The following is a 121,896-nucleotide window of genomic DNA, read 5'->3' on the forward strand; positions in this document are numbered from 1 at the left end:
CACCTATGGAACCGCAGGGGTGTCGTCAGGTCAGACAAGGGAGGGCAGGGCTGGGAGAGTAGGGGCTGGTGGGAGATGGGGGCTAGGTGGATGAGAGCCAGCGGGCCATGAGACTTGGAGAGTTAGGGGCTGGGGCAGGAGAGGTGGAGATGGAGAGCCTGGGAGATGGGGCTGGGGTGAGGAATTAGGGGACAGGGAATTGAGGGCTAAAGGATTTGGGTCTGGGATACTGAGAAATGGGATACTGGGGGACTTGGAGGCTGATGGCAAAGAACAAGGTGTTGAGGGACTAGGGTACCAGGGCCTGAAAAGAGGTTAAGTTGTTTGAGGCTGAGGAACTAGGGGCCAGCACAGCTGGGCTGGGAGGGAGAGGAAGTAGAAGAACGCGACCCCACGGACAGGGAGAGGAGTGGACAGAATGGGGTGCGGAAGGTCTCAGACCAGGCCTCCCTCATCCCCCATGGCCAAGCTGGGGCCACTGGAGCGGTGACGGGCCTCTCCTTTTTGGGCTGTCAGAGCGGGTTAGGCTCCAGGAATTGGTTCCCTGGATCATCTCCTGGGAGCCAGCCCCTCCTGGCAGCTTTGTTTGGCGAAAGCCTGGGGATTAGTGGGGCTGCCCCCGCACCACCTCCCGGCCGCCAGCTCCTGGCGCTTTCATCCCTGAAGGTCGCTAAAGCCGCCGTGCTTTGAGATTAGGCCCCACAAAGGGGCCCCTTGTGCTCCAGCCAAGCCTTGGGGGCAGGGAGGGGAGGGGGTCCCAAGAACTCAGCCTCCACCCAGCCCGAGACAAATCCTTCTCTCCCTCCCTGGCGCATCACGGAGGGTCCCCGTAGCCAAAGGTTGAAGACTCCCCTCCCATCTCTGCCCCCAGCTCAGAGACATCTCTCATGGAGTCTGGCAATAGGGCATTCAGGCCAGTTAGAGCTGACCCCCCAGGGCTGGCCTGCTATACCGGCAGGTCAGCATCCACCTGTGGTCCTCTCAGCTTGGGGGTGAAGTGTGCAGGAGGGGTGGGGGTACCCAGGTGAAAGGTCAGAGCGAGTCTAGAATCATAGGCTAAGAACCTTTGTCCAACTGCCCACATAGCAGACAGGGCTGGGGAGAGGAAGGAGCTCATCCTGGGTCGTTCCAGGTTGCTGGCAGAGCTGAGGCAGAAATGAGGGGAGTGCCCCCTTTCATCCAGTGTCTGAGTCCAGCCTAGGGGTCCACAGGTGTTGTTAAGGAGGGGTGGGGACAGTTTTGTGCCTCTTATGTGGGGTCCTGCATAAAGTTGTCAGCTATTAATTTTGCCACAGAAGCGTGCTGAAGAAAAGCCACCCCTGGCTCTCAGCTTCACTTCATAAAAGAAAGGATATTTGAAAGTCAAAAAAGTTGAAAAAACATCATCTCAGAATAGAGAGGATAGAGTTTCCTAATGGATAGGTGTTGCTTCAGGCGCAGACGCCTCCTAAAACTTTACTTTTCTCTTTTCTTGTTTGGGTGAAGCAGGTGAGCTTGGAGAGGATGCCCGCCCCCAGAGGCTGAGGCAGCTCTGGGATCCGGGTCTGCCTGCCCCTCTGTGCTAGGGGCCGGTAGGGGTGCTAGTTGTTTTAGCTCTTGCCTTGGGGAGGTTGAGGGAAGAGGCACTGGGACTCAGCCGGGCTCTGCTGTGAAGGCAGCCTTCACCTTGTCCCCCTCATCACCGAGGAGACCTAGGAAGAGGAGGGGGAGGGAGCAGGCCTGACTGCAGTCGGTCGATAGAGGAAAATTTCTTCCTGTCTTCTTGCTCATAAAATGTTTGTGGTCGACATATTGCCCAACATTCCCAGAGAGGCCACAAAAGGCAGTGCTGGGTTGGCAGGGTCATATGGAGCTCATGGAGCCCAGCCTGTCTGCTTAGCCCTCCATCGGGCTGGCCTGAGGGGGTGGGGACAGGGAGGCACCCAGGGTCACTGGGGTGGTGGTGGTGGCTAGATGGGCTTCGCCTGAGGAACATCAAAGGTGCTCAATAAATTCCTTGTGAGGAACTGTCCACAGGGAGGGATCTGCCAAAGAGCGGTAGGAACTGATTGTATTTGCGGAAACCCATGTGGCATTTATTTTTTTCTGAAGATTTTGTTTATTTATTTGGCACAGAGAGAAGAGAGAGAGCACAGAAGCAGGGAGAAGGGGAGAGGGAGAAGCAAGCTCCCTCAGCTGGGAGCCTGATGCGGGACTCCATCCCAGGACTCTGGGATCATGACCTGAGCCAAAGTCAGACGCTTAACTGACTGAGCCACCCAGGCACCGCTCACGTGGCATTTATAACAGACCAGGTACCATGCTAAATAATTGTAACCCTTATAATGACCCTAGGAGATAAGTACTATTATTCCCACGCATTCTACAAATAAGAAAACTAAGGCACAGAGGTTGAGTGACTTGCCTAAGGTCACACAGGTAATCGGTACGGCAGGGCCTGGATCTGAGCCCAGACAGGCTGGCTCCATCCATGATCCATGCCTGGAGTTACTGTGCAATTATACTGTTACTCTGTGGTCCTGAGCAAGGGTTAGCTCTGTGTCTCCACCATCACCCCCCGCCCTGCCTTCACCATGTCAGGATGCTACATGGCTTTCCTGGGGTTTGGAGCCATCAAGAGACACTTGCCATTTTGCAGACACTGGGGTAGACTGGAAGTGTCCTCTTGCTTAGTTGTGGTAGTTTAGAAACTATGTCCGCAAATTCTTTGATACTTCTTCCTTTGAGTGGTGGAGTTTAATTGTCCTCTCCTTGAGTGTGAGTTAGACTTAGTGACTTGCTTACCAAGACCAGAACATAGCAGAAGCAATGGGACGTCACTTTTGAGATCAAGTTTAAAAGATGACAGTCTGTATTTTTTACTTTCCCCCCTCTTTCTCCTCCCCCACCCCATCCCATCCCAGCCACCATAAAAAGAAGTCTAAGCTACTGTGCAGAGGAGGATCTATGGAGGAGAACTGAGGACCCCCAGCTGCCAGCCAGCACTGGCTGCCAGCCATGTGAATAAGCCCTCTTGGAAGAGGACCCCCCGCGCCCCGCCCCAGTCAAGACTTCAGAGGACATAGCCCTAACCAATACACCTGCAATCCCTACGAGACCCCTGGCCAGAACCACCCAGCTAAGCTGCTCCTGGATTCCTGCCCCTCTGAAACCATGATATAATGCAGGCATGTCTCATTTTATTGAGTTTTGCTTTATCGCACCTCGCAGATTCTGTGTTCTTTTACAAATTGAAGGTTTATGGCAACCCTGCTTCGAGCAAGTCTACCGATGCCTTTTTTTCCCAACACTATTTGCTCACTTCATGTCTGTGGCACGTTTTGGTAATTCTTGCAAGATTCCAGATCTTTTTGTTATTATTATCTTGGTTAGGGTGATCCATGATCAGTGAGTATGACCTGCTGAAAGCTCAGATGATGATTAGCATTTTTTAGCAATAAAGTATTTATAACCGGGATATGTCCATTGTTTTTTATTTTTTAATTTTTATTTTATTTATTTATTTTTAAAGATTTTTATTTATTTACTTGACAGAGATCACAAGTAGGCAGAAAGGCAGGCAGAAGGTGGCGGGGGGAAGCAGACTCCCCGCTGAGCAGAGAGCCCAGGACCCTGGGACCATGACCTGAGCCAAAGGCAGAGGCTTTAACTGACTGAGCCACCCAGGCACCCCGTACGTTGTTTTTAAGATATAATGCTATCGCTCACTTAATAGACTACAGCGCAGTATAAACATAACTTTCATATGCACCAGGAAGCCAGCAAATTCATTTGATTTGCTTTACTGAGATACTCATTTGGCAGGAACGGAACCCCCACACCCCCATTAGAGCTTCCTCTGTGGATGGGTTAAGTCACTGTCTCCTCTATGTCTCTCCCCAACCCTGAGATACACAACAACTGGCTAATGCCGATTTGCTGAACAAGATCATGGCCACATGATGGTTAGGTGATGCCATTCTGGAACTAGCATGTGGCCACTTAATCATTCTGAATCCACCCAGGCCAGGAATGATCGCAAATGAGCAGTTTTGACAGAAGTATGTGACTCACAACTCTCCTATACAGTGGCTTCCAGAAAAGCCACCCCCTGCTTTTGTTGCCACCAAAGGTGCAGGGCAGTCTCAGGGATGAGGGCCTGAGGAGAGCTGGGCTGACTGGAGCAGGGTCCAGATCCAGATTCCCATCTTTGGGCTCTGACATTCCTGGCCTCTCTCCATTCTTTGCCCAATAGTGGCCATAGCTGCCTTTATGGGACCACACTCCCTGCCTTCAGCATCTTCGGACCCCCTTTCAGAGTCCCTGTTTTTGGCTGGCCACTGAGCCAGAGTCACAGGTTAGCACGACGTGATTGTGTACATCTCAGAGTCAGGGCGCATGTGTGTGCGTGGAGGAAGGAAGATGGGAGAGTCCTCCCATCTCCACATATGTAGACATGCGCTGGGGGCTTCTATGTAGCATGCATTTGTGCACATGTGCATTTCATTTGTGGGTTTCTGGGCGGGGAGGAATATATATGCTGCTATATTTCTGGGTGTACCTGGGAGAGTGTGTGGGTACATATATGAGAATCCAAGTATCTGCACAATGCCTTTATGGGACCCTGTGCACTCAGTCAGTGTGTCTGTGTCTGCTGCAATTGGGTTGTGTGTCCGTATGTCCGTGTGTCTGGCTTTCCACGGCCAGGTACCAGCCCTAGAAGCGCCTGGACTACGGTCCTTAAAGGGTTAAGGGAAACAGGAGCCGCCATAACTCTTAATCATAGCTTTGCGAGCTTAGCCAGTGCCCCTGTTGAAAAATGTTTCAAAAAGCAAAATAAATGATCTTTTAGTTACAGAAGTATTGATTTTGCCCACATCTAGTAATAAAGAGCAAGTCACCTGTAGCTAAAACTCTTGTAAAATATATTTTATACTCTAATAGTCTGCAGATAGAGTCACCCGCTGAGCACAGATGACAAATCTCCCCAGCGCGGCCCGCGCCCCCCATATTTCACGTCAGGGACGCAGTGGTGGTGCAGGCAGCGACAGAGCTGGGTCTCCCTGCGGGTGAAGACATGGCCTGCTTGGCTACAGAAAAAGAAAAAAGTCAGGTTCCTGGCACAGGGTCCATTCTCCTGCCCCCACCTGGGGACTCAGCACCAACCTGTGTCAAGGTAGAGGTTGGAGGCCTGGTGTCCTTCAGACAGAGGGCCCCCTCCTATATGCAAATCCCTCAGACGGAGCTCCCCCCACCCAGGCTCGCAGAGTCAGGCTGAGTCTCTCTGTCTCTCCTTATCACAGCTACAGAGACTGACAGTTTGGGAATGTTGCCAACCTGGGAGCAGAGTGAACAATGGGGTGGGGGCTCCTTCCTGGTTTGAAGCCAGTTACCCTCGGTATGCACAGACATGTTCACACCTAGGCCCCATGTTGGCCCCTCCCAGGCCACTGTGTACACTGAAAAAGACACACTTAGCCCCCAGGGCGTACATATATCCAGAGGGACACCCTTGACCGCCCTCACCTGTGCATGTACACGCCCCTTGGCTTTATCTGGGCATCCAGACCCGCACACCCCAGGAGCTTACCTAGTACACACCCAGTCCCTGCACTCTGACCTGGCATACATCTAAAGGACCACGTCTCCCCTACCCAGAGAATTTTTTTAAGGGAGACTTCTGTCGGAAATGACCAAATAGTCACTTTGCTTTGGGGAAATGCCTTTCTCTCTCATTATCTATCATATAAAGGTAGTTCTGGCCAAGCACACTGACTTTCCTTTCTCTCTCTCCACCTCTCACTGCAGATGGAGAGGAGTTGCTTTGGGAGAGCGCCCTGATCTCTTGGCCTCCTTTCCTTCCAGAGGGGGTACAGCCAGGGAAGAAGCTGAGGCCTGGGAGGCCACACACCTGGTTGCAGTCCCTTTTCTGCACTGATCTGCTGTGTGGCCCTGAATTTCTCTGAGCCTCTGTTTGGATAGGGACCAACATCTCCCCCTGGCATTCATGGCCTCCCCTCAGAGAAAGTCCACAGAACTCACCACCAAGCTCCCCCATCAAGGTACCCTTTGGGGTAGGCAGTGTCCTCCCATCTCCACAGCTAACCAGCTGCCGGGGGCCACCCCAACCCCCACAGTAAGGTTACCTGGGGGCAAAAGTGGTGGGGAAGAAATTCAAAAGCCCAGCAGGAGATCCCCCCCAAGCAGGAAATTAATAGGGGTTTCCAATCCCTAATGGCAAGGGGGTAGGTAGAGGAGGTGAGGAGGCTGAAGAGAAGTGGGTGGACCCTCTGGGAGTAAGAAAGTGAGGGTTAATTCAGGTAGTATTGGGAATAAGGCTAAGATATGGTGAGAAGGGGCCAGGAGCGCGTGGGGGATTGGAGGAGTGGCTGGGGACCGGAGCCGGTTGTAGGAAGGCAGCAGAACAGGTATGGGACCCAGATAGGGGAGGCAGAAACGCAGAGCAACTAGCAGGGTGAGTGTGTGTGTGTTGGGGGGTGGTGTTACTTTGGGGTGGCTGAAGAAGGCCAGGAATATGCTGGGGTCTCTTTGAGCGGCGAGGGGCAGTAAGCCATCGGAGGGAGGGGACGGAGCAGGTAGCTGCCCCGCGCAGGGGTTGGAGCTGGGGGGGAGGGCTCTTTAAGCGGCGGCCGCGCTAATAACCTGTCCAGGAGATGGCTCGTGGCAAATTGCTTTGTTAGTCTTGTCAGCGCGGCCGGGGCCGCCGTCAGCGCGCGCCATGGATCAAGATGATGAATCGCCGCGGACCGCGCAGATGCGGGCGGCCCGCGGCCCTGCCCGGGGGTGGGGGTGGGGGCGGGGGCGTGGGGTTTGGAGGGGGCCGCGGGGGGCCGGGCTGCCGCCATTAACTCTCGAATTAGCTCTAAGCCGCCCACCACCTAGCCACTGCCCAGGGGAGCGCCAGCCGTGGGGGCGGGCTGGGGAGTGGGCCCAGCGCCCCCCACGTGGAGCTAGGGCTCAGACCCCCGACTCCCGTCTCATCCGGACGCAGGGGAGAGTGGGGTTCCTGGAAGGACCGTGGAAGGGCACTGTCACAAGTCTGCCCCGCGAGCCTCTTCCATCGCAGGGGGGTTCGGGCGATTCGAGGGTCTGGGGGCGCCTACCGACTGGCCTCATCCGGGCGTCTGCCCCCTTCCCTCTCGCTCCGAGAGTGGCCAAGGAGACTACGAGTTCTCTTTCAGAAAGTATGTATGTGTGTGTGGCGGGGAAGTAGGAGCTTGGTTTGTCATTGCTGCTCTAAACTGAGCCCAGAGATGGGACTTTAGGGAATCTCGGACCTCGCTTCCCAGATCTTTCTGCACAGATGGCTGGGACCCGGCGGTCTCAGTTTCCAAGCCTGTGAACACTCGCGATTTTCCCAAGTTCGCAAGTTAACCCATCCCTCACCTACCCACTACTTTGGTCCAATTTAAAAACATCTCCCCAACACGCCCCCACATAATCCACATAGGCTCAGTCTACACTCACACATTATGTATTTAAATGTGTACACACATCTGTTGGACACAAATATGGGAGTATACACACGTAAGTAACTACTCATATGCACATAACTTACAGGATAATGAATGCACACAAACATACAACCATATCCCGAAATGCACTGCTTCCTGCGCTCTCAGCCCCAGCAGCCCAGGAAAGTCTATTGGGGGCGGGTCCGCAGCCAGGCAGGGGACGCCTTCCTTTTAAGCCCTTTGAAGGTGTCAGCCACAGCCCCGGGGTGGGGTGGGTGGGAGGTTCCGGGAGCAGGCCAGGGAGGGAGGCCCTGAATCATTTCTACTTCTTAGCCCCTGTCTAGACGGTGCACCTTTGAAATCATTTTGTTAAATCAGTAAAACCCACTCACCTTGCGGCTTGCCAAGCTCCTCATCATCCCAGGCCTCCCTAAAGGACACCTTCCCTCTGCCCCTCCTCCCCTATTTTCCTCTCTGACTTTCCCTCCCAGCTAGGTGCCAGGGATTTTGCTCACCACCTCCCCCTTCTCCTTAGTCCTGTAAGAATCCACAATCAACCCGGAGTCCAACACTGGGCGACAATATCTCTGGAAGTGCACCGGGGTAGGACTATGACAGTGATGGTCCCCACAGCCTACCTTTCTGGGGAGGCCTGCCTGTCCCTGCAAGGTAGTGTGGGGTTCCCCAGATGCCTGGAATTCCAGTCTGTGGAGGCCCAGTGTGTACCATGAGGCTTGAGGCATACTGGCCACCCAGCCACCACCTCCAGACCTCTTCGAGTGGGACAGCTGGCCCTGGCAGGGGCCTGGGTTAAGAGGTATTTCCCCAGCTGGACTCAAAGACTGTGTGCTGGACAAGTTCCCTCCAAGAGCAGGTGACTGGTTGGGCCCTATCGCCCATCCTCTGGAACCCTCCGTAGCCCTCAGCTCACCAACAGAACCTACATTATCCTCAGCAGCACTGCTCTGCAAATCTGGGCCTAGCAAACCTGGTTCCTGACTGGGTTAGGGGGTCCCCCCCCCTCCAGCCTGCTTGGCAGCCCCCTGTCCTGTCTGAGGCAGGAACCCAGGAGAGATGGGTTAGAGTTGGGTCTCTGGGCAAAGATGAAGCCGCTTCCTGCCAGGAAGGGAGTCCCAGTTGAAGCCAGGATTCCTCTTGGGGGGAGTGCCCTCAGGAAACCCTTCCGATACTACCAGATACTACCAAGTATCGAGGCTTGAGGCAGGGAGGGATGGCATGTCGGTGCTACTATATAAGGGACTTCAGTGACCCTTCCTTCATTTGTGCATCTCTAAATGGGAAGCTCCACGCGTGCACCTGTATCTAGGTTTCTGGGAACTGAGTGACTGAGTGACTGTACATGTGTGAAGGGGGTTAGTTTCCTCCTGGATGAGCTGTGAGCATGTGTTTGTGCGCAGAGGGCAGTGGGGTGGGGGCGCAGTGCCCTTCCACCATCTCTCTAGCTTGTGAAATGTTTGGCCCAAGTCTGGATAATTTAAGCCAAAGAGACAGGCTTCGTTCCCCTTTCCTCCCTTTCCTCCTTCCCTCTCCCCTCCCTCACAAGGCTGGATCCCTGAAGGGAAATTAAAAGGTTATTTAAAGCCCCCGCCTCCACCTTTCTTGTCCCTTTAAATGGAGCCTAAACGGTTTTGCTTTGGCAGAAGAAATCTTTTCTGGAGCTTTGGGGTGGGGGTGGGGGATCCTGGTGGGAGAGAAGGGTCTAAGCGGCCTAATCCTCTTACCGCCCCCTCCTCTCCCCTCCCTTCAGAGGCCCTCCACTCCCTGCCCCCCCCCCTACTGAGGCGCTCAGCCTCTAACTCTGCCTGGGGATCAATCCTCAAATCTGTCCATAGCCCCTTCTGCCCTGCCCAGGCCAAAATTCCTGACCTCCTTGACCCAGGCGAGGGCTCTAAAATCTACTGGCAGCATCAGCCAGCCAACATCTTCTACCTCTTTGTGCCTTTGCCCCTAAGTAAACAGCCCAGCTCTCAGGAGCTCCACTTAGCAGAGGGAATGGCCAAAACCAGGGTCCAGCTGCTCCGGTGCCAAGTTTAAGACCATGTGCTCACCCTGTGTGTCTGTCTTACAAGCAGTCACCTGGATTCACAATCATGCTTGGACTCACAATTGCACAAAGACTGGTTATGCATACAAAAGGGACTTAGGGCCATAGTAACACATGGACTTGTAGTCCTGAGAGCACTTGTCACAAGGACACACTACACATTCGACTCACTTGCTGCTACCGTGGTGGCCAAAGGCAGACTGCACGGAATCAAAAGCAGACTGCACGGAATCCCAGCCACACAGGGACACACACTGTATGCACCCCACACAGCCTACACACTCTTGGCCAAGTGCCTCTCAGGTCACCATACAGCCACACACACCCAGAGCCTCAACACAATGGCTCATCCCTCCGGCACCAGCAGCAGTGTGGGTGTTAACCTGCCCCTCTGGGACAGACTTCAGACACACCTCTCAGGAGGCGGGACTCCCTCACCACTTGGCCAGCTGCAGAACTTCGTCTTCCTGTGAACTGAGAGGGAGCAGGGCAGGACACTGGCAGGAATGTGAGGGCAAGGGTCCCAGGCCCAGGATTTTCCCCTTGTGGCCCCGGAACCACGTGTCTGTCCCCCTTGAGACAGGTGCATGAGCTGCGTGTGAGGCTGAGTCCCGCAGGCGCGGCCTCTCCAAGGGGCCTACAGCCGCCAGACTGGAGGCGGGCGGTTAGGAGCGTCATTCTGCGTATGGCTGTGTTCACGGTGAGTTCTGATCTCAGGTTGTGGGGTGCTGTGGTGGCGTGGCGGTGGCAGGGCTGTCATTGATGTGGGACCCTAGGGAGAGAGAGCGTGCGTGTGTGTGTGTGTGCGCGCGCGCGCGCGTTCACTGCTCAAGACCAATCTTGGAGGGACGTTGGAGGCGGGGGTCAGCCAGAGCGCCCCACGCCATAGCTGCTGAGCCTAGTGCTAACCCCAGTCGCGGGTGAGGCCTTGGGAGGAAAAGGTTTCTCAAGACCCCTCCTCGTCCCAGGAGCTGGCCTGCGACCTTTGCAGAACCGAGAGAGGCAGAGGTCTCGGGACTGGGAGAGCAAAAGATGAAGATTCCGAGGAGGTGACGGATGCTGGCGGGGCCCACAGACCCACCGACGGTCCGACCCTGGCCGCCCAGGCCAAGAGTGGCTCCGCAGCACAGGCAAGGCGGGGCGGGGCGGGGGCGGGAGCGACGCGTGATTGGCAGTCACTGGGACCATTAGGGAGCGCGTGGGCCCGCGCCCGCACTGGGGAAATGCCGTTTAAAACTCCAGCTCCCGCCGCGGTGCGCTTAGATGGCAGCGGCGGCGGCGGCGCGGCCGGGGAGACCAGGTGCGAGCGGGCGGGGCCGACGGGGCCGAGCCGGGAGGGGCGCCGGGGCGGGGAGGACATGGCCCGAGAACTCTGGGGACCGCCTCCCCTCTTGCGGTCCTGCAGTCCCATACCGGCTGGGAGGATTGGAAAGTTTGCTTGCGGTCAGGGACTTGGAGGCGAGACAGACTGCGCAGGGACAGAGGAAGCCGAGGGGAAGGCCAGAGGGACAGATTCAGGGAGAGACAGAGAGGGAGACACACAAGGTGAGACAGAGGGAACGTTACTCAGGGCTGAAAACGGAGTCAGAGGCAGCGAGCAACCCAAGGAGTCAGAAAGCGCGCAGAACTCGGAATTCCGAGGCGGAAAGAGAGGAGAGAGCCGTGGGCAGAAACGCGCGGCGGCAGAGACGGAAGCCTTGGCCCGCGGAGACGCAGGCACCCGCAGAGAACGCTTCGGATCCGTCACGGTTTTGCCTCATTTGGAAGATATTACTTCGCCCCTGAAAAAAAAATAAATACAAAAAAGGTTTGGATATTAAGCGGAGACAAATCCTCAGTTTGGAGGGGGTGGGGAGGAGGTGCCCAGGGTAATGCGGAGCAGATGCGCCCCAGGCTTTGCAAAGCCCGGGGCCCAGGCTGGGGAGGGGGGCGCGGCCCGAAGCCCAGGTCCCCACCCGGGGAACGCAGGGGCCGCCCACGCTTCCCTCCGCTTCGGCGTCCAGGCCGCCTGCGAACCCCTCGGTACTCGGGACGTTACCCGGGATCTGGCTCAGGTCGCGCCCGCGCGGATCCGGCTCAAACTCCGCAGCCGACGAGTGCGCCTTTTCTCTCGGGATTGCGACACGAATTCTCATTTGGGGGTAGTTCGGCGCTCAGCCTGCCTCTGCCCGCGTAAACGCGGCCTCTGGCTAGGGTACTCCCGGTGGATGTTCGGGGCTCTGCGGGCCCAGTCTCCTGGAATTCGTTTTGCCTTCTATGGCCTCGTCCGGCGTGGGTCGGGGGAGCTCCGGCTAGGAATCGCAGGCTGGGGCCAGTCCCTGGGGCGGCTCTCGCGGTGCATCCGGAGGAGCGATCAAAGGGCTGGGGAAATTGTCCTGGTCTTCTTGTCTTCGGGCTTCCCACCCCGGTGGCTTTGACCGGGTTCTGGTGGGGAACAGGCGGTGGCCTGGACGCCGCTGGCTGAACTTTCTCCCCCGTCCCAAGTTCCCAGGCTCTGCGCTGGGGCCGCGGCGGCCCTGGTGGGGCGCATGGGGGTGCCTAGGCGCAACCTCTCCTCCAAATTCGCCCCGAAACTGGGGCTCGAACTTTTCTGAATTCCGGCGGCGGCGGCGGGAGGGGGGCTTTTTAGGCTGGTGATTTGTTCGATGTGAGGGTTTCGATTGGGAACTGGGATCGCGGCCTTTTCGCTTTCTTTGGGTATTTGGATTCCTCCCAAGCAGGGAACCCGCGGAGTCTCCAGCGCAGGCTCAGTGCCGGTTCTACCCGGGTACGGGGCCACCGTTTTCGTTTTAGGGAAGTCTGCAGAGGCCCTGGATCGGCCGGGCTGATGCTGGTGTTCTGAGGTTTCCCCGGTTTAAGGACGTCGGGAAGAGGGAAAGGCTTTACAGACTCGATAGGCCCTCCAAGCGGGTGAAGGCAAGGTAGTTCGCACCCCGTAGGTGGTTCGCGCTGCGCGGTGGAAATTGTGCAAGTTCCCAGTTTGCCGCCACGACGGAATGGTAGCCGCTGTCTCTTCCACTCACACGAGCTCGGGATCCTGTGCGCTGCAGGCGGGTTGGCCGGGCCCAGTGTCTTCCTGGGAGGTCTTGTCTATTAGCTTTTGGGGGGTGTGTGTGAAGTGAATTGTTTTCAATTTTGCTGGGATTCGGGTTCCACTTCCTCCCATCCTCAGTCTTCCCCCAAAGGGAAAGCAGTCTGACCTAAGGATCAGTGAATTTAGTCAGTACCTTCCCTCTCTGCGAGCCAGCTGTGCTAATGTGTGTGTAGGCGGTCAGAAAAAAATCGAATTTGCTACCTAGTGAGAGCAAATTATCCGGATAATTGGTTCAAATTTCTCTCCTCTGTGGCTGGGGTATACACAGTCCTTGGACCAGAAGCAGGGAATCCTTACTCAGAATGGGGGTAAAACCCCCCCAGCCCTCGGAGAGCTTTCCGGCTCCGGCTCCTGCTAGATCCGTGGAACCTGGCTGCAGCGGAACAAACCCCTGGTGGGAATCCGAATGGAAGGGCAAAGGTGCAGAGGAGTGGAAACCCGCCCCGGGCGAAGGCAACCGCCAAGGCGAGCACCCTGGGCCTCTGGATGGGTTCTGTCTGTTGGCAGGCTTGCCGGTCAGCTTCAAGGGCGTGGGGTGAGTGTCTGGGGGAAGGAGGGGGAGCCCTGCACACGGTCACTGCCGCTTTCACACGTGGCATCATCCAAGTGGTCACGCAAGTGGAGCCATTTCTCTGCTCAGATACAAACCACTTCTTCTGGAGACCTGGCCCCTTGCACACCCACTCACACTTCCCATGCTAGATCTTGAGCAGGAAGCAGTTTACTGAGGAGCCCCCCAGCTGACCGTATTCTAACCCAGTGGGCCTGGAATGAGGGATCAGTTAGTGCCTTCTATGCCAGCTTCCCTGAAACCTGGGTTCTGGGGGACTGGAGCACCCTGACCCCGCCTGTAGGTTGTGGGGGCAAAGGAGGGAACCTAACCAAGGGGCACAGCCTCCCAGCCCCATCTCTGAGCTAATCCTGCACACATGCATGTGCGTGGACACATACACACACATACACATTTGGGGGCCATTCTGATTGACAAACACAGAGGGCCACACATGCGCTGCCCGCCACACAGAGTCAGAGGCGTAGGCTCACCTGGACTTGGGGTAGCTCACTAAGACCTACCCAGGTGAGACCTTATGCAGGTAGAGGAACACACACACACGTAGGGGCGCACAGGCAGGTCTGCAGGCCACATAGCCACAAAACCCCTCTGAGAGACAGTTATGTACACAGGTTAAACTCACAGGGACTCTCACTGCTCACCACACGCAGATACCCCCCCACCCTGAGGACCACGCTAGGAGGTACAACAAACCACCTCTCCCTCTTGCCGGCCCACCTGAAGGGTCAGCGTGTCTACAGCTGGCACCCGGCCTCTGCACTCCCAATGCCCGCGGCTCTCTCTGGGTCTCTGGTCCGTGTGGAGCCGCCCCCCCTCCCCCATGTTCCCATTCCTTTCCTCCTCCCCCGCCCCTTCCTCGCAGTCCCGCTCGGCCGCCCTGCGGTGCCCATGTAAATGACAGCAATAAATATCTAATCAAGGCCCCGGGCGACGCCGCCGCCGCCCGCCAAAGCCCATTACCAAGCGGGCGGGCGGAGTAGGGAGGGGTGCTGGGGTGTTGGGGGGAGGTGGCGAGTGAGCTTCTAGCGGAGCGTGTGGTCCGGTCTGGACAGTCCTCCCGCTCAGAGCACCCCTCATCTCAGACCTTGGGCGAGTCACTGCCCTTCCTTGGCCTCAGTTTCCCCTTCGGTAAGAAGGGCACTGAGCTAGCTGGGTCCTCCGTCACCGGGTCCGGCCGTCCACCGGTTCTCCGTCACCCGGTCCGCCACCCAGCGATCTCTCTTTCTGTTTAAATCACACGTCCGTTCTTCGGACGACTTATTTGATACAGCCCCACTGCTGCCGGATGGGTGACGTCCCAGCTCGCACAGACCGGGAATCACAGCTCTGGCTCCGACTGTTCTTCGAACTTGAGCCGGGTTTCCGGCAGCGTCAAAGCGGAGACTTGTATGGACCCGAGGCCACCAGGCAGGAGTGCCTTTCCCAGATGGGGTCACTCCTCGCGGCCAGTCCACCGCCACTGCGGGCGCCGCTTCAGTGCGCCCGGGTCACTGGAGCCCACCGGGTCTGGCGACCCCTTCCAGCCTACACAGCTCTATTCGCCAGGTTTGTCTGAATTCCCCGTCCGCGCGTCTCTCTACCAGGACGTGTGTCCGCGCGCAGGGCGGGAACCAAATTCTCTGAGCCGGCAGCACGCACTCCTCCCCGACTACCTCCCGCACTCCGAGGCCCATACCTGGGCCTAGAGCGGCGGCTCCGCGGGGAGTGTGCCGTAGGTCTCTCCGCGCTGGCACGGGTCTGGGTCTGGACGAGTCCGGGGAGGCCCACTGGTCCCCGCGGAACCCTAAGCGGGGGCGTCCCAGACGCGAACCCGCCTCCTCTGCGCGGATGGGAGGCGGGAACGTGCTGGAGGCCGACCTCCGCGCGACTCTGGCTCCGACCAAGACGTCTCCCTTTTCTCTGTTGTTCTGCTGCATCGATGCTGGAAAGGAAGTGGAGAACCGAGCAATCATTTGGAGTTCTACTCCCAGGACCCGTGGTCAGGCCTCCCCCGCATCAGACCCTCTGCAAGAGCATAGTGCTCGAGGGAATTCGGGTTTGAGAAAAAAGAACAAAAATTGGCCTTTCTCATCTTTTCTCCCTCCCTCTGCCGCATTTCACTGCCTTAAAAAAATTAACTCCAGCCGCCTGATTTCTTTGCACCCCACAACATTAAGCACCTCAGAAAACCAGAGGAGGGTAGGCAGAGTGGCCTCCCTTAGTCTCGGCCCATTAGCCTGCGGGGGGCTAATTACCCCAATTAGCTTCTGATTTATAATTAATGGCTCGGACCAAGGGATAATTGGATGTTAATGGATAACAGTTTGTGTAGGGAACTAAGCTCCTGGGCTCCTCAAGAGGGCCATGGGGGTGGGGCCCGTCCTGAGACCCACCTCTGACCCTGGAGCTCTCCCCACTGGGGTGGGGGGGCATCCCTGAACCCAGAGGGAAGGTAAGAATCTCCTTTGAGGAATTGATGAGCTCTAGGCACCAGACCACTGCCCCATCTGAGCTGACCCTTGCAAAACTACACACCCTGAGGCCCATCTGTCTTTGGCTCCAAATCCAGAATCACTTTGGGGGCCCTCAGCTGAAGGGGGCCACTGGAGTTTCTGGACCTCAACAAAAGCCCATTCTCTCCCTACATGGATCAAGCAGTGTGAGGTTAATGGTACCAATGTGGGGGGATCATGGTACCTTTATCAAATGACACTGGGGGATGGGGCATGGACAAAGTGAAAGCGCTGGCCCGGGCTTCATGTGGGACACGGTCAGGGCTCAGTCCGTGGCCAGGTCAGGGTCACAGTTATGGCCAGGAGGTGGCGTGGCTTCTGCTGGGGACAGGAGATCTTTCCTGCTAGGGTAGGGCAGGTTGAGCAGGTGAGGGGGAGACTCTGGGCTTTGGCTCACTCAGTTCTGGGCTCTGCTGCTTCTATTACTTCTGCAAATGCTGGGCTCTTCTCATCCAAGACCTCTGACCATTCTCTTAGAATCTGAGCCCATGGGCGTTATATTACCCCAGAGTCCACGGCCTGACAAAGAGGGGCTCTCTTTACATGAAGAATCAGTGTCTAATGGCCCCTGTGCTGGGTACTGAGAACTGGCTCTGGAGTCAGATCCTGCCCTACAGGAGCCCCATAGCTGGTGAGCCCTTCTTGAGCACCGAGCTCTCACTGTGGAGCTGGACTCCGGCTTTCATCCTGGCTAAACTGCTTAGCTGTGTGGCTCTGGGCAAATGACTTTACCTCTGTGAGTCTCTGTGAATGTTAAATGGGAATTACGAGATTGTTATAAGGTTAAATGAGATGCCGCCTGTCAGGTCTCTATCAGGATGGCTAGTAAAAAGAGTTATTGTTATGTCTTCGGTGAAGGGCAGGCAGATGGGCAGCTAACTATAATCTGGTGAAGTAAAGCTATGATAGGAGTTCGAAGAAGTCACTTGACCCAGCCTGGAGTATCGAGGAAGGCTTCCTGGAAAAGGGGATACCTAAGCCTGGTGTGAGGGATCAGGAGTTCTTCAGCTGGAGGAAGAGTGTGTCCAGAGGAGAAGGAGCAACACAGTGACTTTGGAGAGCTGCACCTTGATGGTGGGTGGGAGGGTGGTGGTGCAGGAGGCTGGGGGCGAGCAAAAGAAGTAGAAATGATGAATTTGGAAATGGCTTTCAGGAAATTTGTCTTCAGAGATAACTGGTCTGAGAGGTGAGCCTATTTGTTTTAAAAGGGGGAAATGGAAACAGGTCTGAATGTGTACTGATAGGAGCAGCAGGATGGGGATTGGTCATCTGGGGGGATAATCTGAGGGAGGGGGATGTGCCCCTCATTCTCCAGTTCTTACACACCTAGAAGCAAATGATGCCACGTTTCCAGCCATCAGCCCTTAAGTGTGTCTCTAGAATGAGTCCTTGGCCATTTCCTGTGGCCTTGCTGGCCACGTCGAATCACTGAGTTGTTGGCACTGCGGCCCCCTTGGGAGGGCAGCCTTCGGTGGGGGAATCTGGCCCCTGGGAAGGGGAGGAAGTGGCTGGTTCCTGGGCTTTCGGTACCTTTGAGTGCCTGACACTGACAGCGGAGATTTTCGGAGTTGGAGGATTCAGAGAGAATAGTACCTGAGAGGGAGCTGCTGGGGATGCATTCATCTCAAGTCTGCCCTCTGATCTGGTGCCCACAGGACCCTTGCTCAGAGAAGGGCAGGGCTGTTGATACCCCCTTACTTCACATGTCCCCACCTCTCTTTCTTGGCAACTCAGGACTAAGGACCCGTGTGGGAATAGGGGTACTTACTGAGAGGGGGCTCAACTTTTCCAGTTCCCAAACAGGCCAGCCAAGGGTAACTTACCTCCCTTGAGCCTCAGTTTTTCCTCTGTAAAGCCGAGGTGACAACGGTGTGCCTCCCTCACAGAGCTGAGGGAAGAGATTAGTGAGGTGACCACTGCTGGATATCTGGCATGTGCTTCTCTTAAAATTTTGGGCCCACTGCTTAAAGCTCTTAAGTCTTCGGGGTCCTCTTGGTCAGTGCCTTGCTTCCCGCACCCACACGTACCCCCATGAAGGAATCTCTCCTCCTCAGCCTCCTTCAAGGGGCTGGCCAGCTCTGGGTTACTGTGGGAACTTGAGCAGGTGGTTTTACCTCCCTGAGCCTCAGTTTTCTTGTTCATATAATGGGGATAATAATTCCTACCTAGCAGTGTTGTGCGGAAGCTCGAGAGCGAGAAGAGGGCCTGCCTCCTGGTTGGTGCGTGTTGTGAGGTGGTTGGCATCATTAATGAGATAATGTGTCTGGCGGGGGTTGGAACAGAGGAGGCAAAGTCCTCAGAGAACACTGGTTCCTCCCCTCCTGCTTTGGTTCCTTCCCTTTAAACTAAGTTGTTCCACCTTGCTCCCCACCATGTGTGGGACAGAGAGAAAACCAAGGGGGAAGTAAAAGTTGGGAACAGGAGAGGAGGAGGGGAAGCGAGAGGGCGTGGACCTGCAGGGCGCTAAGCCCAGTGTGATCAAAAGAAGGGTCCACTTTCCTGGTAATCAAAGACGCCTTGTGCGCGGTTTCCTAGCAGTCTTGCTGTTAATTTATAAAAAATGCCCCCTAATAAAATTCTGCTTGATTCTTCGATTGGCTGGGCATTAGGCCGCAGCCAGCAGCGACGCGGGGACATAACGGATGCATTTGCAGATTTGGAAAATTAAAGCCATCTATATGGTGCCTGTGGCGGGAGATCCGCCGATCTGCTTGCTTAATGAAATATAAAGATTCTTTTAACCAATGTAAGCACAATTCGACAGCTTGTGAAACGCGGCCGCGCCGTGATGGATGGCTCTCCTGGCTCGCCAGGAATTGCGGGGCGGCACCTTTTAAATATATAATTGATTCTGTTTGGAGTGTGCAGTGGGCTGAGCCCGTGCGGGGCCCAGCCTGGGGCCAGGAGTGCAGGGCCCTGTTTAGAGGCTCCCGCAGGCCCTGCGGGACACCAGCCTAGGTGGCTCTTGGCCTGGCTAGGGGAACCCATGCCCTCAAAGTGGCTGTGCATGGGGTTCCGGCTGCTGAGCCCTGGCTGAGGACCCCAGGGGCGGGTCTGGGAGGCCCTGATTGCTGGGACAGGGCCCAATGATCAGCTTTCTCCCCAAACTCTGGCTTCTAATCCTGAGGACAGAGGAGGTGGTGGAACTGGGGCTCTGAGTGTCTGTTCTGCCCTGAGGACCATCCTGGGCCATTCCCTCAACCATTCCCTCAGCTCTCTTAGCCTGTGGTTCTTTCTCATCCATTCAGCATTTATGATTTACTAAACACTGGCTGTGTACCAGGTTCTGTGCTGGCTGTTGCGGAAACAAACAAACAAAAAAGGATAAGACAAATCTGTTCATTTTCTCTATGTTGATCTATCTTTGCATCAACTCTATCTCCTTGGTCTTTCTCCGTTGTTCTCCTTGCATTTCTCTCTGTCTCTCCCTCAGACCTTGTTCTGAGGGTACTGTTTAGTGTGTGTTCCTCTGGTCACACGCACACACACACCCCCTTTCATGCATGCACACGGGCTCACAGTCACACATACACACACACACACAGACATGAATAGCTACAGATGCGCACAAACACACACCCACATGCTGTGAGGTGGCCGGTCGTGGTCAGGCTGCGCACACACATGGGCACACATGAGCACTGAGAAGAGCCGCAGACTTGGGACTGTGTGCTGCCACATGTGTGCACTCCGGTGGCGAGTGGCATCCACAGATGAGGGCCCCTCTGTGGGCTCAGAGGACATCCACCTGGAGTGAGGAAGAGGAGTGTGAAGCTGGGGAGAGGGAAGCTCAGCTGGGAAGATTTGGGCTCACACGTAGCCTCATCTCGTGACATGCACGTACATGCATGCACACACACACATACACTCACACGCATGCACAAGCGTGCACACCGGGGAAATGTGCTTTTTCTCTGCTGCCGTCCTGTTGCCTTGGATGAAATCAGAGATGCGGGAAGTCAGGGAATGGAACATGCTGGAATAAGAGCCTGCGTGACCAGAGTTAGGAAACACGAGTTCCTGGTGATGAACCTCACCGTGGAAACCTGTTCCACCACTTCCTAGCTGCTTGCCCTTGAACAAATTAATCGGTCTTTCTCACCTTCTACTTCCGCATCTGATAAACACAGTCCCCACCTCCTATGGTGTTGGGAGGACCGATGGAGATGGCTGATGTATCCGAGACGCTTCATACACAGTAGTTTGTATTAATCTATCCTCACCTCCTGAGTCCTGCCTCTGTGCCTGACCTTGAGGGGAGGGCTGTGGTAGAGAGTCCAGAAATGTTTGGGATACCCCATTTACCCTCAAGGAGCTCAGTCGGGGCGGTGGGGGGAGCGGGTGGTAGAAGAGTCATCACATGACTCCGATTCAGGGGCTGGAGTTAAGAAATTCCATGGAAGGTGCTTTTTGGGGTGAGCAGGGCTCCCAGTGTGTTCAGGAATCTGATGTGGTTGCTATTGTTTTCTTACTGTGGACATCATCATTTCTATGACCTCAGCTTAGCGATCTGGAGCCTGGAGATGTGAGAGACACCTTCTTAGGGACTAGTTGGGAAAGGCTCTCTTTCCGAGGAGGTGTTAGTTGAACTAGGCCTTGATGGAGAAGGAGGCATTTGGCAGGTGGAAGGTAATGGTTTTTCAGGTGGAGGGGCCAGCAGCAGCAAAGGCTGGAGGTGACAAGAGGGAGTGGCGGGTAATCTGAGATTGCTGGGTGCTGGGGAGAGGGAGGCCGGAGGGGTGGGCAGAGGCCAGACTGGGAACCTCTTGGAGACCTTCACGGGACCAGTGAGCTGGGAAAGTCATGGTGCCGAGAGAGGTACCTCTTTGGCTTTAGTTAATAAAGACTTGTCGTGCATCAAAAACTGTGAGATCAGCAATAATTAAGTCAATTAAAATGTCACCACATCAACAGCAGTGAGTCTTAAAGCAACAAAACCCTGCAGGGGTGGGGGAAGGGGATGGATAAAATTACCTCTAAACTCTGTTCCCTCTTCCCCACCTGGAGCTTGTGATGCCTTTTGGGGCCTGGCTTCAATCCCACGTCCACTGGAACACATGGATAACCCTCCCCATCCCCACCCTCAAAAAAGGAAAGAAAGAAAAGATATAAATGTGAAAATCACCAGTAATCCCATCTGCTATCTCCCAGAGATAACCTCCGTTAACATCTCAGGGTCTCACCTTCCCATCTTCTTTTCTATGCATATTTATGCATACATTACAAAGATGGGATCATATCATGCATACTGTTACCTATTTCTTCCACCCAGCAATATATTGTGAGCATTAGCACGTACAGATAGATACACATCATTGTCTCAGACTGTGGCACGGTATTCCAGCGCGGGCATGACTGTCCCCTCATTTACTGAACTAACCTCTCTCGATGGACAGTGAGGTTTCCAATTGTTCGCCCCCATAAGCGGAGCTGTGATAAACATTCCTGTACACACATCTCTGCATATTTGAAGGATATGTTTCTGGAAATGGAATTGTTGACTCAAATGAGGCTCTTTCTAAAGGCTTCTGATGCAGGAAGGAAAGCTCTTTTGTCAGCGAAGTAGAAGGACCATTTGCCTCTCCTCTAGATAACCCTGGGTAATCATTTTTTTTTCATATTTGCTAATCTGATTGGTGAAAAAAATTGTATCTCATTGTTTCTACTTTTATTTCTTTGGTTACAAGGAAAGGTGAGCTTCTTGTCCTAGGTCAAATGGCTATTCGTGTTTTTCCTAATAAGTTGTCTCTTCAGTTACTTTGCTGTCTTTTATTAAGGGGATCATCTTTCTTTTCTTTTCTTTTTTTAAAGATTTTATTTATTCATTTGATAGAGATCACAAGCAGGCAGAGAGGCGGGCAGAGAGAAGCCCAACTCGGGGCTCAATCCTAGGACCCTGAGACCATGACCTGAGCCAAAGGCAGAGGCTTTAACCCACTGAGCCACCCAGGTGCCCCCATCTTTTTGTTTTGAGAGAAGAGCTCTTTATGTATTACAAACATTCTCTTATTTTTATTTGTGCTTTTTAAAAAAATCGATTTTGCTCTGTCATATATATGGCAAAGCTTTTTCTAGGTTTGTTGTTTGCCTTTTAGCTTTGTTTATGTTATATTCTATTCTACAGTGTTTAAACCCTATGTCATCGTGTCTATCCTTTTCTCTTAGATGTCTGCCCTTGACGTCATGTTTACAGGCGCAGAATGGACCTCTCTAAGAAAATGTTGTTGTTAGGTGTTACGTGTGAGTGTTAACTCAGAAATCTATAAAGCCAGCCCTCGGGTGCCTGGGTGGCTCAGTGGGTTAAAGCTTCTGCCTTCAGCTCGGGTCATGATCCCAGGGTCCTGGGATCGAGCCCCACATTGGGCTCTCTGCTCAGCACACCCAGGTGTACCCCCTTTTTTCTCACATAGGCTCTACACCCAATGTGGGGCTTGAACTTACAACCCTGAGATGAACAGTTACATGCTGTGCCAATTGAGCCCGCCAGGCACCCCGAGTCATCCCTTTTTTTAACCTCTTTTCCTCACATCTTGCAGCTAACTTCTCAGTAGTCATGTTGATTCTTCAAAATATGTCGTGAATCTGACTGCATCTCACAGCCTCCACTCCTGCTGCCTAGCGGAAGGCACCTGGGTTGCTGGCTTGGCTTTCTGCGGTGAACCGGGCTCTCTACTTGTCTTCTTGAACCTCTGCAGTCTGCTCTCTGCAGCCAAAGTTGAGCTTTTCATGACAAATTATATCATGTTCCTCTTTATTCAACACCCTGGCATTTTTGGAACCCCTTCCAAAAATGCTAGGAGTCTCCCATCACTGAGAGGATAAAATTCAAAGTCCTTACCATGGGCCCATGAAGCTCTGTGGGGTCTGGCCTCTCCTCTCCCTCCAGCCCCATCGCCTTCACTTGCTCCCTCCCACTCTGGGCTCCAGCTGTCCTGGCTTTCTTGCTGTTCCACACACACTCCAAGCTTCTTCATGCCTCAGGGCCTTTGTCCTTGCTGTCCCTTCTGCCTGGAAAGCCTTCGCCCCAGAACTTTGCATGGCTTCCCTCAAACAGCACAGAGCCCTTTCCGGACCACATGTTCTCAAATAATCTTCCCTTTTCCTCTTGCTGTTCTCCTCCTCTGTCTTATTTTTCTTCAGAGCACTTGTTCCCTTCTAACATTATTACATACATTTATTTGTTATTTGTAGTTCTCCCTCGGAATGTAAATTCCATGAAGGCAAGGACTTTGGTACTTAGTAGGTGGGTGCTTAATCCATACTTATTGAATAAGTGTGTGTAATATATAAATGTGTGGGAGTGTAATGTTTATAGATAAAGCTGCTGCATGGCTGGGTCTCTGTGAGACCGTGAGCAGAGCCACGGGAATAAGGACACTGAATTTGTAGATACTGCTGAGTTTGTGTGTGAGTATGACTATGCCTTCCAAAAATGCCACTCCAGGCTGACCTGGGGTGGGTAGTCTGATGAGGACTGTGAGCGGACACCTGGGGCTGACAGGACCTTATGCTGAGCTGGGCGATCTCAGTAGGAAGGATGATAACTTGGCCACCAAAGAATGAGGCTGAAGCAGTGTGGGCAGGCTGGGCCCTGGCTTGGCTGTGTGGCCTCCCCATGTCCCTGCTTTTTCTCTCAAGCCTTAGTAGACCCATCTGTAAATGGGGTTGGTTGCTCTTACGGAAATGGTAAATAGATGGAGGAAATGGTAGTAAATCTGTAACAGTCACAACAATAGTATTCTTACATCTGTATGGCACATGAAGGTCCTAACCCAAGATCTCGTCAGGGCAAATACTTTGATGTCCCCCGTCCGGCTCTGGACTTGGCCCCATGTGGGCCTCAGTGGTTGAATGAGAAATAAGTGTGTGAGTGAATCAGTGAAGGTACAGATAAGTCACCTGGGTGACTAAGAGGAGACACAGCTTCAGAAAGCAGCAACGGGACTGAGAAATGACAACGGCTCACATTTTTTAGCACGGGCTATGTGCTGGCCCTCTGCAACAGTCCCATGTGACAAGTCCTATGACTAGCCCCATTTTTGCAGAGGGAGAAAGTGAGGGTCGAAGAAGTGAAGTGACTTGCCCAAAGTCACAAAGCTCCCGAGTGGTCGAGTTAAGATTCCCGCCCAGGCAGTCTGACACCAGAGCCCAGAGCGCAGGGCGCTTTCCGATGGAGGGGCAGATGCTCTTGGGGGTGAGGCAGCATCCCAGGTCTGGGCTGGGAGCGGGTGGTGTCTCCCGAGGGGAGAGTGTGCTACCCCGCATCACGTCCCCTGTCCTCCCTGCCCGTCCGCAGGCGCATGCCGCCATGCAGCACTACGGGGTGAACGGCTACTCGCTGCACGCCATGAACTCTCTCAGTGCCATGTATAACCTGCACCAGCAGGCCCAGCAGGCCCAGCACGCCCCGGACTACCGGCCGTCAGTGCACGCTCTCACACTGGCCGAGCGCCTGGCTGGTAAGGGCCATGGGGATGGGACCCTGGGGACACAGCAGTGGGGGCTGGGGGTGGAGGAGAGGTCTGGGTGGGGAGGCTCTGGGAGAGTCCCCCAGAGGACGGAGGGAGCACTGAGAAAACTTCCTCTAGGAGGCTCTGGAAGTCCCAAGTCACTCAGCAACACAGAGAGGTGTCCATTCAAAATCTCTGCATGACCAGAGCCCTCCTTGTTTGCCAGCACTGTGCTGGGCCCTGAAGTGGCCCTAAGCCTTCAGATTCCTTTCACAACCCTGTAGGGGGGAGGGATGCATTAGCCCATCTCCCAGGAAACTGAGGTAGGAGGGTAAGGGAGCAGTGAGGATTATAGCAGGAATTAGCGGGAAGAGGGCTGGGGTGCCCTGGGGAGGGTAATTCCGGCACGGGAGTCACATAGATAATAACAGCTCCCATGTTTTGAATATGGAGGATGGACAAGGTCCTGTGTGAGGCTTTCTCTGTGCATCAATTTCAAGGCTGATAAAGAGAGGTTATTATGTCCATTTCATGGACAAGGAGACTGAGGCTCAGAGAGGTTACATCTCAGTGGGGGTGGGGCTGGGGAGCTTGAACAGGATGTGATGGATAAAAATAGCACTTTCAAGTTCCGGATCTGTGGTCACTGCAGATCTGCCCATTTACCTCTCCTCTCGGAGCCAGGGTCTCCCCTTATACGGAGGGGACAGTAGGCTGGCTGGGAAGTTGTTTGAGGTAACATATGCAAAGTAGTATTCGGCAGAGCCTGGGAGGAGCTCAGAAGTCACAAGGTAAGTGGCCCCAAGGGAGCTGTAGGCTTGTGTTCCCCTCTTCCTTCAATGAACATTGCTCTGCCTTTCAGCCTCTCACTGGGCAAGAGAAGTATGTGACAGCATAGGCTAGGGGCGTGATTCCTGGGGGGAGGGGAGTGCTGTCCCAGGTCAGCTGGTGAGCCCCTGTGGGCCCAGCCCTGTGCCAGGCAGTACTCAGAGGGCTCGAGTGCTGTCCCCGGGAGATCGGTGCTTCAAGACGCCTAGGAGAGCATGGCAGGAGTGAGGCGAGGATCCTGTAGTGGGACAGCTTAGGGCTTAGGTGTCTTCAGAGAGGACTTCCTGCCGGCTGTGGGGCAGGAGCCACGCCTTAGAAAGGAATGATTAGTGAGGGGAGCCCATGAGCAAAGGCACAGAAAAGGAGCGAGATATGAGGACCCCGCCTGGAAAGAGGTGCTGGCCTGGCAGGGAGGGAGAGGCGGCATTCCCACTCCTTGAGACCCTGCCAGCCTTGGGGCCAAGTCTCAGCGGATAAAATGGAGCCCCTGGTGGGCTTCTCTAGATCATGTGGGGCATGAGTCTTCAGTGTGGGTACAGTCTTGTCCCGGCTCTGGCGGCTTCCCTGGTTGGGCGTGAATTCCCTATGTCCAACCTGTGCGAGACCCAGAGAGGAAATGGAGATGGGGGCTCCCTGCCGCTGGTGGGGGCAGAGGAACTGGAATAGTTAGCCCTCTACCCCAGTTCTCCAATTTCTAAGAAGGAAGAACATGAGCTCCAGGTGGGCCTTTGTTTGGGCAAGTTCTGGGGATGGGACAGATAGCCTGGCCTCCCCTGTGATCACCCAGGCTTTTGGTCCCTGGAGCCAGTGGCAGGATGCTGAATTCTTGCTCCCTCAACCAGGGTTTAGCTGACCGAAGAGGGGGCCCCGGTCCCCAGGTAACGAGCAGGAGCTCAGTCCGTGCTGGGATTAGTGCCAATTTGTGAGAGGTTCAGGGCTCCCTCTTGAAGCTGAAGGAGCAACCCCAAAGTCTGAGCCTTTCTGGACACCCAGTTGCCTCCTTCTTCATTTAGGGGGTTGTGGATGACTCCCCAGTCCCTGGCACACAGGGGAAGGCTCTGGCAGCCCCATCAGAGCCTGACACAGCTCGGGTTCTCTTTAATGCAGACAGCCCAGGACCATTTATGGGCAGTGGGAGGCAGGGAGAGAGGTTACTGTCCATCCGCTGGGGTCTAGTGAAGCTGAAGGGCTGGATCCTAGACACCAGACCTAGGCAGACCTCTATTTTGAGTTGCTTTCTTTTCTTTTCTTTTAAGATTTTATTTATTTATTTGAGAGAGAGAACATGAGTGGGGGTAGGGGCAGAGGCAGAAGGAGAAGCAGGCTCTCTGCTCAGCAGGGAGCCTGATGCGGGCTTGATCCCACGACCCCGGGCTCATGACCTGAGCTGAAGGCAGAAGCTGAACCGACTGAGCCACCCAGGCGCCCTCTGAGTTGTTTTCACATTCCCAGCATGTGAGCAAGCCTGTAGAAGTGCTGGTCCCCCAGCTTTGTCTCCGCTCCAAACCTGCGGTGGTTAAAACTTCATCTTTTTGTTCTTCTGTGAAGAAGCAGCCCAAAGGGTCAAGACTAGATGTGAAAACTTTCTTGTGCTCTGAGGGTCCTGCCAGAGCCAGGTTTCCTCCTGAGGAGAAGTGAGAGCAGGAGCCTCAGGTCCTGCTGTCAGAGACTCATAGGCCAACTGTGATAACCAGAGTCATACCCAGAGGACATAGAATCAAGTACCAGTGAGTTGGGGCTGCGGGTCATACCTCCTCTGACTAGACCTTGAAGGTGTATCCCAGCTGCCAGCCAGACTCCGCACAGTCAGAGGCCAGTGTCCCGCCGGTATCCAGAATCTAAGGGTCATGGGATATTGGAACCTTGGTGACACTGATGTACAGATTGTTAACATCAGCTGGTCTCAGGATATGATACTGATAGCATCCTAGGACTTTAAGGATCTTAGAGCAGTGTCCACCTCCCTACCCACCCAGACCAGTTGAGGAAGACCCCTGTCAGTCATATTCCTGACAGCTGTTCATAGAGATGAGTTAGACCTCTGGGTATTGTCGGAGAGGACTTCCTGCAGGCTGTGGGGTCCTTACAGCGAATGTGGGCGTGGGGAGGTCTTGAAACCCCAACTGTTTGGAGAGAAGATGATGATTTCCAAGGGGAAAGGGCCAGGACCCAGGTCTGCAAGGGCCTGAGCGTCCACAGTGGGTCAGAGCAAAGTAAGATTCAAAACCCATTTCCCATAATTAAATGGGCCCCCTCTCCTTGCCCTCCAACGGCTGTACATTTCAAGACATCATCTTGGAGGCCCGCTATGGCTCCCAGCACCGCAAACAGCGCCGCAGCCGCACAGCATTTACGGCTCAGCAGCTCGAGGCCCTGGAAAAGACCTTCCAGAAGACCCACTACCCGGATGTGGTGATGCGTGAGAGGCTGGCCATGTGCACCAACCTGCCTGAGGCCCGGGTGCAGGTAGGGCCCCGTTCCTCCAAGGAGACCTTGCAGACCTGCACCAGCCCAGCGGTCTGGCTTCCCACTGCCCTGGAGCCGCCCTTTCCACTCCCATGGAACTCAGGCAGTGATAGGAGGGGAGTTTTGGAAGGGATCGAGGGTGCACGTTTCCTGGGGGGTGCGGGGAGCAATGCTATCACGCACCTCCCCTCCCAGCGCACCCAGGGCCACAACCCGCAGCTCCTCTCCCATCCCCAGGTGTGGTTCAAGAACCGCAGGGCCAAGTTCCGAAAGAAGCAGCGCAGCCTGCAGAAAGAGCAGCTCCAGAAGCAGAAGGAGGCCGAAGGCTCCCACGGGGAAGGCAAGGCAGAGGCCCCAACCCCAGACGCCCAGCTGGAGACCGAACAGCCCCCGAGCCTGCCCAGTGGTGACCCTCCCGCTGAGCTTCACCTGAGCCTGTCTGAGCAGTCGGCCAGTGAGTCAGCCCCTGAGGACCAGCCAGACCGGGAGGAGGATCCCCGGGCAGGGGCCGAGGACCCCAAAACTGAGAAGAGCCCTGGGGCTGAGAGCAAGGGGCTGGGCTGCAAGAGAGGCAGCCCCAAGGCAGGTGAGGCTTGGTAGGTGCTGTGGGTGGGTGGGTGGGGCCAGCCTAGGGAGAACAGCCAGATCCTGGGGTGGATCAGGGGCCTGAGTCCACGAGCTCAATCAGAGCCACCGGGAGTCAGCTTTTACCCGGGGCACTAGGGCATGACCCAGGGGGGAAGGAGTTGGCCACAGCCGGCCTGTGCCAGCCCTTCACTCTTCAGTTGCTGAATCCTGGGAAGGTCTTGGGGGTTCGCAGAGGGAGTGGGTGGCAGGGGAGGGGACTGACTGCTCAGGGCAAAAGCTATTTATCAACCATTATAGAAATATGATGGTATTTTAACAACCAGTACAGACAAAGTAGTGCCTGTTGGGTGAATACCACATTGGTCCCAGGGATTCTCACGGGCAGGAGAGACAGGGCCATATTTCTGAAGGAACAGAGCTGTGGCATGAGGCATAGCCCAGACACAAATCTTGAGCCCAGCCAGAGAGCTGGCAAGGGGCAGGAGCCACAGACCGGGGAGGGGGTAGGGAGGGGACAGGGAGGGGACAGTGCTTGAAATGAAAACGAGAATCCCCAAGAAGTCAGACATGGGGGCCTTGGCAGGCTCCTGACCCCACCCCCTTCCCCGCCTCCCCCCCCACCCCCGCAAGGAAGCCTGGGTCCCCTCCCTTCCAGGAACCTGAGGGATGCTTCAGAAAGTGCATGGCTGAGATGAGTGGATGTGGTTTGAACCAGCATCTGTCTTGTCTGTGGTGCTGAGGGAGTGGGAAGACAGAGGGAGCTCCCCGCCCCGGCAGACCACTGTCCTTGTCCTGAGTCCTTGGTTTCTCTGCTTGCAGATTCCCCAGGCCTGGCGCTGGCTCCTGCAGCTCCTGGGGGTGGCCTCCTGGGCCCCTCCCACTCCTACTCCTCATCCCCGCTGAGCCTCTTCCGGCTGCAGGAGCAGTTCCGCCAGCACATGGCTGCCACCAACAACCTCGTCCATTACTCGTCCTTTGAGGTGGGGGGCCCGGCCCCTGCCGCCGCTGCCGCTGCTGCGGCCGCCGTGCCCTACCTGGGCGTCAACATGGCCCCGCTGGGCTCCCTACACTGCCAGTCTTACTACCAGTCCCTGTCAGCGGCCGCGGCGGCCCACCAGGGTGTGTGGGGGTCCCCACTGCTGCCCGCGCCCCCCGCCGGCCTGGCACCTGCCTCGGCTGCCCTGAACAGTAAAACCACGAGCATCGAGAACCTGCGGCTTCGGGCCAAGCAGCATGCGGCCTCTCTGGGACTCGATACGCTCCCCAACTGACTGCTGGCCTCAGCCTCAGCCAGGGGTCTTGGGTGCCACCTCCCAGCCCCAGGGTTATACCCCGATGGCTTGCAAGGAATTAACTCTAGGAGCCCAGGGATCCCGGGGCCTTGGAGTCTTGCTCCCAGTCCCCCTCCCCAAATCCCAGCCCTAGGTGAGGCCCACACTTGCACACCCTCTGCATGGCCCTTGCTTGGAATCCCATGGAGGCCACAGGGGGGTGGGGGAGGCGAGGCCAGGGCGCCTGCGGCCTTCTGCTGGGGAGTGAGGCCCGCAGGGGCCAGATCCTCACCCCAGCACAACCTCCTCCCTGCCTGCCCTCCCTTCTCTCTGCCCCCTAGTAAGTCGATGTGTGGAATGTGAGATATAAATATAAATATATAAAGCTATATTTTCAGGCCCCCACCCACCTGCCCCAGGCCCCCTATAGCCCTTGCCTCCACCTCCGGTGTCCACATCGCTCTCTGGCTCTTTCCTCCCTCTCTTTCTTCCGAGACCTGCCTCTGTCCTGTTGCCTACCCCACTCTCCCCAGCCTCCAGCTTCCCCTGTTCTGGATCTTGGCCCAACATCTTTCCTTCCAGCTCCTGCTTTCTTTCTTTGGTGCTGGCTGTGTGATGGTGTCAGTCCCCAACGCTTTGTTTTGTTTGGGATTGTGACTTTTTAGTCTTAGTAATTCTGCTTCTTCCTGTTCCTCGCCGCCTACTTCTTCCCACCTGCCTGTCCCCTCCCTGCACGGGTCCTCTTAGGCTGCTGTCCCTTTCCATCCCCAGTGGAGGTGGGAAGGCCTCTGGCTGGAGATCCCCCGCTGCCCCTGGAGGAACCAGCACTGGCCCCCTTTGCTGCCCTCCCTCAGGCCCTACATCTAGAAGCAGTCACGTGTCATGTTCTCTTCTCTCTCTCTCTTCTCAGCTTTGAAGCCCCATTCCCAAGATCGAGGAGGAGGGGAGTGGAGGCAGGAGTAGGGTTGAGGCGGGCAGGAGCAGGGCAGCCTTCCTGCTCAGAAGGGCTCCAGGAAGAGGCCTGCAGCCAGTGTTCAGCCAGGACTGATCGCAGGGCTCTAGATCTCTCTGGTGAGACTTCTCTGGCTGAGGGCGGCAACAGGGGGAGGGGTGCTCTCAGAGAGAGGTCCCTCCAGGGGAACGGGGTTCGGGGCAGGTTCTCCTCTCCCACTGCCTGGCCTCAAGGTTCAGCAGTTAGAGTCCATTGCAGGGGTGGGGCTGAGCCAGGAAGGGAGGCAGAATTCTAACTCCTGTCACACTAAGTGCAAACCACACAGCAGTGCACAGTCTCTGTCTTGCCATCTGGGGCCAAGTATTGAAGTGAGGGCTTCCAGCCAGCTAGTCGCTGACACCGAAAGGTGTGCTCCTCTCCTTGGCCGGGAACCCAGCTCAGCAAACTCCCCTTCCAAGCTGTGTGGCCTGGAGTCAGCCCATAGCCTCTCTGGGCCTGTGTTCTGGGCTGTATGAGATGGCCTGTAACATCCTGCATATCTGTGCTCACATCCCTGGCAGGGCAGAAGATTTTAGTTAAACTAACAACAACAAAAACGGCAAAAAGGTTCTAGAAAGTACACTGGATGAGTTGAAAAATTACTGTTGCCTTGCTGGGGAGCAATGAGTGGTGCAGGTGCAAGCTTCTGCATGGACACGGCCAGTCTCTGGGCCTCAGTTTCCCAATACATAGAATGGGTCCCTTCGAGTTGAGAAAATCGGGATGGAATCCTGATCTACCTACCTGAGCTACGGTGCCAGCCTCTGTGCCAGCCATGTCTTCACACAGTGTCAGGGGCTCAGAGCAAGGAGAGGAGAGTGGCCAGCACAGATTCCGAGTTGTGATCCCCAACTCTTTGTGACTCGCCACTGAGCCCTCCACCCCCTGCTTAGAGAAACTACATCTAAAAAGGGGGGTGCAGAGTCCTAAGGTGTGTCTCCTCTCCCTGTGCTGAGGGGCAGGGGGTTGTCTGTTGGTGCCAGGCACTATTGGCTTGCAGCGTAGATGATGCCCATCATCCTTGGGCAGGGGGATGTCCATCTGAGCTGGGGCAGATGGAGAAGACTTTGGATGGGAAAAAGTGAGGGAGATTGTAGCCGGGGCCCAGAAAGCTATTTGAACAAGGCAACAGAGTGAGACTAGGTGGCCGGTGGGGCAAGGGGCCCTGGTTTCATGGGAGGCGAGGTTGAGGGCCTTGAATCCAGGCTAAAGGCTCACCCTGATGGGGCAGGCACCAAGACAGGCAGGTGGGGGTGGAGGGGGTGAGTTGAACCGGGATCTGGGATCTGGGATTTGGAAGGTGAATCCAACAGCCACAGGAAAATCAGATGAGAAGAGACTTAGGCAGGAAGACTGAAGCAGGGAGGCGGTGGAGATGCTAGGAGACAGAAGGGATTTTTGGTGTGTCTTCTGGGATCAGTTCCAGGAAGGTCTGTTTCTGAAGTGAAAACAGTCTCATCTAGACCAAGCATGAGCACTGATGCGTTTCCCAGTCTCTGGATGCAGGAGATTGTCAGTGGGCTTTGGAATCCAGCAGCTCTGGACCTCACCACCTCCTCCAGGAAGCCTCCCCTGACCTAAGGGGCAGGTCCACCCTGGAACCATGTTCTGTTGTGGCTGGAGCCAGGCCCCCCTCAGGCTGAGCCAGCTTCCCCCAGATCTTTGTCAACACTTCATTCGATTGAGCCGGCTACACCAGCCCAGAGAAGACAGGGAGAGCATGTATGACCCCCGGCCCCTGGAATGGGAGTCAGCCTAGTTTAGGGGACCAGCCTGAGTTCCTGAAAGTGCTGTCCTGAATCTCCTACGGGAGCCTGAGGGTATGGGCTTGGGGTGGGCCCCTGGCCCCTGAGATGGAGGCCTTTCCAGGCCTGCTGGCTGACGCTGAGACTCCGTCTCCAACTGTTCCTTCCAGGAAGGCCTCCTTCCTCACCCCTCCCTCTAATTTGAGGGCTCCGTTTCCCTGCTTCTCCATTGCCGCTGAGTATGGTCCAGGAGCCTGGGCCTCTCCCCGACTCTGCAGCTGGCGGGCTGGACAGACTGCTTTCCACCCCAGCCGCTTTGTGACCATTTGTGCTTAGAGGTCATGCCAGGCCGTGGCAAAAGCACTGTGTACCGTATTTATTTATTCTGTTAGCTGAAATAAACAAGACTCAGATTTCCCCCTCCCTGCCCTGCCTCCTGCGTAGTGCAGCATGACACTCTGTCCTGTGATCCGTCTGTCCGTCTGACTTCCTGTGATGTTGTGACCTGTTCTTTGTCCTTCTTGGCTAATAAAAGAATCCAGCAGCACAGCCCTTGGTCCAGGTTCATTCCCAGAGACGCCGGCCGTGGGCTGAGCGGGCAGCTATCTCAAGGTCTCCTTACTGCTTGTCCAGTGCTGTGGCCAGTGGAGGAGGGGGGAAGGCTCTCTCCATGACCCTTTCCAATCTGTGGCTGTTGTGCCACTCTGGAGTGGTCGTGGAGAACAGAGGAACTGGGATGGGGGGCTTCCATCTTCTGGGGGCTGCTTAGACCACAGCACAGGCAGCAGGCCCAGGGGCAGCTGGGGGTAACCAGGGTAGCTTGGGATGATGGGTCTGTAAGGTGAAGAGAGGCAGGGGGATTCCATGGAAACAGCAAGTGAGCCAGGACCAAAGAGGGATGACAGGAAGGCACGTTTGGATTTAAAGCCTGAGCTGTTCTCCAGTGGGACAGGTGGCTTCTGGAGGGAGTGAGCTCATTGTCCTCAGAGATAAACAAGCAGAGAATGAAGAAGGGATTTCTGCTCTGGGTGGCTGGCTGGATTAGAGATTTATGAAGGTGCTTTCTACTCAGGGTGAATAGGGTGTGTGTGTGCGTGTGTGTGTGTGTGTGTGTGTGTGTATGTGTGTGATTATAGCCTATAAGTCTATATGTACATATGAGAACCTGTGCCATGAATTCCCGTGTGTGTGTGTGTGTGTGTGTGTGTGTGTGTCTGTGCATTTCTGCTGCATTTCAAGCAAAGGATGACAGGCCAGCTTCCCTACTCAGACTTCACTGTCCTTTCCTGGGGTTCCAGAGTGTCTGCACAGGGCCCCTGAGCCAGAAGGAGTAGTGTGATCTTGGGGCTGGGGTTTGGGGGTGGTGAGAGTCCCCTCTGGTTCATAGTAGAACCCCAGGGGGCCCTAATAGTGTGAGGGAGCTGCCTGCTGTGCTTCTGAGGGGTAGGTGCCTCAGGCCATAGGGACTCTGGGAGGGCCCTGATCTCCCCACTTCCCTGGACGGTGCCCCCAGGGGATGCATTCCTCTCTCCTCAGTGTGGCTGAGGATTAGAGCTTGGGGTGTGGGGGGGAGCACCCCCCTTCACCTTGCCTTCCCACCTCCCTAGGCTGGCAGATCAAATGTCTGCCCAAATCTCCCGCTGCTTCCTCCCAATCTACCTGTGCCTCCTCCATAATTTGGCCCCACAGAACATACATTCCCGGGTGTAGAAGGTAACCAGTAATCCTACGGCTTGAATCCCTCAACTACCCAACACCTGCCGATCTTCGGTCCTAATGCCTGTGCCTGTGTGGGGGGCCAGGAACATGGAAAACATGTTCTCAAGGCACTTAACAACACAGGGTGATCTGGGGTTCAAAAAATAGCTCTGGGAGTACAGAAGGTTTCCCAGGTCAGCCTGTGGAGGCCAGGAAGCCCCCTTGGGAGAAAGACTTTTGAGCTGTGCTTCGAAAGAGAGCAGGGCAAGAGAGCAGGGGATCCCAGGAGGGGCAGGGCACACACAGGGCTGCAGGACTGAGTGGCTGAGGGAGCCCCTGAACCTGGAGGAGCAGGGGGGACTGTCTGGGTGGGGCTTGAGGATGGTGCACGGGGTAGTCAGGGGCTGAGAATGGAAAGAGAACCTGGGAGCTTGGACTCCAGCCCAAGGGCCATGGAGGGCATTGAAGGTTATTTCCAATGGGGGAGTAGGGTGATCAGACTGCATTCTAGTAACATCCCCACTGCCATCTTTTGTAGTGTGCTGGTTCATGAAGAGGCTGGGAGACCAGAGGGGAGGTCGTGGTCATGTCCCCGTAAGAGGAGGGTGGCTTCCCTTGGCCTAGGAGGAGAGGTCAGGGGAGAAAGGGTTGGATTGATGAGAAATTTAGGAAGTAGAATTACTGTGGTGACTATAGGCCACGGAAGGGTCAAGGGTGCTCCTGAATCTCTGGTTTGGCCACGTGGTAGATGGCGACCCTTGGGCTAGGGCGCGTGTGAACAAATGAGCCTGAGCCCCGACTGGCTTTGTTTGTGGCAGTTGAAGGGCCTTTCTGTAATTTATTTATTCAAGGGAAGTTGTTGGAGTGTACAGGACTGGGGCTCAGGAGGGGGGTCTGCTCTGCTGACCTCAATTTGAATTTATTTAACAAATACCGTGTAGCACTTTCCCTGGGCCTGGAACTTCACAAATGTTCAGTCCCCCCATTTCTCACACAACTCTATGTGGTAAGTACTATTATCTCCATTTTATAGATGAGGACCCTGAGGCACAAAGAGGTTCGATGCTCGCCCATGACCACGCAGCTAGTAATAAGTGAGCCAAGGTGTGACCCCAGCTGACCTCAGAATCCACACTCTTAACCTTGGTAGTTGTCAACAGAGACATGGCAGATGAAGCCTTGTCCCTACATGAGATCACACGGAGTGTGACGGGACCTCCGGGAAAATCAATCAAGAGAAGAAGGTTCTCTTATGGAGCTGGGATAAGCTATTCTCAGCTTGCTGTTTACTAAGGCAGATAACTCCCTCTCTCTGGTCCTCAGTATCCTCTTCCGTTGAATGGGAATAGTTAATTATGTCCAGCCTGCTTCCTGGGAGGCTCAGATGAGGTAAAGAGGAGGAAGCCTTGAGGAGTCCGAGGGGCTGAGTGCTTGGCATGCCACCAATGTGGGAACAGCCAGTGGTGGGTGAGATGAGAAAGGCAGAAGGGGGAGTCCCTGAAGTTTCCCCCAAATCTTACGTTTCCTGGGCATTGGCCCCAGTGTTCTTTGAATCTCTCAGGGGCCTAGGGGACAGAGAACCTTCTGAGAGGTCGTGGGGGATGGACCCTTTTGGGGCCAGTAGGGCTAGGTCTGCCCCTCTTCTGCTCTTTCCCACAGAGCTGCGGGGCCTGGAGCGCCACCCCCTCCACGCCCAATCTCTCATTCTCCTCTCCCTTCTGGGAAAGCCGATTAGAAGGTGGCCTCCTGCCCGCCCCCCTGACAAGTTTGTCTGAATTTCCAACAAAGGCCCTCAGAGGGCTGCGGAGGGAGGGCCCGGGCAGCCCCGGGAACCTGACACCACTGGCCCGGGATCACCCCAGCAGCCCAGGAGGCAGCCCCACAGCTCTGCCCACCCTATGGCAGTCTGGAATGTGTCTGGGAGGTTCTGGCTACACTAAGGCCTGGGGGCTGGGCTGGGGGACTTGTTCACTTGGGAGCCCCTCACAGCAGGAAAGGCAGCCCAGGCCAGGGCCCAGGAGGCAAGGCGGGGCTACGCACACATTCACGCGCACACTCCTATGCGCTCACAATTACACACGCACCTTTTCTCTCATTCACACATCCCCACATACACATCTTCTCTCATACACGCAGGATGTGCTGACTTCTGCACTGGACTCCACAGATTCAGGGTGTCTGTCTCTCCACACAGACACACCTCCCACACAAGGCCTCAGACACACAGCCCACAGTCTGGTGCTTGGATGTTCCACACACACTCATCCCACCCCAGACATGCATTCTTCTCAGTTTACACTCCAGACAGGTGCCCTGGGATGCACAGAGAGGGGCACCACCTCCTCTCCACGCACAGGCACCCCCACCAGCCCCACAGTACCCCCGGGGAAGACTCCGTGACTGCTGCCTGGTGCTGTTGAAGACGCCTCGCAAATGCCCACGGAAGAGTGGGTACTCGGCTGAAGCTGTCCTCCGACCCTCCCGGCCCCAGATCCACATGCCCTCCCTCTCAGGGCTGCCTTCATGGACATGTGACCTGTGGTCAAGCCCTCAAGCCCTAGAATGTTCTCCTGTTGCCACCTTGAAATCCTTCATTTTTAAACAAGGGCCCCGCACTTTCATTTTGTACTGGACTCCATAAATGATATAGCTGGTCTGCCTCTCTCATCGCAATCCCCCCCTTTTTAAAGGTTGAGAGAGAGAGAGAGAGAGAGAGTGCAGAGGGAGGAACAGGGGGAGAGAACCTCCAAGCAGACTCCCCACTGAGCACGGAGCATCATGTGGGGCTGGATCTCACCTTGAGATCATCACCTGAGCTGAAATCAAGAGCAAGAGGCATGGGGTGCCTGGGTGGCTCAGTCCTTAAGCGTCTGCCTTTGGCTCAGGTCATGATCCCAGGGTCCTGGGATCAAGCCACGCATCGGGCTCCTTGCTCAGTGGGAAGACTGCTTCTCCCTCTCATGCTCCCCCTGCTTGTGCTCCCTCTTTCCCCTTGTCCTCTCTTGAATAAATAAATAAAATCTTAAAAAAAGAAAAAAAAAAAGAGCAAGAGTCAGATGCTTCACCAGCTGAGCCACCTATGTGCTCCTCCCTGGCGGTTCTGTGGCTTCTGAGCTGTGACTTGTTCTAGACTGAGCCCTGCCACTGGCCTCAGCTGATCTCTGATCCCAGCTACACACAGAGCTTTGACCCTGGCCCCTAACAGAGCTGCCAACTACCCCAGATGGATCCCGGATCCATCTGGATCCATCTGGATTTTCTCTTCTGGAAACTCTGTCTCCAGAAGGCTCTCAGCTCTTCGCGCCCACCACTTTCTCTCAGTGCCATGGCTGCCCTCTCTGGCCCCAGCCCTCACCAGGCAGTTGAATGTGATGGATGAGGGAACTACTAAGAGCATCCTGTACTTCTATTCCTCCTAGTGTGACCTTGGGGCTCAGTGTCCTCATCTGTAAAATGCACTCAGGATAATACCTACTTCAGGGTTCTTGGTGAGGATTAAATGAGATAGCATCTGTTAAACACTTAGCACCTGCCATTTAGTAATCGCTCAATAAATACTTGTTCTTTATTGCTTTTGCTATACTCAGTGCTGGCAACTTAGACCAACTCATTCCCTTGGCCCTATATATAGTCTAACAGATAAAATCATGATTATTCGAGTAGTCACACATATAGAAATGTAAAGTGGGGGGGGGTGAATGAGAAGCGCAGACCTTTGACCTCATGTTAGGAGAGGCAATCTGAGGCTAGGATCAGGGATCCATCTGGGGTAGTTGGCAGCCCTGTTAGGGGCCAGGGTCAAAGCTCTGTGTGTAGCTGGGATCAGGGATCAGCCAAGGCCAGCGGCAGGGCTCAGTCTAGAACAAGTCACAGCTCAATTAGAGGTCAGAGTTGGGGCTCAGAATGGGGCCAGGGCTGAGCTATGTCTGCCTGGGGCCAAGTCAGTTTCATTCCTAGCATTAATTCCCTGTGGGGCCATTTAATAAACTGTAGGCTTTTCTGAACCTCTGTTTTACCTCTATAAAATGGGGAGATCTCTGCCTACCCCCAGGCTCGTGGGAATTGAGTGAGCTAAGAATGGAAATGAAACACTAAAGCTGCTGTGCGGCTCAGGACTGCAAGCCTGGCCCCCCGGGGCTCTCTTCTCCCCGCCAGGCCTGGGAGGTTGAGCGCAGTCCTGGCCTCCACCTCCAGCTGCGGGGAAACCCGCCACCTCAGCCCGGGATCAGTTCCAAGAGGAGTCTGGAGATTTCGCAAAGCCCTTTGAACAACAAAGGCCACAGGAGCGATATTTCCTCCTGGGGGCTGACCACCCAGTGGCTCCTTTATCTTGGCAACCCAGCTTGGAGAGCCGTTCTTGGAAAGAGCTTGTGTGGGGCGTGTGCGGGTGCGTGTGAGCGTGAGCGTGTGTGCAACAAAGCCGTTCTTTGTTACCGTCTCCACCTGAGCAGCCGGGCAGCCCTGGCAGCCCTGGCAGCCTGGATCCTTCACAGGTCGCCCCGTCCCTCCCCCGGCCTCCACGCAGACGTGCTGGGCGGCCAGCGGGGTGAAGACGCTTTGGTTTTTTACTTTAAGATTCTTTCAGAGGAGAGAACTCCCAGAAGACAGGAGCGCCATGACCTCAGGAAGAATCCGGGTCAGGCTGAGGTGGACCCTTGTCCACATGGGGACAGACAGAAGGGAGTTTCTGTTCTTTTGGGAGGTACAGGACATCCTCAGACCCAGAGCCCTCTCCCCGGCACACCCAGACCCTGTGGAGGCATCTCGGACAGGAAGGCCTGAAAGGCTTTCCTCATTCAGGCTCACCTTTAGTCTGCTCTCTGTAAGCCACCTTGAGAAAGACCGTGCGGCCTCCAACTACCTCTCCAACTGTGGGATATGGGGAAAATCCCATGCAGGATCTTAGTCCTGTTTTTTTTTTTTTTTTTTAAAAGATTTTATTTATTTATTTGACAGAGAGAGATCACAGTAGGCAGAGAGGCAGGCAGAGAGAGGGGAAGGGAAGCAGGCCCCCTGCTGAGCAGAGAGCCCGATGCGGGCGGGACTCGATCCCAGGACCCTGAGATCATGACCTGAGCCGAAGGCAGCGGCTTAACCCACTGAGACACCCAGGCGCCCCTTAGTCCTGCTTTTAAGTTAGGCTTGGACTTAAGTCCCTTAGACTGGGCTGGGTGGAAGCGACAGATACACAGGCAGGACCCTGAGGAGCTGGAAGACGAGTCTCTCTGTCTGCCTCCCCATCTCCTTCTCCCCTATTCCAGCCACCAGAATCCTGCTGAACCCCAGGGAATGGACAAGGGTGAGGGTGACAGGTTTCCTGCTGGGGATGGCCTGGAGATTTCTGCTGCAGGTTCTAAGAACAGATGTCTTCAGGGGTCTCTAATGCAATCCCCCTGTGGGCAGGAGTGGTCACCAAAACCCAGTTCCTGGTCACAGATCCGCAGGGCTGGGAAGTTCATTACCAGGGCTGACTCTCGTGAAGTTCTTCTTCATACTGGGCTGAAATCAGCTACCTCCTCGTCAGGCCTGGCCTGGGGTGGGGTTGGGGTCTGTGCACATGAAATCTGTTCTGGAACGTCCAACTAAACCATGTGGTACCTCACAGACTCAGGGTGCCCTTTCCCACATGTTTGCTCCTGTTGATTCCTCCTGGGGAAAGCCTATTTGTTATTCAGAACCCATTCACAAGCCACCCTCTCCAGGCAGCCTTGCCTGATTACACCAGGGAATAGGAAGCCCCCTCCCTCTCTTGAGCCCTCTTAGCTACAGTCAGATAGAACACCCTGAGCAGGACTTGGCACGGCCCAAAACCTGGCTCGGAGCCCGTGTTCAGCCTAAATACCATTCTTGTCAAAGTGAACTGGAGCAGCGGGGTGAACGACAAGCTCTCGAACCTCAGGAACCTGACCTCTGTCTGCCCTTGTTGTGTGGCCTTGGGCAAGCCCTGGCTTTTCGGGGGCCTCTGTGTCCAACCTCGCGTAGAGGTTGGAGGGTAGTTTCTACAGGCTGCCTGCCTGCCTTGGACAGCCTTGCTTTCTGAATGTCTCTCCAGGGTCTCTCTCCTGTATGGTTTCACTGCCCCCACCCCCGCCCCCTGGTTTCCTCAGCTGTCTATCCAGGGACAGGGAATGTTCTCTCCCTGTGCTGGGTGTGTCCAACTGTAGGTGTAGATGGGGCTTAGAGGCCCTTGTGTGGCAAAGGCCTAGTAGCAGCCCAAGGAAGTGGGTATAAGGGTCTCCAGGCGTCCGTAAGTAAGAGATGAGGCTGGGCCTGAGCAGAGCACGGGCACAGTCCCCTGTCTCTCCCGCAGGCCATGGCCCTGGCTGGGCCCAGGCTTCAGCTCCTACCTCTCCACCTTGAGTCCTGATGTTCAGAGTTTAGGGACCATAGCACAGTCTCTGTGAGGTGGAGGGGAGGCCCCTCAGTTAGCTCATTCTATTGGGCACCATCTATGGGCCAAATAGACCCGGCCACTGGGGAGACAGTACCGAACAAGACAGGCTCTGCTCCAAAGGCACCGAGTGCTAGTGGGGAGACAACCCACACCTAGATAAGTGGGGAGGCCAGAACAGGCACAGTGCAGAGTGAGGGTTACAAAGAAACTGGAATAGGGAGTGGGGTCAAGGCTCAGTGCATGGGGGTGGGGGTCAGGGCTCAGACAAGGAGACTGATGGAATGAATGACCAGACCAAGAGTGAGGCCAGAATGACCGGACAGACCCATAGCCAGGTGGACGGTGGGTGAGTGAAGAGTTTGGCCCCAGCCTGGAGGCAGGACTAAAGGCTCCTGGGGAAGAGGGGTAGGGAGGGGAGGTGGGAGCCATTAAACTGATGACTCCAGGCCCTAATCCTGTGCCAGGCCTAGGCGGGTAGTTGGGGGGGGGCACCCCTGCTGGGGTGTAATTTCACGCTGTAGGGTCTGATGGGGCGTCCTAGGGACTGATCCTTTCTGGATCAGAAAACTCACTTCCCTTTGTCGCATGCAGGGCGATTAACGCCTTAACCCTTTGTGGGCTGGCCTAGGGCTAGTCCTACCCCAATATACCTCCAGCTCCTTGGGATCTAGTCGGAGCCCTTTGCCTCCAGCCCAGAGAAGTCCTGGACCTGGTCCTATTTGCAGGGAGGGAGATGCTGTCACTGAGGAAAGCCAGGGGTTGGGTTCCAAAACAATTTGCCCATTTGTCTGTTTCCTTGCACTCAGCTCCCCCAGGCCCTTCCTGTGCCCCCAGAGAAGTGAGCCCCCTACCCCTTTGTGCAGTTCACTTCAAGTCTCCCTTAGGAGGCCTGGGGTCTAGTGTAATCCACTGGCAATAGCCTTCCCACATGTACCGTGTTGAGGGGCTCACCACCTCCCAGGGAGCCCCTCCCCCTGGCAATAAGCAATAAAGCCATAACTTCAGAGTCCCATGACGCATCAGTGAGGAATGAGCACTGGGTGCCCCAGGATGCTCAGTCCCCTGAACACTCCCAAGCCATGCCTCCGGTAATGTCCCAGGAATCTCTCTGGCTATTTTGTCCAGTGGTGGCATCCCAACCCAGGCAGGTCATCACGGTTGGCACCGCCCCCCCTCACGTTGCCCACCTGCCCCGCCCTTCACTGTTCAAAGACTCTCCAGGAAGTTGTCCTACCTTCTCTGTCCCCTCCCCTTGCTCCTCCCAGTCTAACTTCAGTATTTCCCCCGAGGGCTCCCCTGGGGTGGGGGAGAAGGGCAGGGACCTGCTGGGCCTCCTCTAAGCTCCCTGGGTCTCTAAAACCCCAGCACCATTAAAAGAAAGCCCCTAAATGTTATTTACACTTCGGAGTCTTAAAAACCATTAACAAAAGCCACTTAATTCAATTATCTTCCCGGCTGGCTCAGTTCTCAGCACTGAGCAAGGTCCTCCCCTTGCCGCCTCCTCCCTCTGTCCGCCCCCCCTCACTGTCATTGTGTCGGGCTAATGAGGTAAACTGAAGCGAGCCCTGTCCCCCCTGACAGGTTTATGAGAATTTAATAAAGCGTGGCCGGGACCAAATGAGTTGCCTCAGCCTCGGAGAGCTCATTGTCTTTGGCGTCAGCGTTTTTTGACTAGCGCGTCCCCTCCCCCCGCCCAGGCTCCTGCCTGGCTTGGCCTTCACTCACTCCCGCCCTCACTGCCTCTCAAGGTGAGCTGGCCACTGGGCTCCCACTGGGCCTCGTAGAGGCCAGCACGCGCCTGCAAGGCAAGGTGCCCAGGCTGAACCCCGAGTAGGGCAGAAACTGAACCGGTCCGGGTGTCCTGGGCTCAGGTGTGTGGTCCCTTGAGCACCTCCCAGCCCTCACAGACAAGAGACCCCAAGAAGGTTCGGGGACCTCTGGGACTTCTACTTCCTGAACCACACCTCCTTCATGCTCTCGGGCGCCTGCCAACCTGAGGCTGAGGCCTGGCTGGTGCCACCTTGAGCATGGTTCACTTTTTCTTTGCCTGTTTGGAATGAACAGCCAGAGTGAGCTCCTAGAGTGAAGGGGCTTCTCTTCCAGCCTGCCCTCAGTCGTGGCCTGGTCCATGGAAGGACACCTTCTTCTTACCTTGTCCCTGAAAGGTAACAAGGAATAGACAACAAAAGGGACTTGCCCAAGGTTTCTGGGGAGTCAGAAGCACAAATGGAAGAAAATCCCAGCCTTGGGCCCCCCTAGACACACAAGCAGACAGGTAGGCCCCACCAGGAGCTCCAAGGGTATTGGGAGAAGGCCTAGCTCTCCTTCCTTCTCAAGTCCTGGACAGCCTTTCTCTACCTGGGTCTCAGGGCTCCAATGTCCAGGAGTTTCTGGACCATTCAGAGACTGAGAATTATCTTACTCTCAAAAGTATTTCTAGGAGTTATTTCCTTCTGGGGCTAAAAAACCTGACTCAGGCTGTGACCTTCATGAAAATTCAGGCTTTGTCCAGGGTCAGGGTTCTCTGTACAAATCAGGGTTAGAGTTCAGGTTGGGACTAGATTGATGGCTCAGTATGGGGTCAGGGTCAGGATTCAGTCTAACACCAGAATAAAGGGTTAATATTTGTCCATGATCTAGACTCAGTCTGAGTCCTGGTCAGGGTTCAATCTTTGATAAAGATCAAGGTTTAGGGCGGCTGGGTGGCTCAGTGGGTTAAGCTGCTGCCTTCGGCTCAGGTCATGGTCCCGCATCGGGCTCTCTGCTCAGCAGGGAGCCTGCTTCTCTCTCTCTCTCTCTCTCTCTCTCTGCCTGCCTCTCCATCTACTTGTGATCTCTCTCTGTCAAATGAATAAATAAAATCTTAAAAAAAAAAAAAGATCAAGGTTTAGTCCATGGACTGAGTCAAAACCCAGTCTAAAACACAGGATCAGGATTCAGTGTAGGGACCAGGCAGGCAAGATCAAGGCCCAGAGTATGACCATATTTAGGTCGGGACTCAGTGTGGAATGGGGTGAAGGCTCAGTCTAGGATCAAGGTGAAGGTTTAGTCTATGACCAGACTCAGGACCTACCTGTGACCCCTGGTAAAGGCTGTCTTTGTCCAGAGTCAGGCCTCCCGGCGCAATAGGGTCAGGTTTCCGGTTTGGAGGTCTCGGTAAATTTATGTGTCTTAACACCCCCTACCCCTTACATGCCCAGTTCCTTGCTCCCCTTCTTCTTCAGTGCATTGGTCCTCAGAAGGGGAAAAAGGCCAAGTTGGGTAGCCTGGCTGGGCTGCGACGTCTCTATCCCCTGTCATGTGCCTAGGGTGCCCCCTGGTGGTGCTCCTTAGCAGTGCCGATTTCCTCAGGCTTAGCCTATCTCTCTGGCCATTTCTTGCTTCTGGGAGCCCATCTATCAATGTCCATCTAGCCAGCTCTATATTCCTGTGTCACCCTCTCTCTCACAAAGAAGCAGAAAACAGGAACTGGCCAGGGGAACTCCCACACATGTAAGGAGATTTTCTCCTTTCTGCCCAGAGCAGGCATCTTAATAATACTCTATTACTGGAGACCTCTGGTCTCAGCCGTGGGGTAAGATCCACACCTTTTACTCATTCGGTTATTCAACAAATATCTAATGCATACCTACCTTGGACCAGGTGAGTACTTGGGTGCAGAACAGAACTGCTAATCTTTTGGATCTCACATTCCACTCACTTCTCCTGAATCCCCAACTCCTAGGCCACAGACCTCATTGGAAAGGCACCTGTCTCAGCAGAAGGTTGGGTGAGATTCAGAGCTGGGTAATTCAGGTCTCCTTCCCTCCCCTGGACCCAGAGGTTTCTAGACTATTCTAGATTCTGAGTTCTCTGTCTTCATCTCTCCTCAGTTGCCTCATCTAGACTCACGGCTTCTCCATCACCCGGAAGCCAACGGCTTCTAAATCTGTATCCCCTTTCCAGAACTCAGAGCTGTGCCTCCAGCAACTCCAAGAGAGCTCCACTGCGGTAACAGACCTTTCATCTTACCACAGCCCTGGCTCTCCCCCAGCCCTCCGCCTAGTTGCTCAAAACAAATTTCTAGAAGTCCCTCCTGGATTTCTCTCCTTCACGCCTCTTGAACTTCCCCAACAGGGAGACCTCAAAAATGGGTGTGGAATCTGTCCACTTCCCAGCCACCACTTCAATCCCAGCCCCCAGCACCTCTCACTGCCATAACCTCCCAACCCTGCCCCTGTTTTCCCACTTGCCCCTCAATACTCTATTTTCCACACAGCAGGCGGAGCGATCTTTACCATCATAAATCAGACCATGTCACTTCTCTGCTTAAAGCCCTCCAGTGGCTCCCAGTTCACTGAGATAAAAGCCCAACCCCACACCCTGGCTCACTAAACTGTACGTGAGCTAAGCAATGCGCCCCCCGCCCACCCTCCCCAACTCCATCTCCCACCCCTGTCCCCACAGCCCTTCTTTCTCTGCCGGAGACACATAGGTGAAGTTCATTCTCACCTTACACCTTTTGCACTGGCCATTTTGTGAGCTTGAAATGCTCTTGCCCTAGACCTTTGCATGGCTAACTCCTGTCTGGCAGAGCTCAGCTCAGATGTCACCTCTCAGAGAAGACCTCCCAGCCACTCACCAAGTCCCCTTGGCACACCTTTTTGTGATTTTTCTGCATAGCACTTCTGCTAGCTAGTATTTTTTTTTTTTTGTCTTGTTTACTTACTTACTTGTTTATTGTCTGTCTCCCCCAAGTGGAATATACGGCACCTGCCAGAGCTTGCTTGCTTACCACTATATTCCCAGTGCTGGACACATAGTAGGGCTTAGGAATTGTTTAATTAATCAATAAAAAATGGTCCTAAGTGGCTACCCTCATTTCTTGCAGTGGGAAGACAGGGAGGAGATCCGAGTTCCCAGCTCCTTTGTGGCCTCCTCCGTCCCATGCTATGGGGAGTTCCCTCTGGGAAGTGGGGCTCACTTGACCATCCCTGAGCCCCACAGGCCCCAGGAAGCACCCCTCTTTTCAGAAGAACCAGCTTTGTGTCCTGTCCTGCAGCTCCTGGACTTCTGAGGACAGGCCCTGGCACTTCAATTCTCAGAGTTTCAGAGTGGGAGTCGGGTTGGGGGGTGTGTCAGGCCCTCATCCCCATGTCCCTCTGCAGTGTCCCTGCTCAAATTCCTCCAGGGCAGGAAGCTTGCTGACCTGTGCTCTCAGAGTTGTGTCCTCACTTTCCACACACCAGTCCCCTGATGCCTGTCTGGGAGGGGCCGCAGATGGGTGGGGACCGAGCAAGCGCCCAGCCTCTGTGTGAGAGAGTGGGGTGCTCCCAGGCCTTGCTGGTGCCCTAGAAGAGCCTGAAGGAGTATGAGGGAAGGAGATCCCTGGAGTAGCAGGACCAGAAAGATGGGGGGGGGCCGGTGGGGGTTGGGTGTTGGGGAGGTGAGGGAGTGGTTGCTAGGGCTGGGTGATTGCAAAGTGGACCCTGGGGTATGGAGACTATCTCCTGGTGTGCCCGTGGTAGGGAAGGGGGCACAGATGGGACAAACGATGACCTTCCCCCCGGGGGAAGCAGTGGAAGGGAGACTCCAGGAAGTCAATGTTGCCCCTGGTGCACCCCCCCATTCTGTTCACTCACACCATCCATCTGGGGCCCACTGCCTCAAGCGCTTAGCACATGCTCACTCTTCCTCCCCAGCAGCCAGGCTCCCAGATAGGATCTGGAAGTCTCTGTAGGTGGGGAGAAGAGGAAGGAGACCTGGTTATGTCATTCCAGGCCTGTGCCAGCAAGCAGGCAGGAGAGGGGTTCGGGCTGGGGCTAGCATTCCAGGGCTAGAATCTGGGGTGCCTCCTCCTAAGGAGGGTGGCTCAGACCACATCCCAAGGCAGCATCAGCAGTGGCCCCTCTCACCTCCTGTTCTACCAAGGAAGGCAGCAGCAGGTGGCGTCTGAGGCTGCAGACCAGTGATCCAGAAGAGACAAGACAGGACTGAAGCCTGGGCAGGCGGCCTTCCTTGCATGTATGTGAGTGCACACGCGCCACGCACACACACACACACACACACACACGCACACACGGTGGGGGTGGGGATGTGCTCCAAGGAAAGGTCATCAGCTCCAGGGGCTGGGTGCTTCAGAGGTTAGGGCCCATCGATCCCTGTGAATTAATAGAGATGACCTGCTTAGCACCTATGGAGATAAATTCCCTCTTCTCCAGGTCAGTGGGTGGGGGAGACAGCAGGAGAGGCAGAGGCAGGGAGGGGGTCAGATGAAGGGGGTGTTCCGAGGCAGAGAGGGGGTCAGCCGTTCCAAGGGCTGGTGGGAAGTCCCAGTGGAGCAGAGGCAGGCCGGGAGAAAGCTCTAGGCTTTGCATAGCCCCGGGGAGCCCTTTTCTCACCCTTCTCACTGGTGACTCACCCCTTCACACGACCACACACACCCACATGCACTCTCACATTCATGGATGATGTCAGACAGTGTTACCCAAATACGCCCACACTCCCCATCTCACACACGTAGCCAGGCAACCCCGAGCACAGACACACTCGTATTCATCCAGGCCCCAATCTCTCACGCCTGTTCCCACGGATGTTCCTAGTTACATACTCTGCTCCCCTGGGGTCCCCTTCCAGGCATCCAGGAGGGGCTGGTGCAAGGCAGATGAAGCGCTTGGCTGGGAGGGCCCCAGTCAAGGTGCCCAGCCAAAAGCTCCACAGTCAGCCCCTCCCTCCGGGCCATGCCATCACAAGGGACTTGACACCAAAAAGGTGCTTTATTGAGGAGTGAGGGATGTCGGGATGACACAGTGCAGACCACACTGAGACCCTCCTACTTGGAGGCACCCAGCCTGCTCATCATTCTCCCCTGTCCGTGCTTCACCCCCAGCTCCCCCTGCTCTACCAGTCAGATGTTCAACCTTGCTCTGCCTTAGGAGACTATCCTGGCTCAAATCAGGGCCCCTGCCCCTTAATCTCAAAAGATCATGTTGTGGGCAGAGACAAGGAGAGCAGGGAGGAGCAGAAGGGAAAGCTGGTGGCCTTTCACAGTGTGAGGGGAGAGCAGACAGCCCAGGCTGACATTCTTCTCTGGCCCTGCTTCCTCCCACCCCTTGGGGTCAGGGGCCTTGCTGGGAGTTCCTCCCCTCTCAGAGTGGCTGCATTCACAGTGCCCACGTGCCATGGGTGGTGGCGGCGGGGGGCGGGGGATGGAAGGTCCAGGGGCCTATTTCATTGAGTCTGGAGAGTGGGTTAAAGTAGGGCCCAGCCGACCCCACTTAAAGGGCCAAGGCACTGCTCCCTCCTTTGGTGAGTGTGCCTCTTCACTGTCGTTCTCCCCTCCAGAAGTTCCAGACATGGGAAAGATGCGGCCATCTGTGCCCAGCATCGGACCCATACGGAAACAATCTCACTTTTCTTCTCCTTCTTCTCTTCCTTCTCTCTCCCAGTTCTCTCTTTACTTAAGTGGCACCAACGGCGGGTGCCCGGACTGGGAGTCGGGCCCGGCACGCGCTCCGCTAGGGGGCAACGCGCTCCCGGGGCAGGTTGAGCTGGACGACTTCGGTGCGCGGCGCGTAGATGGCTGCGGGCGCGGGGGCGTCCAGCGCGAAGGGGCCGGGGCTGGAGCGGCCCGAGGACGCGGCCGAGGCGGCAGGGCTGAGCTGCACGGCCGTGGTGTCCTGCGCCGTGCGCTCGCTGCTCTCCATCTCCAGCGCCACCGGCCCGCCGCCGCCGCCGCCGCCGCCCCGGCCGGAGCCCGAGGTCGCCGCCGAGCGCGGACGGAGCGCGGGGCCCCGGCGGCTACACACGCAGCAGGCGGCGAAGCAGCCGAGCGCCAGCGCCAGCAGCGCCGGCCCCACCACGAGCGGCGCGTTGCTCCGGGGCGGGAAGGAAGCCAAGGCGCCCACCAGCGTCACGTTCACGCCCGCCAGCAGCACGCACAGGCCGCAGGCGCACAGCAGCGCCGGCGACGGCAGGCCCGGCAGGCGGCCTGGAGCGCGGCCCGCGGGTAGCCGGGCGGCGGGGCCTCGGCTCTTCTCTGGGGGCGGCATGGGCCTGGGGACACGGGGCACCCATCAGGCTCCGTCCTGCCGTGGGCCTGGCCTGGCCTGCATGGCGTGTGCGAGCTCACCGTCGTCGTCCTGCGGGCACAGAGCGGGAGGGACGGTCAGCGGGGCACTTGGCGTCCACCACTCTCGGTTCGGTGCCGGAGAGGGCAGCGGTCATCTTGGCCAAACCCCTGGCTTCTGCCTCTGGGAAGCACAACCCATCCTGTATGGGTAGGGTCTGCCCATCGTTTCCCCACTCAGACCCCTGAGGCTCTGGTGGTTGTCCTCTCTCTAGTCCTCCAGACTGACACAGCCCCTCCACCCCCTCTCCTCCAGGAAGCCTTCCTGCATTAATTAAATTAAGGGAGTGAGTGGTTGTAAGGAGCTCAGCATGTGCCTAGGTGCTCATCAAATGATAATTGTCTTGACCCGTAGTGCTAATGAGAGGGCAGATGTCAGCTCCTGGAATTTGGACAACTTCCTCCATCTCCCAAGTGGAAGAAGCCTTAGAAATCATCTGCTCAAGCCCCTCCTTGTCCAGATAAAGAAACTGAAGCCCAAAGAGGTCTAGCAATTTACCCAAGAGCCAGGACCAGGACCAGGACCTAATGACCTTGACACCTGGCCTGGGTGGGAGTCTTCGCCCTAGGCTCTGCTAGGCACGACTGTGACATTAGCTTTCCTGACCATCAGATGAAGTCCTGGAGTGACCATGTGAGAGTGAGGAGCCCTGATGTTTCAGATGCCCAGTGAGAAGGGCCAGTCTCCACAGAGGCTGGAGCAGACCCCAGATCCTTCTTCGTAGATTGGGCTTTCTATGAGATTCCAACCCTACGCCCATCCCACCCCCAGGATTCTACTATTGAACCTAGACTTGAAAGCCCAATCACTGGGTGTCAGAATTCTTCTCTAGGATTCTCTAGTTGTATCTGGGTCTGGGATCTATCACTGGATTCTAGAATTCTGGGAGTGCATGCAGAAGCAAGGGTAATGTAATTAGAATCTAGAGATTCATGACTTATTTGAAAATTCTGTTCTAGAACATGATCTCATAGGTATAAAGGCCCTCAAAGGCTGAGATCATAGCTATGGAGCTGTGTCAGGACTGTGACAAAATGTCAGAAAAGGGCTCTGAGTGGGGATGGGAGGGGAGTAATGGGATAGTGCTACCCCAGTTGGGAGCAGAGCATGCCAGGTGAGCAGCTGACCACGACCTGGACCAGCGGCCTCTCTGTGTGTCAGTGTTAACTCCTGTAACACAGCCTACCTCTCAGGCTGTAGCGAGAATTACATGCTTTCAGCTGAATCAGAGGCTTACCACAGGGCCCAGAACATAGTGAGAGTTCAATAAATGTTAGCCACATTGTCACTGTGGAGGTTGCCAGAGAAGGGGGCCGAAAGGTCTCAGATCTGGGGAGGCTGGTCAGATGGAGTTGGGGAACAGAACCAGAGGTGAGACCTGAATTGTCCTTCCTGCACGTTCAAGGCCTGCACACCGTGGGGCTGGAGAGAATCTGAGACTGGGTGAGTGAAAGCCAAGGCTAGTGCCAGGGAGGGATCACACCCTCCTCAATCTGGACAGCCACTCTCTGCCTGGCCTCTGTGTTTGCAGTAACAGCTAGTTTAGTTTTTATAGGATGGGATTAGGTATCAGTATTATAGCCCCGTTCTATAGGGAAGGACACTGAAGCACAAAAAGATTAACTAAATTCACCCAAGACCTTTGAGTGGCTGTGGTGGCGTCAGGACTTGAAACCTGGTGTTCCCAGGGCCCTGCAACCTGAGCTCTCAGCCTAGCCTCGAGTTGGGTTTGCTAAATGCTGGGGGGAATGCTCTGGGAGCCAGAGTTGCTGGACCCCAGGGTTCAAACTCTCCTCAGGCCCTGTAGATAAGCTCCTGCAATCAGCACGGACACTGCTCCAAGGTCAACGGCAGAGGAGGGGACCCGCACATTGTGTGGGTCTCTCCAGAAAGGTGAACTCACTTTCCTCCTTCCTTGGCTTAATACACTCAGTGCAATACAAGCACTAACAGGGGCTTGAGCTTCCAAGGGCTAACTGCCAAGGAAGGATTCTTAGCTGCTCCTGGGAGGCCGAGCTGGCTCTGGAAGGTTAACTACCCCCAGAGTCCCCACCCCAGGCAGAGAAAGGGCTCCCGGCCAGCAGGTATCTTGACCCTGGTTGGCTGGGATCTGTGATGCAAAGGGTGGGGACGCTGAGCTGTCGCTATTCAGTTTGGGCCACTGTCTCCCTCTGGGGGACTGTGGCACTCTAGCGCCGTGGGGTACCGTTTTGTGGCAGGTGTTCTGGGTGGCTCTGTGGTGGGGTGTCACTGATGCTATTCTTTTTAGGTCTCCGAATTTAATTTCAGAGGCAGGAACCTTTGAGATGATGCTCTTGCTTTCCCGAATCCTTCAAGTCTTTCTACTTCATCCCAAGTCCAGCCCTTGACCTCACTGCCTGAGCCGGAATGAAGGTCATTGCTCTGAATCTTAAGTTGCTGGGATTCTAACAGACCTTTTCTTTAGTGAGGACTCCAGGCTGCTGAGCTGGTAGAAATAACCTAGTTCAATCCCTTCTTCTAGGGATGGGGGAAACTGAGGCTTGGAATGAGAAAGCTTAGGGAAGGAGTCCGTGGCCCATGCCAGACCAGAACCATGCTTTCCTTGCCCGGGAAGGACCTTGACCACTGTGATTCAGTTGCCCATGACCCTGATCTAGGAGTCACCCTCCCTGCTGTCCTGCCTCTGGCAGGAGGGGCCTTGTGGTCTCTGTTTGGAGTCCAGGCCAGAAGCACTTTGGGGCAGAGGCAGACACTAGAGGCCAAGCCTCAGATGATCAAGACTCTTGACTTTGGTTTGGGTGGACAACTTGGGAGGGGTTGCGCCCCTTTCCTGACCTCAGCTGTCAGAATGCAGGGGAAGTTTTAACAGGCTGTTCTCTGAAATTAACCTGCTATCTCACTAACCTAGCTGTGGTTGTGGAGGTAAAAATGGGAAGCTTTTCAGAAATGACTGTCAAAATAGCAAAAGGTTCCTGAAAAATGGTCCATTGATCTGTGATATGGCTGGTTTTTGTTTTGGGTTGGGATTAAGTCACTCCCCCTGAGAAGCTACCTGCTGCCCAGGGGTTCTGGTCACTCTCTAGTGACTCTGTGCTGAGCAAGTTCCCTCTGCTAATACTGGGAATCTTCGCTACAACCGTGTGAGCTGCTGTGGTCCTGAACCCAGGACATTGGGAGGAAACCAAGGCTCACAGAGGGGAAGGAGCGTTCCCTGGTTTACTGAGTTGTAACAAGTTAAAGCTGGGATTCAAACCCGGGTCCGTCAGGCTGAAAAGCCCACATTTCCCCTATACCAGAATTTCTGCTTACAGGAGGGTATAGAGATGTTTGATTAAAAAATGTAGTAATTGAGTATTATTATCCAGCTAATTGTCAACAAGCTTGGGGCCAAAGGAGGATGGTCTTCAGAAGGGGGAGGTGAGAGCCCCTGGAAAAGGGAGTCTCTGCCTGAAGCCCCCTCAGGTCTGCTGGCCACCTCCCGCCCCCCTCCCAGCTCATGGATCTGGGAGGTCTGTGTCCTGTGACACGAGGTTTTTAACCAGGGGCAGCGGCCAGGCCAACCCCAGGTTCCTGCTCCAAGTGCTTAGGAGCTTCTGGACGAAGGGGTTGGGGCTTCAGGCCAGGCAGTAGCTGCTAGTCCCAGCCGCTGTCCTCCAGGTGGGATCGAGTCCCTTGTTTGCTCAGTCTGGCTCTTTACTCCTCACTGTGAACCCCTCTGTTTCCCTTAAGCTTAGCCCTTCTGTTCCCCCTCAGTCCCTGAAAGTCTCGGCCAACTCCCAGGCCCCCAACACTTCTAGCATACTCTCTACCCCCAAACCTCTCCCTGTCCTCGGGGAGCCTCCCACACCTCCATTACTCAGTGCTGGCTTGTTCACTAGCCTGGACGCTCTCAGCTTCTGCAGGCTCCATGCTGCCTCCCCAGAGCCCAAAGAGCTGCTGCCACCCCTACCCCAGTCAACCCCCCAGGCCCCCCCTGCCCCCTCACACATTCCCCAAGCTGGAACTGAGGCTTGAGGGGGAGGTCTGAAGGTGTGGCTTCCCGGCTCCCGTATCTGACCCCTGGGTCCCATCATCCTAATCCCTGAGTGCGTGGGCACACGCGTGTGTGCATGCGCGTGCACACACATACACACACACGCTCAGTGAGCAGACATACTCAGAAACACAAACACAGAGGTCGCACATCCTGAGAGCTGTAGACACAAGCCAGCACACAGACACTCTGTTGGTTGCCTGCCTGTCCAGTGTAAATGAGCTGCTGCCCAGTAGAGGGGCTCCGGAGTTCTCTTCCCCTGGGAGTGTGTGTGTGTGTGTGTGTATGTGTGTGTGTGTAGGGGGGCAATTTGGTGATAAGCAGAGCTGGAGCCTATGCTAGGGGTAATGGGGGTTCCATTCTAGCTGCCCTGATGGCACCCTCCCCTTTACAGTGGGTCCCCATGCCTGCAACAGGCAAGGGACTTGAAGGTCCCCTCCCTGGGGCTCAGGTTTGCTCTTGGGAAAGCAGGAGTCTGGCCTAGATGATCTCTGCCCGCCTCACAGGATCCAGCCTCCTGCATAGCTGAGGGGCCCCAGGGACACTACACTCTGCAGGGATCACAGCTCTGCAGTTATTGGACCAAGTCTGCACTGAGGCAGGCGAGGCACTCCTGGCGGCCCTACGCCTCCCGCTCTCCTCACCTGCCCCGGTGCTCACTGACTTGACCACCAGGCTGCTTGTGCTACAGCCCCCAGCAGGGGCCATGTCTATGGCCAGATTTGGATCTCCAGCCTCAGTCTGGGCCTCTGCCTCCCCTCCATGCAACTCTGCTGCCTGGAGCTAGTGGGAGGGGTAGGGGGAAGGACTGCCGGCTGCCTGGTGTGGAGGTGGCCTTCCTGCCCTCCAGCCCAAGTCCTCCCCCCCAGCTCTGAGAGACTTCGGCATCCTTGACACAACTGCCCCATCCTGGGCCCTCCTAGTTGGTTGGCTTCTCATCTCCAGGGCCCAATTCCATTTCAGCGACCCTCTTCCTCACCCCTGCACCCCCACCCGGGGTCTCATCACCCCTGTCAGCACCATGAGCCATTCCAGCTCTGAGAAACCCAGCCATCCTACTCTTGACTATACCCTCACAGCTACCACTAGAGAAACAGCCGGACAGCTCCTACCGTGTGCTGTACACTCTTTGAAGCCCTTTGTGTATGTTCTGTGTCATCTCAGATCAGCGCCCTGAATGTCTATGGGCAGATGCTCTCGCCACCTCTGTTTCAGACGGGGACACAGAGGCTCCAAGAGGTTGCATCACTTGCCCAGGGTCATAGACATGGTGGGAAGATGTGGCTGATCTGGGATTCACACCTAGGTGGTGCGGCTTCCAAACCCGTGCTCTTGGTCATGACACTGTACTGCCTCCTGCTCTGACCGCTGTCAGATCTGGGGCAGTCCTGGAGCTCTCGGCATCCCCCACCCGAGTCTTGGACCCCCACTTCCTTCTGCACACTACCTGACTTCCATGACTCCCTCGCAATTTACCTTGTCTTGCAGCTTCTGCCTTCGCCCTTCGTTTCTTTGTCCTTCTGCCGAAGCCGCCCAGCAGAACCTCCACCTGGCCTCAGTGGGGCTTTCTGCTTCCTCCAAGGCTCTGCCCAAACTGCTAAGGCAAATGGGTGAGAAGAAAACCACCCGCCGGCGCATCTCTGGCACCACTCAGGGCTTCAAGGCTCCTGGGGACCCTCCCCCCACCCAGTCAGTGCTCATCAGCACCCCCACTGTGACCGCACCTCCTCCTGGAGACACACTCATGACCTTCCAGTCCAGACTCCCCTTCAACCCCACATCTACCTCCACTCCCTTTCCCTTACTCAAAGCTCTTTCTATACTCCCTACCTGTCTACACTTTACCCCCACAAGACTCATTCCACTCCGGTCTGGTTTCTGTCCCATCATGCTGCTCTCTCCTCGTTGCTGAAATTAGCAGACAAGGTTCGGTCCTTAGCTAACCTGCCTTCTCCACAACTTTGGCCCTGCTAATCCCTCCCTTCTGGAAGCATTCTCTTCCTCTTCGAAACAGGCTCCTTAAACTTCATCTTCTGCCACAAAGCCCAGACTCCCAGCCAGACACCCGGGCTTCACCCTCCCTCCTCCTCCTCCCCCAGGCTTTTTTTCCAACCCAATCTATGGCCACTCCCTGCAGATTCTCCCCTCTTGAGTGTCTCTGGAATCCATCCCTTCCTCTTCAGGCTCCCTGCTTCCTCACCCACTCCCCTCCTCCATTTCTCCCAGCTGGCTGCACTCTTCCTGGGCTCCTCGCTATTGCCTCTGGGCTGGCTTCTTCCAGGCGGGCCCCCTGGATTGTGCTCTAGTGGAGCCGAACTCAGCAGGTGCGGTCAGGTGGACATTCTGTCCCCTGTGCCTGAAACGAGGCTGGCTTTCCCTTCACCTGGCTAACTCCAGCTCAACCCTCAGAGTGCCCCCACAACTTCGCTTCCCCCAGAAAGCCTTCCCTAACTCCCGGGGTCAGCAGGTCAAGTCAGGCGCCCTGGCCTGTGTCCTCCAGCGCTTTTCCTGGAGGACCAGCATTCTGTCTCCCTTGTGTGCTGCTACGGTCACAGTGGAGTACATTGGTTAGACAAATGGGGAAAAGAGGAGTTGGTCACAGGGGTGTCCTGCCTTCCTGGTTTCTCCTGGGTCCTGGTCTTGAAGTGACTTTGTCTACTTCTCTCTGACTCCCTGATCACTCCGGGCCTTAGGAGGGGATGGCTGTCCCGGAGCAGTGACTGGAGGTGGGTCCCAGGGGCCGATTCTGGCTGAGTTATAGAGCAGGGAGGGATCAGGGTCAAGCAGAGGGGGCTCAAGGTAGCCACCGCATGCTGTATGTCCCCTTCTCCTGTTTCCCTCTATGGCTTTCTCATCTATTTTCGGAAAATCCAATCCTGGGCTACAGGTCCCTGACCTCTTGTCTGGGCACTACTCTGTTCTGCTGGGGTTTCAGGCTGGATGGAGCTTCCTCCATTCCCTAAAGACACCCGTCCTGGTGGCCCTGTCCTGGCAGCCCTCTCCTGCTGGTCTCATCCCCTTGGCCCCCTCCCACCTCCCACATCTCGTAGGGCTTTCACTTGCCTGAGCCGGTGGGACGGATGCTTGTCTGAGCAGCCCAGGCCAGCAGGAGGGCAGGATCCCCCAGGCTGGGGATGGGGGGCCAGGGACGGACGTGTGGGCGCCAGGGGTAGGGGGCGCAGGCCCAGGCTGCCGGGCCCCTAGAGGCCGCGGGCGGCGGGTTCCGGGCGCCCCTCTGCCGCGTCGCTGCGGCCGGCCGCAGGACCCCTCCGAGCCCGGCGCAGCGGCGTTCTCACGGAGTGTCTTCCCCTCTCTCGCTCAGCACCGCCCCCTCCCCTTCCCTCCTCTAGTTCGGCGGCATCTAGCACCTTGCACTGAGCTCCCAGCACCCCCGCGGTCTCCAGCCCGGACTTTGGGGACCTGGGTTGCAGACGTTGCCACTCTGGAGCGAGGGACGTAGGTGGCACCGTTCCGTCTGCAGCCCCTGACGGATTCCCCCACCTTCCCTGGAGGGGGCGGGGGTGGAGCTCTTGGGGGCAGGGAGACTTCTGGGGGAAGGGGCTTGATTTCAGCTACCCTTCCCCTGTCGCCGCCCACCAATCCCCCGCCCCCCAGAATGGGGTGTGGCCACGATCCCCTTCCAGGAGGTGACACTGTCTCCCAGTGCGATCTGTAAGGACCTATTGGGGGGTGAGGGGTGGGGAGGGAGGCACTGATTTCTAGAACCTGGAGGTGTTCAGCCAGAAGAGCATCTCCTCCAGCCTCTGCCTTCATTCGATTGCTTGTCCATCCAAAAACCCTTCCTGGACGCCTGGGTGGCTCAGTGGGTTAAAGCCTCTGCCTTGGGCTCAGGTCATGATGGGGTCCTGGGATCGAGTCCCGCATCAGGCTCTCTGCTCGGTGGGGAGCCTGCTTCTCTTCCTCTCTCTCTGCCTGCCTCTCTGCCTACTTGTGATCTCTCTCTGTCAAATAAATAAATAAAATCTTAAAAAAAAAAAAAAACAACCCTTCCTGATGCGAACCCTGTGGGGGTTCAGGGGCATGGGGCTGTAGGGGATGCAGAGACAGGATGTGTCATCCTTAGACTCCAGCCCCTGCCTGGTCAGTCCTTTCGATTGGCCAGCAGGACTGTGACCTCTAAGGGGCTGCCTGGACCACTCACTCTCCACTTCGGTATGTTCTCTGAGCCATGGTTGACTTTGCCTTCACCTGGCTAACTCCAGATCGACCTTCACCATGCAGCTGGGACATCACTTCCCTCAGGAAGACTTCCTAAACTTCCCAAACCGCAGCAGGTCAGATCCATTTTCCAGGTCTGCATTTTCCAGCTTTTTTCCTTGAGGACTGGCTTCTTGTCCACCTCATGGGGCCATCCAGGCATACCTGCAATTGAGGTCAGAGCAGGGCTGTGGGACAGAACTGATTTCATTTATTGAGCAGATTACTGGGAGAGCTGGGTTCCGTGAGCTGTCCCTGCCCATGCTCACTCTGTGCGGAAATATTGGAGTGTTCCAGAGCTGCTCAGAGAAAAGAGAGCACTTCCCCCCTAACATGACCTCCCACACCATCCTGCCCACTTGGCCCAAACTTACCTTCCAAAGCTTGGGTGGGGACGGGCATGAGCTCCGCATGGACCACTCCTGTGACCAGGTTGAGGGGCGGGGGGATTGGTGTGGAAAGACGCTTGGGAGGATGGATCTGGACATTCAGTTAGACTGGGGGAAAGGAGAGCTCAGGGGTCTGGTTTCAAGGGCCCCTGCCTAGTTCTTCCCCAGTAGACATAGCCCTTGCCTTTTATGCATTCATGCCTTAGGTTATTCTGCTCTGATCCCCTACACCGCTCTGTGTCGGGCTCTGCCCGGCATCAAAGATACCAAAGCCTTGCCTTGGGGAGATCATGTTGGGGAAGGATTTGGTGGTGGGTCAGGGGGCGCCACCCTCCTCCTCCCCACAGGTCAGGCTCCACTTCCCTCATTTCCACTCCTTCCATCCTTGGTCATCATTCTGGGACGCTTCAGGTGAGGTACAAAGATGGGCAGGAGGAAGGGTTTCTTTGCTGATCCAGGAGGGGCCCCCAGGCCTGGGTTTTGCTGATGATGATACTGTTGAGGGAGCAGGCAGGGGGGAAGTGGAGGGGAGGGAAGTGCAGGGAGGGGGACTTCTCTGAGGCTGGAGGAACCACAGGCTCCATGATGGGTCAGCATTTATGAGTGGAGGCCTGTCACACCATGGCCAGCCAGTGGGTCCCCGTGCAGAGTCCAACAGCGGGTAGAGGCTCGGGTGGGGAGTGAGAGGAGCCCTGGATACAAGGCCTGGAGGTCCAACCTCTCACCGCAGGACTTGAGGCGTCCCTTTCTCTGGAGGACCTCAGCTTTCCCATCTGTACAATGATGTGGTCTCCGCCACTTTTGGTTTGGTTTTGTGACATCTGTTGGGTACCCGTGGGCCTCGAGAGGAGGACGAAGACAGGGACCACTCAGAGTGGTGAGGGTTGTGATGGATGGAAACCCCGGAGCTGGGCGAGCACGGAGAGGTCATGGGAGGCTTCTGAGAGGAGGAGCTATCTACATTGGTCCTGCAAAAATGAGACTCTTCCCAGCTTGTCCCCCTGCTCAGAAACCAGGACAAGGCCACATGGAGCAAATGGCTCTGTGGAGGTCAGATTGTGCTCCAACCCAAGGGTGTCGGGGAGCAAAGAGCCGTGGGAAGGCGCAGCCACATCTGCACGCGTCCATGCACGCCTGGGTAGGTCCTCCTCGCCCCAAACCCGGTGGGTACGTGGGCCTTGACGTGGCTCTCCAGGGAAAGACTGGGGATTGTTTTTCCATTAAATTTAAGCCAATAACATTTTTTTTTTTAAAAGAGTTTATTTATTTGACAGAGAGGGAGAGAGAGAGAGAGCACAAGCAGGGGGAGCTGCAGGCAAAGGGACAAGCAGGCTCCCTGCTGATCAAGGAGCCTGATGTGGGACTCAATCCTGGAACCCTGGGATCATGACCTGAGCTGAAGGCAGACACTTAATTGAGCAACCCAGACCCGGGAGGTGAGGGCTTTTGATAGGCAGAGAGGAATGGGAGGCCTCCAGAACATAAGACAAAGCTTGGAGGCTGGAATGTTTGAGATTGTTCAGGAGCCGTGAGAGGGTGGGGGACAAAGGAGAAGGCTGGAGGTCTTGCCTGGAGTTAGATCACCAAAAGCGCTGAAGGATGGAGTCATATACAAGCGTCAGGTCAGGACTCAGCCCAGGAGCCATTGCCTCCTGGAAGCCTCTAGGTTGGTGCCTCACTGAGACTCTGTGTCATGGCGGTGACCATTTTGTTTGTCCAGGCCATGCTCCTATCTGCTTTGCTGCTGCCAAGAGCCTGTCCCTGAGGAGTTGCCCAGAGTTTTTGAGAACCTGAAAGAATCTGGTCCAGACCCTCTATCTAGCCAGTGAGCTCTATAGGCCCAGGGCCAGGCCTTAAGGGCTGAGAGATCCCATCTGTGGTTGCTGTGGGTCTGTGATTCATTTCTGTGGCCAGCCTGGAGCAAGGGATTGAGGCATCTCTGGGCCCAAATTCCAGAGAAACTGGTCAGTAGATCAAAAAAGGGGAGGTTGCTGAGCTGCAGTCCAGAGAGAAAATCCAGGGCAAAAGCCTGACACCAGGGCCTTCTGTAGAACGTTCAGCAGTGCCTCGCTTCAGGCCCTGCCGGCGGGCTGCATGGAATCCATCCGCAAGAGCTTTGCCCAGGCGAATGTGGGGCTGGTGTCTCCAGGGCCCAGTTTACCTCTGGTTTGGACCCAGGAGGGCTGTGAGAGCCGGGTAGCAGGCAGGCAGGCACGGAGGGAGGGAGGAGGGGAGGGAGGGCAGGGTGTAGACCCTCAGCCCCTGCCTCAGCCCTCCCCAGTCCCCCGCCCCCCTGGCTTCAGCTTTTCCAGTGTTCTGCTCACCGTGGACAGGCTGCTGCGGGCTCCTGGGGGACAGACCAGGACAGGGCTGCCTGAGTAGACCGACTCTGGGGCAGAGCAACCCAGAGGGACCACCGGGGAGAGAGGGGAGTCCCAGGGGACAGTTTCAGCTGAACTTAAAGAGGCAGAGAGGATCAGAATGGCCCTTCAAGAGGACAGCAGCATGGTGGGGGGTGGTTAGAGAGACGACTCTGGGGCCAAGTACCTGGTTTCAGGTCTGGCCCCACCACTTCCTGGTTGCTTTACTTCATCTCCCTATGCCTCAGTTGGCCCACATATAAAGTGGGACTAATTATAGTCTCTCCCTCATAGGGTTGTTTTGAGAATGGAACAAACTAATACATGTAAAGTGTTTGGAGCAGGGTCTGGAAGGGGACCTTATGCTGGCATTAGGCGCCCTACCACTGGTGGGTAGCCGCTATAGGCTGGCGCCATCTTTGAAAAACTCCTGCCCTAGAATTTTCTGGTGTGTGGATATGGGAGAGGAGGCAGATGTTCCATTTCAGGTACCAGCTCTGAGAGTTGGATTCCATCATTGGAGAAGAGAGTGAAAACATGAACTGGGACATGGGACCTAGAGGGGCTCCCAGTGTCCATGTTGGGCATGATGAGAAGGCCCGAGGTCAAACAAGAGGAGCCCAGCTCAGCTTGGAGCAAGAAGGATTTTGATCAAACACATGGGAGAACTGCCTGATCTGCTGGCTCCCGGTAACTGGGGACATCTCTCCTGTGTGTCTCTCAAGGCTTTTTCCAGGGTCCCACAGAGCTGCTCAGCCAGAGAGCAAAGATGGAAGTTGGACTCTGGAATTTTTTAACTTACCCTCTTTATTGCCATTGGCACTGGATCTTCCCTCGCCATGGTCTGGCCCTGGGTGGGGGTGGATTCTCAGGCTCCCTGTGGAATAAGAGCGCCCCAAGACCCTGGTTACTAAGTCATTGTCAGATCAAGTCCTGCTTTGGGAAGGGAAGTCCTTCCTGCTGTCTCATTTCCATCCCTGCTGCTGTTTCTGTCTGCCACATTCCTGGAGGTCTCCCACACGATCTGGGCTGATTTAGGAGTGGAGTTCGAGGAAACGGGTCCTTGAAGGGAAAGATGGCAGACTTTTTAAGGAGGTGCGCATCATGGGGAGAACTTGGACTATGTAAACCCCCCAGGACTGATGGAGAGGGTAACATGTATGTGGAAGGGCAGAGATGCGTTAAGGAGCTATAAAGGGTCCTGAGGTCTTAGGGGTGGTAAAGGGTGTTTATGGGGCTCAAGGTATGAAATGGGTTTATCTGGAGACCTTGGAGGCTCTGGGGGAGTTAAAAACTCTCTCGGGGGGAGACGGGAGTTCTGGGTGCTCTGAGCTGGTTGAGGCGTATTTGCAGCAACAGGCTGGAGTCTGCTGCATGGTAGTCATGGCAACGCCAACACACCCCCCACCACGCATGCGCGCACGTGCCCACACCCAGGAGCAGTCACACACAGGGGCTGGGCTCCACCCCAGAGTGGGCCACGGACTTATACACAGTGGGTCTCACCAGTGGTCCTCGGAAGTGGGCTCAGCTGGGGGCTGGTCGAGGACTCACCTATGGTAGGCAGAATGTGGTCCAGGCTGAACCGAGCCTTGAGGAATGGGTAGGCCAAGATGAGAAGCCCTGAGAAGAGAGACACAGAGGGGTTCTGTGATGGGCAAGGGGCCTGCTTAGTGCAGGCTGCGTGAAGCTGTGGGCAGGCTGTGCACCTGGGAGTGCTTTCTTGGGGAGATATGGGTGTGCATGGGAGGAGCATGGGGGTGCAGGTTGGGACTGTGGGTGCATCAATGTGAGCCTGTGGGTATTGGGAGGGGGCGGCTCCCCAACACCCAGCCCTAGAAGGGAGCAGGGAGTGGTGCCTATCTGGAGAAGGGGCTCCAGGTTGTGAAGGCCCAGGCTCCTGGCTCCAGCCCGCCCCAGTGATTAGCATGGTTAGCTTCCGTCCTTCTCAGTGGGCTGGAAATGGGCCCAGGGGACATCCCCACCACCAACTGTCTTTGCCCCACCTTCCCCTAAGGCAGGGCTGGGAGCTCCTGAGCAGGCTCCTTCCCGCCCAGACCTGGGGAGGGCTTAGCAGCACAGTGGACTGCGCCTGGCCCACTCCCATTTCATCCCCAGACCAAGTGTCTGTGGCCTTGGAAAGAGTTTGCAGGTACAGATGCCAAGAACCAACCAGTCTGCTGCTTCTGGCTCTGCTTTTACCCCAGGGGAGTGGGGAAAGGGATGGTACTCTACATCGTTATGGGGATAGCAGTGGGACTGACCCAGACAGACAGATACACTGATGCCTGGATAGACATATCCATATGTCTATCCATATGGTATACCATAGCCACCAAGGTATACCAGGAAAGAAAAGGTAACCCTTTGAGTTGGATCCTACCTTGGGTCACAGAGTGTCCCACTGGGACCTCTGTCCTCTTTTAACTGTCAACCCACCCCCAGCTGGTTGATGAATTCCACCAAAACCCCAAGAGCCCAGGGCTTGGAACTCAAGGGCCAGAGGAGGAGCAGCCAAAGAGACCGGTGGCAACCCTTCCCCACAGTGTTCTTATTCCCGGCAGAAGGAATGTCACCGCAAGCCTCCTCTGCCTCCCCGTACCCCAGCAGCTGCCTTGCTCACCCCTCTAGCTTCCATCCTCCCCAGACAATTCCTGCTGAACCCGCCCTTCCTTCCATTTCTCGTTCACCTGACCGCACCCCTGCTCGCCTCCCCATGCCCAGCACCTGCTCACCCAGACCGGCGGCGCCAATAAAGATGCCACCCACGGCAGCTGCAGCTTTGGACACAGACACGCCGATGATGATGCTGCCGGCCACCAGGCCGAGGCCCACGCAGGCCAGCTGTAGGCAGCGGAAGTCTCTGCTGCTGATGGGGATGTCCATGCAGGCCTACTCAGGTACTGTCTGCAGCCAGTGGGGCCTGTCCCCAGGAAAGCCCTGGAAGTCTCGGTCCTCTTGGATGTGTCTTTGTGGGTGCTCCCCCTTCAGAGTGGGAATTGGGCAGGAGCATTCAGCCCTCGTAACCCTATCCCACAACTCTCCTAGGGGCCCCCAGCCGCACCTTGACCTAGGATCCCTGCCAGGTCACACCAGCCTACCCCTCCTACCGTGAAGGCCCTGGAATCTGGAGGCCACTCTTGAGACTCTGGCCTGATCACCTCCTGCCTTGACTGTCAACGTCCTGGAGAGCCAGGCCTGGCCCACCAAGTCCCCCCTGTTACCTTCCTCTCAGGAGAGCTTTGCCTGAGCTCCCCGGCCCAGGACATCGGGCCCAGGCCACCTGGAGCTGGCTCCACTGCCACTGGGCCTTGGCCTATGAAAGTTTAAAGCAGTGGAGGCGGTCAGTGCAGGGGACACGGGTTCCTCGGAGACGCAGGCAGCTGGGAGGCCCTGCGTTATTCATGAGGTTGCAATGTGAGCTGCCGCAGGCCCCAGAGGCCCACTGGGGCCCTCAGCCCAGGTTCTGCTGCTGCTTCCTGAAGGGGCAGGATAGACTGGTGGCTTCACGTGGAGCTTAGTAGCCAGGGATGTGAGGGGACTCCCTGGCTACATGCTCAGGGCACCCTCTGCGCCCATCTGGCATTTGGCACATGGGGCTTCTACTCAGGGACTCAGAGGTGGGCATGGGAAGGGACCTGGAGGAGGCTCAAGAGATAGGAATGGTGACTGGCACGGGAGGAGAGAAAGAGGTATTCCTCTGAGTTCCTGCTCTCCCCTTGCCCCTCCCCCCAGCCTGTCGACCTCTGGTCTCTTAGGGGGAGCAGGGTTGAGGGGTCCTGGTTTGAGGCTGATCTCAGGGGACCTCCTTCTCTTCAGGTAGGCTTGGTATCTACCCCCTTAATTGCCAGTAGACTGGGAGATTGAGCACTCTCAGCCCTCCTGGGATCCTTGGTGGGGGGCTGAGAAGGAAGAGCAGGGAGCAGAGTGGTGTGGGGAATGGGGTAGGAGGAAAACAAATAGGGGGAGAAGGATTGGCAGGGACTGGGTGCCAGTGGCCAGGGTCAGCTAACTGGGACAGGGCTAGCACCTCCTGAATTCCTCTGCCCAGCCTATCTGACCTATTTGCAGTACCCCCCAGGTCAAGGCTAGGCAGTGGTAGCCCAGCCCTGCCCTTTCCCGCCCCCAGACCCAGCTCTTCTTGGGCCCTTGAGGCATCAGGTTCTCCCTGATCCCCAAATCTGGACCTGGTCCTATGCCTGCACCTAGGCACCTGGGCACTATTCCCAGGGTCCCATCACTAGCCCCACTGCCTTCTGTTTGTGTGCCTCGGTCTCCCCACGATGTCTGCCACCCAACAGAGCCAAGCCACAGTCCTCCGCCTCCACAGCGACCCCCTCCCCCTCATTCCTCCCCTTTTCTGCTGCTGCCCTTCTGCTGAGGGTCTGCTTAGCCCCCGCTGTCTGGGGAATGCCTCCTCATCCTGCAGGACCCTACTCAGCCAGCCCCAGCTCTGTAAAGGCATTCCTGATGGTGCCTGAGTGGGTGGGCTGCCTGCCGCTGCGCCCATGTCCCCATCACCTGGCCTTGTTCTCTGTCTCCTCTGTAGATCACCAGCCCCACAAGGGCTGGTTCAGGGAGTGAGCTTCTCTGTGCTCTGCCTGAACATAAGGCAGAGCTCAGGGAGGGCCTGGACCTGCATGACCAGCTCGGGTCACCACAGAGGAGGGCCGTGGGCACCATGGGACCTCCATCTCTAACAAGGGGCATTCTTTGGGTGGGGTTGGGGAACTGAGAAGGCCAAGGTCACCAGACTGAGCTTCAGTGAAGGGAAGGCCCCGCAAGGAGGCTGGAGAGGGGCCTGGGCAAAGACGTGTGAACTCAAAGGTATGTGGAGAGGAGGGGTGACTGCAGAGCACCAGTGAGCCCCCCTGGCTATGTTCCTGGCCCCCATAAGAGGAAGCCCCTGGAGGTGGGCATTCCCCAGCTCCAGGGGCTGCTGCCAACATCCCCTGTGCCTCTCTCCGGGATGAGATCTGATTATTCCTCTAATTAGGTATCAAATGACAGCCCATGTCTCTGTCACACATAACTGCTCTCCCACTGACTAGTTTTAGAAGGAGCTGTCAAAATAATTGTCTAGGAAAATGGGTTCCTGAGATGTTGAGCTTTGGGAATCTCAACCCCCTCACCCCCATTAAGTGTTTGCATAACTCTGGCTGGGCGGGGTGTGAGGCTGAAGGTGGCCCCCACACTGTCAGCAGGACAGGGCGCCTCACACTGTGGGACTTGGGCCAGCCACTCACCTCCTGAACCGCACTTTGCCCATCTGGTGGAGGGGGATGGAGATGGCAGAGGCTGGAGCCAGGGAGGCCTGTGCATTGTGAGCTCCAGATCCCAGAAGAACACTCTAACCTCTAAAAACAAGACCAAGTTCTAAATTAGAGGGTTTTCTTTTTTGTTTTGTTTTTTGACATTGTAAATCCCTCAGGGCCTGCAGTCAGAGGAGGAAATATGGAGGAGAGACGCAGTAAACCATGGTCAGTTACAGGATCACAGAAGGACAAACCCATCCTCTAAAGTTCCTTTAGACAACAGATGGGGAAACTGAGACGTGGGGAGTGGTAGGATGGCCCCAGAGTTCTTGCTAGAACCTCAGTGTCCAGATTCCGTGCTCAGCTGGGAAGTCCTCTAGTATTTCTCTGTCCCTGGATTTCTGACTTGTCCTATTTGAGGTGGGAGAAATTGGCAACCCCACCATCAGAGGGAGACACTGTGTTCAGTCAAGGCCTTCACATCTATTCCCATGACAGGGGAGTGTCATTAAAGGCTGCTTGAAACCTGTGTAATGCTTGCTATCCTGTTGACTGGAATGTAGAGGAGGCTTGGTTATTCTTTCCTTGATACAGGCTATTTCATCTGTGAAAAAGAAAATACAAGTTTGTCCTTGGATGATGTGCTTCCTATAATAGGTAAGAAGATGGAAGCCCGAGTTATTAGAGGCCGATCGCCCCACCTGTTCCCCACCTCACAAGCCTCAGGGCCCTCCTTGCTGAAGCCTGGGTCCCCTAGGCCTCTGGACTCAGGGTGGTGGGTGGGCAGCAGGTGGGCCACGGGTCACAGCTGAGTTCTGCCTCAAAATCTATTTCCCGGAGAGGCCCGGGCTAGAGTGCCTGCCTATGCTCTTTCCTTCCCAGAAGTGCTGAGTCCGAGGCTGGCATGGGGTGGGAAGGAAGACTGGGAGAAAAGGCCTCGGTGTGGTTTAGTTCTGTTTATTTTCCTTGCGGGGTGAGGACCCTGGAAAAGAGCGTGATTAATGCACTGGTCCCCTGGGGGACGGGCAGCTTTCCCAGACTGTTCAGAAGCTGAACTCGGGAAAGTGGCTTCCAAGGCAACCGCTACCATGGCAACAAGAGTGCCAGCTGAGGGGGGACCTGGCTCCTCGTCCCCTCCAGACCTAAGCGGCTGGAGTAGCTGGCGCGGGGCCAGGGCCCTCCTGTTTAGGAGCGGGGTCTGGTGAGACACATTCAGCCAGGAGGGAGAAGGGGCCCCCAAGAGCTCAGGCAGGTAGACATCTGGAGGGAGAAAGACTTGGCCCTTGTTCCCAGGCCCCCAGACAGGGGTCAGACAGGAGTCCTGCTAACTGGATTTGAGGCAGGAGGCCTGAGATCTAGGATGTGCTGGCTGGCTGAGACCAGCCCACACCTGAGCCCTAGAGCCAGGGGACTGGCTAGCACAGTTCTGGGCCCCAGAGCCTCCCTCCCTCAGTGTGTCTGCCAGACCTCCCCCTGCCTAGCAGAGCCAGGCCCATGGCCTCAAAAAGGGCCGGGGACTTCCCAAGATCACCCAGTCAAGAGTGGCAGAAGGACTAGAACCCAGGACCCCTGATCCCTAAATGCAGACTCTGCCCCTGGCACTATGGCTGCCTCTTGGGGACAGAGACCCCTGCCCAGAGGGGCAGAGCAACCAGGCAGCAGGAGAACCCCACGAAGGGCTGGAGGCCAGGCCCATCTGGAAAGTCTAGACCCATCTCCACCCACACAAGCGAAGGAAAGGCGGGGAAATTTGTCTCTCTCACTGGCTCTGGGTAGAGGGATTGCGCCTCTACCAGCAATAAGAAGGACCAGCCACAGCCAACCCTCGATGGCGCACTGGCTGTGTGTGCCTGGAATTGCTCTAACCACTCCCCGTTTATTAATCCGTAATTTCACAGCAGGACCATAAAGTAAGCACTAGCATCCCCGATTTTGGGTTGAAGATACTGCCACTCTCAGACACTAACTTGCTCAGGGCTCAAAGCTAGTTACGTGGCAGAGCTGGGATCTGAAGCGGGGCTGCCTAGCTCTGGGTCCCGAGTGTCTCTGGGAAGAATCCCAGTTCTGTCTTCCTACCTGTACGTCAGGGTTTTTCTCTCCTTTCTCTGCTCAGTTCCTCTAAGTGGGGTGACTTACCTCCAGGGACGGCTACAGAAACTAAGCAAGATAATGCCTGGACATTTCTCTGCCAGCAGCTATTGCTTAGTGCACGGCGATGCTAACAAACCCAGAGGAGACACTGGAGCACTGAGGCCGAGCCATGATGGATGACAGGGGCCTTGCCAGGTGGACCGGGGTGGAGAGATGGGCTGGTAGAGGTGGGCCGCCTGAGCAAAGGCACAGAGGCCTGAGAGCCAGCTGGAGCTGCACCCAGAACTGGGTGGGGACACTTGGTCCAGGAAGACTCTGGAAATCACCTTTCAGCTGGCCAACCTGGAGGACTAAACTCATACCCTGGTTCCAAGTCCCCAGGGAGGGACTGGGAGGCTTTGGGCCCAAAGGCTTAGAATCTGCGGGCCTGTTTCTTCCAGCCCATCCCCCTCCAGGGAGAACTAGGGGTGTGAGGCCAAATGCAGGGATGAGTTGGGTCAGGTGGAGACATCCAATCAGTGGGGCACGCATACTGTTTCCCTAGCTACCAGGGAGTGTGGACTCCGCCTTTTGGGCACCAATTCTGACCAAGGTGATAGGCTAGTTCAAATAGCTACTATGGGGTGAACTGTAATTCAATTGGCCACCCGTGTGTGACCTAGCATGACTGTGCAGCTTTCTCTGTGTGTTACAATCTCATGGGCCACCTGTGTGTGGCCAGGCCCAACCACATGGCCTTGGCTCTATAAAAGTTAGTCTGTGAGGCAGGGAGGAGTCGCCCTCTCTATAAGAGGCAGCCCCGCACATTTGGTTTGATTCTCGATGCTTGGCGCGAAATAAAGCTTTGCTTGACCTTCGCTTTGTATCAGTCTCGCTCCTTTGATCCTGGACCTATCATTGGGGGACCGATCAGTTGCTGCAAAGGGAAGACTGTCAACAGAGAAGATGTCAGCGTCAACACAGAGGTTTTGTTGCCTCAGGATGGCTCCTAGAGTGAGGAGCCCCTGACCCCACCTCCCCTCTCCCCAGAGAAGCTGCCAGCAGCACCTCTTGCACTGCCTTGGTCCTCAGACCTCCCTCCTGCTCCTCCTTGGGAACTTCTGAAGCCCCGTCCCACCCCAGCCCTCACCAGTGTGGTTCTGAGGGTGACACGGGACAAAGCACATGGACTTCCGCCCTTTGCACGACGAACATGACAGCTGTGGCTGTGAGGCACCATTTTTCTTTGTTCCGACTCTGGCAAGTCCTGGGCACACAACAGATCCTCAAGAAAGGTTTAGTGCTGCTCTGGGCAGAGGGGACCTTCGTTCCTGCTTGGGCGCGTGGCTGGCCTGGGCACAGGACACACCTACTAAGGCATTTTTTTGAAGCCGGTTTGTGTGATGGTTGCTGATGTCGGTCTTCCACCTGATGGGGAGACCCTACAGGACACAGGCTGTTTCTCACTCATCTCTGGGTCCTGCCACGGACTAGGAGACTGACAAATGTTGATGAACTTCATTCCTTCCCCTAAAAAAAGAAAAGCAATGATCTCTCCTTCACCTTGTTTTGATCCAACAAGGGGCTAGATTTAGACGGTCCTGATGAGGGGCAACTTCTCCCCACGGGGCTACACTCGGTCCCTCTCCAGAAGGCCCATCTCCCTCTCAGGTTTACAGGGGAAGAAAGGACCACCAGAAAGGCCACAGCTAGAATTTAAAACAGTTTTATTAAAACAAGCACATCGTGTAATAGCACTGTCGTGTTGTGTAAGTGTCTGTCTGACTTGTACAGAGCCATGTTCTCTAGGCAGCTGGGCACTCAGCTTCCTGGAGGCCAGATGCGCCTTCAGGCTCTCTGGCTCTAGGCGGCACTTGGCTCGGACCCAGGGCTGCCCGCGGTCTGGGCCCCCATCAGGCACCGAGTCCCTTCTAATTGCCCTGGACTGGTGCTGCCTTCCAGCAGACACAGCCTGAGTCACTGGTCACCTTAACAGCTTAAAACCAGTTAGAATAATAGGAAACAGCGGAATAAAACCTCTCACATGCATGGTCATTCAAGGAAGAGCAAGCCATGACATGTTCTGGAAAATCCACCGGCTTGCCGTGGGAGTGTGAAGTCCCATAGTTGCTGGAAGTGCATGGTTAAAAGAACATTTTTTTTTTTTTTTTTTTTAAAAACGAATTAATACGGACTTCAGCAGCAATCCCAACAAGGAAGAGGATGATGAATGAGGGACACTTTTCGGTCCCCGCAAAGATCCGTGCTTCTCCTGCGCTGCAGACTGGAAGACTGATCTGGCCTTCTGAATGCAGAAAGCTCCCTGCCCTTTCTGGAATTGAGTGGATGGCTTTGCTCAGCCCAGGGGAGGACATCCGGAGGACAGAGGAAGGGGTGGGGTGGGGGGGTGACAGTGCAGAGAGAGGAACGAGCCTCTGTCAACCTCCACTTTTCAAGGCTGTTTCCCTGAGGGCCACAGCCCCAGCCGCTGCCGCCACTGGCCGCGGCCGGGAGAGCAGGCAGGATCCTGGATCTGCAGGCGGGTGAGCAGGTGGACAGGAGCCCAGCGGAGAGATGTCCCTGCCGCAGGCGATTATGCAAAGTGACAAGTGATTGCTTTCCTTTTCAAAGACAACCCCTTTGGATGGAGCTTTTTCCTTGAAGACTCTGGGGAGATAGGGGGTTGGGTGGGAACCTCAGGGCCTTTGACAGGACCGAGCCACACAGCAGCTTCCTCGGCTTCCTCTGCAGACTCTGGTCACTCCTGGCAGGCCGTGGTTGGGGAAGCCGTGGTGGGGCAGGTCAGAGTGCGGCTGGAGTTAGGCATGGGTCTGGGTTGCCGCTGCGGCCTGCCTGGGCCATGGCCCTCCGGCGGGCCAGGCGTGACTTGCAGGGCGGGGAAAGCCTCACAGAGCAGAGGCCCTCAACCAAGGACTCAGACTCCTCTGCCAGCTCGTCTTCCTCACGCTGAGAAAGCTGGCGGTTGAGGGCGATGGCCTCGGCCGCGAAGAGTGTCAGGTCCATTGTGCTGCTATTTCTACAGGGGCGGGCAGCACAGAGGAGAGGGAAGCCGGGCTCAGCACCCTAGCTTTGCCAGCCCACTCCCGGACCCTGGAGGATTTTTCTGTGCTGCTCCCCCAGGGAAGTCATTCTTGCCCAGGTTTGGAATTCAATTTCACTGAGGCTGGAATGGCTTTTAGCCTCAACTATAGTCCTTGGACTTAGGAGTTGGGACAAATGCCCCCTTCTATTCAGAGCACCCCCCTCTGCGCTCCCATGCTCTGTACCCAGCTCTCCCAAAGGGCCGGGCACATGAAGCGCCCACCTGTGTATCCCCCTCTCCCATCAGGGCAGGGAACTCCAAGAGCAAGGGCTGTGCCTTTGCGTCTGTATCCCTGGGGCCCAGCCCAGGGCAAGCATACAGCAGGAACTGCGGTTTGCCAAAAAACATCTTGTAGGGTAGATCTAGAGAGTCAGGTAGGGTTGCCCTGGGCAGCAGCACTCCGGCTCACCCCAGTGGCGACTACAGATACGTAAGACTTCCCTGTGAAACTCCCAGCACCCCGTCATCAGGTGGCCCCCTGGCAGGGTTCCCATGGTGTGGTACCTCAGTCTTCTGGGAATAGGGCAGTGCTACCAGGAGTATGGTCTAATGTTAAAAGGCACTAGAGTCAAACAGATACAGGTTCAAAGTCCAACTCCCAAAGGCAACTGTGCAGCCCTGAGGGAGAAACTTCAATCTCTCTATTCTTCGGTTTTCTCATCCATAAAATGGGATAATAGGAACAACTCTCTTTTAAATTGATCATAAAGAGTATGAATAGCAGCTCTGTAAAGCCCTTAGCACCGGATCTGGCACGTAGTATGCATTTACTATAGAGCAGCCATTACTATTACTGTCTAGGGGTGATGGGACAATTGGTCCAGCTGCCTCACAGCGACCCCTCCTGCCACAGACACCAACCCGCAGCAGCAGGAAGGAACCTTGGGGTGAATAACCTACAGATAAGGTCTCTGGGCTATAAATGGTGATTTCTAGTTAGATGCAAGCAGATATGGAAACAGTTTTTTTCTCCTGCAAACAGCACCTGAGGGGCCTTGAAGACTCGGGATGGGAGAGGAAGGGCCACGCTAAGAAGGCAGGCCGGGGAGCCCCTTTAGGAGGATGACACCTGAGCCTAGAGTTAGGCTCCCTGTCCCCCCCCTCACCCCAGTGTGGCTGAGAGTTTGAGGGAAAGTCAAAGCCAAAGAAAGAAGGGCATCAGGTGTGGTTGGAGAATTTACCTCTGGAGGACTTGCGGCGTGGGGAGTCCCCTTTCTGGAGCTTGCTAGAATGGGAAGGACAGATGTGGGGGTAAGCAATGCTCCCTCCTTTAGGAGCTGCCCAACCCACACCAGTGCAGAGTGGGTAGGCTACTAGAGATTCCTGGCCCAGCACAGACACTTGGCCAAGCTTGCCTGCAGGGTCAGACCCTCCAAGGAGAGAGTAAGAAAGGACAGTTTGAGCCCAGCTGACTCTGCCAGGAGACTCACTCCCTTTGCCTGGCCAAGTCTTCTTTATCCTCTGAGACCCAGCTCAAGGGTCACTTCTGAGAAGCATTCATTCTCCCACCCCTGCCACCTCCCTACCCCTGTCCAAGCGGAGGTGTGCATCCTTTTGTGCCCTTAGCACTTTTGATAAGCTTTTGTTACACTATCCCATAATTTACTGCCTTGTCTCCCCCTCCCCAATAGAGTAAGAAGACAGGGATTGGGTCTTAATCATCCCAGTATCGCCAGAGTCTGGCATGGGGTAGGTGCTCGGTAAAGTTAGCAGCTCTTGGGTGGCTAGCAATCAGCCACTCAGAGGTTTCTAGATTGGGTCCTCCACTGTAACATGGGGCTGGCAATGTTTGCTTCCTTCCACTGGAAGGGTCACTGAGGCTGGCTAGGGCCTGGCAGACCAATGACACAGGCCCCAAATGCCAATACCAGGCTGCTTCCAAGCCTGTGTGCCTCTGCCAATGGTAGGATGCAAGTGCCAACCCCCCAGAGGCCTCTGGTCATTCCCGAGCAGCATGGGTCAGTTAGAAGCCTAGTCCTAGGCCAAGGTTAGTGCCAAGTCTACGACCCATAAGGGGATCCTTCAGGGGCTACGTCAATGGCCAGTTCACTCTACATGGGCAGGAACTGAAGCTGGTCTCCCTCCAGCTGAGGTCAGCCCCCTGGGCTGCTGTCTAGTACTTGCTACTCTAAAAGCTTCCTCCCTGCCACGCTATAGGCCTGGGGAGGTGGACTGCCGCCTCCCCGGGTTACTCACCCCCTGCACCCAGGGGTGCTGCAGAACTTGGGCAGCACTCAGTCTCTGCTTTGCATCTCGAACCAGGAGCTTAGAGATGAGGTCTTTGGCCTCGCTGGAGATGTGTGCCCAGTCCTTGTCAGGAAACTCATACTTGCCTTCCTGGATGCTCTCAAACAGCTTGTTCTAGGTAAAGAAGATTCCTCCTGAAGCCACACTACCGCGGAATAAGCAGAATGTACCTGCCATTGGTTTGGTCACCCTGGGTCCCCTTGGTTTCAGCTGGAGCTGCAGCTCATGGCTTGGGGATGCCAGAGGCCAGGGCCCTCCCCAGCACCCCACTCCCTGCTAAGTCATCAGACCACACAGAATGCCCGTTGGGCAGGGATGGCTATGCTACTTGGAGGGTGGGTGACACGTGGCAAATGTCAACTAGGAACACAGCCCCAATTCCTCAGCCCTTCACACGGGGGCCCCACAAATGGGCCCCTGGCATCCTGTAAGGTTTCAGCTGCCCCTATCGCCAACCTTACACTTCTACTCCTCTTCCTTGTACTCCCATGCAGCTGTCTCACACCTCCTTGTCTTGGCTGGTGTGGCCACCCCTGCTTGGATTTCTTGGGCAAGACTCAGATTTGCAGGTTCTGCTCTAACAACTCTCCCCTCAACTCCCAGCTAAGCCTGTCTCTCTCTCGGCCTGTCGTCAGCCTTTGGACAGAAGGGGGAAGGGGCATTAGGGACCCTCTTCTGGAGCAGAAACACCCCCAGCCCAGTCTTGTTGGGCATCCCCCCAAGCACACTCCCGCCCCCCACCCCCCGCCAATGCCAGCAGGCCCTGTGCAGTGGGCCCCCAAGCTGCGCTTACCTGGCACACCCTGCAGACCTCTCCCCGGTCCCAGCCACAATCGGTCCCACAGTGACCTACGAAGGGGGGGTAGCCACTCAGCATGATGTAGAGGACCACGCCTAGGCTCCACAGGTCACAGCGCTTGTCGTAAAAGGTGGCCTCATCCCTGAAGACCTCCACCACCTCCGGGGCCATGTACTCTGCAGAACCACACTGTGGGGGCCAAGGTTGGGAGGGGAAATGGCAGAGAAGGGAGAGGCTTAGTCACAGGGAGAGGAGATGGCCAAGGGCAGAATGTGATGATGGCACTTGAGCAGCATGGGGCCGCAGAGCAAGGAGTTGCCAGGAAAGCCGGCCAGAGGGTTCACCTGATACCACCAACGCACTTCGAGGAGGTGGGCTGAGTGTTTGTAAACGGAGTCCTAGAGTTCCCCATGGTCCACATGACCAGTTCCAGGTCACCTTCCTATCTTTCCAGGTCCTTCTCCAGTAGGTTGCAGGTCAAGGAGCTGCAGGAATCTCTGCCTCAGCTCTCTGCATTCACTTCATGTACAAGGGCTTCAACGGACTAGGGGCACGGCTCTGGGAAGGGCTCTGTGGATATCTGATCCCAAAAGCAAGGAGTTCTTTTTTTTTCTTTTTCTTTTTCTTTTTTTAAATCGTAAATAGGCTCCATGCCTGGCACAGGGCTTGAATTCACAACCCTGAGATTGAAAGACCGGGGTCTTACAAGATTAAGATCCAAGCTGAGATCAAGAGTTGGATGCTTAACTGACTGAGCAACCCAGGTGCCCCCAAAAAAGAAGGAGTTCTTAAAAGTGAAGTCCTGCCAAGCTTCTCTGCCAGCCTGGAGGTATAAGGAGGTAAAAGAGGTATAAGGATTCAGAATTAAGAGTCCGTCCAACCTGGGAGAGCTCTTAGAACAAATCCAATCTCCCTGCTTCTCCCATTTATAGATGGGAAAACCAAGGATGAGGAGGGGGTAGGGATCTGGTTCCAGCACACCAGTGGTAAACCAGTACATTCAGGACTTTTTCCTTTCATCCTTGCATAGGAGATGCTGATAAAAACAAAACAAATTCTTTTTGCTCCCATCTTCCTTATTGCAGGCTTGCCAAGAGATACCTCCCTGGCCCCCAACATACACAACTAATTAGATGGAAATACAAGAAGTGGAGAAAGGACATTTTCCGTGTTATTGGCAATTAGAGTTAATGATTTTGAGAACAAGGTATCTCAGTGTAGTAGAAGCTAATACAGAAACATTTCTAATAATTCAATTAGATAAGACATGAGCATACTGAAATGCATGTCTTAAAAAAGGTTATTAGGAAAATTCACTTATGAAGCATGCAAATCTCAAAAGATTCATATTAATTTTAGTACATTGAGTATGTACAAGAGCTGTCTTAGGAAGAACAGCTCCCACCTGCACATCTGGGCATGAAATATGAAGTGAAGGAAGCAAGAGGATAACTTAGGCAAGTGATCCTACACGTAGAGAGCTGGGACCTCTCAGTTCTGGCCACAGAGAGACCACACTCCCCCTTTCCATCACAGGGTGATGCGTTGAGACGCCGCTAGGGAGGGCGGGACTCAGAGCTGTTGTGCGCTCACGTGCAAAGGGCTGGCCTGGGATATTGTCTGTCTTTACCTGGGTCAGGAGTCAGGGCTCAGCCTGTCCCACAGATACAATTTGTTTCACTACTGGCAGAGAAACTGCCCTGAACAAAAAGCTCTCATGTCAGTTTCATTAGCAACTAAGCACTGACAGGGAGGGGGTGGCTCACAAAGCAGGCGCCAGATGACAACTCAGGCAGAAACCCTCGGTTTTCCTTCCTTAGCTCTCTTGTTCTGGACTCCAGCCTTGGGTTGGGGGTACTCCAAGGGCACAGGAGCCCTGCAGGAGGTGGTACAGGGGGCTCAGCCATACATACTGGAGTGGTCAGCTCTGGTGTGGTTATGGGGGTGCAGGAGTTGTTCAATTTCACCCCGCTGCCCAAGTCAAAGTCACAGATTTTCACTGGAGACACCTGAAAAGGACAGCAAAAAGCAAAGATTACAAATATAAGAAACCCAAGGGCAAGAGGAGACCAATGTGAGTGCAACACAGTCACTCACCATCCCTCAGTCCTTCCCCTCTCACTCAATGGCTCTTGCTCACGCGTGTGTGCACACACACACACGTGCACATGCGTACATACACACTCTCGCACGCTCTCATTCTATGGCTGTCATGCCAAAGCCCAGCTTTATCTGCCACATCATGTTTACTCTCCTTGGGTTAACTAGAAATCACCTGAGGATTTACCCTAAGGTGTCCTCTGCCCCACACTCTTTCCTCACTTCCTAAGAGAAAATGTGTGTGCTACATGGTGTCAGACCGCTGTGCACTTAATAAAATGAGCAGCGAACCTAGGGAAATTTTGCCCACAAATGACAAATGACAGTGTAGGCTGCAGAATCAGAGAAGTAAGTATGTATTCCTGAAAGACTCCTGGTGGCCCATTCAGTGGGGGGCACCACCTCAGGTGGCTTGGGGTGACCAACTCATCTCTGCTTGCTTGGGACTTTGTTGGTTGCAGCACTGAAAGCTGTGTATCCTGGGAAACCCCTTGGGCCCCAGCAAACTGGGAGGGCTAGTCACCCAAACTGGATGTTGCCCCTGAAACCATAGACAGCATGAGTCATCTCTGGAGCCGAGTGGGAGGGTACCTCGCGTGCCTGCCAGAGAACAGCCTGCGTGGTGGAAGCAGCACAGTGAGCCCCTCAAACATGCTGGTTGTGGGAGTCCCAGCTCAACCACCGCCCTGCTGGGGAAGCCGACCATCTCTCAACTTCCCTTCCTTCCTTTATTCCCCTCTCCCTTCCTCCTCCTTCTCTCTCTTATACCATTCTTTTTCACTTAGTCTCTTTTTTTTTTATTGTGATAAAACATATATAATGTAAAATAATCCACTTTAGCCATTTTTGAATGTATAATTCCGTGGCACTAATTACAACCATCCCAGTATCTGTTTCTGAAACTTTTCCGTCATCCCAAAATGAAACCATGAGGTAGAAACTCCCCATTCTCTCCTCTCCCCAGTAACATTTCATCTATTTTCCATCTGTAAGAATTTGGCCATTTCAGATATTTCATTAAGTGGAATCATGCAGTATCTGGCTTTTTGTGTCTGGCTTATTTCATTGAGCATACAGTATGCAAGTTTCATCCATGGTATAGCATGGATCAGAACTTCCAACTATTGTGCGGCTGAACAATATTTCATTGTATGGGGGGACCACATTTTGTTTATCCATTTACCTGCTGAGGGGCACTTAGGTTGTTTCTAGCTTTGGCTGTTGTGAATAATGCTTCCATGAACACTGATGTTCAAGTTCAAGCCTCTGTTTTCAATTCTTTTGGGTATATACATAGGTGTGGAACTGCTGAGTGGTGTGGTAATCCTGTTTAGCTCAGTGAGGAGCTGCCACACTGCTCCATCGTGGCCACGTCATTTCCAGTCCCCACCGGCAGTGGACTCCAATTTCTCCACAGCCTCATCAGCATTTGCTCTTCTCTAGCTTTTACTTCTTTTTATAATTCTAACCATCCTAGAAGCTGTGAGGTGGTGTCTAATGATTTTTTAAAAAGATTTTATTTATTTATTTGAGAGAGAGACAGAGAGAAAGAGAGACAGAGAGACAGAGAGAGCATGAGCAGGGGGAGGGGCAGAGGGAGAAGCAGACTCCTGGCTGAGCAGGAAGCCCAATGTTAAGTTAATCCCAGGACCCTGGGATCATGACTTGAGCCAAAAGGCAGATGCTTTTTTTTTTTTTTTTAAATTTTTTAAATTTATTTGTCAGAGAGAGAGCAAGCGAGAGCGAGCACAGGCAGACAGAGTGGAAGGCAGAGTCAGAGGGAGAAGCAGGCTCCCTGTGGAGCAAGGAGCCCGATGTGGGACTCGATCCCAGGATGCTGGGATCATGACCTGAGCCGAAGGCAGCTGCTTAACCAACTGAGCCACCCAGGCGTCCCAAAAGGCAGATGCTTAATCGACTCAGCCACCGAGGTGCCCCTAATGGTGGTTTTGATCAACAATTTCCCTAATGACCAAGGATGTTGAGCATCTTTTCATATGCTATTGGTCATTTGTATACTTTTTTTGGGGAAGTGTCTATTCAAGTTCTTTGCCCATTTTAATTTTTTTAAAGATTTTATTTATTTATTTGACAGAAAGAGATGCAGCAAGAGAGGGAACACAAGCAGTAGGAGTGGGAGAGAGAGAAGCAGTCTTCCCGCTGAGTAGGGAGCCTGATGTGTGGCTTGATCCCAGGACCCCGATGTGGGGCTCAATCCCAGGACCCTGGGATCATGACATGACATGAGCCGCTTAACGACTGAGCCACCCAGGCACCCATTTTTCCCATTTTAAAAACTGGGTTATCTTTTTGATGTTGAGTTTTAGAAGTTCTTTATATTTTGGATATTAAACCTCTATCAGATATATGCTTTGCAAATACTTTCTCCCATTCTGTGGTTTTTCTTTTCATTTCCTGGATAATGTCTTTTGATGCTTGGCTGCTCTTAGTTTTAGTTTTTCAACCACAGAAAAGGGGCAGTAAACCTGAGCCAATAAGATCAAATGAAAGGACAAAAGCCATAAAAGCATCTTGTGAACTGGAGGCAAGAGAGAAGATCAGAGCATCTGTGGAGTTCTGGCACCAGATTACATTAATTTTAATCTGTACCCTATTACTTATCAGCTGAGGGCCTTTGGGCAGGCTTCATAATCTACCTGAGCTTCACTTCTGTCATCCATACAATGAGAATAGTAATAGTACCTACCTCATGAGATTTTATAAATACTTAATAAAATAAGTATAAGTGCCTGGCACAATGTAAGCACTCAAGAAATGTTAACTATAATTATTACTAATAATCATAACGATAATGGTGACAAATTATAAAGTCTTACACCAGAGCAACTGACAGGAAGTCACAAGATCTTATTTTGAGCTAATGAATTACTACTCCCCACAAAAGAGCTGTAAGGAGCAGCTGACACATTTACTTGCAGCCGTTTCTATTTATGGGCTGTCCCTTAATTCAGACCGACAGGGTGTGTTCATACACACGCGCCAGTGTACATACACACACAGCCAGCAGAACCACCAGGGCCTCAAACCCTCCAAACAAACAGAGAGCTTGTCAAATTCTTACATGTTTATGGAAGTACGGACACTTCTATTTAGTAGGAGGTTAAGGTAAAGTTTACAATAGGTTGCATCTATTTAACACCCAGTATCCATGTTTGCTTTTTAATGGGCACCTTTGGAAATAAAAATGGAAACAAGAAACCCTTTCCAGGAACTTGCTTCCTAATTATTATGTCAAGTGCTAGGCACCAGCTGGCATATATACCATAGCATAAACATCTTTTTTAGGCAAAGATTCACTTCACAGAAGACTGAGTTGTTGTCTATGACTCACACCAACTGCTCAACAGACAGGTGCACTGGGCTAGAAAACATTCATTTTGTGCAGTTCTCATGTATTTTACAAACTCTTAGGTGTAAGCCAATCACACTGTTGATAAAGAGCAAAGAAGAGACAGGGATTAATCTGATTTGGTTTGGAATGTGGAAACACAACACTGTCGGTCTGACATTCTCACGTGTCCATAATAATCAGGGCAGGTTGGTACCTGCAGCTGGGAGAGCTGCTAACGACCTAACTGCAAGTAGACGTCGCTTCCCCACCTCGGTGTGAACTGTGTATCCCAACAAGTCAGCCTTAAGTACCTTTTCTGGAGACTCACACAATATATTTTCTGGCTTTAGATCGCGGTGAGCGATGCCTGAAATGACAGAGAGCAAAGAAATGGTTAACACACGCACATAATTATCAAACATTCCACACACAATTAATTTTTTCCAAATGCTGTTGTTCGCAGATTAATTCCCAATTATGGTACATTAAAAAATCAACGAGCTGCAGGAGTCAGAAGTAACCAGAGACGAACCAAAAGCACAGTTGATTCTGCAAGTTCTTTTGAAGCCGAAGCTTTACAAGTCAGGCAGGAATAAGAAGAGGGCTAAATGAATCCCAGCTAGTTGGCCTCTCAGCACTGCAGTGACAACCAAGAATAAGAAACCTAATATGAAACAGAGCCAAGAGCCCTGCCAAAGGCCATGCTTGGAACTGCAATGCAGAAATAATCAGTGCCTTGTTTAAGAGCATCTCAGGGGGCTAAAGCTGCTCTACCTCATTTCTTCTTGTGTGGCCGACTTAGAAAAAAAATGATTCCCTAGGTGGGACTCCCTGCATGTTCAGAGGACCAAGCGTTAGTTAACATATCTTCCAAAGCTTGTCCGATCCCCTTTGCACCTGCTCTGCATTTTCAAGACAGTCCTGTTGGAAGCACAGCAAGGAATGCTTTGGCTCCAGGGTGCTGTTCTTAAGAGACACCTCCCTCCCCTGCATTCTGACCAGACCTCCTAAAGGAGCCCGCAGACGGCAGCCTACTCCATGAGGGGTTAAAAGCTGGTAACCTGGCCAAGAAGGCCCCTGGGGCAGGGGGAACCACCTTCTGACCAAAGACAGGGACAGAGAACCAACTCATAAAGTGTGGTGGACACTGGCACTCCATCCCTCTTGCCTCCTGCAGAATGCACAGTGCAGAGACAGAGGGGCCGGAAGGTTGAGCAAGAACCAAACAGCTAGTGCTCAGAAGTCCTCCAAAGTAGCAGAATTTTCATGGAGTCCCAGGGAAAAGCAGAACCTGCTTTCCTAAAACTCCCTCAATGACCAACTTCTCAGGCCTCTCTCCGATTCCCCGCCAGGAGGCACTTCGCCAGGGAGGGAAAACCGGAGCTCCAGCAGGCTAAGGAACTTCATCAGTCACCTAATTGAGTAAGAACCCAGAGCAACTCAGTCTAGGCTGTACAAATTGAGTCGGGCTGCAGCCTGCTGCACTAAAAGTGAAAGATATTTTCCATTACAGCAAGTGCTCCCACAGAAGGATCATGAGCCACACATGGAGCCTTGCTCTCCAAATAGGTGCCGATGGCCCAGCCTGAGAACTGAGCGCCATGCCGGGATAATGGGCCTGCCTCTGCGAGCACGCCGGCCATCGAGCTGCTCCGCTTCATTTCCCAGAGGTTAAGCTGCAGCGTGTCCAGTATTTAAAAGTGTGGAACTTGTTTCCAGGCTGACCCATTCCTGCCCAATCCATCTTCCCAGTGTGAAGTTATTTAGAAAACAGCGAAGTTCAGCTAGAAATTGTTTTTCATCCCAACTTCAAGTCACAGAGGCACCTGGTTGGCTAGATGCTGGCAAGTACTTCAGAACTCCAAACACACACACCAGCTCTGTTCCCTTTAGTCCACCTTCTACAAAATAAATAAATAAATAATAAAACTGCCTCTGCCCCCCTCTAAGGTATGGGTCTTGCAAAAAGTGTGACCCAGTTTTGCAATCTGCAGAGGCAGCTCGGGGAACAGTTGTAAATCTTTGTCAAGCAGGTGTTACCTACATGCATCCTGGCTTTCAGAAACAGAACTAGTGCTATTCATCATGCTGGGGAAAGTACAGACACCCCTTCTAGGAACTTTCGTCCCATGTGCAAGTCAGGCGCCCAGCACAGCCACTGTCAGCGTGCAGGTGTCCCTTCAGCAGTAGGAGGAAACAACGTAGGACCAGCGAGGCTGAGCTCCCCACACACGTGCCCTCCTCCCCCAGCGTGCACTGCGCTGTGGGCCCAAGGCAAGATGTGTGCCCACCATGCCTGCAAGTGGTCTGGAGTGCTCACAACCTATGTGGCCGGCCAATATCCACAATGCGGAAGGGAGCAGAGCTAAGTCACCAACTATTCAATCCACCCCCGCCCCTCACCAGACAGAAGGCTTTATTTTAAGAATATTAATACTAGGAATGAAAATGCTTCCTGTTTGGTGGGGGGATCAGGGTGGAGGAAGAAAGGAACACTCCTGCAGAGCTTTTATGTACCGGGCCCTGTGCCCCAACTACGTCATACACACACGATTCATCCATAGGCCTACACGGCTCCACAAGCGAGTGAGGACAGTGCTGCACATGAACCAGAGCAGCACTTACTACCGCTGATGACATAATTCTCTCTCTTTTCACCCTAACTCTGGGGGTAGACATTACTACCGAGAGGGCACACAGCTGATGAAAAGGTAACGCCAGAATTCATTTTTCCATGGCACTGCTGTAAGGCATGTTTTAAAAAGGTAACCATCAGGGGCACCTGGGTGGCTCAGTGGGCTAAAGCCTCTGCCTTCGGCTCAGGTCGTGATCCCAGGGTCCTGGGATCGAGCCCCACATCAGGCTCTCTGCTCAGCAGGGAGCCTGCTTTGCCCTCTCTCTCTCTCTGCCTACTTGTGATCTCTGTTAAATAAATAAATAAAATCTTTAAAAAAAATAAATAAAAATAAAAAGGTAACCATCAGATATATTTTTGGAAAGACAAAAACAATTTGTAAAAAGACTTAATTCACTATAAAAATTCTTTTTTTTTTTTTAAAGATTTTTATGTATTTATTTGACAGAGAGAAATCACAAGTAGATGGAGAGGCAGGCAGAGAGAGAGAGAGAGGGAAGCAGGCTCCCTGCTGAGCAGAGAGCCCGATGCGGGACTCGATCCCAGGACCCTGAGACCATGACCTGAGCCGAAGGCAGCGGCTTAACCCACTGAGCCACCCAGGCGCCCTAATTCACTATAAAAATTCTTAAACAATCAGTCCTAGATAAGGGACTTGTAAACTGAGCGTAAATCGGACAACAGCAGCCTGCAATCTACCATCATGATGTTCAACAGACACCTCAAACTTAACCACATTAGTAGAAAAATGCATTTTTCCACTTATTGTGAACAAGATACAAAATTAGATATATACTATTATGCTGATGAAAGAGAAAGATACAGGTGACATATTTTAAAAGACTAGAAAGGGGGCGCCATGGTAGCTCAGTTGGTTAAGTGTCCGACTCTTGATCTCAGCTCAGGTCTTGATCAGGGGTCCTGAGTTAAAAAAAAAAAACAAAAAACCAAAAACCTAGAAAAAGTAACACCCAAATATTTACACCAGAATAGTATTATGATGAGGCTTGCATCCTCCTAGGACAGGAAAAGGAGATCATCCATACTCACACACTCACTCATCTTATTCATCATGAAATGTACTCTTTTTCCCCCCTGCTCTTTCTCCCCTGTCCCTGCCCTTCTTAAGACTGCCACATCTGCCCACCATCCACATGGGAAGCCCAGAGCCATCCTGGCTTGCTCACCCTCATGGGTGGGGCTGCCAAGTACACCAGCTCCTGGCCTGGCTCTCTGCCTGGCCTGCCCTTCTCCATCAGTCCCAAGGCTGGCTGTTCCAACCCAATCACCAAGACAAAGGCTTGCTTCACCTTTGGTGTGCAGGAAGTCAAGGGCAGCGGCCACATCCCGCACCACTCGGCTGGCTTCTCGCTCATTGAAGTGCTTCTGCTTCTGGATATGGGCCAGGATGGAGCCTGGGGAGCAGAGGAGACACACAGGTATGGTCTTTTCAGGTCTTAGGAAGCATAACTTCTCAGAGGTCAAGTCTGCTCAAGTTTGGGGTGGGGATGGAGCCTTATTCATTCAGCACCAAGTGTAGTACCTGGCACAAACGAGGTGCCAGCACAAAACTGGAATGAACATGGGGCACCTGGGTGGCTCAGTTGGTTAAGTGTCTGCCTTCAGCTCAGGTTATGATCTGAGGGTCCCGGGATCGAGTACCACATTGGGCTTCTCCCTTCCTCTCTGCCTGCCACTCCCCTTGCTTGTGTTCTCTCTCTCTCTCTCACTATCTCTCAACATTAAATACGTAAATAAAATATTAAAAAAAAACTGGACTGAACAGAACTGGACTGCCATCTTCTGTACCTGCTCACAGTGAGAAAAGAAGGGAGAAAAAACAACTATATGCATGACCAAAAATATTAGTGCCATTGAGGCAGATTTGGCTTTTGAAATAAGAAAGAATTAAAGTGAATCCACATAAGGTTTGGGCAGGGGCCTCACCACAGGAACACTTCCTCTTTTGGTTCTGATCTCAGATCCAAACAAGAGCACAATCCTTCAAACAGAGGTGTCACGCCTTTAACAGATATGTAAAGGTCTAGGAAAGTCTAGAAAAAGGGGAAAAAGTGCTTTCCCTCTGACTTTCCTATTTCTTATTAATAATAGTATTATTTTGTTGGCAATGGCTAACATTTATGGAGTAGTGACTATGTGCCAGATACTATATAATAATCTTCAAATAGGTTATCTTAGCCTCACCACAACTGTACAAAATGTTATCCCTGTTCTACAGATGGGGAACCTGAAGTCAAGAACGGATCAGCAACTTGCTCAAGATGACACAGCAGTAAGTGGAGGCATCAGGACTTAAGCCCAGTGAGTCTGGCCTTAGAACCTGTACAGACCTCCCCTCAGCTGGACATGTGGTCTGGCTGCTGGGGGCACGGGCTGCACTAAGCCAACCACAGTCTCCTCACCTACTGCAGTGGCTCTGGCCTCAGCAGGGCTGCACTCTAAGCAATACGTTTACAGACAACCCCCAGCATTTTAAATGTAACGTCTTGGTGGTGGCAGGGCAGGGGCATGACCTTATGGCACAGGCATGAGCACATGGCCTGGCTCCATGCGCTCTGTGCTCACAACTGGAAGTCAGTATTTCTGGGCTGAAGAGGTCATTTCTGCATCTTTTTTTTTTTTTTTAAAGATTTTATTTATTTATTTGACATACAGAGAGAGATCACAAGTAGGCAGAGAGGCAGACAGAGAGAGAGAGAGAAAGGAGGAAGCAGGCTCCCTGCTGAGCAGAGAGCCCGATGCAGGGCTCGATCCCAGGACCCTGAAATTATGACCTGAGCCGAAGGCAGAGGCTTAACCCACTAAGCCATCCAGGGGTCGTCATTTCTACATCTTAAAAATGGCACAGGGGAGCCTGCGCTCAGTCGGTTCAATGTCCGACTCCTGATTTTGGCTCAGGTCATGATCTCAGGGTTATGAGATGGAGCTCTATTTTCAGCTGGGAGTCTACTTGAGTTTCTCTTTCTCCCTCTGACCCTTCCCCGCTCTCTCTCTCAAATAAATAAATCTTTTTAAAAAATGGCACAAATTTACTTATTGCTGGTTTTTGGCATGGGGAAGGGATGACAGATCTTTCACTTGCCAGATTAAACAATGAAAGGATCCCAGCATGCTAGGGATATTCCCAGATAACCGGCTCCTGGCTAGGTCTCACATTTGCTTTACTGTAGTGAGTCTCTTGCTTCCAAATTTATTAAAAGGGCAGATAGACAGTAATATGCTACCTAATTCTAAGATAGCCTTTGGCATACCCAATAGTTTTTTTTTTTTTTTTTAAGATTTTATTATTTGACAGAGAGAGATCACAAGTAGGCAGAGAGAGAGAGGGAAGCAGGCTCCCCGCTGAGCAGGGAGCCCAATGCGGGGCTCCATCCCAGGACCCTGAGACCATGACCTGAGCTGAAGGCAGAGGCTTAACCCACTGAGCCACCCAGGCGCCCCATACCCAATAGTTTTAATAATATTAATAGCTGACACTTATTGAACCCTTAGTGCCCACGGGGCATTGTGCTAAGCATTTCATCTAAATGATCTCACTGAATCTTCAGAGCTATGGAAAAAGGTAGGTGCTGTCATGATCCCTATTTTATAGATGAGAACACTGTTTAGAAATGTTATATGACTTGCCCAAGGTAACACAACTAGAAAGTGACGGAGCTACACTTAAACCCAGCTTTGCTGGTTTCTAAAGCGTGCTCCCTTAACCTCCAAATCCTTCCATGTGGCCCTCCGCTCAGCTCCAGATATCCTCTCTAACCTGCACCCTGCAAATCTATCCTTGGGCTGGGTGAGTGACGGTGAGGGCAAGGGCTGTTTAGTCTCTTCTCTGCGTCAGGAAAACAACTTCAGTACACGTTCCAGTGATCACGTATGTGCGTGACAGCAGCAGAGGTGACAGTCAAGAGTGGCATCTTTCCATCCGAAGGACACAAATCTTCAGACCTCCTCTCTATCCTGGGTCTATGTCCTAAGCCACGGGACCCTCCTTTGCTCTGGTGAGCCTTTCTGGACCTCATAATGTGTGCAAGAGTTTCTACCCCATAATTAATTTAAACAGTGAACAGGTCAAAACAATGGATTGATAAATTGATGACTAAATGTATCTATATGAGTCCTACAAGGAGTCTATATGTCTCCTACAAGGAGAAGGCATTTATAGAATGCCCACACAGGTGACATTCTAGGTTCTGCAAAATGCTAATTATCATCCTTCCCTCCGGCCTCCCTTCTCCCAAATCAAGGGCAGTTTTAAGTCCTTCATCCTTTTTATTAGCTTGACTCATTTTAGAAGTCTCTGGGATTCATGATGGATGATCACCACCCTGAGTCTTAATCAGAAGTCCAAACACATACTCAACAGTAAGTACCTCCTTGCAATTTCTCAAAGACCAAGTAAAACCTTGTGTCGTCTTCAAAGAACTCAATCAGCTCCAAAATGTTCCTTAAATAGGAAAAAATAGGAGGAAAGGGAAAAAAAGGGAAATGGTATTATATATTAAAGCCCACTTACAAATATACAATGAAAAAAATATACAATGCCCTGTAGCAGGGCAGAAATCAACCTGAAATCAGAATGCTTATTAAAGACCCATGTCTGAGAAGTAGCCAATGGTGTTAGCAAGACTCAGGTCACCTTATCTTTCCATAATGTTCAGTCTCTGGTGTTTTCACCAAGTCTGTGCTGTCAAACCCCAACCCTAAAACCCACTAGGTAGAGTTATAAAAAAGTCCCGGTCACATTAAACTGAATAAAATCTGCAGCCGACTGGAAGCAATTGCGGCTAATAACACTGAATAGTAGGTGTGTGTCCTGGAGGCAAGCAGCAAATAATTACTTGCCCTCCCTCTTGCCCATAAATCACGGGGCAGTATTTACATTGCCTGAAGAAAATGGAAACATCTGTCAAATAGACTTGGGGCCTAACGTGGGCACCGCTAGACCCTAACTGCTAAGCGCTGCTTAATGAAACGGCCACGTTCCCGGCCGCCGTAGCACTTGTGGCCTTCCCCGGTGAGCACTCTCTGTCTGCCTGAGCATTACCGTGCTCTGCCAACAAGGTCGTCTTGTAACTCAGGAGGGAAGCCACCGGCCTGGATATCGGAGGTGTTGGGTTTTTTTTTTTCTTTTAAAGAACGAAATAAACCAAGTAGCGGCTCTAATGCTCAACTCAGAAGCTGCAGGGCTGAAAATAAAAATCTGTCCCTCATAAAAAAATGCTGACCACTTTGGGAGACACCAGGCTTTTACTAGTGTGAAGGCGTCCAAATAAGATGACTAAAATGGCCTGATTTGAAAGAAGATTGTGGAGGCAGCGCCTGGAGTTAAATCAACAGCAGCCCCCATCCTCCAAGCTTAATGACAAAGCCATCAATACCTGGCCGCTGGCTCCCCGCTGACCCTGCTGTGCAGGGAGGCAGACGGGGAAGCAGAGTCTTAGAGGTGACCCTGATTTAAAGCCACCGTGGGAGAACCACTCATTTGGAGCTGGTGGTGAGGGGGCTGAGGCGGGGCGGGAGGCCACCTCGGCCTAGTGGGCCCGCAGAGTACTGCAGCGGGCTTCCGGAGCCTGAGTGGTGGCTGCACATCCACTAACATGCTGGGTGCGGGACACAGCAAGTACCCGTGCTAGCTCACACTGTCCTCATCTAGTCATGAAAGCTGGGCCCGAACAGTGTGTACTGGGTAACGCTTAGTCAGCCTTGTTCCCAAGGGCACTTGAAGGAGGGAACCCCATCTTCTCCCAGCCCCTCAGAAGGCTCACTCTTCCAGTTTGCCTGGGTTGTTATTCACAATACTTCAACCTGAACAGAAGCAAAGACTGTAGCTGCATCTCCTCTCCTCACTCTCTTAAACATGGAAAGAGAGAAGGAATCCCCTATGGTTGTGGCCAAGGCACGTGAGCTAAATGCTGGGGTCGGAGGTGGTGAGAAATGACCTTTTCTGCAGCTAAGCATCCCCCCAAGAGAAGCAGCAAGTAACCCAAGACTGCACTCACTTGTTTCCTTGACACTGATAGAGCGTCTCCACCTCTCGAAATACCCGACTCCGGCTGTGCCCTGCTTGTTTTTCGATGATCTGTGGAAAAAATAAAATCTGTTATACCCACCTGACCTTGAAATACCTCTCGGCAGGAGCCCTCTGGGCAAATGCAAGGCCCAATTCAGCCTACGTCTGGTTTCAAGCACAAATGTAGAATAGACCTTGGTGACACAGGCGCTGTGACTCAGCCAGCGGCACAGGAGACGGACCCGAGGCTGACCAGCCTGGCTGAGGCCTATTTTGACTCTGGCTAAGCAAATGCTGTGGAAGTCTATGGGGACACCGAGGCAGCCAGCAAGAAGACACAGAACTACCTCTACCTGGCTCCCACCTCAAGGGCATCTCTTCCTGTCGTAAGGGTGAGATTTAAAACCTCCACTGAAGGATCTTCAGGGCTGGAGGAAGAGCAGTGGGGCTAGAGGAGGCAGCAGAGGAACTAGAGCTCTAGGACCCGGCTCAGACCCCACCTCTGCAGCTCTGCGGAGAACGTGCCCTTCGGCAGGCACTGTACTAAGTAACTCAGGTACATAGTCTCAGTTCTTACAACATAATCCCAAAAGACAGGAAGAGGTCAAACATTTTGCCCACAGCTTGATAAGTGGTAACAGGGTTGGCATCCAAGCCCAGAGCTGCCTTCAAAGCCCTTGCTATCCTACCCCTATCTATGTTCCATCCAGCTTCTTTCAGACAACCTAGAGACATTGTCTCCCATCTATATACCTGGAGATGCTTGGCAAGCAGGAACTGAAGGCATGGGTGAGCCAACAGATGAGCCGGTGGTTTAAGCAAGGACTGGCTAACTCTGTACATCTCCACGGACCCATCAATAGCGCCAGACCATTGCGAGTAGAGTCTGGGGGCAAGTGTTCTGCAGAGCTGGCTCTGCCTTATGGCCCCACGTACGGAGTGGGCGGCACAGATGATAACACCGTTCTCCTTCGTTCCCAGACTGCTGTGTAGAATATTCAAACCACTCCCATGTGTTGCAGCATAAATGCCCATGACCAGGTGTAATTTTCTATAAATTCCATGTCTGGGAGTAAACCACGGTGGGCCCACATTCTAAGCAGTCAGAGAAGTGTAGAGCTGGGGCACAGAAGATCTCTAACTGTTCATTTACCTAGCATTTCAGATCAAAGTCAGGAAGAACCTTCTAGCAGGCAAGCTCTTCGGCAACAGCATTATTTTCTCTGCATAAATAATGGGCTCCTGCTATCAGAGGTCAGGGAGCAGAACATGGACAATTATTTGAGGAGATCTGGAAGAAATTCAGGACCATCCTGAAGTTCCATTTCAACCCTGAGACTCTAGGATTCATCATTTGGATGCCTATAGGGAAGCCCTAATAAAATCAAATATTGTGAGGGCATGCTGGGTGAAGTAGCCCGTCTTTAGGGAGCTTCCAAAGGACAGGAGAGATATGAGATGTGGGCTGAACTGCTCAAATCAAAGAATTACCAACCCACGGTTTGGTGTTTGCACCAAAAATGCCTAGGGGCACAGAGGGCCAGGTTTTCCTCTTATGGTCCAAACCTGAAGAAATAGGTCTGGACAGATGTATAAATGTCCCCAAACCTTTGAAAATCAACTTATATTTGTAGCTTATTACTACACTTAAGCATATTTTTAAAAAATTACTTGTAATTTATACTCAGGTTTCCAAAAAGGAATTGAGGTAGTACTTCTTGTTACCATATGAAGCAAAACTCCAGCAAAAAAGGGAATGTGACTTAGCAGAAGTATTCTCCTTTATTAATCCATAGCTGGGACTATGGCCAGTTGGTTAAAAAAAGAAACACTTCTTTCAGGAGCCACTTTGGCTGGGTTTGCCTGTGTGGGGCAGCGCTTAGACCTGAGGGCTCAGGTAGATGATATGAAATACATTTGACTTGCTTCCTTAGATTTAATGAGACCTTGTTTCTAGATCAGTGATTCCTAGACTTGGGTGGGTATAAGAATCACTGGCAAATGAGGTAAAAACACAAAGACCCAGGCCCTACCCTCTATCAAGAAAACTGGATCTCGGGCGTCTGGGTGGCTCAGTGGGTTAAGCCGCTGCCTTCGGCTCAGGTCATGATCTCAGAGTCCTGGGATCAAGTCCCGCATCGGGCTCTCTGCTCAGCAGGGAGCCTGTTTCCCTCTCTCTCTCTCTGCCTGCCTCTCTGCCTACTTGTGATTTCTGTCAAATAAATAAATAAAATCTTTAAAAAAAAAAAAAAGAAAACTGGGTCTCTGTGCTATTAGCTCTCTAGATGATTCTGATCCATGCTGAATGTAAAGTGGCCCCACATCAGGGCTTCTCTAGCTTCAGCAAGCGTCAGAATCACTTGGAGATCTGGCTAAAATCATATTGCTGGGCCCATCTCTGGTTTCTGACTCAGGAGGTTTGGGATAGGGCCAGATAATTCATACTTCTGACAAGTTCCCAGGCAATGCTGATGCTGCTGGTGCAGGAACCACACTTTGAGAACCAGTGCTCCAGATCCACCACTTCCTCCGTGTGGAGCTGGCAAACAGAAGCACAGACGGGGAGAGTGAGCCACTGTGAGGTTATGCCACAAGGAGCCACCTCTCTGCTCCAGAGCTGAATGCTCAGCCCTCATTATGATACTGTACATCACTTTACAGCATTGTGTAATTGGTAGTGTTTCTACTTCTACCAGTTCATTTTTATTTTTATCTTTATAACCACGCCCCTGAAATAGGAAAGCTAGGTATTGTTATCCTCATTTTAGAGATGTGGGAACTAAGGCTTAAGGAGATTCAGCAACTTGCCCAAAGTCAGGTAGTAGTCTGGTAAAACAGAGATGTGGGTATGTCTTCTCATTCCAAATCTGGTTGTCTACTCCCTGACGTTTGCTCCATTTTTCAGAATAAGACACAGCAGCTTACTATCAGCCAGGTATGGTTCTAAGCACTTTACATATATTCTATCCCCATGTCAATGCTCTAAATCTTCTATGATTACACCCATTTTACAGAGAAGGAAACTGAAGGACAGAAGTGTTAAGTAACTTGCCCAAGGTTACACAGCGAGTTAAAAGAGAAAGAGTTGAATCCAGTGAGTCCAGCTTCGGAGTCCTCATTTTTACTGAGTTGCCATATTGCATACTATGAAGCGTATCTGGCTTAGGCCAGCTAGGAGCGACTGTGTGAGAAGTTAAGTCTGGCATCCAGAGGAGACACTCACTTTGACCGCATACTCTTTGCCATTCTGCAGGCTCACAGCACCTTGAACTTTGGCATAAGCTCCTTCTCCAAGCAATTCAGAGGTCAGCTTGTACATATCTAGAGGTGAAATGGGTGACAGGAATAACAAGGTAAGTCATGCCTTTGAAAGCTCAGATGGAAAGAAAAGCTTCTGTCACTCAGCCTCCCTGGTGCAACAGCAAAGGCATACACGGTGACTCTGCAGCGCTCAGTGACAAGGAAGACCATTAACTCTTCCTGCCATCGCAGGACTCAGTTTCTCAACAACTAGACCACATCAAAGGCATCCTGTTCCTCATTTTAGAGATGAGGTCAGTGGAAGAGTTTCAATTTGGCCCACGTGTCCTGAGCACCTACTATGTGCCACACAACATATTAAATTCATAATAGGGACAGAATGAAGAATAAAATATAGTTCCTGCCCTTTGACGGTCACAGTCAGGTAGGGAAGACAGACATGCAGACTAGTGACCCCAGAATAAACCAGGCAGTAGTAAGTACTATCATAAAAGGATAAGACACAGGACAAAAAGAAAAAAAAAAACAAAAAATAGCAGAGGGAAGGAAAGGTTAAATCTGTGTAGGGAAACCAAGGGATCATCACAGAAGGAGTGTGATTTCAATGGACATCATGACTCATTTGTGGAGCACCTGCTCTGTGCCCAGCTGTGCTCGGCACTGGTGATACAAAGGGGAACGAAGCACTGTTTCACTGTGTACCACACACAGAAGTGACTGGAGGTTTCTGAGAAGTTTCCAGAAGTCAGTCACAGGAAATAGGAGATAGAAGTAGGATGCAAACGGATGCCTTGAGGTTTTTAGGGTGCTGACTCAGGGTGGTTCTCACAGAGTAATAGGCTGGGGTGAAACAACATTTAGGTGACCTGCCCAAGCTCACAAATGGCACAGACTCTTCGAGCCCCTTTCAAAGGAAGCCACAGATCCATCATGGTCTCTGTCAAGCTGACCTCTTCCTCCCCTGATCTCCACTCTTCAGTTCTTCCCTCTTGAGGCAGCCCAGCATTTAAACCCACAGGGTGAGCAAAACACTTTTAAACCACGAAATTAGATTTTATCACTCCTAGCGTGAAGGCCCATAATTGCACAAGCCACCCTCGAATAACAGGAAATACTCTCATGTTCACAGAAAGAGCAAGACCTGTTGATTTGGAAACTCCTCTGAAGATCTCGAGACTTTTGTCCATCCCTCCATCCCACCCCTTTACACATATATCTACTGTTTAAGTTAAAGACAAACAAAGAGACAAACCCTACTCTAATTACCTTCTTGGGTCCTGCAGCTGTTTATAAGTGTGCACACTATTGTTTCTAAGTGTTTTAAATGACATGCGTCTCTGGCAATGGACACTTTGGTATTAGCCTTTTGTGCACCTCAGGATAGGTTGGTGGTTGGAAGCCCAATATCTCCGATTCATAAAGGGCTTGTTACTAGAACCACTGTACAAAACAACTGATTCACTGTCTATCCGCGATGTTGCAAAGAGGGACCATGAGGGGACACACTTTTAGGTCTCACAGTGAAAGAAACACCATAGGTGAAGGGGGCACGTCACTCCTGGAGTAGCTACTGACGCTTTCAGTCCCTTGGAGAAGTGTATGATGAGTCACTTCATGCCATTGCATGCCCAGCGATGACAGGACCAGCGCTGAGCCAGTGCCTCCCACAGTGTTCAAAATCTTTAATGATCCAACATCATATCCCCTGAACACAGCATGCGCTTTTGAAGTGGAGTCAAACTCATACAGCACAAGTAGCTGTGATTTCTCGAAGTCAAATCCTGTTTCTAGAGGAAACAGGAGCTGTGGCCTTGGTGTTCTCTCATCCTTTTACACAGTCGTTCTACCTCTCAGCAGCCCCTCCAGGATAGTCAGGGCAAAGAGCATTGGATAAGGGCTGAAATGTACCAAGCAATCTCACTCCATCTATAAGTCTGATGGATCAGTCTTTCTAACCCCCGAACAGGTGCTGAAACCATTCGGACCGCACCATCTGAGAGCTCTGTCATCCCACCTTTCACCCCCCTCACACAGATCAGCACAAGCTGACTCTCAGATACACACGCTCAGAGCTAGTCCTGTGGGCTACCTGGATGTTCCTCCCATGCTCGGGAAGCCACAGGCCCAGATCTGAGGAGTCGTGTGACCAACCTTCAAACTTCCCTGATAAAGAGTCAGTGGCCCGGGTCTTCCGCTTCTTCTTTTTTCTCTTGTCACCCTCTGCAATGGGAAGGGGTTCACGGCTGCCCATCTCTGGGAGAAAAGAGATGTAAGGGAAATATCACTATACTGATCAAGGCATAAGTTCACCCAGAAGCAGGGGGACCCAGGAGCTTTACACTGATGGTTTTTAAATATCTGTGAGGACTATTGATTTGTTTGACCCAGGGGGCAAAACTAAAGGCAAAGCCATTATTGGAGATCATTAACTGTGGAAAGGAACTCAGACAGACAGGCTAGATTAAAAGAGGATAGCAGAGCCTGCTTTAACCAAGCTCATTAGCACATGGATTTAGATCTGCCACCAGTCAAACTATAGTTCCCAACAAAAACAATGAATCCACAAGCCGATTCCCACCTGTGACATCCTCCTGCCTCAGCGTCAGAAAGGCAGGGCCCAGGGAGCTAAGCAAGGGCGTGAGCTTGGGAGGGGCCCAAGCAAATGAAATCATATGCTCAGTGACATCCGAGAGGATGTGCACAGGGATTTACATGCCTTCAGTGGAGTTGCCCCTGGGGGTACAATAGGGCAGGGGACGGCTTTGAGGATGGCCCTAAAATTACTTCATGTCTGGGAACACACCTGAGTTCCTATGCAACTCTGAGCATCTTCTCCCCTTCCCCTTAGCTCCTTATTTGAGAGGATGCAGTTAGGGTCTATTCAGAAGTCTGAGAAGTCTACAGCTGACAGGTCTCCACTGGGCTGCTGGATGAGGTAATTTACTGCAAAAACATCATTATCTCTCACTGGCCAGCAGGTTAAAGGGAGGCTCCCTACGTTAAATGGCGGATTTGTGGGGCCGATATTTTGACACTGGGCACACCAGGCAGGAAAGGGTAGGGATGGAAAGAATAAGCAGGAGACTGAGAGGGGGAAAGAGAAAGGAGGAACAGGGAACCAGGACCCAATCAGGGCACTGTTTCTAAGACACTCTAGTAAGGGCCTTCTCCTGTTAAAGATAAATTACTTATAGAACATGTCATGTCCCTGATCCAGAGCGGAGCCTTAATACTCTTTGCCTGCAGTTAGAAATAATAAGATTTCTCTGAAGTCTCTGGGTCTAAATCCCCACCAGGGTGATTAAACCTTTACATCCTTCTAAAATAGAGGCACTCGGGTGCTGGTGGGGCATTCAGTGTGAGAGACTTTTACACCAATCTTCAATAAACACAGGCTCTGACTTGTTGGATTTTTTTTTTTTTTTCTAAGAGATTTTGAAATGGAAGTTGGCTCTTTGCCCATTGAAGGGAAAGGCCCACTTTCTTCTCAGAGGACCCCGGCTGAATGCGGTCAGAAAAATGGCAAGTCTGCTAGGGAAGATTGATTAGGGCTGATGCATGTCTCTACATTGTTCTCAGGAGCAAGTACATGACAGTTATTAGGAGAGAGCACACAGAACGGTGGTACTTTCCACTATAATCCAGAAAGCCTGGTTAGACAGCCAAGTGTCTGACAGCTCGGTTTAGGTGCATTCTTCCTCCCATTTTTGGATCTGATGACAGCAGATTTTTCAATTATACGTTAGAGAATAGATAAACATGTGGATAAAAGGAATCCACAGAGGATCTCAAAATATTACTTGGCCAACGCTTCAATCACAAGATCTATCTGGGGGTGGCAACACACTATGAATTCAAAGAATCCAACTTAAATATCGGCACCCGATATCTATCCTCACCAAGCTAAGTTAAAGGGAAAAAGCTGCCCAACACAGTGAGAAATTCTACAAAAATGAAACTCAGGGGGCTTTTCAGGAGCCCAGGGAGGGGTACTGGCCACTGGGACAGCAGGCTGAGGAGGAGGGCCCACTGTCCCTCTTGCCCTGCCCTGTGTGCAGTCCAGGGCCAATCCATTTTCTTATCAGCGCTGCAAGGCGAGTGCAGAGCGGACCGATTTTGGATTCCCTTCTCCCACTCCTTCCTCTGCCTGCTCTCAGACGGAGGGCCTGAAGACAAGCAAAACAGCCAAAAGGCAGGCAATGCGGAGGAGCAGCAAGAGAGCTGGCAGCATTATAATTCACAGGGGATGCTCAGACATACTTACGACTCGAGCTAGAAAACCCTGTTAGCGGCAATTTATACTTGGTTTTTACCACAGCAGGACTGAGGGAGCCTCTTGTGGAAGAATCATACCTCTGAGCACCGCCGCATACTCAATATTAGATTTTATGGCTTCACACACAAAAAGATAGAGTACCTGGTCTATTCTGCATGGATTTCAATGGAAGAGGGTACGCCAGAAGGGACAAATGGTTAAGACCTTCCTTGGAAACAGAACTTGTTGAAGGAGAGTTGTTTTTGAAACTAGGAAGAAAAAAATGTAGGAAGGCAGTGAAGTGAAAAAAGAAAAAACAAAAAACAACCATGCTTAACTTCCCTGTTTACACGAGGGAAAGGGGGGAGGGAGAGGTGTCATAATCTTACCAACAGGTTGATAGGTTCCCCACCTGGAGCCTGTCTATAATCTCTATTCTATTGCAGACAGTCCACTGGCAGGGTCTGGGGGACCTTAATTTATTAAGCATGCAAACATTGGATGGAAGTTTCCTTGGGGCATAAGTCTCCATAATCACGCTGGTCCTTGGCTCACCTCTTTCCCTTGGCCAGAGACGTCCTCTCAGCCACTACAGCCCAGCTCAAAAGTCTCTGCTCCCCACACCCTCAAAGTCTCCACCCGCCTGAATGAGTTCAGTTCGTACAAACACTCTGGAAATCAGGTACTAGGCAAACAGATGGCTTTACTGCACAGAACTAACAGTGCTCCTCCTCTGCTCCCGAATACCCTGCCAGAAGTTCTACTGGAGCACTGATGGGATCTGGCCTTGAGCTCTTTCCCCGCAGTGTTCGTAAACGCCAGACTGTTGCCTGTTCATCTCTGCATCTCCTGTAAGCCATGGCACAGTGTCAGATCCACATCAGCCATCAGAAGATGGGCCCCGAAATGAAATGTTAGGAAATGATGTGCATACTTAGTGTTAGGTGTTGTGCCTGACACCCAGGCCCTTTCGGTAACAAGTGCACACTCTGAAAGAAATGCAGGTCCACCTCTGCCCTACAGACTGTGCAGAGTGAGGCTAGTCCATTCTATGAGCTCTCTGACAAACTCTTCCTCAGAAAGAGCCCTGTGGCCTGGAAGGTTCTTGTCCTTCTAGCCAGAAGCGTGGTCTCTGCTGCAGGATTGGGCAATGTGTTTGTGATTTCAGAGGCGGGAACAAGCACTTCTTTTAAGTTTTCAGACAGACCCCAGCTGGTGTGGAAGATCCCAGTACTTCTACGGCCTCCAGCCCTTACCTTCCCCTTGGTCAGGGCTCGGTGGTCTACCATCCGTGTACCGGTGGAGGTGGAGCTGGAGAGGAAGCACAGTGTTGACAGGGAAAGGACATGAGCTTGGCATCAGGAGACCAAAGAGAAAGTCCCAGCTCAGATATTACTAGAAATAGCACCAAGGCTATGCCAAGTTACTCTGCCTCTTAGAGTCACAGCCTCCTCATCTACAGAACAGGTTTTAAACTAGTATCTGCCCTTTCCAGCAACCCTGTGAGGACCCAATGATATACTTGATATAAATGTGCAGGAAAAACATATGTGTATGGGGCGCCTGTTCAAGTGGTTAAGTGTCCAACTCTTGATTTCAGCTCAGGTCATGACCTCAGGGTCTTAAGATCAAGCTCTGCATTGGGCTCCACACTCAGCGGGGAGTTTGCCGGGGATTCTCTCTCTCTCCCTCTGCCCCTCCCGCCCTACTTGCTGGCTCTCCCTCTCTAAAATAATGAATGCATCTTAAAAATTATGAGTATGCATAGGTATGTAGACATACAAGACAGAAATGCACAAAAATGTTAATACTACAACAATTTGAAAGAGAGCCTAGTATATGCCAGGCACCGTGCTACATATTTTATGTACATGACAGTAATTCTAATTCTTATAATAATTCTAATTCTTACAATAATCCCACAAGGTAAATATTTTGCTATATTTAAGGCAAGGAAACTGAGGCTCAGAGGTTAAACAATCTACCAAACACCAAACATCTAGTTAGTGGTTTAATTGGGCTTCAATCTCAGTGCTGCCTTTCGTGTCCAGGACATTTCTAACCTATAGTAGTTTTCTCTGTGTGATGGGGTGATTTTTATTTTCTGCTTTACATTTTTCAGCATTTTCCAAATTTTATACAATGAAATGTGTTACTTTTAATGCTATTATTATTTTAGCCAAGTTTTATTTTCAATAAAATACACGATACTCTTTCTACAACACACACTGGAATTCAGAATCTGATTATATGCCGAGTATTTAAAATCATATCTAGATTTCTCCGCACTGAAATTCGACAATAAGTGAGGAAAAAACGTTTCAGGAATATTGGTGCCTGGAAAACAACAAACACTCTTTTAATTTTTATTTTTTTATTTTTATTTTTTATTTTTTATTTATTTTTTTTTTAAAGGAAAAACTTTGTAAAAAACAAAATGATGTAATGAGCCTGCAAGAGACCAGTTTAAATCCTGGCTCCCACCACTGAGTGCACTCGGGCAGCTTGCTTAGCGTCCCTAAGTATCAGTTTCTTCATATACCGAGAGAGGTCAGAGTGAGGCCTGGGCTGCTTGCACCACGAGGGTCAAAGAAGACATGGTGTGAAAGTGCTGATGACTTACTCATTCCACAAATACTGTATTTATTGGGCATCTATGGACTGTCCAGTGCTAGATGGTAAGACTACGAGAGAAGACATAGTCTCTCTGCCCTTAGGAATTTAAATCCACTGACATATAAAACAGTTTCAGTTGAGTGGGACAAGGGCCATGTGATAGGCAAGTACCAGGTGCTGTGGAGCAGGAAACAGGCATCAAATTCAGTTTAGTAACCAGAGGAAGGGACAGCTAAGCTGCCATCTGAAGGATGAGTGGGAACTGGCCAGTGTGGGGCCTGGGGAGAAGGACAGAGAAAGAGCATGTGCTAAGGCCAAAGAGAGCAGGCATGGCTGGTCAGTGTGAATTGGGGAGAACTCCCAGAGCTGTTGAGGTGGGGGCCAAGGATTCTCACCTGGTGGGCCCGCAATAGCAACAGCTATTTCCAACAGGTAAGTACCCTTCATCCACAGTTTTCCCCACAGGTGACCCCCAGGCCCACCTCTGAAAGAACTGTCACTTCTCCAAAGGCTTAGGAGCCACACTGCCCCCAAAAGCAGCAGATCTGTTCTCTATGTTTTGGTGGAGCCTACAGAGAACCGAGCAGCTCCGGCATCTGGAATGTGATACCCAAGATGATCGCTTTCCCCCTAAGAACATGGACTTTGCTGGCTAACTCAGCTCAGCAAACGTAGTTCATGCTCCTCTCCCGAGTACTCGAGAGTTCTTTTCAAAGTCTATGGTTCCCTCCTCTTCCCAACCTGTAAGATTTATTTCCCTCAGTCACAAAAGCTTTCCAGAGAAGGAACAGTGGTGACAACAAGCTGAGTACAGCTATCTGTGTGGTGTTGCCTCCTCAGTCGCCAGCTGGTGGAGGCCCTCAAATGATGGAGAGCTGACAAAAGGAAAGAAAGAGGGCGGACACTCTTAAGGAAGAGCCAAGACTGAGAAATGGGAGGTCAAGGAGGCGGCAATGAGGAGGGGCCTGGGAAGACAGAGCCCGGACACTGACTTCTCTGAAGGAGCAGTACTAAGAGGTGCTTTGCATGGTGCTACCAGCTACAGTATACACACCTACGCCATGCTCACCAGATGCCAGGCAAAAGGTCCTAAGCATTTCACAAACACATTTTACATGTCCTAACTCGTTTCATCTTCACAACTCTAGGAGATAAGAATAATTATTATCTACATCTTACAGATGAGGAAATTGAGGTACAGAGAGATTAAGTAATTAATTTGCCCCGGGGTCACATAGCTAGTAAGTGGCAGAGCTCAGATTTAAATTGAGACAGACTGGCTTAAAATTCAAGCCTTTAACTATTATGTTACTAGTAGTATATTTAATATTATTTCATATATCTAATATTATTAATATTCTATTGAGCTATTCATGCTGGAAGGCAGGAGGGGTAGCCCAGTCAGAGTTAGCCAGGAACCAACAAGAATGCTTTTATTTAGAACCCTTAGCACAGAGCTTCCCTACTGAGGCACTGTGAATGAGATATTGATCCTCTCACCGGGCTGAAGAACATCATTTTCTGTGTGTGCTCTAGCTGACACAAATACAAAGGCATTATCACCACATTATCATTATTATATTAATCTGAAATCTGATTCATCAGAAGCTTCTTTGTCTTACTTGGAGATAACTGCATTTTGTGTTTTGGTAAATTACGGAGGATGAGCTACAAACTAGTCCAACCGCATGATTTCGTGGCAGTTCTGGTATCAAGCACAAGGCTACATTCTTCTTCTATCTGACGTATTAGTTGGTTGATGTCATTTCTGATGGTATCATTACTACATAGGGGCCAAGGTCAAGGAAAAAGTATACTCAAACAGAAGCTACTCATATTTAAGGCATGATGGATGAAAGGAGCCACCTGTGCAATCAGCTCACTCAAAGGCCAGTCTGTGAGTGATTCCGAGGGGGTAGGCTATTTCACAGGTTTTTCCCAAGAGCCCGTGTGTAGTGAGGCTGGTCAGCGTTAGGCAGACTGCAGCATCTCACTTAATTCTGGGGAGAGTGGGCAGTCTGAGGCCCACTAGGGTGCCGGCAGGGCGGTGAGTCACAATAGGCCTCAAACAAGGCTGGGACACCAAGATTTCCAGAGGGTAAAGGTCTGGAGTTAGGCCCATCTTCTTCCTCCATTCTGATTCTGGGATCACAGCAGCCTTCAAAGCTGTCACCTGCATCGCCTGGCAGAAGGAATGATCAGAGGAAGGATGGAGTGGGTAAAGGAAGTGTGTGCTTTAGAAAGAGTAAGCGAGAGGGAAGGACTGTATTTGTGTGAGAAAGAGGACAGAATAAAAAGCGGAAAAAGGCAGGCTGAAGTCAGATCACCCAAGCTTATTTTTTATTTTATTTTATTTTATTTATTTATTTGTCAGAGAGAGAGGGAGAGAGAGCGAGCACAGGCAGACAGAGAGGCAGGCAGAGGCAGAGGGAGAAGCAGGCTCCCTGCCGAGCAAGGAGCCTGATGTGGGACTCGATCCCAGGACGCTGGGATCATGACCTGAGCCGAGCTTATTAATGTGACCACAAGGCCCTCCAACGTCTGGTCCCCATCTGCTCCACAGCCTCACCAGGCCTCAGTCATTCTTCCAAGTAAAAATGAAGGGTGGCTAGTTCAGCTCGTCATTCAAACAATCCCACAAATGCTTTTCGCTGAGACAACCACCGTACTTTGGCATGCACACAAGTGCTCTATGAGCCTTTTCACTTTGTCACACAAAATATTAAAAAGATGTGTACTTGAGGGTTGACATTCATTAAAATTAGCAATTTTACTGCTTCATCAGCATATTCTTTTTAAATTTTTTTAATTTTTAAAATTTATTTATTTTTTTAAAGATTTTATTTATTTATTTGACAGAGAGAGACACAGCTAGAGAGGGAACAGAAGTAGGGGGAGTGGGAGAGAGAGAAGCAGGCTTCCCGCTGAGCAGGGAGCCCGATGTGGGGCTTGATCCCAGGACCCTGGGATCATGACCTGAACCGAAGGCAGACCCTTAAGGACTAAGCCACCCAGGCGCCCCAGGACATTCTTTAAAAACAAAAACAAAAACAAAACCCTGAGATGTAGCAAAGAGGAATACCATGACTGCAAGGACAGATCGTTCCGGCCACTGCCTTGATTCATGCTAAAGTTCCAACAGTTCTACGCACTGTTGCTCTACAACAACAAGTAACACTTTAGTGCTGTTACAAAAATAGTTTTGACTTGGTAGATACCCTGAAAAGGTTTCCAGGACCCCCAAGGTCCGCATAGCCCACTTGTGAATCACTGCTCTAAGCAGTGGGGTGGGACTGGGCCGTGAAACTGGCTGCGATGTGCAGAAGCAACTGGAGGCTGGCCGGGGACTGAGAGAGCAAGGAGAGGCTGCTGCGGCCGGCAAGAAGGCAAGGAAGGCCTGTAACTAAGGCAGGGATGGGAAGGAAGAGAAAGAGGTGATGGGATGAAATCTTTAGTATATGTGCTGCCGAAGCGAGCACGATGGGATGAAATCTTAAAGGTAGAACTGGTCGAACTGGCACTAGTCTTGCTGAGGGACTGGAGATGGTGGAAGAGTCAGAGATGCCCATCCTCTTTGAAGGAAGGGATGGGACCTCTTATCTCTCTGTCCCCTCTGCCCAGCAGGGAGCCAACACAGACGGGGACCTCAATATATTTTTATGAACTAAAGTCAGGTAACCAGAAGAGCAGTGGTACCATTAAGGAAGGGGAGCTGGTTGGGAATGGGGAGCGGGGAAGATGGTGTGTCGCTGGAAAGCTTCAGATGAAGAAGGGTGACACACAGCAGCCAAGGAGTATAAAAGCTCACAGATCAGACTCAAACCATCTTCGCCCAACCATCATTTGACCCCATCTCCAACTAAGGCATTATTTCTAACCTGCCAGGCATGATAGAGCCTCAGGCATTTAAGAACACTTCAAAAGAGCATTGTATAGGGGCACATGGGTGGCTCAGTGGGTTAAAGCCTCTGCCTTCGGCTCGGCTCATGATCCCAGGGTCCTAGGATCGAGTCCCGCGTCGGGCTCTCTGCTCAGCAGGGAACCTGCTTCCCCCACCCTCTCTCTCTCTGCCTGCCTCTCTGCCTACTTGTGATCTCTCTCTGTCAAATAAATAAATAAAATAAAATCTTAAAAAAAAAAAAAGAGCATTGTATAGGTCACAAATACGGCAAGTTAAAAAGAAAAACAAAAACCTGGAAAGATACATCGCAAGCCATTATTAACAATGGTTACTTTGGGAGAAGGAAACTTAGGGGGGCATAGAATTATACTTTTCATACCTCTGTTGTATTTGATTTTGTTATTTATGGCACAATTGTTTTACTTTCAATAATTACAAGTAAATAAATATGTTTTACTTATTGTACAATCTCCCTTTGACCTTCTCTGCCAATGATTCTGGTAGAAATGTGCTTGTTCTTACTATGTAACTGTCTTAGGCACGCCAGGCAGCTCCGCTAATTCTAGCTGCCCACTGAATACTGAAATCTCCCACCCGCCCTTTCCTCTGAAGTATCAGATAACTTCAACCCAAAGCAACCTAAAAGCTTAAGCAAAATGTGCATCCAATCTTACCTTGCCCAACTTCTGAGAAGTAAATCCTCTGTAAACTGAAATGAAATAATGAAATAATGCTCCTGTCGGAGGGCTGCTGTCTTCCAACTACAGGAAATGTTTCAACAGTCTCTGGAGGTAGCGGGCATTCTTCACTTCCTGACTGGCTTTTGCTTCCTCTGGCTTCAGGAAAATCTTAAAAAAGCAGAAATAGAAAAGATATAAAAATCTGACTTCTTTAAAATGAGCACTGAAGGGCGCCTGGGTGGCTCAATGGGTTAAGCCGCTGCCTTCGGCTCAGGTCATGATCTCAGGGTCCTGGGATCGAGTCCCGCGTCGGGCTCTTTGCTCAGCAGGGAGCCTGCTTCCCTCTCTCTCTGCCTGCCTCTTCATCTACTTGTGATTTCTCTCTGTCAAATAAATAAATAAATAAAATCTTTAAAAAAAAAAATGAGCACTGAAAATAAAGCACACCCTACATGTCCCCCAAACCTATGCATCACACCAGTAAGTAGATATATACAAGACCATCACAGATTTCCCATCTTTAAAATCAGGCACTTGATTATCAGTGCTCATTTTTTAAGATTTTGAGAGATTTTTGAGAGAAAAAAGAGAGTAAACACAGGAGCAGGGGGTGGGGGAAGGGCAGACAGAGAGGGAGAGGATCTCAAGCAGACTCCCTGGTGAGCATGCAGCTCAATGAGGGGCTCAGGCTCAGAATCCTGAGATCACGACCTGAGCTGAAACCAAGACTTGGACACTTAACCAATGAGCCACCCAGGCACTGCTAGCATTTGGGTTTTAGATAATCTTCCCATCACAGATATTAATCTTCTCTTGAAAATTTCCCCCACCCATTTAGAAATGTAGTAAGTATTCTTAGCTTGCAGTCCATACAAAACAGATGATGAGCCAGATACAGCCTATAGGCCATGTTTGTCAACCCAGCTTATTTCCCCTCTTCGCCAACTCCATTCCTTCCCTCCCCACAGCGCACACATGCACACCAACACACCTCCGTTTGCTCCCACCTCTAGCAAGCCTATGGTAAAAACAACCTTCAGAATTTATTTATGGATTTTGTGTTATTCTGCTGTTTAGAACTACTCAAGAGCTGCGGAGGTACAAAGTTCATGGGCTTTTGTGCCATGAGGGCCTAGAATCAGATTCCAGGCTTCCCATTCACTAGTAAGTTGTCTTGGACATAATACTTAACTTCTCTGCTTTACTGTCATCATCTATAAAATGGAGGCAAGAACACCGACGTTGTAAGGTTGTGTGAGAATTAAGTGAGCTAATGTATTTCAAGTTCAGGGCACAATGGCTGGCATAGAGTAGGCACTCAATAAATAGCAATTATGACTCTAGCTTGAGATATGGCTTCCCCAGATCAGCTGAGGCCCTAGAACACTCTCTGTAAACCACAACTGGGCAGCCAGAAGGAATAAACTGACAGCAAAGTACAAAGGCAGAGAGAGAGAATATGAAGATTTTCAGATTCATGACCCAGGATTCTAAGTGCCTGGTTGGCCCTGATTCCTTCTGGCACCATTTCAAATTCCTAGGTCTCTTTTCCTCCTCAGAAAGAACTTCTGACTCTCATACTGCCTGCATCTTCTCAGCATTGCTTACCAAATACCCCAATAAGCCCTGGAGCCCTCTCTTCCCTCCTGGAGGTCTTCCTGGGATAGGGCTGGGAATGGATGAATGAGGCCAGACCACACCTACACACAGCGGAGTGCTACTGGGTCTAAGACGGGTGGGGCACCCAATTCCCTCATTTCTTCTAAACCTCCTACGTGTATATGGAATGAAATTTTCCCAGAGTTCAAGAACTAGTTTCTCTAAAGAAGTCTTAGAGAAAAAAGGCCTATTAAAAAACAAGGAATCCATTGTATTATTTTTAAGTAATATGAAAACATCCATGAAGGGCAGATAAGACTCAGGCTTGTGGTATCCGTCCTTGGTTCACAAGTCAAAGTTGAGCCTGTCACTTCCCTGCTCCAACACTTCTAATGGTGGTCCACTCCACTGGAATAACCAGACCTCTGTGCTGTCATTCAGGGGCTCACAACCTTGCCCCAGATTACCCCTCCTGCATTAGATCCTGCCATTCCTCTAGAGAAATCCTGACCTACAGTCCAGGCAGAATGGATGATCTGTTTCTACCTAATTGCCTTCAACAATTCCCAGCTCTCCACACTTGTGCATAGTCCAACCACAGCATCTGTCACATGTGATTGCACATCTCCCCTTAGCCTGTGATCTGGGGACAGGGTGAAGACTATGTCTGATTTCTCTCTGGGTACTTACACCTATCACAGGGCCTGGCATGGGGCAAATACTCAATAAATGTTAATGCATGAATAAAAACACCTGAAGTTATTCTTCCCTTATATTGTTTTAGCTGGACTCTTACGAGCAGACTAAGCAGTCTGGGTCACTGCCAGGAAGTAGGAAAACTGAAAAGAAAGGAAAGAAGCATGACCAATGTGATCCAAGCCACGGAAAATAGGTTTTAAGAGTGAGGTAAAAGAAACTAAGGCTGCTTAGTCTGGAGAAGAGAAGAGGAGGCCTAACTCGATTCTGGCTTTAAGTACACAAAAGGTCTCATGAGAAAATCTTGATCTCATTCTGCCTTTATAATCAGAAGGATATTTTCCATATTCAAGGAAAATGGAACAAGAAGAAATGACTTAAGTTAAGGTCAGAGGGTTTTAAGCTGGAGAGAAAGAAGAACCAAATTAGGTACCACTTTTCCAGAGATACTTTTATCATACTTTTTGGCAAGTGAATTGAAGCTTACTTAGCACTTTTATTGAAGGCTGTGCAAAAGGGAGTAAGTATGCTGCTCTGTTCCTGTTTACTGTGGAGATAGGTGGGTGAAAACACAAGTCAGGTAAGATTTTCTAATGAGCCACTGACTTTTAACTGACCCTTCTCCTGTAGGCACTTTCTGTCATGTTACACTTTGCAGTTCTGCAATAGAACAATGTATTATTTCAAAGTTTCCTGATGAAGCAATGGAAGGCAAGAGAAGGCAGCGATGTCAGATTAAGACAGTAGGGAAAACCACCCAAATAAATACACCTTCGATAGAAACAATAGCTAATGGGACATTAATAATAATTGTTAATATGATTACTATTAAAGCTAACATTCACGGAGCAGCTACTATGTGGTGGGCACTGTGCTAAGTATTTGATGTTAAGTTATCTCAATCCTCATAACAATGCTATGCAGTAGGTAATACCTGTATCCCCATTTTACAGATGAAGAAACTGAAAACCAGGAAGGTTAAATAACTTGCCCCAGCCACACAGCTAGCAAGTGATAGAGTCAGGACTCAAACCTAGCCAGTCCAATTCTGGATCTTTATGTAACCTAGCTACTGTGAAACCAGAAGAATGAGAGACTGGAATTTAAAGCCTAATCTCTCAGAATCCAGGTGCATATTCCTGGCTACTTCCTTACACCACCCCAAGCCAGGAAGAGCAAAGCAACACGTGACATTAGCAAAAGAAGAGATCTCAGAAGTGAACCCATATAGACCCAATATTACAGACAAAGAAGCTGAGATCAAGAACTCACAGATGATAATGAGCAGAATAAGGACTTGAATGAAGCAGCCTAGTAACTCCTGAGTGTGGACCTTTTTCCTCCATTATAGATTCTTGCTGAATCTGAGGGTGAGAAAATGAAGGAATGGTATCTGCCAAGTGGGTTCCCTCCCTAGACATTTCTGTGATGAGCTGCTAATCTCACGTTAGAACCTATGCCTGAAACACAAGGATGCCAGCAGCCTCTATAAACTGATTCTGAGATTCTAATAGCAGAGGATGCCAATGTACTTGGTTGACGGTGCTACAGCAGTTGTCAGAAATACTCACACATTAAACCAATCAAGCAGACCTGGACCAGGCAGCTTCCATGTTAGGCTGGTGGTTCACAGTTTAAGCCTGAACTGGACTATTCCAACAGCCTCCTCGTTGATGTCTTCCTTCTGGGACCTTCTTTGCTCCAGACTAGCCTCCATTATGCAGCCAGAGTAAACAGAGCCCTAGTGATGGTATTAGGAGGCTTGCAGCATATTGGAAAGAACATAGGTCTTGAAATCCAACACTCCTAAGTTTGGACCAAGTTCTGCCACTTACTCGCTACCTGACCTTGGGCAAGTCACTTTAATCTTGTTGAGGTCTGGCTTCTTCATCTTTAAATCAGGGATAAATATCCCCATATTGTAGGACTGTGAAGATTAAATAAATCATAATGTGTAAAGCATTTAACATATTGCAAGCCACAGTGCAGAGCAGACCCTCAATGAATGTTAATGTTTTCTTCCCAACTTCCCTCTACATTTTGGCCACAATCTACCATTGCAGCTCATTTCCTCTCCTTACCAAGTCCATTCCTCTCCTACACACACACACACACACACACACACACACACACAAACACCTGCTCCTTTCCACTTCTAGACTACTGCTCAAATTGCAGCTTCGCATAGGAATGAACTTCTTCCAAAGCCCAGCATAAATTTCCACCTTCAGGAATCCTTTTCTAGACTCCCTTTGGTCACGTTGGGATTGATTTCTCTTCTTCCCAAACTCCCACTTTGTTTACATTCCTTACTACATTTACCACAGTCAGTCTTATTTCAGTTATTTATGTGATTCTCTATCTTTCCAACTACACTGGAGGGAGAAGGCGCTGAGAAGACAATTACTTATTGGAGCACAGGAAATGTGTTGTTTTCCTCTGTGTGTATTTCTCAATACCAGGGTTTTGTACTTAACAAGAGCTCAGTATGTGTTTATTGAATTCAGTCTCGCCACCCTTGACGGGGAATCTTTACAGAAAGATCCTGGACTACGTTTATTCTAAAACTGTATTTACTATCTGACTTGATAAACATGATAAACCGAATACTCACAGGCTTCCTTCATTTTTTTGTCAGTTCTTTCAAAGCACTCTGGATTCCTCTCAAGACATCTCCCCAGGTTACAGGGGGACATCTCCAGGAGGACAGCTCTCACTCACAGAGGTAGCACAATCTGGGAGCAAGCTCTTTGGAAAACTGTTCCATCCACTGGTGAGGAGATGGCTGCCATTTCCACCATATTAAAAATCAGAATTGTGGAATCAGAAAGTAAATCTGAATGATTTCTATCTGCCTCAGTTTCCAAGTCTACAAACAGAGTTTTAAGGTGTTATATATAAAGCACTGAAACAGTATCTTCCATATAATAAGTGCTCAATCAATGTTAGATATGATATTTAAAAGGTGGTGGACTGGGGGCACCTGGGTGGCTCAGTGGGTTAAGCCTCTGCCTTCAGCTCAGGTCATAATCTCAGGGTCCTGGGATTGAGCCCCACATTGGGCTCTCTGCTCAGCAGGGAGTCTGCTTCCCCCTCTCTCTCTGCCTGCCTCTCTGCCTCCTTGTGATCTCTGTCTGTCAAATAAATAAATAAATTCTTTAAATAAATAAATAAAAGGTAGTGAACTGAAAAAAAGAGTCAGGACTTTCACTTATAATACTATCTCACTTTTATTTTAGTACTATCTCCACCATTGACTGATTCCTTGTGCAGTCTTAATCAAGTCCCTCCTCTCTTGGGACCTCTCCCCATCCGTAAAATCAGAGGTAGAACCAGATGGTTCCCAAGCTCCTTCTACTATCAACGATGTGTATTTTCCTACGATCATTAAAGAGCCTTCTGTTCCACAGAAGCTGTGGAAAGGGAAGGCAAGGAAAAATGAGAATTTGTAGCTGCAGATTCCCAAATGAGAAGGACCAGCCCCAAGGCCAAGGCCAAAGGCAGAACAACAGATTAACAAACCACCTGTGAGTTTTCCCCTGCATGAACTGTATCACACTCAGTTCAGGTCTTTGAACAGAGCACCCCCTTCCTTCTAACAAAACTCAAAGCAAAGCCAAGAGAACAATAACAGCAATGAAAAATCTTGCCTTGTACAGAATTCCTGCACTTTCTCGCCTTTGATGCCGGAAATCAGGGCATCATCAATCTAAACTAGGGCTCTCCTTAGGCACACAGAGAAGGAAAAACACAAAGGGACACTCTGAACCTGAAAGCTCATAAAACAAAGACCAAAGTGAGTAAATAAAAAATGTTAATGACTCATTCAACCACAAACACTGCAAAGGCCTACTATGTGCCAGGAAGAGGAGGGATGAAACAGACATGGTCCCTTACTACCAGTGTACTCAGAATACACATGGGGAGACTTACCCCAAGGTAGATAGTAATCAGAGCTATATTTGAAGTTCAGCCCCTGCTACCGAAGATGGGAAGGAGGGCAACTAATTCAGTAAGGAGATCAGAGAAGCTTCCCTGAGAAGGTCACATGAGACATTGACCTTGAAAGACCGGAAGGAAAAGGGAATGTAAGGAAGAGAGTGCAAGCAAAGGAACATGTAGGGAGTGTTTAAGGAACAAAAACTAGCTATTTTGACTGAGGCACAGGGTGTAGGTTTGGGAGAACAAAGGGAAACAAGGCAGGATTGATGTTTGGGAACAGATTATGGGGGAACTCCTCTATGCAGCTGAGGAGTCCAGACTCTATACAGTAGGCAAGGAAGCCTGCCAAGGTTTCTGAGCAGAGACAAAACATGATGAAGACCATTATTTGAGGAAGATCACATGGGCACCTATGAAAAGGATGCAAAAGGGACCAGATTACTATGGGACCACATAGCAGGAGACCACCTATACTTCTAAGCATGGGCTGGAATCCACACGTCCTGTTCACAGAGCTTCTCTCTGCCAAGATTCAGCTTCATGCAGTCTAAGTTTGAGAGGTGCTCTCTTGACAGGCCTTCAAACCACCAAAGTCTGCTAGATCACTAGAGTAACAGGTTTCCCAAAGTCAAGAACCCAATTAACTCTGGGATCACAAAAAGGGAAGAGCTGAGATGGGAGAAACTGGGGAAGGGGACACCAAAGTCTCCAGCTGGTTCAGCTCAATATGAAGACCCAATCCCTTGGTCTCCTCTTTACATCACTTCCAGCCTCGTCCTTTTAAGAGGGGCTAAAGCAAAGGGTAGTAAGACTGAAAGGACCAGGCCGAGGGCTGAGGATCCAGTGCAACAATATACATCCATAGCCCAGTGCAGGGCTTGGCACATGAGCCATGTTCAACAAGCACTAGTCCCCTTCCCATCCTGCAAGGTCAGTTCCACCTATAAAGCCCAAGGAGGCTTCAAGACTTAGGTCACCTCAACTCTTCCCCAGGGACCTCTCTAAAGTACTCCCAACCAAAATGACCTAGTTCGAAGAAATCACAGCTGCCATGTCTTCAGCACCCATTCTGTGATGGGTGCCATACTAGGTGACACATGTAATCCTAGTCAACCTTTACAATGACCTCATTGTGTCCCTTTTATACAAGACAAACCAAAGCTCTGAGAGGGGAAATGACTCAAGGAGACAGAGTTAGGAAGTGGCAGAGGTAAGATCTGGACCCAGGACTACCTACCCCAAAGTCAAGCACTTCCAACATTTCATTAGTGTCACCTGCGCTGGGCTCTCATCTGCCACTGACCATCTGACAGGTAGCCTGGAAACTCCCTAAGAAGAGAAAACACCAGGCATCATCTCTCCTCACTGTGCAGTGAACCCACAGAAGTCAAGAGCTTTGGGATGAAAACAGTTAACTTTAAAATAAGGCAGTGCACACAGATGTAAACTCCTCACGTGAAAATCTATTCGTGATGTTGGACTCCTGAGCCTTGAGCCCAGCCATACGGTGTGTTAGGGACTGATTTCAAACTGGCCACCGAGGGAGCTCCGACGTCGGACACCTGTCACGACCTAATCCTCACCCCAGGCACCAGCTGAGCCCCGGCCGGGGACACACGCCGCGCCCTGAGCTCGCCACGGACGGAACCTCGCCAGATCACAGACGGGGTCCCTGAGGAGAGCCCTAAAGAAGCGTCCCCTTCCACGGTCCCTCCGCAGCACGCTCGGATCGTGACCTCGGGCCACTCTGAAGGCCCTAACTGCCCTGTCCTGGACACACCGACTCGTTCACAGACCCCCACCCCATTTCGCTCGGAGGGATACCTCGCTGTGTCGCCTTTACCTCAGCCGCGGGACCGGTCGCGCGCACCCACCTGCAGGTCGCCCCGAGAACGCGGAAGAGGCGGTACTAGACCCGAGGGGTGGGCCCGACCAGAGAGGGGAGGAGCTGCGCATGCGCCCTAATGGCTACGCCCGCCAAAGGGTGGGGGTGAGCTAAGGAAACTGGGAAGATGTGCTAGAGAGGGGCGGGAAGATAGCTGGGGCGGGGGGTGGGGCTTAGCTCCTCTTGATGTTATTATTATTTTTTTTCTAGTGAAGGGCGGGAGGTCGGGGAAGCGCCAGGATGGGGGCAGCCAAGCCTCGGCAGGTGTAATTACCATTTATCGAGAGCTTCCGAGAGCTTCCGTGTGCCAGGATGGAATTTTTTAAAGTGCCTTTTGCATATGGGGAAATGCTGCCTGTCTTTTCTAAAACGAGGGCTAATTCTGTAAAATCTCCTCAGATGTTTGTGTACCTATCATTTCACCGTAAGAGTTTTCTTGAGCAAAGCGTTACCCCGAGTAGTTCAAAATCGAACACTTAAAAGTTCATTTCTTGGAGAAAACCAACTGCTTTTAAATTAGTATTTCAACCAGCCCCCCTCCGCTCCCCCAGGCTGCAAGTGTAATGAGGGAATGAAAGTGCTGACTTGGGTTTAATTCAGGTTCTGACTCTTGAGAGTGTTTCCTCCTTGGTGAAATGGAAGTAAAATATCCCTTCCCTATCTGTCTTAGGATTGTTATGTGGGTTTGGTGAGCACTGCTGATAGAGCCCTTTAGACTTCCATTCCACCATCCTGATAAAGCTTTGTTCCTTTCCCCTTCTGGGCTCAGTAGTCTCATCTGCATGATGGAAGGGAGTCTGGAACCTGAGAGTACATTCAGGAATTTGCTACATTTCTGTCTGGGTGAAGGCTGGAAAGGGGGCCTTCTCTCAAGCTTCTGTGCTGAGTCACTTCGAGAATCCCTCAGTCCAATCCAAAGGCCCCTGTATATCCTGACCTCTCCCACCCATCACCTTCTAGGCCCACTCAAGCTTCATGTCTTCGGTGGCCATGCTAGCCTATTCCTCTCTCTGTTTCCCTGAATATCAAAATAGCCAGCTGGTCCTGAGTCTCTTAGGTCTATGTTTCAGTCCAGGTTCTTCAAACTGCTATGTCTCTAAGTACATAGTTCAGTTAATATTAGATGAGGGCTCTGAAGGATTCAAGGAGGAAGGGCTCCAGGAGGGCTCCCCCAAATCAGGTAGACCTCCACTGATTCAGTGTCTCCCTTCACCATGCGCTACATACAGCTTCTGAGGGTGGGATAGTGGGAATGGCAGCAGAAAACCTCAAAGCAGCTACAGTGTTCCTCAGGGCCAAGGATGGCGGGGTATCCTTTACTCAAAAGTAGATGTTCTACCCCAAAATGGGAAGAGTGCCTTGCTTCCACCTCATTCCCTGCTCTAAATACTTTTATGGATCTTGAACAAACAGGAAAACAAAGCTTTCTGCTGTGGCTGCCCAACCAAACTGGCCCTCTACCCCCAACACACAGGACCCTCTCCTGCTAAGTTTTGCCCTGTGGGGTAGGGGAAATGCCTGCTTTCCTCTGGCTTACTGAAGCCCAACTTTCTACTCATATATCCTCCTTTTTCTCCACCTTTGTCCAGTCTTCTCTGAGCATCCTGCTCTGAATTTCTCAGAGCAATTTTGTGATGTCTTCCTGATGTAGTCAGACGTTCCCACCTTAAGTGCAGGACCTGGTCACACAGTTCTGAGATAAATTTACCTTCCCTGCCACAGTATATTCCAAAACAACTATGAGTGCAGAGCCTGAACTTTGAGTCTCAACTGTCCAGTCATTCAGGAGGTAAAGGTGACCTGGCACAGGAGGTGTGCAAGCAGGGCTGCCTTTTAGGATGGTAGGCTGGGCCTCCTCTGGTAAGCCAGAATAAAGAAGGGCAGAGTGGAGGGCTTTGCAGATTCTAAAGCAGTGAAAGCACAGATATGGGGCACCAGGAAGGGAGCCATGCAGCTAGCCAAAGACAGACCTGATTTGGTAAGCTATGACACGTCAAGCATTTAGAACTGTGCCCGATACATAATGAGTGTTAGCTATTACTGTTATGACTGCAGACTGTGAATAATGAAGGAGCTCAGAGGTCAGTCAGTCCCTCACTTCCACACCTGGACATGAAACAGACTGGGAGTGGACCCCAGGCCTCTACTTCCCAGGAGAGCCACTGCACAAAGCCAGCCTATCTCCTCCGTAGGAAGAGGAAAGAGCTCTAGGTGGCCTATTGCTGACTCTTGTCTGGGCAACTGGTGGGTGAGGGACAGTGGAATCACAGCAAGACCTGTGCTAAGGGGCTCAGATATCTTCTGAGGAATAAGCTCAGAAGTCAGCCTATGTCTTACCACCCTCACTTTGAGCTCTAACCAGCACCCAATAAACAGTCTTTTCTTGAGAAAGGCTTCCCTTGCTGTGATTAGGGTTAGGACTATATTTCTGCCTGTCCCTTGACCCATTTGCTCCAATAAACCACACAGACTTAAGGACTCGGGGTGAGAACAGCCATGCCAGGGAACCTGAGCTGAAACAAGCAAAGACTCCCAAGAGACTGAATTCCACGAAACAAGGGCCAGCCCTCCCTACTCCTAAACGAAGCTAGAAATTCTGGGTCCAGAATTCCCAGAGTCCTGGGAAAACCTTGGTATCTCCACCCTGGAGAGCTAGGCCAGACACAACCATACCAGCCAGCCCTCCCCATGGCCTGGGATCTCAGGACAAAAAACCCTCCCTTCTCCATTCTGGCCCAGTTCCCTTCTCAGACTGCCCAGGAGCCATGTGGCATCCAGACCACAGCTGCCCACCAGGGCCGCTTTAGTTTGCCTCCTTTATTTTACCAAAAATAACAATAATAAACTCTTCCCTCTGTTTCACAAAAATAGATTTCCCGTCTCCCCACCCCCTCCGCAGTCAGCACTGGCCACAGTCTGGAACCCATCTTTCAATCCACAGTCCTCCCCAAGGGAATCTCTGATCCCTGGACCCCACCCTACCCCAGAGCCTCTGGTGAAGTTGCTGGGTCAGTGTTTGCCTCTGGAACTTCTCCAGAGGCAGCGGTGTGGGGTCAGCTGGCCAGCCCAAGAGCCCCATCTGCTTCTTCAGAGATTAGGCAGCTGCTGGGCCACGGAGAGGGGGATAATTTTGGAGGCTTGGCTCAGTATACAGCCCTAGCAGACCCGAAGGGCAGTGGGGCACTCTGACATCACTAGAAATCCTTGCTCAAAACAGGAACAGTTGTGCTCTAGAGAGGGGCTGTCAAACCCTCTTTCCACATGCAGTTCATTTCCCTATGTAGCAATCTGCAAGCGCTGGGGTGGGAGTCAGGACCCGGGGTTTCTACTCCAGCTCCACAAAAGCCTTGCAGGGAGGTCTTGGATAATTTCTCTCTCCCTTCCTCCTGGTTTCAGCTTCCTTCTATGTAAAGAGATGATTCTGTGAGATTGGATGATCCCCAGGCCCTTTCTGGCTCTCCATGCTGGCCTCCCAGTGTAGTAGAGTCTGGCGGGTCTGGGCACAGGGCTGGGCACGGCAGTATGGAGTAATGGAGTGTCAAATGAACATCCCATGTTCTCTGTGGAAAGCTGTCCAACCAGCTGGAATGTCTCAGGGATGGCTCGGGCAGGTCCTTGCAAGATAGGGGGCTTTCCAAGCCTGGAAGAGTCCATTTGCTAGCAATACATCTAGCAATACATCTTCCCTGTCTGAGGATGGGATACAAGTCTCCAGGGTTTCTGAATTCAAGTTCCTCTAGCTTCTTGGGCTAGGGTATTATCTTGCACTGGGCTTCAGATCCCGAGAGCCAAGTCTACAGATTCTGGGAGCTAGACTGGAGTGTATGAGTCCCAATTTAAGGACCAGAAGACCTATGTGGGCATGAGGGATCATCCTCAGCCCTCTGGAGGCTGTCTATAATCAGGCTTTCCTGGAGGCAAAGGGATGAGTAAAATAACAGTTCCTGGGCTTCTCTGGCTAAGCAGATCAGAACCTGTGTCTGTGGTGGGCCAAGGGTTTAGGTACTCAGGGCAGGACTCCTTTCTTAGATCCCCACTGCTCCCCAGAACTCATGCTTACGGAAGCTGGTAGCCTGAAGGTTCAAACAGAGCTACATCTACAATCATATTTTGTGTACTCACACACATGGTCAGACCACTGACCTGCCATCCCTTGCACAGTGGTCACTGTCTGGTGGTCCTAACCCCTCCTTCCCTCCATTCTTCTACTTACCTCACATTTATGGAAGGTCTAGTATGTGCCAGGGAGGATCCAAGGCAGCTGGCTTTTACAGACACATCCCACAGTGAAAATCACACGCTCTCACACACTCACACAGAGTCATCTGCGCTTACTCACACACAATGTGCCTACGCTCTTGTACCTTTCTCACTGTTGCTCGGCCACACCCACATGGCCCACACCGGCACAGGAACTGCCAAGGAAGGGTCAAGTACTGGGGCAGAAATCCAGCCCATCCCACCCTTAGACTTCATCTGGAGGTGCAGCTCCTTCTGTCCTTTTTCTTCTGCCCCTCCTTCTCCATTCATAAGCAGTCAGGGAGCATATGGGCAGACTCCTGAGAACCACAAGTCCAGTGGCTTGGTGTGTGCAGAGGGGTCCCAGGGACTTCAGGTTCCTCTGCCACCAGATTCCTGAGGGTCCTCTCCCCAGCTACTCTGTGTTCTGATGATCCACAGGACAGGCAACAACTCCAGGCTTGGGCTCAGTGACAGATCCGCTCTGTCATCTCCCTCTGCAGAAACAGAAGGTAGGTAGGGCTCAGTCAGAGTTCTACCAGGCAGCCCCTTCCCAAACCATGAGGCCTGGCTGTTCTGCCTGAATCCAGCCCGTTCCTGCCCTCCCCCACCCCAACCCCAGGATGCAGATCTGAGTCTATAAACGGAGACTAGAATTCTCTATTAAAGTACAGAATCAGGGCGCCTGGGTGGCTAAGTGGGTTAAAGCCTCTGCCTTCTGCTCAGGTCATGATCCCAGGGTCCTGGGATCAAGCCCCACATTGGGTTCTCTGCTCAGCAGGGAGCCTGCTTCCCCCTCTCTCTCTGCCTGCCTCTCTGCCTACTTGTGATCTCTCTCTCTGTCAAATAAATAAATAAAATCTTAAAAAAAAAAAATAAGGTACAGAATCCATGGTTCCGTGAATTGCCTTCCCCTAATTTATCTATGTGGGTATTGGGTTTTCTGAAAGTAGGTGGCTTTGGATCTGAAAACTTGGTGGCTAGCCCTGGGAAGGACGGGAAGGCAGCAGGGACCTGGCCTCACCAGCGGCTCCAGCTCTCTCTGGTCCACCAGGCTGAACTCTCGGATGAAGTAGTAGAAGTGCTTGTAGCAGGTGTTGACATGTGCTTCGGCCCCCATGCTGAGGATGCTGTCGAAGTGGTGGATGTAGACATGGACAAAGACCCGGAAGAGGCGGGTCAGGATCTTGGTGCAGACCTGCTGGAAGTTCTTGGGGAAGGGAACTCCTAGGAGGTGGGAACAGGCAGAAGTGAGGGGATCAGCAGCCTAGGAATGAACCGCTGCCCAACCTGCCCTTCCTGCCACAGGCACCCTTCACCCAGGATGGTCAGTTCCCTGCAGGGGACGGAGAGATCAGGGTCCCCTTTCTCCCTGCTTACCCTCTAAAAGCACAGATCCCACTGTGCCTTTCCCCTTTGAACTATGAATCATCTCCCAATTTTCCCATCACCTGGGGCCAGACCCTGCAATCATATGGGGGTCACTGACCAACCTTTCTTCGACTGCAATGGAAGTTATGCCCAGATTCCCCATAGAAATATGTGTGTCCATAGGTGCTGCCCAGTGATATCCTGGATATAATTCCAAGGGGAGTTTATCAACACCTCTGGTCCATTTTAAAACACAGGTCTTTGGGATTAAGTTCTAACTTCATGGCATGGTACCTGCTCAAAGCCTTTCATGATCTGACCCCAACCTCCTTCACCAGCCCCACCCCAACTCCTTCCTCTTCATACCATTCACGCAGTCCCCAAATTCCCCATCTTGAGAATCACAAAATCCTCAAGAATTAGTTCATATACCTCTCATCGCTTTAACTATTCAATAACACAAAGAACCTTCCATCTTTGATCTGGGCCCTGTGCTGGGTCCTCTGCATCTTTTGCCTCCTATGATATGGGTACGGAAGCCCTCTAGGCTTGATGGTGACCCCACTGGCCCAAGGCCATACTAGGAATTAGTACAGACTGGAGGCAGGATTATTTGCAGAGATAAACACCACAGCCCCTGTCCCACCTGGGAGAAGCTCCAGCATCTGTGAAAAAGGCACCATTTCTGCACAGTGCCCTGCACTCAGGGTAGAGATCTTGGTGACTATGCCTTTTTCTCTGCTATGGCAAAGCCATCCTCAGGATTAAGGCACAGACACCTGGGGTGTCCTAGGCCTGGGGTTAAGGCTAGAAGGGAAGAAGAGCCCAGACACGGGCCCACACTGGTTCACCCTGTTTCACACAGGGCCTCACAGCGCTCAGGTGGGGTGGAGCCCTGCTTCCTTGTGAGCTCTTGCAGGCCCCGTCCAGGATCCTCAGTCTTGTCCTGACCACCTAGACTTGGGGGCCTGGACCCCAAGAGATCCGAGGTGCAGTTCTGAATCACTGATTCAGTGCACTGTCCCTCTGTTGGCCTTGGTTCCTCCTGTGTGAAAGGCGGATGCCCACTGTCAGGCCTGGTAGTGCAGGAAATGGCAGGCCCCAGATGGGGAGGGGCTGTGAGCACTGAACTGTGACTCAGTGCCCAGCCTCCCTTAGTATTCAGACTTTTCCCCTCTGGGCTTGCCCACCCTGCCCCACCCATCTCTGAGTCCTGTAGCCTTAACGAGGAGGAACAGGGGGCCAGGTGGGGGTGACGATGCTGTGATGGATACGGTGTCATGCCTGCTCAGCTCCTGGGCCCACACCTGCTCTTGCTGCCCTGGGATGGGGAAACCAGGCTGGTGTGACATCACTCATCCCCTCTCGCCACCCTCACCAGGCTGCCCAGCTGAGATAAGGAAAGGCCCCATGGCGTGAGCCTAACAAGGGAAAATTCTGCCCTCAGACTCCTCTGAGATAGCAGATCTAATCGGGCCCTCCCAATCCCCACCCCCTTCTCTTTCCAGGAGGGAAGAGTCAGAACTAACAGGAGGTTGCAAGTCAGTCAGCCCAGGCAGGGTGATGGGCTAGGAGCACCTAGATGCATCTCTTCAAGAATGTTCCAAGAATCACAGTGGTCTTGGCCAGGGTGGCTCCTGGAGGGACATTTAAGCTTCAGATGAGAAGAGCCCCAAGCTTTGAGTCAGGCAGTCCTAGCTCAAGATGCCCCATCTTGAGCAGACACTGAACCTCCCTGAGGATCAGCTGCCTCTTCTACAAAGTGGGGATGAAAATCATAACTGCCCCCCAACCCCAACCCCTTACAGAACTGCTATGGCAAACTAAACGCCTCATCTGTAGAATGGGCTCTGGGGGCTCCCTCCCTCCCCGGCCAGGCCTGACTCGCCTGCTGGGGGCGGTGGTTACTCACCAACACGAGTGGGGAAGACGTCCTCGTCATTGATGAGGCCCTCAATCCAGTCCATGAGCAAGGCCATGTAGCGCGGCGCCGAGAGCTTGGCAGGCCGCCGGTACTGGCGCTCGTCCTGCCAGCGGTACTCATAGCGGGGCCCTCCGGCCATGACCGGGCAGCTGCTTTCGCTGCAGCGCTCGGCCATGGTGCCATAGATGAGGTTGATGCGGTTGAAGAAGTCCACCACGTGCACAGCGATCCAGTCCTCGATGTTCTCCCCTGGTGGCAGCCTCACCACACTGCGCAGGTCCAGCCCCGACTTGAGCGATGCCTGCGCCTTCTTGTATAGCTCGAAGCGCTGTGTGCCGGGCTCAAAGCGCTTCCGAGGCCGGAATGTTTTGTCCTTGGCGAACACCTGCTTCAGGCACAGTGCCATGGCTGGGCTGGGCGGCTGGCCAGGTGTCCAGGGGTGGGACCTGTGGATGGCCTGCCAGGGCCAAGGGCACAGAGGGAGCGTGGTGGTCAGGTCCTCATGGAAAAGCTTTGACTCCCTGACACATCATTTCCCTCATGCCCTCAGTTTTGGGCCTGTCTCTACAGCCTTTGCCTGGAGTTTAAACCCTCCCCATCCCCAGGGCCAGGGCTCCTGCCCTGTCTCCAGGCTACCCTTGCTCGCCCTGCCAAGTGGCCTCAGCTCTCCTGTCTCATGTTGTTTCCTCTCCCCTCTCACTGCATCTCACAGAGGTCTGGGCCTGGGATCCAAACAGGTGCTCATCTGACTTCTTGTTGCCCACTGGAGAGGTGTGGGGAGGCTTCCTGCAGGCCACCAGGAGGTAGGAGCCTGGATGAAACGCCCCCAGGGCTGCCCCAGGGCAGCGTGGGAGAGCCTGGCTGCATTGTGCTGGGGGTCCGGGTAGGGGCAAGGCCCCGCCTTCAGCTTCCTCTGGGATATCCCGTAGTCCATCCGGCCACCGGGGATTCCCAGGGAGCAGGAGGGACTTTTCTACCAAAAATGTACTTTCCTTTTATTACCCTGAAAGAGGAAAGGGCTCTCATAGGGCCAGCTGGGTGAACTTTGAGTGTGGCCCTGGAAGACAGGGGGAGGTGGCAGGTCCAGATGGGGGCCACTTCCTCTGACAGTGGCTAGAGATCTTCCCCACAAAGCCAGCCTCCTCCAGCCCCAAACCAGAATAAGCCAGTGGCCTCTCCCCCTGCTCTGGTCATTACATGTTCTGTGAGTACTGACGATGCACCTGACATGGGGAGGTAGGAGAATGCAGTCAGATCTACCCAGCTGGGCCTTTCTAGAATTCAGACAAATCTGTTTTGCCTCTCAGATGGAGAGATCCCAGACTCAGAACAGACTTTGGAACAGCAGTCAGAGCCTCAGGCTTGGAGGCAGGAGTCCTGGATTCTAGTCTCAGCTCTACCATGGCTGGGTGACCACCAGAGCAAGCACGAGTCTGACCCATACAATGTCCTGGGTCAGGCAGGTAGAGGCCAGTTTTCTGGGACTCATGTGGTAGTCATCTCACCTCCCCTGTGGGTGTGTGAGCCCTTGGGAAAGGTGGACCCAGGTACCCGCTGAGGCCAGAATTTAGCCATAGACAGAGGGCTAAGGCCGAGCTGTAGGCTAAGTATTGAGCTGTGACTCCCAGCTGACCTCTGACCTGGCCCTGACCCTGGCCAATCTGAGTCCTGACTCTAGCCCTAAACTGAGGCTGATACAACCACAAACAAAGCCTTGCCTTAACCTCAGAGCTGACATAGGAGCACTTAACCTTCTCACATCTCTTATAATGCTGGGGCAGGATGGAGGGGAAGGAACGAGGCGACAGCTGGAAGGAGGTGTCATGTCAGACAACAAGTGAGGCCAGTGGAGAAGTCTGGAACAAGGAATCTTCCCTGTATCCATAACAGGCAGGCCAGGATGGGGATGGTCAAGTAAATGACAGGTGTTTGGAGAGCAGGGGTAGGTCTCCTGGCATGGTCTTGTCCTCTTGAAAAAATCCCTCAAATATGTGGAATGTCATCTCATCCATTCCTTGATCCTTGACTTCTACTCAGAGAAGTCCCCAGTGTGGATGCTGAGTTTCCTGACCCCAGAGGAGATTTCCACACTTCATATACCACCTGTATTCCAAACTCTGCCTGGGGCAGGTGCTTCCAAAACCACTCCTACTGTGGTTCGGTGGGGTTCCTGGTTCTTCTCCTTTGCATAGCCCCCTTTAGGGACAGTTACCAATAATCATCACCTCACCCTATCTTTCCTGCCCACTTCCCTCCTCCAAGAGCCCCCTCTCCACCAGCTCAGTGCTGTTGCTTGTTGCGTGATCCCTGAACCTATCCCCACCCTCCTGCCACTGTGTGTTTTGTCACACTGGTCTCTTTGTCTGACTATACATGGTCGGGTTGAACGTTATCTCCTCCCACAGCCCCCTCTACCAAACCCAGATATCTTTCTCCTGGGGGGCGGGGGAGGCTGCTCTTTGGCCACTGCTGTCCCTCCCCTCCACCCAGCCTCCAGCCTTGGTCAGGGCCTGGCATATAGTTGATGCTCAGGGTTTAAGTAAAGCTTAGAATCCAGAACTGCAGAGTTGCAAGAGCCCTGAGAAATCAACTAACTAACCCACTTCTTGCAGAGATGGGGAAACTGAGGCCCTCTTTCTGAGGAGCCACCATTCACAAAGCAAGTTACTGGCAGGGGATCTCCAAGGGCACAACTGGGAACTGGGATAAGGTGGGGCTCAGTCCATCACAATGAGTAAAGGACCATTTTCTTGTGCTGGCTGGTCACTGGTCTGGTTGGAGATAAGGGGAAAAGAGGGAAGTGACTGGAAAGGGGAAGCATGTTCCCACCAATTAGACCAATCTAATTCCTGTTCCCTCACATGCTGAACCTCCCCCAACCCCCCACAGCACCCTGAGTGTCCTGACCAGTGAGCTAGACTCCCACCATCTGGCTACAGAATTTCAAGACCTGGGTCTTTTCCCTGGGTCTTTCCCCAAGCTTCAGGAAGCGGAGGGGGTAATCTCTACAAACAACTTGCCACTTGTTTCTTCGCTTTCCACTCCCATGCCCTTATTTGGGTTTCCTTCCCTCAAAAAACCTCTGTTCCCTCCCTAAACTAGGGCCATTTCAGCCTCTTAGCCCCGCCCCTTTCCTAACTCTGGGTGTCCTTATACTCCTAAAGTGCCCAGGGATGGCTCACTCCCTGGGTGGGCATCTGGGTTTCCCAAATGAAGACCAGAGTAGCCCTGCCTGTTTCTGACATTTAGCCCCCCACCCCTCCGCCAGGGCCACACCTGCCGCTCCCCAGGCCTGGCCCAGGATCTTGGCAGAGGTCTGGCCCCAGTTTGAACCAAGAATGCAGCCTCTGCCTACGCGACGTGAGTGTGCTCGAGCGCCCTGAGGGCAGAGATCCAAGAGCAAAGTAGAGACGGGACTCTGTCCAGCGGCGCTCGGTCCCCCGCGTCCACCCCTAGGCCGTCCCCGGACGCCCTGACCCCCACTCGCCCAGCTGCCGGGACAGCCCGGTGATAGGACCCAGAGGCGCAGACCTGACGTTTCCGCTCCCGAAGACACGCCCCCCTCCAACTCCGCCACCCCCAACCCGGACTTTCGGAGCTCGGAGCCTCGGACCCCGGACCGAGCGCCGCGGCCAGCCTGCCTTGGGGCGGAGGTCGCCTCCGGACGGGGCCACGCCGGGACAGCCGCAGAAATGAAAGTGGCAGCGAAGCTGGGCCGTGCGCCGGCGGGGGCGCGGGCGCTCACTCACGGGGACCGCCTCGGTCCTCCTCTGGCCGCAGGGTCACATCCTCGGCGCGCCGAGTCGCCTTCTCCTCCGGTCCTCCGGCTGGGCCGGTTCTCTCTCTTGTCCGCCCGCCCTCCTGCGCGCCCAGGCGGGCCGAGGTCGCCCTCCGCCCCCGCGGCGTCGCCGGCTCCGCCCCCGCCCTCCCGGCCCCGGCAGCGCCTCGGCCTCCTGGCGGGGAAGGGGCGGGGAAAGGGGACCCCCTCCCAGTGCACAGACGCACTCCCGCCTTTCCGGAAAGTCCGAAGCGTGCTCCCAGCTTCCCTCTGGGCAAAGGACTGACTGAGCAGCCGGCCCTGGCAGTATTTCCTCGGACTTTGACACAGAGCCAGCCTCAGCTTCCTCGACTGTAAAATGGGAACAGATCCAGTCCCTGTGTGGAGCAGAAGCAAAGGGGCTGCTAAATAATGGTGGTTTCCTTGTCCTCCTAGGATAATCTGTGGCCCATTTGTCCCTGAGCTCAATCAGGGATCAGGGCTGCCCTCTCCACTCCCATACCCTCAGATCCTGGCCTAGTGCCTGGCACATAACAGGCCCTTAATGTCCATTTGCTGGGTACATGAAGGCTTTGGGAAACACAAGCTGAGCCCCTCACCCAGCACTGAAGGGACTGGCCCTGAAGAGTGCTCAGGTGACAGACTTTCACCTGACCAGGGCTGGGGTCTTCACTCAGGTTGGGCAGATTCTCCTCACCAAAGTCACCCCATTTCCCCTGACAAGACCTTTGTTCTAGGTCTGCCCAGTTTGGAATATCTTATTTACCGCCTTTCTTCTGAAATCCAAACCTTTAAGACCCCATCTGCTCTCTTTTCAGTTTAGATTCCTCCCCTAGGGGCAGACAGACATCCCAAACCAGTACTCAAGTCAGGGTAGCCCCTAGGCCCAGAGATCAGTTGGCTGATTCTGTCCTGGGATGGGAGGGAAGGTTAGAGGCTTTCTAGGGTGGGAGGACCAAG

General features: G+C 52.7%; 5 protein-coding genes across 16 annotated transcripts; 1 reads left to right on the plus strand and 4 right to left on the minus strand.

Moving 5' to 3' along the window:
• Positions 1-23,978: 23,978 nt before the first annotated feature.
• DMBX1 (diencephalon/mesencephalon homeobox 1) lies at positions 23,979-29,666 on the plus strand. Its single transcript, XM_044236403.1, has 4 exons — positions 23,979-24,138; positions 27,245-27,423; positions 27,661-28,009; positions 28,831-29,666. The coding sequence occupies exons 1-4, from the start codon at positions 23,988-23,990 to the stop codon at positions 29,280-29,282; spliced, it is 1,131 nt and encodes a 376-aa protein (XP_044092338.1). The 5' UTR covers positions 23,979-23,987; the 3' UTR covers positions 29,283-29,666.
• Positions 29,667-47,606: 17,940 nt separating this feature from the next.
• TMEM275 (transmembrane protein 275) lies at positions 47,607-48,140 on the minus strand. Its single transcript, XM_044236404.1, has one exon. The coding sequence runs from the start codon at positions 48,138-48,140 to the stop codon at positions 47,607-47,609; it is 534 nt and encodes a 177-aa protein (XP_044092339.1).
• A 10,967-nt stretch (positions 48,141-59,107) lies between these two features.
• Positions 59,108-62,086, minus strand: KNCN (kinocilin). Its single transcript, XM_044236762.1, has 4 exons — positions 61,936-62,086; positions 60,755-60,823; positions 60,003-60,077; positions 59,108-59,187 (listed from the first exon to the last, which is right to left on the minus strand). The coding sequence occupies exons 1-4, from the start codon at positions 62,084-62,086 to the stop codon at positions 59,108-59,110; spliced, it is 375 nt and encodes a 124-aa protein (XP_044092697.1).
• A 6,149-nt stretch (positions 62,087-68,235) lies between these two features.
• On the minus strand, positions 68,236-109,692 carry MKNK1 (MAPK interacting serine/threonine kinase 1). 11 transcript variants are annotated; one of them, XM_044238152.1, is made up of 15 exons: positions 109,614-109,692; positions 108,977-109,068; positions 101,497-101,670; positions 95,562-95,616; positions 92,202-92,303; positions 90,013-90,110; positions 86,779-86,858; positions 85,150-85,223; positions 82,072-82,176; positions 78,438-78,493; positions 74,588-74,683; positions 72,669-72,863; positions 71,825-71,989; positions 70,810-70,853; positions 68,236-69,562 (listed from the first exon to the last, which is right to left on the minus strand). In XM_044238152.1, the coding sequence occupies exons 5-15, from the start codon at positions 92,299-92,301 to the stop codon at positions 69,328-69,330; spliced, it is 1,248 nt and encodes a 415-aa protein (XP_044094087.1). In that variant the 5' UTR covers positions 92,302-92,303; positions 95,562-95,616; positions 101,497-101,670; positions 108,977-109,068; positions 109,614-109,692; the 3' UTR covers positions 68,236-69,327. The 11 variants fall into 11 exon arrangements, with proteins under 11 accessions (XP_044094087.1, XP_044094086.1, XP_044094084.1 ...); XM_044238151.1 differs by having other exon boundaries at positions 109,583-109,628; XM_044238149.1 differs by having other exon boundaries at positions 109,564-109,619.
• A 2,729-nt stretch (positions 109,693-112,421) lies between these two features.
• MOB3C (MOB kinase activator 3C) lies at positions 112,422-121,035 on the minus strand. Of its 2 annotated transcripts, none has more exons than XM_044238160.1 (4): positions 120,908-121,035; positions 117,147-117,615; positions 114,888-115,090; positions 112,422-114,360 (listed from the first exon to the last, which is right to left on the minus strand). In XM_044238160.1, exons 2-4 carry the CDS (start codon positions 117,562-117,564, stop codon positions 114,331-114,333), a joined length of 651 nt encoding a protein of 216 aa, XP_044094095.1. In that variant the 5' UTR covers positions 117,565-117,615; positions 120,908-121,035; the 3' UTR covers positions 112,422-114,330. The 2 variants fall into 2 exon arrangements, with proteins under 2 accessions (XP_044094095.1, XP_044094094.1); XM_044238159.1 differs by lacking the exon at positions 120,908-121,035 and adding an exon at positions 120,800-120,901.
• Positions 121,036-121,896: the final 861 nt, after the last annotated feature.

Source organism: Neovison vison, chromosome 2, assembly GCF_020171115.1.
Source record: "Neovison vison isolate M4711 chromosome 2, ASM_NN_V1, whole genome shotgun sequence".
NCBI lineage: Eukaryota > Metazoa > Chordata > Mammalia > Carnivora > Mustelidae > Neogale > Neogale vison.

Excerpts from the sequence above, each read along its gene's own strand:
- DMBX1 (XM_044236403.1), top strand. The coding sequence starts at position 23,988 with ATGCAGCACTACGGGGTGAACGGCTACTCGCTGCACGCCATGAACTCT. Across the intron at positions 24,139-27,244 it reads ACTGGCCGAGCGCCTGGCTG|ACATCATCTTGGAGGCCCGC; the intron begins GTAAGGGCCATG and ends GTACATTTCAAG. Across the intron at positions 28,010-28,830 it reads GAGAGGCAGCCCCAAGGCAG|ATTCCCCAGGCCTGGCGCTG; the intron begins GTGAGGCTTGGT and ends CTCTGCTTGCAG.
- MOB3C (XM_044238160.1), bottom strand. The coding sequence starts at position 117,564 with ATGGCACTGTGCCTGAAGCAGGTGTTCGCCAAGGACAAAACATTCCGG. Across the intron at positions 115,091-117,146 it reads CGTCTTCCCCACTCGTGTTG|GAGTTCCCTTCCCCAAGAAC; the intron begins GTGAGTAACCAC and ends CCCACCTCCTAG. Across the intron at positions 114,361-114,887 it reads AGAGAGAGCTGGAGCCGCTG|AGGGAGATGACAGAGCGGAT; the intron begins GTGAGGCCAGGT and ends CTGTTTCTGCAG.
- TMEM275 (XM_044236404.1), bottom strand. The coding sequence starts at position 48,140 with ATGCCGCCCCCAGAGAAGAGCCGAGGCCCCGCCGCCCGGCTACCCGCG.
- KNCN (XM_044236762.1), bottom strand. The coding sequence starts at position 62,086 with ATGGACATCCCCATCAGCAGCAGAGACTTCCGCTGCCTACAGCTGGCC. Across the intron at positions 60,824-61,935 it reads TATTGGCGCCGCCGGTCTGG|GGCTTCTCATCTTGGCCTAC; the intron begins GTGAGCAGGTGC and ends CTCTCTTCTCAG. Across the intron at positions 60,078-60,754 it reads CCACATTCTGCCTACCATAG|GGAGCCTGAGAATCCACCCC; the intron begins GTGAGTCCTCGA and ends CTTATTCCACAG.
- MKNK1 (XM_044238147.1), bottom strand. Across the intron at positions 86,859-90,012 it reads GCAAAGAGTATGCGGTCAAA|ATCATCGAAAAACAAGCAGG; the intron begins GTGAGTGTCTCC and ends TTTTTTCCACAG. Across the intron at positions 82,177-85,149 it reads CTTTGAGAAATTGCAAGGAG|GCTCCATCCTGGCCCATATC; the intron begins GTACTTACTGTT and ends TCTGCTCCCCAG.